The sequence below is a fragment of the Dermacentor andersoni genome, chromosome 5 (assembly GCF_023375885.2).
Source record: "Dermacentor andersoni chromosome 5, qqDerAnde1_hic_scaffold, whole genome shotgun sequence".
NCBI classification, from domain to species: Eukaryota; Metazoa; Arthropoda; class Arachnida; order Ixodida; family Ixodidae; genus Dermacentor; species Dermacentor andersoni.
This window is the reverse complement of record NC_092818.1, coordinates 158,719,650-158,863,828: the sequence shown is the minus strand read 5'-3', so window position 1 is coordinate 158,863,828 and position 144,179 is coordinate 158,719,650. Positions and strand designations below refer to the sequence as shown.

The 144,179-nt window shown below is 46.4% G+C and overlaps 2 protein-coding genes and 1 long non-coding RNA gene across 4 annotated transcripts; 1 reads left to right on the top strand and 2 right to left on the bottom strand.

The window, feature by feature from the left end:
* Positions 1–39,034: 39,034 nt before the first annotated feature.
* LOC140218403 (uncharacterized) lies at positions 39,035–57,808 on the bottom strand. The gene is made up of 2 exons (XR_011894664.1): positions 54,641–57,808; positions 39,035–39,199 (listed from the first exon to the last, which is right to left on the bottom strand). It is a non-coding gene; the product is annotated as an uncharacterized lncRNA (long non-coding RNA).
* Positions 57,809–63,375: 5,567 nt separating this feature from the next.
* On the bottom strand, positions 63,376–97,563 carry Alg7 (Alg7 dolichyl-phosphate N-acetylglucosaminephosphotransferase). The gene is made up of 8 exons (XM_050179016.3): positions 97,207–97,563; positions 96,514–96,628; positions 89,302–89,515; positions 86,299–86,445; positions 81,945–82,029; positions 68,488–68,676; positions 67,674–67,917; positions 63,376–63,506 (listed from the first exon to the last, which is right to left on the bottom strand). The coding sequence occupies exons 1-8, from the start codon at positions 97,353–97,355 to the stop codon at positions 63,441–63,443; spliced, it is 1,209 nt and encodes a 402-aa protein (XP_050034973.1). The 5' UTR covers positions 97,356–97,563; the 3' UTR covers positions 63,376–63,440.
* Positions 97,564–97,809: 246 nt separating this feature from the next.
* Positions 97,810–129,249, top strand: LOC126531474 (uncharacterized). 2 transcript variants are annotated; one of them, XM_050179005.3, is made up of 4 exons: positions 97,810–98,112; positions 101,579–101,604; positions 107,091–107,253; positions 126,884–129,249. In XM_050179005.3, the coding sequence occupies exon 4, from the start codon at positions 126,912–126,914 to the stop codon at positions 129,117–129,119; it is 2,208 nt and encodes a 735-aa protein (XP_050034962.1). In that variant the 5' UTR covers positions 97,810–98,112; positions 101,579–101,604; positions 107,091–107,253; positions 126,884–126,911; the 3' UTR covers positions 129,120–129,249. The 2 variants fall into 2 exon arrangements, with proteins under 2 accessions (XP_050034962.1, XP_050034963.1); XM_050179006.2 differs by lacking the exon at positions 107,091–107,253.
* The last annotated feature ends 14,930 nt before the right edge of the window (positions 129,250–144,179 follow it).

Sequence of the window (144,179 nt, the reverse complement as noted above, 5' to 3'; positions counted from 1 at the left end):
CGCAATTGTCAAGAGCGCCCGGCGAAAATTGCGTGCACTAAAGCACCTTGAAAGCCACACGGCGATTCGGGCAAGCGCTTCACGATTCCCGAGAACCTGAACTGCAACCGGACTTCAGGATGGACGAGCCAGTAATGCTTCTATAACCACGTTAACATGAATGCGACAGTTAGGGCGCCGCATTTCTTAGCGCGTGACGCTTGTACTTCTGCGACAACGTTTACATGCGGTGCATCCCACGTTGTTCGAAACAAGGCGGAACCTGTTTCTGGCTATTTGCGTTCCGCTTGTGAGTGGAGGAAAGTCAGCGCAACCTACAGACTATAGGCGGCGTCGGGAGAGCACACAGGCGGCTGCCGTCTCACTTTCTTCTGTCCCTCAATGCGATACGCCAGCGCTTACATGTATACCGCGTAAAACGACTTACTCCGTCTCGAACTACCCTCTCCTGTCGCATTTATTCAATTCACTCTTTCTGGCACATTACCGCCTTTTACGTGGATGCGATGCGCTAGAAACGCGACGCGATGCTCCATTTGTCGCACTCATGTAAACGTCGCTTATGATACTGGAAGAGATAGGACCTACAGAGGATATCGCCCACACGCATGCCGAGCCAGTTTGTTTCGCCCTCCATGCGCACCGTCCGCGCGCTGTATACACCTCAGCTCGACAAATCGGCGACGGGAGTCGATCTGCGGATAAAATTCAGTATGTACACCAGCTTAACGGTACGCTCTCGCGTTCGGCTTCGGGCGGCGTCAAAACACGGAGGGGCGAAAACCGATTACGAAGCGCGAGCTCATTCGTTCGCGGACGCGCGCGTCGATCGCCGAGTCGAAGCACGCGTCGCGCGGCGCCTTCTGCAGGCGCCGCCTGAAATGAGACACACACGGGCGCGACATCGGCGACACTCGCGCGCCGCTTCGACGCGACCCTTGCGCGCGACACCCAACGGCCACGAAAATGCCCGTATACGCGCGGGTGTGCCGTGTCTCGTGTACAGCTGACGAAAAAAAAAAAAAGGGGGTGGAGGGATACGCTCGATGGCGAAATGGAAAAAGAAAATGTATAGTTTGGGCAGCGAGATCGCATCATATTTCGCGGACGTATACACAGGCGTCACAGGAGGAATTCCAGGCGCGTTTGCGGCGACGCTGCAGCTGTGCCGCTGGCGAATAAACACACGAGAGAAATACGAAGAGCGATAAAAGAAAGAAAGAAAGAAAGAAAGAAAGAAAGGAAAGAGGCCCGCGCAGACTTGCCTCCTTCAACAAGGAAGGAAGAAAAAGAGAAAAAAAGAGAACATCTGAAGGGGAGGCCTGCCGTCTTATTACGGGTCCGCCATCCAATCACATTCATGTTAAATGAAAGGCTAAAAACCTTCGCGCCGGCATACTAGTCACATTCGACGCAGCCGCAACGCGCGCGAAGTCGTCCAAACAGCAATTAGGCGCCCACCGTGCCTACACGTATATACACGCGAGGGAGGACGCTGATTGCGCGGGACAAGCTGGCAAGAGGAGGAGGAGGAGGAGGAAGGCGAAGGGCAGCGAGCAGAGATGTAGCAGGTAACGCAGCTCTCTCTCTCTCTCTCTCGTGCGGGAAGCAGCAGCACGTAATGCCAGTTGGGCACGCGAGAAAACATGAATTTTAACCGAAAGCGTTATTACGCGCCTTCTCCTCCCTCTTCCTCCTCCTCCTTCTTTATTTTTTCTCGCAGATCAGGCAGGGACGCCGGTGCTGCAGCGGGTGCTCATTGTGCGAAAACCTCCAGGGGCCCATTTCCTCATTTATCAAGGGATTAAGCTCCCTCGAGGAAAACGAAATAAAAAAAAGGCGCCGCCCGCTCAAGCAGGGACGGACGTACGAAACGGTGGCGCGCGATTCGTGACCGGAAAGAGCAAGTAGCGTCATCGCCGCCGTGCACAGTCACAAACCGGCACCATAACCAGCATTACCACCACTGCCGTGCCTTGCTTCACGCTGCGCGTCACAATTAGATCATCGGACGCGTAACTAGTACGAGTGTTGCGCGCTGTTTTCTTTTCTTCATTGTAAGTTTCACATATTGCTGCCCGTGACTAAATTACCGGACGTGAAGCCAATTTTTAACCTCCATTGCGTTATCATTACTGCATTATCAACAGTCTCTCTCTCCTTGTTCACGGCGATAGAAACATCGTAATTACGACGATGACTTGTCAAAAATGTCCCAATCATGACCGTTAATGTGACGGCTGGTTTTTACAGTGTACAAGCCTCGTGGCCAGTCACCTCTGTCACCATGCATAAGTGCTAACCGGCCACTACAGTTCAGGGTACAGGTTATAGTACTAGAAATTGGCGTAAAGAGCGAAATTCTACCCCGTCCCAGTAAGACATACGCACATTCTGCTATACAATACTTTATGCGATAGTGCCAACAAGTGTAAAAGCATGTTGGGGCACGTAGTCTGCTATATACACGTACAACTTCAATATTCAGACAATCTTGCATCGGAGACTTCCTCAAACCGAAAGTGAGCGACAAGGTCTCATATACTGTATAAAGATAAGACCTCGTGCAGCAACAGTACCGGTATATTTGAGCAAATCCACGTAGAAAAGCACAAGATTTAGCCTTTGATAATTCGGGATAAAGGCCGGTCTCCAGCCGACACGTCGAACTGAAACTTGTATTTTTCGACCTAGACTTACACCATGCGTACCACCTATCCGTGCTTGACACACCGAATACTTTGGGCGTGGCAAATACCACATAAGAAATGACTCCGTCTTCTTTTTCTTTCTTTTTTTCTCCTGACGTCTGTCGCATGTTTAGCAACGCCATTCACGCTCCAGAACAAATTTGTTCATTGCTCAGGGGATAAGGTGAGGAGGCTTGTATTGGTTTAGCGGCACCAATACGAATGCCGCTATCTTCTGTGGTCGCACGGAGAAGCAATATGTGGAATTCTTCACCCCTAGTAGGGACACTTAGTGGGTGTCGCGCGCGCCATGTTGGCTTATTAGCACATCGCGAAACGCAACTGCATCACGATTTTCGCTGATTTCAGACCGCCACCAAACAGTTCTCGTCACCGGTAGACCAGTCGCACCGTATGTTTTCGTATAAACGGCATAAAATGGCGGCGTCTGCTCGTGTCTAGTAATATCGCATGCTTGCCAGCTCTGATCGCTATCATGACGGCAAGAAGTGGCCGTTCTTGAGCATGAATTCTGTTTAATACATTATGGTTGCCTCCGCCAGAGTTTCTATTTACGACGCAGAATTTTAAATATTGCGACCCCATGTGACCACAGACGCATTGAAATATAAAAAAAGAAAGATTTAAAAACACAAGAAAGACAAGAAAGGACATCATCGGCATTCACAATGGTACACTCTAAGAAAAGTTTACACCCTTTAGAGTGTATATTTGCCACACAGCGATAATCGTCGTCTGTCTTGCCCGCATTTCCTTTCTTGAAAACGATGCGCTCTTTACTTTCCTGTCGGGAATGCTATGTCATGCTGATAATGCGCATGCCGTTCGTTACTGGAAAGTACCGGGCTCGCCGTGTTAAAGAAAAGAAATGCGGACAAGACATGATTATTGTTGTGTGGCAAATATACACTCCATAGGGTGCAACTGTTTTTAGAGTTTACGTACCACCAAAACCAATACGAGCCTCGATCGCCACCTCGGCCCCATGCGCAACGAACAAATTCGTAGAGGAGCGCGAAAGGGCTTGCCAAACATGCGACAGAAGCCATTAGGAAAAGGAGAAGAAAACAGAGTCAGTCCCTGTATGTGCCACGCGACGCCAAAGTGTTCGGTTTGTCGGGCACGGTAAAAGGTACACACGCGCACGCAATATTATCAGCCATCCGAGCCCACGGATGTGGAGATAATCGGCAGGCGAGCACGGTGACGCCCGCGACGAGGCGAAAGAGCTCGGATTTAAAACAAGAAAAAAGAAAAAAAAAGAAAAAAAAAGAGGCCCGCGCGCCTGCCTGAGTCACGTGGGCAGCCTTGAGCGCGGGCGGCGACGTTCGTAGCAACACAGCGCGCGGCATTATCGATGCGAAGAAGCGAGCCAGGGACGCATAGGCAGTAACTCAGGCTTCTCAGTGTGAACGCATCCGGTGGTATGCAAGGTATCTTTCGCGCCGGCGTCGAATCGTGTCTTGCAACACGCGAACTGGACTCGTACTCCTCCTCCTCCTCCTCCTGTTGGGAGAGCTCTTACCCGCCGAGCCATCTTTGCAGCTCGCTCGACTATATGCCGCGAAACTTTCACCCGTTGCTTTTACGTCCCACCGCAGGCGTAGGCGATCACTCACCCGCAAGTGCTATTCAAGGCACGAGAAAGTTCTGAACGTCAACATGAAAGACGAGAACGACTGAGACGACGATGGTGTTACGGACGTTTCCCGTTCTCTGAACATTCAAAGTGTGTTACGGGGTTTCACGTACCGAAACCACGACCCGGTTACGACGCAAGCCATAGTGGGAGGACTCCGGATTTAATTTCTACCCCCTGGGGTTCTTTAACGTGTACCCCGTACGGTACACGATGCGTTTTTTTGCATTCCGCCCACATCGGAATGCGGCCGCCGCGGCCTGCGCCGGAACTACGACCTCTTGCTCGGTATAGTCTCCGAACGTGACAGAACTTGACTCTTCCGGTAATCCTTTCCTTAGGTGTTACACTGCTCTGGGTCCTAGCCACAGGAACGCGTGTGATCAGGACAAAGCGAGATGTTCAATAAGAAGACGAAGAATTCGATGCTGACTTTTCCCCCTTTTTGTAATTAATTTTTACGAATTCGCTTCATATCTGCATCAGTTACCTCGTAAGTTCAAAATTTCAAGCTGTTAATTTACTCCTAAATGCGTACCTATGTGGCCTTTCCGACTTCCTTTCTTTCTTTTTTTCTTCTTTCTTTTTTTCTGCTAAGTGAAGGTCCTCGTTGCGCGGCTTGATGTAAAAGCATAACAGACTATACCGAGCGAAGCGGAGAGAGAGTGCCAAAACGTACTATAGCGACGTCCTGCTTCCACTTGACCACCTTCCGGGTCATGACGTCATACACACACCCCGTCAGAAACGAAACCGAAACTGGCTCGTACAAAAGCCACTATACTATATTCAATTATTTAGGTCCCTATGATGATTTTTCGTATAACGCAAATATCGAAAAGTCGGAAATGTCATGTCAATGCTCCTCGAGCTTATTTCCCCCAAATTTTTTTTAAGTTCTTGATACCTCGTACCACTCAATTTCTGGCCGATAACCCAGAGTGGGTTGCGCCATCTCACTGAGGAACAAACAACCAACCGACCAACTGCCAATAAAGGTGGAGGGCGACGCTGTTTTGAGTTGCAAAACAATCAAGACACCGTGGAACACGGAATAGTGAATACGTATACGGGTGAGCAATCTGAGGGGAAACACGGAATAAGTTTTCTTTTTCCTGTGCTTGTTTCTTTGATTACACGTTAAGGCTACCCCTTTCCCAATTACTCGCGGTGTGTGGGCTCGAATATGACGTCCTGATATGCAACTATGTATTCCGTAAAAACTTAAGAATGAAGCGTCAAATACAGCTCTGCCTAACTCGAAGAGACTCTGTATGGATACGGTAGCCAATTACGTTCTCTCATATCCACGACATCACGGCGTAGGCAAAATTCTTTAAATATCAAAGACTCTCGGGGACCTCGTTTCGGAGCGCGGAGGCACAGCAGAACACATGGTGCGGTTTTCTGGGCGAAGCTTGAAAGGCATTTTTACGTTTTCACCGAGTCGGGAGTAACCTTCCCGTCAGAATCCTAGCCTATAGCCGAACACTTTTATGCGCTGAATTCGCGCTTAGCCACTATACGGCTTCTTAAATTCGGTTTGGGTGCTCCTTGCACGAGGGTGCACTTGATCAGCGCTTCTTCGATTTTACCATGATGCGTAGGATCGATACGAGGCCGAACAAGTGATGATCGTATCAGTCCGTGGTATGAGACCCGCACGTTGAAAGCACAGCATTGACAAGAAACGCATGTACATTGACCGAGTGAAGCACGCGGATACTGAACGGAACAGATCCTGTACGCCCTAAAGTGATTCATCGGAAATTCGGACCTATAAGTGAAGCAGACATTTACTATACCCATGTGCACTTAATATGCGCATGGTTACACGTGATCGATGAATCTGACGCTTGAGGAAGTATTGGTCGTCTGTCTTACTTTGTCGCTTGTGGCCAATATATATATATATATATATATATATATATATATATATATATATATATATATATATATATATATATATATATATATATACAAACTAGCGTTGCAAACTGAGCAGCCACCCCCTAGATTTCTTGCGAGAATATGGCATTTTAGTTTCTGAACGTCGCCCAAGCGGAGCACGTACAAAGCTTCGGCAACGCCATCCGTGGAGATTACGGCGACGAGGCGGCTGGCAAGACAATAAAGAAAGGCGGAAAGAATGTGGACCGAGAAAAAGAATAGTCGCAGAATGGCCCTGGATTCGGGTTCAGCGCAATCGTCTAACGAAGTTTTCTTTTATCCAACTTTACGGAGATCACGTGCGTTGTCGAGAATTCGAAACGGATTCCCTCTAGCCTCTACAGGATGGCACAACTACGACATGCGGCTTGATACTGGCGTACATTTACATTCCCAGTTTATCGAAGCGGCTATAATAGGCTCTTACATTTCCAGAGGGCGGGGGGAATTCTGAGCATACACGCGGTGTGCGACGCGCACGGCTTGGTGACTGTACAAAAACAATAGCAAAAACATATTTTCTCTCAAGCACGCGCCCACTGCCGATTTGGAGCCGCCGTTATCAAATCACGTGTTTAAAAATATACAAAAAAAAAAAACTCGCGTTCCATTGCGAGACGACGCGCCAGTTGAGCCGGTCTAGGTGAGGAAAAAGAACAGGGTTCATATTTGAAACAAAAATTTATGTTACGACATAACTGCTGGCTTTTGTTCTGATGTCATCCGATCGTTATTTTTGGTCGTTTATTAGCGAAACAACGCTTATGAAGTTATGAACAAACAGCTTAGTGAACGAGCACAGCCTCAGCCAGAATGTTATAAACACATTCACGAAGATTAAAGTAGGACACAGTGAACGAGTACAGTCTCAGCCAGAATGTTCTAAACACCTTCACGAAGATTAAAGTAGGACACCTACGTATCGTGGTTTCCCACCGCGCCAAAGCACTATCGGTACGACGAGGTGCGTGGAAAGCCAACATAATTAGTTGGCAAAAAAAAAAGGGGGGGGGGGGATAGGAAACTTAGGCATTGATCGCAAGAACTGCAAGACAAGCCCGTCTCACGAATACGAGGGAATGAACCGACAGAGTGGTAGAGTGCGGCGTTGGAGACTCGAATTTCGCTATTCGAAAATGCTGCGAGCGAACCCAACGTCATGCTCCCATGCTGGAAGTATGAGACTGCAATAGTTAGTGCAGCTGTTGCCAGGCTGCCGCTATTCAATAGACTACGTTCGCCTCACAGCCGGATCCATGGTTCTTCATTTAGTGGGTACTCTATACACCGTATCAGTTTTGCCGTACTACAAGGTTCCCACAAACTTGCGCATCTGCTACCTTCGCTATGATGTCGTACAATAATAATCAAATTAGTAATATCGACACCTAATGCACCCCACCCCTTCAGAAAAAGAAAGAAAGAAAAACATGCAAGGCGGTTACAGGCCTGAATACAGCATCCTGTGTCGCGAATCGAAAGCCGTCCATTTGTGCATACGGGCGTGTACACATATTCCTCCTTCGCTAAAGGTGGCTTTTCCACAATAAGAGTCTTCTTGCGCAGAAGCCCGATTATTCTATAGCTCCCTACTGAGACCCTGAGCTTGGATCACACCATTACAAAATTTTCTCGCAAACCTTTCTTTCTTTCTTTACTACAGCGAAGCTGTCTGTGGCTAGGATCCTGGTATTTCTTCGTGACGTAACGTCGACAGAAAACTATCATCATCAATGGCCCATACCTCCAAATGCAATGGCTCATACCCCCGAAAGGCAGAGGCTACAAGCAGGCAGCAAAGTCAAGCGAACAGTGATACATTCTTTGTAATCAAGCATATAACATATAGAACAACATACATTTCAATAAAGAACAAGCTCAAAACAAGCATCCCAACCACATAATCGGTGACAAGGCGCTCCTCTGCCTACATGCGATGCGAAGCGCTCCCTGCATAGGTTTCCCGGGAAAGATTACCGTTGCGCAAGCTGCCGCGGCGACGGCAGCTTGCGACGTGGGGAGTGACGTCCCTGGCCTCTTGTGTATAAAATAATCTGCCTATCAGCTGATTTCAATGTTGTAGCACCGTTATGGGCGGCGACGTGCTGTCAAAATTACCGTTACTCCCATTACTGATGTTACTCTAAGATAACATAACTATCACTGCTCTAAAGCCATAAAGCATTGCATACCTCCCTCAGCAGTTGTAGTGGTGGATTTCAGCAGCTTCGCTCGACATCCACTTTCGCAGGACCGAGATGGCGAGTCAATATTTTTTTGCATGATGTCTCGCACCAAATCGTTTGAATAATAATAATAATAATAATAATAATAATAATAATAATAATAATAGTAATAATTTATATGCATTGCCCAGGAACAACCACGAGTTCTGAGAGCTGGCGTATGTATGCACTTAAAAAAAACCGCAGGGGAATATAAAACAAAATGAACAAAGAACAACCTTGAAAAGAAGTTTGTACATACAGCTAGGCGCAAGGTGAATATAAAAGAAAAAAAGGAGAAGTGCAGTTGAACAATACGTGAAACTATGACACAACAGCGCCAATCTCGGAAAAGAATGACAGCGAGTTATGAAAATTATCAAGATCATGAAAATAAGCGTTGACATTGAGTTATGAAAAATACCAAGATCACGAAAATAAGCCTTATAAAGAGTTTATTCTGCGTGATGACAGGCAGGAACATCGAAACGTATACGTTCTCTGGTGACCTTGCGCGAAATACGTAACATGATACAACTGAGGATTCGCGGAAGGTGAGGATACTGTGAATGAGCTTGAAAAGAAACAGAAAGTCAGCGCGATTACGTAAGCAGGAAAGTAGGGGCCGTGACAATAATCCAACGGTGCTAGGAGAAGGTCCAGTATCCCTGTTAGCAAAGCGGTGATGATATATGCTTAGCAACTTTTTTCGGGGCCCGATCTATAGTTTCACTCTTGGGTCTAGAAATACCATTGAAGACGACCGACGCATATTCGAAACGAGGATCGACGACAGCTTGTTGTGTACAGCTTCCGGAATGGTGCAGGAGGTACGCTGAATGTACTGCTGTGTTTTCTGCAATAACACGGTCTATGTGAACTTTTTTTTTACCGTGCTGTGTGGTTTGCTGCGTGTGCAAACTTATACCGTGTATTCTCTCTCGCTCTCTCATGCCACTCTCACATCCTTCTCCTAATTTTGAATTGGAAGGTATCGTCGTCGGACCAAGTATATAGGCGGAACGGCCCGTACGTCCCGTCGTTGCAAACCGGAACTGTTTCGCTGAAGTTCCACGTATACTTCGGCCTTATTGCAGAGGAGGAGCGCGTACAGAACACCAAGTATCAACGAACGCTGCTGGACTCATGAATGTTATTAGTATTTCCATATTACATGAGACATAGCATACATAGTCCTATGTGGTCTGGAGCAGTGAAACTACGATAAACGCAAACTACAAATGTTTATTTCTTGTTAGTTTTGTTTTGCTTCCGAGAAAGAACGTGAACGAGCGACACGAAAGCCGCATGAGCAGGAGTAGTGTTCTTAGATTCTTGATGCGTTAGAAATAAAGCGGAAGATGAGAAATACGCTCACATAGTTTATACGGGGCCTATTCTAAAGTAGCGTGACACACAAAAAAATCACCGACTTTTACGATACTCCCTAATGCGATATGTGAGCGCAGCTCTATACGTGTTTTCATTGCGCGGTATATTGGCTGGCGAGGACAATCTGCCTCGTGCGGCACGTGTGGCGCGACTGCCGCGCTAATCTGGAGATCGCGACAGCCAGCGCCTGGGTGACGCGTGGGCGTGATTCGCAGCAGCCGCCGCCGATCAACAGGCCTCCCAGACGACGCGCGCTATGTACTCTGGCCATCGTTCCCTCATTGCGCTTTTCTTCTCACGCTATCGCCATACCCTCCTCCGCTTTCCGCCTCAAGGTTTATCTGCACCCTCTTCTCCGCTTTCCTCCTCGCGTCTTTCATCTCCCGCGGCGCTCCGCGTACGCTCTTTCATCCTTCGCTCGTTCTCTCGGTTACGCCGGGGTCCGACGCCGACGCTCGCCGCAGGAACGGGCACCTAAGAGCTGCGCTAATAAAAAAAAATAATATCTTTAATTGTTAAACAACAGTCAGCCCATGCAAGCATATGCCCACTTATATAGAAAATATTCGTTCAAGTAAGTTAGTGGCATTGCACGAGGAGTCTCAAAAGCTAACATGCGAGTCATTTTCTTTACTTTAGGTGCCGTAAACGCCGGGATCATTTGCACGCTGTTCAATCATAACCTTTTCCAAGTGTGCAACCGTGAGAATCACGACGGAGAACACCAAAATTTGCATTCAAGATCCCACGGCAGCTTAACGCCAGTGTTCCCTCTAATGGAGAAGCTACTTCCCGTAAGGTCGATATTTGACATTTTCCCACACCAGGACGGACCTGGAAAGTTCCCATGTCAGTTTAGAACCTGCACTGTACGAGTAATCACCGTATACTCGAAAGCAAACGCGACGTACCATCGTATATTGATCACCGGCGCAAGTACATGCAATCTCCTGGTCGCGGATTGATTTGTAGCGTCCCCGAGTACCGCTAGAACAGGGTCTGCATCCTTCGCACGATGACGGAGCACGGGCACCCGTCCGAATCGGGGCATGTGCGCTGACACGCCGCGCAGCGGGCGGAGGGGGGAAGAGTGGAACCAGAAGAGAGAGTATAGACGTACCCGGTCCGCGCCGGCGGCGGCGATGGTGGCCGACGTTTGGGCGGCGCGAGCACGGGCGACGACGGCACGGCGACGCGTCTGGCAAAGCCGGGCTGCCTGGCGAGTGTCTCCGCGTGTCGTCGGGCCAACAGCCGGGGGCCCTCCCCCCCGCGGAAGGGGCCGCCGTCAGGGGCCCCGGCCGGGGGCCGCCATTACGCATGCACGCACACACTGTCACCCCGCCGTTCGCGTCGCACTGCGCCAGACTCGACGTGGGCGCGCCTCGCACATTCCTTCACTCCATGGGGAACGTGGAGCCGACGGTGACGACGACATCCTCCAACAGGCGAAAGGCCGCTTCATTTCTACTGCTTCGGCATGCGCTCGACCATCGGCTTTTTAATGATGTTTAATGATGAGAGTTCCCTTAAGAAACGAAAACATTAACAGCTTGTGGTGCAAGTGTAGCTCAAATGGAGTGGCGTGTGGCTCTTGCTGTCGACGAGAAGTGCATAGTGCTGAGCCAGCAGGTTAATCTTTAGTATGCATAAATATTACTAATTATTATATTATTATATGTAGTGTTATATGAATTATCTTTAATGTTTATCTTCTCTTGCATTCTTTTACGGCACTAGAGTAATCGAAGCATTCCGCTCCTGCGTTTAATACACACAGATAGACCCGCTCCTCACTGCAGCTACACTTCGGCCTCAAGAGACCTGGGCGCAAGCTACAAAAACTGAAAACCCCACAACTTAGCCATTTCCATAGTTATCATATTTTTGTTGAGCTATATACCAGCTATTAAAATCGAGTAATGTATCCTATCAAGCGCATCATATACATTGTAATTTACACCCTTAACTGTGAATGAGGGTGTGAATCTGTTTATAACTAAACACTCGCACCAAAAAAGAAAGTGTTATGGTGTGAGTTATAGACATTTTTAGACCCTTTTTCACTTCTATAGGGGCGTAAATTATTTTACAGCGTAGGACATTGTCCTGCAGGCGTCCACTTCAATGCATTGAGCAGAAACACCTGATCTATAATAACGATGCTCGGACCGCAGCGCCGGCGGCTGTTAGTTCCCAATGAGCCCATGGCCCGCTAACTACGAGTTCTCTACGACGTATGCCGCTGTTGAGCGCGACGCGCATTACCACTATCCAGTGTGGAGCTCGTCCAACAGCCGCACAAAACACCTTCGGCAGTCCCCTCCAGGGCGTTCTACATCCGCACCACGCTAGATCGCTCGCATTCAAGATCACTTCTCGGTGACAAAAGTACTTGGACCATGACCACATTCTTCGTTGGACCAGAAAGCGATAAGTGCATTAGTGCAGTTCATAAATTCTTCAGACCTATGTGAGGGACTGTATGTATATAGTTTCGACGCTTGCTTTTAGTTTCCTAATCCCCTTTCCCCTGTGTAGGGTATGCAAACCGGACGTTAGGTTGGTTCAAATTCCTGCCTTACCTTCCCTCTCCTAGCTTCCGCAGCCGCCGCGTGCAGGTCGCCCAAAAAAATGGGAAATATTTCTTTTATTACGCTTCTTTCCTTCTTTTCTCGAGCTTCTTAAGAAACGCCACAATAGTGACCGCTCAATGTATAACATCGCATCGCCGCCCACGCGTTATATATGGTCAACGCTTTCGCTCGACAATCGCGGCACATATACGCATGCAAAATGTATAGCAAAGCCCTGTACCAAAACAGCCACAGGAATGCCACTTCTCTCCGTGGCCACAAGCGAGCTCATGCATTTGCGATGAGCGATGCGAGCGCGACCAGCAAACGCGAGAGTATAACTTCGGAGGCACGATCGGGGTTTTTCCCCTGCTCAGAGGCGCTGCGATTACGCACGGCGGCATTCGAACGCGCACGCCGCGAGGCATTGGCATGGCGGCGAGCGCCACCACACAACACCAGGGGCCAAAGACCGCACGCGGTGCGACGCAACGCGCACGTGACGCAACGGGCGCAAGAACGGAAACCCCCGCTTCGAACTTCTCTCTCGGCACTATTGTATGCAGGGTGCTTCACTTGAGACAAATTTTAAAGATATGCGGATGCCGCGTACGCCTAGACAGAACCAAGGTAATGTTGTTTGCCGTCGCTTGAAGATACTCAGATTACCTTTTGCATTCCGCCTAATTAGATAATTAGTCTTAATCAACTTCTCCAATATTATAATTATATTAAAAGTGTCAATGAGAAAACTGTGGAGCAACATGAAAAACTCCCGATACAGAGAGAGAGAGAAAGAAAAGGGGAAAGGCAGGGAGGTTAACCAGAGAAAAGGTCCGGTTGGCTACCCTACGCTGGGGAGAGAGGGGAGGGGGAGGTAAAGTGGTAGAAAAGTAGAGATAAGGAAAGGAAGGAGAATAAACACACAATCACAGTCGGTCACTGTCACTGAATACTGTCATCGCACAGCACAGTGACACTTCAAGCACTGTCAACACCTGTTCAGGCTACAGCCGCCTGTCCAATTCTGTCGCCCTCAAGAACCGCAACAGTGCACTCGTCGCCCTCTGCTGCGAAGGCTTATGATGGCGGTATTTTAAAATAAATTCCTCTGTGAGAGGTCTTTGGTCAAAGCGCGCTATCGCGGTTGCGAGTGATTGTCTCTGTAAATTATATCGAGGACAGTCACAAAGAAGGTGTTGAAAAGCCTCCTCGTCACCACAGTCCTCACACGAGGCGTCGTCGGCCCATCCAATTCGGTAAGCGAAAGACTTGGTGAAAGCCACCCCTAGCCATAGTCGACAAAGCAGGGTAGCTTCGCGACGGCAGAGTCCAGGTGGAATACAAAGGCGTAGAGAGGAGTCAAGATTGTGGAGTCGGTAGTCGTGAAAACTTCCAGCGTTCCACAAGGAGAACGTGATGTCACGGCTGATCAATCGAAGTTTTCGAGCGGCATCTGTCCTTGATAACGGTATCGGCTCCTCTTCGTCCCCTTGAAGAGCCGACCGAGCAGCGTTATCAGCGTGTTCGTTCCCTATGACTCCGCAGTGACTTGGAAGCCACTGAAATGTCACGTGGTGTCCTTTATCAGTTAAGGTATGAATGAGTTCTCTAATCTCAAATACCAGTTGTTCGTGTGGTCCGCGCCGCAGGGCCGATAGCAGAGATTGCAGTGCAGCCTTCGAGTCACTGAATATTGACCATCTTCGAGGTTGTTCTTGGCTGACGAGACGAAGTGCAGCGCGAAGGGCTGCAAGTTCCGCGGCCATCGGTGTCGTTGGGTGACATGTCTTGAAACTGATGGTGGTGGCTTTCGCTGGGAAGACCACGGCTCCAGAGGAACACTGGAGAGTTGCCGATCCATCAGTATAAATATGTACGTGTTCGGCGTACCTCTCGTGCAAAAGGAGCAGAGTTAGTTGTTTAAGAGCAGGTGATGACAGCTCAGATTTTTTCCTGATTCCTGGTACGGTGAGGTGTACTGAGGGTCGAGCCAAACACCATGGAGGAATCGATGGCTTAGTTGCGGGGGTGAAGCCTGATGGGAGGCAGGTATAATACTTCGAAATCGTAGTACAAAATGCTGCCTGCGGCCTTTCTGACGGTAGTGTTGCCAGATGGTGGGAACAGGCACGGGCAACGTGCCTAATGTGCACTCTCAACACCTCTACCGCAATGTGTGTTTGTATAGGTTGGTCCCGAGCAATCGTAATAGTCGCTGCTGTCGATGTGCATTTTGGCAAACCAAGACAAACCCTGAGAGCCCGAGCTTGAATAGCCTGTAGAGCACGAAGATTTGTCTGGCAGGTGTTGGTCAGTAAGGGCAAACTGTACCTCTGTTGCTCAATGCGTGCTACATAAATATGTTTTTCCGAGCGTGAAAGAAGCCCGCGAATACACGCAAAGTGCCTCGAGCGGCCAGTCGCGCGCCAGTTCGTCATGGTCCGAGACGTTAATTCCGGACCAGGACACATTTTTCTTCAACTGCGAAGCTTTCTTTCTGAGATACCTGTAGGGGTTTCCTTTGTAGGTTCGTGCTACATTCGGGTGGATGACAATGGTTCGCGTTCATAGTCGTGCTTATAACGTTACTGCCAGCTTCGCTATAGTCTGAGCCATTAGAATCGCTACAGTTGACAGACCCGGGCTTAAATTGCGGAGATTTCTCTTCCTCCTAGGCAGTCCAGTATATACCAAAGTTCAAAGGAACGGCTACTTTGACAAGGAGGCTCTCCTTTGTGTTCGGTAAGTTCAAGCAAAACAAGCTGTGCGAGGGGTAGCAGCACAGCTAGGTCAGCAACGAGAACGTAGGCAACAAACTGCGGAATGTGAAAGTGTCCAAGCTTCCGAAATCCCTCTTTTCGTGGCTTACAAACCGTTTTCTAAACCTAAGCTATGGAAGTGTGGGGCAGAGGTAAATTACAACGGCAGTCGTGATAGCGCCACCTGGCAGTGTCAGCAGTAGTGGTAATTTGTTGATTATTCCCAATAAAATGAAGAAATGTACAGTGAAGAAAGTAAATTGTTTGGCCTGAGCACCCAAACACTCGCTCTGAATGCTAAGTTTTCCGGGGTGGCAGCCGTCCGTCCCAGGCGCGTCTTTTTGCAGGGGCTGTCAGCACACCGGCCTGGCGTTGCAGAGTGGCCCCGATGCGGAGAGCGGGAGCGGGTGCTCTCAGGGCACACAAAACACCTGCGCTGACCTGAACCACCTATATACTCTGGATCTATACTGGCCCACAACGGGACCGACAAAAAGCCCAGAGCATGATGTCAACGACACTCGGGGCCGTGGAGCTTTGCTCGTGGCTACATCCTCGACCTGGCCCGGACATCCAAGAAACATCCTTCGAGAACGTGCTTCTGCGTGAGGGACTGTATACGATTTCCAAGTAAACCTTACACCCCCGCCCCCTTGCTCTTTAGTCCACAAGGTCATTACCACGAGCTGATCGTATCCAAATAGAGAGAGGGAAAGACATGCTAAGGAGGCGTAGTCCAACATACGCAGGCCAGTGCGCAAAGCGCGCTACCATTGGTCCATCCACTTGCTCACAGTCGCGTAAGAACGCGAGAAGACGCAACATCGGCTTTCGAAATTCTATTCTGGTGGAGGACAAATTGTCCACAGCGGTATAGTGTCCATTGAATATTATTATGATTAGTTTTGAAAACATATACACATTTAACAGGAAAGAAAAAGCGAGGAGCAAGCTGGCAACTGCCACTGAAACCGTTGTGTGAGCCATTGTGTGAGCCGTTGAATATAATAAACACGTTTTCCCACAAAACAAATTTCTTCTCTGCATTGAAGCACCGGAAGTGCCAGATGTGGTACGCCCGCGCGCTATGCCTTGCAGACTGTGCTGTGGTGGTTTGCCTGGAAAAGAAAAAAGGCTGGCGTCATCTCCTGCAGCCCTTCCAGCGCCATTGTGTACTGAGGAGAGAACTAGCGCACCCGGCCTTGAACGTAAAATTGTTCATCGATACGTTGCACGTGTTACCTTACCAACAAAGACCAATGTGATGTGTCTTTCCTATATCGTCCTCTTTCCAGAAACACCACATGTAGCCTATTAAAATACGCACGTAAACCGCTTGTATCGTTTCTCCCTTTGCACAAGGGAACGGGAGGCGAGGGGATATGTAGAGAGACAGTTGCCGCTAATTGTGCGATCCATCCATCAACCTAAAAGAAGTGTCGACAAAGCTACGACGCACAATGAGGCTGCGCCGACTGCTTTCAGCCGCACGCGAGTGTCGTAACCGCCACAAAGTACAAGTGTGCGACCGTAACTTGTACAATATCCAAAGCAGCCATGCGTAAAAGAGAGAGAGAGAGAGAGAGAGCAACCGACGCCTTCCGCGTAGCTAATGTTTTAAGCAACTTCCCCCGCTGTTAGGATTGGGGGCTGAATCCCATCGCTCGTAACCCGTTGTCAAGATTGGAGTCCGGCATGAATTAGAAGGTAGCTGGCCCATGCCGTCGTCCAACTTATCCACGCTGAGGACGTTGATGAAGGGAAGGACTGCGTCTCATCGAGAACGAGGAATATGGGTTTATTTACAGTATCTACACCAGTCTAGCATGACTGCGATAGAAAGTACCTCAGTCTAACATGACTGCTTGAGAAAGTGCCTCAGTCTAACATGACTGCTTGAGAAAGTGCATCAGTCTAACATGACTGCTTTAGAAAGTACATCTGAGCAGCCGCACAACAGCGGTTTATAAACACTCGGTCCCCCCTCAATTGCAAGGTGACGGAAACGTTCGTCCAGTCATCGTAAACAAGTCGCCTCTCTGCGGGACGGTTTACACACACACACTCACACACACACACACTTCCTTGCGCGAGGTTCACGGTCCGGAGCGGACGTCAGACCGACTTCGTAGAACTCGGAGCTTGTGTCAGGAAAGGTGCCTTTTATTCCCCAAGCTGACCCCTGCAGCGCGGCCGGGTGCCCATTGTCTTGCGTCTTGGACGGCGCGTGGGAAGGAGCCTCGAACTACGTTCCCGCGAGCACTCCCCCGCTCGCGGCAGACCAGGGCAGTGGCGGCGGCTCAGTAACAATAGCTGGTCCGCCGACCGCATTCAGTCACAACGGCGACGAGGCTAGAGCGTAACGGTGCCGTTCCAAGAAAGTTGACGCCGCTGTCGCAACTGGCTGGCAAAACTTGCACCTCAGCTGGGCCGTTCTTAACACCGCTGTTTCTATACATCATATAAGTAACGAGGTAACATATGACGAAAAAAAAATAAGTGTCGTGCACTTCACCAACATAATGAACGCAATCTTCTTGCTCACTGCATCTAGCAACGCACGGATGACACATTTCAGGCAGCCAGCAATGAGAGTACTACAGCAGTACCTCAAGTCGACAGGTCACGGCGTCGGTGTGCCCCCTCACATGTGCGCGCCATTAGCGCTCTTTTCTCCACTTATTTTGCTCCTTTCGTCCCTTTATCGCACTTCCGACAGTGCAGGGTAGTGAACCGCACATCTAGTTAACCTGCTTTGCTTCCTCCTCTCTCCTTCTTAAAGTGGATGTTTTGCGGCTGCCACGAGAGGGTGCCTATACAAGACAAACAGGACTTGCATTTGGAAATGCGGTTGTTTGCTTGAAATCAGGGGTACAATCAGGACTCGATGGCAACCAAAGGTCGGTGGGACGTTTAGCATTGGGTGCTCACGGGAAGACTACAAATGAAGCTGTGCAGGTTGATATGGGCTGGACAAGTTTTGAATTGAGGAAAGCTCACAGTAAAATTAGTTATGAAGAACGACTGAAGGATATGGAAGACTGTAAATGGGTTGGCAGAGTGTTCAGCTATCTGCACAGGAATAACATTGATTAACAGTGGGGGAAAAGAAATGGGAAGCTTACCAGCACGTATATATATATATATATATATATATATATATATATATATATATATATATATATATATATATGCTGCCTGTATGATGAGCAACAAAGAACGTCAAGCGGAAAGTCAGAGAAGCTGAGATAATGTCATGGGTGGCGGCAATGGAAAAGAAACCTGCCGTGAGTAACTATACTTAAGAGGCAAAGAAAAACGAAATCAGGAAAGAAATAATTTATGATGACTCAAACGGAAGCTCACTACTTTTCGAGGCGAGATCAGCATGCCTTAGAACACGCACTCCTAAAGCGAGACATAAGAAGGAAGAAGAAGCATGTGCTTGCTGCGGTAAAGCTATAGGGAAACGATGGAGCATGTCCTATTAGAATGTGAAGGTGTCTGCCCAGCGGTCGATTTAGGAATCACTGGCCTCCTTGAAGTCCTTGCGTTCAGCGATAGCAGGGGGAAAGTAAACATGTCCGCAATACAGATTGGTAAGAGGCGATTGGAAGATTGGTGGAAGCAAAGTAGGGAAACGACAAACAACGGAGGCGCGCAAAAACAAGTTCCCAATAGAGGTTTAGAAAGTTTGGCAAAGGGAATTCTTCGTGTTTTTCCCCCTTTTCTTCATTATTTCTTTTTTACCATAGGTGGCACATTAGGCAATATAATAACAAGAGCTTGTTGGGGCAACCCACCACCCCTTTCTGAAGGGCACGCTCATAACATCCATCCATCCATTCAGGTGACAAAACACAGATGAATACTAAAAGTTCGCGTCCCCTACTCACTGGCGTTGCCTGTAGTTCTTTCAGCGTTGAAATGCTCCGATGTGACACATGTGCAACTAAGACGCAGCGGGATTACCAGCTACATAGTTGTCTTTCTTTGTTGTTGTTGTTTTATAGTGACGATGTATGCATCCACCCCCACTGCATTCGTCACGTCCGTGGGCAAGAACTTAACCAATCACAGCGGCAGGCACGCGCCGCGTGCGCCGATGGGTTCCTTGCAGTACCACTAGATGGCACTCGCCTCCGCGCATCCGCGGCCGGGCGGTGGTAAGAAAAAAAAGAACCAGAAAGCTCGCCTTCGCAAAGCGTTAGCCGCAAGCATCTCCCGGTAAAGATTACGGTTGCATAAGCTGCAGTTGTCGGGGGGCGGCCGCTGTACATAGCATACGAAGCAGGGAGTGACGTAACTACACTTTCATATGTAAAAAAGAAACCACCTAGCAACTGATTTCATATGCGTTCTGATAGCGCTATGGGAAGGTCACGCATAGTTAGGACTCCCGAAGAGGAGCGCGAATGTGATGAGCGACCGAAGGAATAGCAGCGTCAATGTGCCCAACGGCGGTACTGCCAAACTTTGCAGGACCCACTTCAAAGCTACGTCACACTGGTCTATCGGATAAGGTGATACCAAAGCTTCGCTGGCCAACCACCTTCACAGCGTGGATCGGAGCCCATTCTTTTTCTTCTGCGCTGAGTACAGGCAGGACAGTCCTATGTACACCTTCAGCTATAGAGCGAGCGCTAACTGGTCTTCGCACGCGCCAAAGGCTTCCGCAGTACCGGCTAGGCTGGCAGGCCAGCGAGGCGCCCTTGACGCCTCGTCCGGGCGCGACCTTGGTTCGCGCGCTCAATTAGGCGCGCATTTAAATCCCCTCACGCCCCGCCGCACCCCTCACTCAGCCGTGCACCACTTTTTTTTTTTTTCCTTACGCTGGCGGGCGCACGTCAGGGGATTTGCCAATCGCAACGGCAGGCACGTATGCGCCGCAACCTCGGAGCTGACAGCGATGGCGAGAAAGATGGAGAAGGAGATTAAAATTATAATTAAAAAGAAAGTCCAGGGCGGCGTATATTTCGACATAATCTAGGCGTTGCATCCGCAATGAGGCGCAATAGCGGATGCCTTGCGCTCCCACTTGCTTGCCTTGCCCTGCGTCGGTCGAATGCAACATCGGCAGCGATAATTAAGTGTTTTCGGCTACATTAAGTTTTCCGTACGCGCGCCTGTACGGATATCTACGAGACCTCAGTCCCATACACCTAATTCGCATTCCCTCCCTCTCCAATCCTCGTCTCACCATTCCACGAAGGTTCTGTCGCATTAATGCATTCCATTATCGTCTGTCGAAACGCAGTAATTTTCTACCGGTTACACTGTAATCGGAAAACACTGCAAGCAAGACAACAAGAACTACGAGAACGTTCTGCAGTCGAAAGTCGCAGGACCGTATTTACAGCATGCTGGTGATGACGACACACTGCACCTGTCGTCAACAGCACTGTCAGTTGCGGCGACTTCGCCAAACTGTCAAGACGAAGTTCGAATATAGCGCACTTGTGAACGTACCACGCTCCTTACCTGTAAGAAAGATTAAGCATAACTAAAGCATGTCATCAGCGTACTATAACAGGATTGTCCAGCACTCCTTCGAGTCCGCACACTGCAGTGCACGCGAGGGAAGCGCCAGCTGCGGTTATTTATACATGACTCCACAATCGGCCGATCAAGTCGCGCATATCCTTCCCTCATATTCTAAAGACGTATACGCTGAACCGTGGTCTCGCCAGGTTGAACGCGGTTTATGCAGATCTGTAGAGTAACCACACAAGTGAGAAGGTTCAAACACGTAGCGACACGGGCCGTGCGCGCACCGAAACCCCTCGGACGACAAGCCAGTCACGTGCTCCGTTATCCTCCAGCCGAAACAGTCGACGAAACTTGAGCAGGCCGCAAGGGACTTTCTCCACCAGGCGCCGCACACATGCACGCACATGCTAAGGTGCACGCAGCTGCTCGGCATGGTGAAAGCGCTTGCGAAACCTGGGAAACGTTCGCAATTTTCCCACGCGGCCGCCGGGCATTTGCTGCGTGCTTACTCGAGCAGATGAGTTTTATTGGCTTCCAGCCACTGCGCCGTTGTCAGACTCGTTTAGAGTTACGCCGTGCCTGGGTTCAAAACAAACGTCGGGGCCAATAAAGCAAGCTTCGTTTATATGCTTGGAGCAACTGCAACGCGACGGGTGAACACCGTCTTCAAGTGAAACTCCTGCGTTGTTGGCCTCAAGATCCGAACTCCGGACCGACTTAGCAAGCCATAGAGTTACCTATAAAAATTACTACAGGGAACTATGCCGCTATACATATATCGTAAACAGAAGCTGCAAGTATGACGGTCCAGCCAGCGTGGGAATGGTGGGTAGTACACGGATTTGCCTGAACTGTGCCCTTCCGTCTTCACACGGCTTTGTGACTTGGCGAAATGATAATCTTTATCAAAGTATGGTGTTATATGTTCAACAATCCGCAATCGGCAATGATTATACATATGCGCAATGATTATACAGGTCCGTTTATACGTATACGAGTCTTGGAAATGCAGCAAGATAACATTACAAGATCGTCCGAAGCCACAAGCACGGAGATTAGAGAAAACCGTGGTCACACAGGTCACACAGAACGATCACAACGTCAGAGAGTTCCCTCTAGACTAATTTTTTCAGGCCGCTCTATGAAGCGTGCATGACCTACAAGTTCGGCCAGCATCTCGCTCGGAGTCTGTGCAGCTGAACTAAATAGTAAAAGTTGTCACCAGAAATGAAGAAGCTCAATTCGGGGAGCATTTTCCGGAACGTTTTTCAGTGTTCGTCTGAATGCCACGCTCTCAACCGAGTACGAGATTTAAAGGTTGGCTAATAGGTGGTGTCCAAATCCATGTATGGATGGATGGATGCAAGGAGCGTCCCCTCTGAAACGCGACGGTTGGTTGCGCCACCAAGTTTTTGTTCTTATTTGGCTAATGTCCTACCTATCTTTCTTTCTTTCTTTTTATAAAATAGGTAGGCCAACCACGGCCCATAGAATGGTGCCTTCTGTATTTCGAATGCGTATCTTAAAGGCTATGCGTTTGCTGGTTGAATGCACCGGACGCTGTTGCGGGAGCCGGAAACGCGTCACAGACGCTGGGTTTTGGACACCACCTATTTAGGTGCCGCGCAAGCCAATCGACACTAACGCTGAGCTCACAGCGCACCTTAACAGACCGGGAACGGAACCCAGAGGAACAGCGTGTACGGCAGTCTCCATTCAGCCATAAGTGCATGTCCTGACCAAGTATCACAGCGGTCGCCTGGGTAACGAGGACTCGTCGGGCTGCGCACAATGCCGACGTTCTTGACCTCCCAACATTTTCTTGTCAAATGGCGGAAGACAATGTGAAGTCTGAGAGACCACGCGGGCCGCGAGGCGGCTTACACCTCGCTTTTCAATGGCGCCGCTCCGGTTGACACCGCGGAAACGAACGCGGCTCACGTAGCACCCGGCGCGCGACGTACGCACCTTCGGCTTGTTTGGCGGTAGTGCGAGCAATGGGGCTTTATTGCGCTTCCCGGCGCTATATATGAGCGACCTGACAGAGCAAACGTGTTCAGCGATGGAGATGTGCCCGTTTTCTGACGAAAATGGCGACACACCGTCTTCAGTGGCTCCTGAACAATGGCGAGGGAGAATTCAAAGAAACACACACACGAGCTCCGTTGCGCAACTAACATGTTCGTTTCAGTACTACATCGAGAACAAGACAAAGGAAAAAAAAATACAGCTGGCGGGAAACATACGTGCTGTCTCTGCTACCGAGCAACTAACGACCCTGTCCAGAAAATATATATACATAAAGAAAACGGGCCGACAACGTAACGATGAGAATTACGAAAGAGTACACGAAACGAATAAGCGCACGAAATTAAGAAAGACAAAAGGATAATGATCTGCACGCATCACGGATAATTTTTTTTTTTCCTGCTTCTAATGTATGCCACAACGCAAAAGTCCACGGAGGTGCCGTAAGGCACAAAATACACACAGCACGATTCCGCGTGACACCCGTTCGTGCACACGACGCAATAACAACCGTGTACAACAAGTTTTCACCAGGTTCCACCAGGTCCCGGCAGCCAGAGAGGCCATCACTTAGACGCGGTCGTATCGGATACACTTCGTCGTATCACGTGACCAGCTTTACGCTGACGATGATGACGGCTCGTGAAGCCCATGCAAAGGAAGCAGACCCAGTGCATGCGAATGCACGCACCTTTCCATCGTTCGCTGTCTGTATACGAGCGCCGCAGCACGCCTTGTATATAGCTTGCAACTCCGGCGCAACGTTAGGGCACAGTTAGTGCCCACCAAAACAAAATGAAAAGAAAAAAAGGCGAAGCACTGACAACGAAAGCAAGGTTTAGCGTTACGCATGAACTTCTCGGATGGTGTTCTAACTATACGCGGGTCCGAATAACGAGGACTCGATATATATGTGTGTGGGCGAACATTTCTGGCACTCAAGTATTGTGGCGCAACAAAAAAGACACGGACGTAAGAGAAGAAGACACACCAAGCACAAACTTTCAACTAAATTTATTGTACCACTGAATCGGTTTATACATGTGAAGCAGTGCATATACTGCGCATGCGCTTACATGAAAACGGACAGCGCATTCGTGTAAAATAGTTATGAGTCATGTGATGCCGCCTCCAAGAAACTTTGTTCTTTTTCTGTGAGAGCTAGTGAAGGGAAACTAACAAGCTTATCACCCAATTTTGCAATAGTCTGCGCTTAAGTTATTTCGCGGATGAGCTGCGTCCTGCCACGGATCGTGCCTCCTGCAAATAAATTTAGTTGAAAGCTTGCGCTTGGTGTGTCTTCTCTTACGTGCGTGTCTTTTTTGTTGCGCAATAATACTTGAGTAATGGATTACCAACTTGCCCGGAATGCTGCTCTCATTAATCTCTGGCACACTGAAAAGCTTTAGCACGCTGTCTGTAGGGTCTGTAATGACATCGCTCGGGGGTCACTACGCTGCCCGTAAGGAGCCGCGCCAGTAAAATTACACCACTTTCAGGATTCAGCGTTGATACTGTTTTGCACTGCTAATAATAGTCTGAGAGGACTTAAGATAAAAGGCATGAGCATTGAATGTTCTGTTTCGTGAAATTTGCTTGCGGGCTGCCATTCTAAAAATTCTGATGGGCAACCGTATGAGCAACCTTAGCGATTTAATAGTTTAGCAATGTAACCCGCAGACACGGTATGGATAAGCACATGACATACGTACACCTAAATAAATGCAGAGCGTTACGGCGATGGCGAAAGTTCGCTTGGAGTGTCCATATAATGGCTATCGTAATAAAAATTAGGCATTAATTGTACACGTCGTCGGGAACGACGCTCATTAAGATCAAAAGGAAAGAAAAAGAAAGAAAAGACGGTGTCGACGCTTGTAGCCGAGTGCCAAAAACACACACATGCACGTCGCCCGAACTATAGAGCACTTCATCACTCCAGGTAATCACGTGCGAAGCAGCGCCTTTTGCTCAATTCATAATACTTTTTTTTTTTCTCTCTCTCTCTCGTGTCGTGTGAATCTGTGCGCGAGCCAAAGCCACCCGCTTTCTGCGTGCAAGATAAGGTGCAGCGGAAGCTCCCGAAAACGTGTAAACAGCCTGGGAGGTCGTCGTGCATAACGCCCATTAGCGCGAACTAGCCACACAGCCACGTGGCTTTGCGCTGCACAGACATCTGGGCACGTGCCGGGTAAGGCGGAAGCCACGTGGCCGCGAAGCGTGGCGAACCCGCGCCGCTTCTGCGTGCCACCGTCGGTGCCGCCGCAATGCGCTCTGACGCGCATATTAAAACATGCAGAGTGCTTCTCGAGCCAGCGCGACGGCTCGTCGTGCATGCTAAGCAGGCGAATCTTCCGGGAGGCGAACGGCCTCGAGGCAGTCACGACGGTGCAGAGAGGTCGTTTCTTGCGGCACAGTCTACTACTACTACACGCCACTACTATATAGGTATACGCTCGCCGGGTGATGGGTTATCGCTCCATTCACACCTCGACGCGCGACGCCACTTTGCATGCACAAGGCGCATGCATGCGATCGCATTCGGTCGGTCGCTGCGTGCCTCACTTCTTTTGCGGTGGGATACTTGTTGCGAGACACTGCTTTGCGCAAACCGCTATGTACGTCTAGCTGAATCATTGGTAAGGAACGGTTCCTTGAGATCCTTCAATGAAAAGAAAGAAATAAAGAAAGAAGGATGGGTGGTATGTCTATCCTTCAAAGATGAATGGCGCCTTCAATGATTTTAGCAATCGATCTGATGGTTAGTGCGTAGTAGTTAATGCAACGTTGTATATAATGATTCCTATGAAAGGCGGCACATATCCGGTGTCAAGTGCCCATTGAAAGTCACCACACACCAAGTGTTACATACCCAGTGATCCAAGTTGGTTCGAAGCTTGGTTTTGAAACCGGTTCCCTGACCATAGCAGCTCGATGCTCTACTCATTTGACCATGAACTACCAATGACCAAAGTTGATGAGAAAGAGGTTAGGAGCGGGCACGGGACAGACACCGCAAACTGGGGTAAGTTTCATAAGAATGCTAGCAGCATTAAAAAAAATTCACGCAGAAACTCCTCTGGGAGTTGTCTAAGTCACTGCATGTGCCGCTTGCTCATCTCCGCGCAGCTCGAAGTCATTATCAACGTTATGGAACTTGATCCGACCAGTATAAACCCCTATCAACCCTTACCGTTCGTTATCAAGCTTATAGGCCTAGATCCTACCTTCAACCCTTATCAACCCTTATAGGTCAGTACCAACCTTATCGCAATCGACCTGATTCTTAGGAACGCTTATCTGTCTTTATGAACCTTATCAGACATGATCCGACCATCGTCAACTCTTATCGGTCTTTATCATCCTTATCGGACTTAATCAGACCGTTATCAACCCTTATCAGTGCTTGGTAACCTTATCATAATTGCTTCGAGCAATCTAAGCCCTTATCGCTCTTTAGCACCTTAACCATCTGCGTCGAACCATTATCAGTAGTGATGAGACCTATTTAACCCCTTATCATTCTTTATCAACTCATTGAACGCTTATCTGTCTCTGTTGCAAGACGTGAATCACATAAGCCCTCAGAGATCGGTAGAATTTCGGTCGGTAAAGGAACGTCCCAACGGAAGGTGCATCCCGTGACCACCGAAACGCATCGGGAATGTGGCGTGCCTGGAATTAAACTTTCGCAACATCGGAATTTTCCTGATGTCTACAATGGTCCAAGACGGCCTTACATGTGGTCCTAGAGATGGATCTTATTCCACCATCACAAAATCTTTCAATAAAGCCTTCACAGAAACTGTTCTCCTTTGAAATTTGTTTTGTACCGCAGGTACAACAGATTCATATGGATCAGATATATTCACCTTCTGCAAGCGTGGGTGTTTAGCCAATTAAAGCATGTTTTCCATGTAATAAAGAAAAAAACAGACGTGGGTGTTTAAGAAGCGGCCCAGTGGGTAAGACACTCGGCTTCAGAGAGTGGAGTCGTAGGCTCGAAATTCACCACCGCCAACGTTTTTCCTTTCGAATTGATTTTGTTTTATACATTATCTTCCTTATAGAAATTCTTGTTACGTGAAGGGGGGACAGGTTTCCTCGTTGGGTAAGCATAAAAATGCAGACGCATTTAAAATAAAGACTATAGACCTTTCTCATATTGAGATAAAGATTGTGTGCATAGAAGACAACATTGGGTTGTCGACACCATCGTGAAGGCTGGGCGTGCGTAGTAAGACGAGCTCCCGACTAGACGGCATGAATCACCACATACAATTAAGTATATAGCTTCCTATCGCGAAGTAAAATACCAGTTCAGCACACATCGCGGTAGCACATCTGACACGCAAGTGGCTTCGGCCACCGAGGCTTCACGAACCAGTGCAAAAATCAAGTACAACCTGTTTTCGGAAGTAAATCCTCTATGCTACTCTGTAGACCCATTTCCAACGCACGCATATGAACAATGAGATACTGACTGAAAACCGGTCGTTCTTGTATGATCACATGGAATTTTATATATGAGAAATTAAGCATATTTTTAAAAGTTTTTATCCCACTTGTTCCAGCGAATAAAAGCGCGGATATAGTAAAAGAGGGGTCTTCTCCATTGTTTATCTCCATTAGCGTTCAAATGCGCTGGGCCACGTGCTTTTCAACTTTACAGACTCTCATATCAGTTCTCCCTTTCTCAAGAAGGCGCACACTCCGGACGAAGATCTGGGCTCATAGTTTATGAAAACATACATTTTCGGGCACACGAAATTGAAAGGACTACAGTCACCGTCGCCATATCTGAGTGTTACATGAAAGAGATATCAGCGATACTGTTCCATACACAAACATTTCATTATTATTATTATTATTATTATTATTATTATTATTATTATTATTATTATTATTATTAATATATCGAAAGCTTAGGCAAGCACGGATTACACGAACTCTTTGACACCGACAGCACAACGGAGAAACAACAAAATGAAGAACAGAGCAGACTCCAAAGTGCACTAGCGGCGCGGTTGCGAGAATGAGTATCAGAGCAGCGGTTTTCGCGGGCATGTGACGATGAACGACAGGTCCCGGACAGCGTTGCCCGCTCCGACGACGACTCACCGGTGTCCGACGCCGAGCGACGAGTCCGAGATTACTGCGAGCGGTGCGTGGTGCGGCAACAACGGTGGCAGCGGGAGATAATCCTCGGCGGGGCGTGGTGATTAGCATTCCCTCGTCGTCGGCGAGGCGCGAGAGAGCGGCTGCGGTGCGGCTTTCGCCGAGCGGGCGTCCGAAGGAAACGGAAGGCGGCGTGTCCGCCGGAACGGGAAGCGCGCGCGCGAAGACCACGGCCCCGAGCGGTATCCGGCTGCGGCGCCCGAGAGGAGAGCACGCGTGCGGCACACACTCCACGAAGGCACAGCGCCTTGGAAGCCGGAGGGGGGCCCCCCATCTGCCTCGCAGGGAAGCCGCCCCACCGGACATACAAAGAACGTTGAGGCATTCACGCCTCAGAGGTATAGTGTGGCAACGTAGACACGAACTCGACGAAGTTGTGGCGAGTCGGTTTGTCGGGCCGAAACCTGGACGTCGAGTTCGTAGAAACGGCAACGGGTAGGGCCGAGGGAGCGTCGACGCGGTCTGAGTCATCCCAACTGCAAGCTGTTGGCTTGCAAGGGGGGTTGCCTTGCTCAATCCGCTTGGCGTAATGCACGTGTACGCGGTCGGGTCGGTTTGGATTATCTCGACTTTCAACTCGAACCGCTCGCGTCCACCTCACGGAAACGACGATACCAGAGGCTACGAAGGAAAGATAAACATTATTTTGTTGTTGTTTAACTGCGTACAAAGGGCCAATCGGCGCCAGCCGTGTTTGAGAGTACATGATGGGAGGCCAGACGACGCCAACGACAGATCGCGACAACGCGAACCTGTAGCAAGGGCTCGGCTAACGCAAGGCACTGGTATAACTGAATATAGCTGCAAAACTTACGAACATGATGACAGCGATGAAGATGGAGAGCACGAGCCTGCCCTGGTTGCTTAGCGGCTACGACATTGCGCTGCTAAGAACGAGGTCGCTTTTGTTCCCGCGACCTCGTACTTAGCAGCGCAATGTCCCTGTGCCCTGCATTGGTTGCACGTTAATAGAATCCCACGTGGTCTAATTTAATCCGGAGTCCCCCACTACGGCGTGCCTCATAATCAGATCGCTGTTTTGCCACGTAATACCCCGGAATTTAATTAAATTTGAACGGATAAACGCGGGCGGCAGTTATCGAGTGTTTCAATTTAGAACATAGAGAAAATACCACGAAACATACGCGAACGAAGCAGTTCTCGCCGGATTACGCTTTGGCAAAAACAAGCGTTGCACGACGCAGAATGCATGTAACGACAGAAGCACGAGGGTCGGAGCACTCGACTCGCGTTGTGAGCGCGCGTTGCTACGTGCCGCGGGCCCACAGCCGTGCGTCTAAACACAGCAGACGCTCGTCAATCACTGTTCGCGGCTTCTCCACGGGAGGCTCTCGCGCTGCCCACAAAGGAACGTCGTTAATTCTTAAAGAACGAGCAGGAGCAAGCAGGGTACGGCAGCGGTTGAAAGCCCTTGCCTCCATATTTTCGTTCGCACACAAATTGTCGATTTCCGTACCCAAAAGTAGCCGGCGCGTAAATATCCGCGCTGCGCGTGCGCGTAGCTTTCTTAAAGTACTGTGCAGAAGTGGGACATACGAGCACGCTTGCGTGTGCTAGCCGAAACGGCCGCATTTTCTAAAGCTACCGCAAAGTTTCCTACAAAAGTATTACGTTATAAATGTAAAAATTTGGAGTGACGTTGGATGTACGCAAGAGCTTCCTGCCTCCTCCACGTTTGGAAAACATTTCTTGGTGAAGTTTCAGTCAGTGCTCGCTTCACCCAATCGAGCCCATTTCCGCTAACTCTATCGTGAAGCGCTGTAGTGAGAGGACATGTGATACAGGAATGAAGTAAAAAATCCCCTCGTTGTGAACATCAGAGGTCGATGTTTCTTATCAAAATATTTACACTTTTGCTGTTGGTTTCTTTTTTTTTCTGTATCTTTTCGTTCGCTATATTTACAAAGGTTAACATAGTTTTCAAGCAGGCACACTTTCAGCACTGCTGATACCACTTCGGCGTGATTGGTGCCCGCTGGCCCACTCAACGTTACCGGCTCCCGCTGTGCTGCACGGATGTGCCGAGACAGGCTGCATGCGCCACAAGCTGGCCTGCGTGGTCTCTTGCTAAGCATAGGTACGACCGCTGCATAGGGTTGCAGACGTCCACGCGAAGCGTAAAATGTTCATCAGCGCGAGGCGCTGAAAGCCAGCTCGTTCCAGCTCCCTCGCAAGGCCTCGCTTTGCCAAAACAGACTGCTACATTACCAGAAACCGGTGCGAAGGAAGTGAATTTTGCCATGTGGCCAGCCATGTTTCGCAGAACAGCTTAAACAGGCGTTTTCAACAGCTACTGGTGCATTTCGAAAGTGTATAAGCTCGTCGATGCTCCTTACTTAACAGAAGACAGCAGCCCGCTTTCCACAGACTTCAGCGCTTTGCGCTTGGCCACAACTTCTGCATACGTCGACGAGTGAGTTCACAGAGGTATAGCGCTGCTGCAAAAACGATCACATATATACATTTTTTTTTTTTTAGATCAACGCCATAACAGGTGAAGTTGTGGGAAAAGAGCCAGAAATCAGAAGCGCGCAATGAACTGAGACCTTCAGTGTCCGGAGCGTGGTCCGGATATAAGTAACAGAGAATCTAAGGATTCGAGATCAAGGAAACTGCGCATCGGTCAAGGTGCTATAAGAGAAGGCTGCGAGCATACAAAAGACGCATAACGCAGGGAATGGCATCGCGTCTATCTGGTGTCTTGTTGTGTTATTCGAAGAGGAATCCACAATGAGATGACTAAGCTCAAGTATAGCCCCCCTTCAATCAATCTCATCGTCCCTCCAATGCACAGAGCGTTAGTACCTGGAAAGAAAGAGTACACACGCACACGCACACGCATGCACGCGTGCACACACGCACGCACAGACACGCCCTCATCCCCATTTAAGAACGGTTCACAAGGTGGGCCGGTATGATGTAACTATTCTATTCCAAATGATATTCCTTTTCGCGCTTAGCCGTTGGTTCCGCGTTGCGCGCGCTGCTCAGCTCGGGGTTGCGGGTTCGATCCCGGCAGCGGCAATCGCACTTCAATAGGCGCGAAATGCATAAACGCTCGCGGTGTTTCTTAGCATTTAGGTACACGTTAAAGAAACCTATAGAAGGTTAAAATTATTCTAGAGACGCACACTGCAGACGGGCATCATAATCAGATCTTGGTTTTGGCACGTAACACCCTTAGATTTAATTAACTATATTTTAAAAACCGTACATCGAACGAAATATAGCTGCGCCATCCGGCACTCCCGGACACTACCGGGGCACCCGTCGGACGGTCCCAGGCCACGACGAACGTACAGACTCAGGGACGCGATAAGCGTCCTGCTTATTACAATTTGAAATCGCCCACCTTACACACAACGGGACAAACGAAATGTGTACACAATTTCTTTGTGCGCGACGTTTCCACGACGTAGATGCTGGGAACGCGACGAGAATAATGAAGCGGTGGTCGCGACTTCGAGAGGGGACACGCAAGCGGGCGACATATTCATTTACAAGGGGCGTCGAGGGGAGGGGTGGGGGGCTGCGAAGGTGGGTGTAAATAGCTTAGGCTCACTTTTGCATTGCGTAACAAAAAAAAAAAAAAAAAACTCCGCATAGAGTGGAAAGCGTCTTGCATGACAGCGAAGGATGGCACAGGCAGATGCGGAAAAGCAAACACGTTGCACCATACATCAACACCCCCAGTACATCATATAAGACTAGAACACTACACTATAAAGCACTATACGAGTAAGAACACGTCGGTACATACGTCGGTACCACCGTAGGCGGAACGCCCTCACCGCATTACGCGGGTCTTATTCGCCACACGGAGGACGGATTTCCACCAAACATCCGTGGTTAATATTCCTACAGACCACCTGGGATATCCCTGCGTGTTCTGTTGATTGCGTGAGTCATTAAAGGTGCCACCAAAACCGTACGAAAATTATAATGCACTACATGCAAACAAGGGCGAGAACTTTGTTGCTGTCTGTGGAAGGGCGCTTTGGCAGAATGTAATATATCTTCAAAAATGAGATATCGCGCGGCATGAATTCACGATGAATTACATCTTCGGAAAAAAAATAACAATAACAACCTGACTCAGAACACATACCGACGAAGGATCTCGCTAAAAAAGCGTTGTTAGCGCTCCAGAGAACGGCGTATTGTCAGGCAATCCTGCAGAAATATCAGATTATATATATATATAAGAAAACACACCGTTTATTTTCTCCGCCGTTGTGCGTCAGCACCGTCGCAGTTATGCAACAAATCCGCACCCTGTTTGCTTTTCGGTCCCGCTTGTGAACTTTCGCTTTTTTCCCTCTATGCAGGGTGCATCGTCGCATTCATACTGCACGTATAGCCTGACGGCGGTTACAGACCTTGGTTTGCGTTCTCACAATTGCACGCAACAGGTACACTACCAGGTTGTTTTTGGTTTCGTTGGTAAACTTCCGGCATTTCCACTAATGCAAAACACGCAAACTTCCATAAACCATGAACTTCTTTGCCAACGGTTCCGATTTCCTTTCTCGAGTCGTAACGCCTGCGCTGTCGATGGTCTCACCGCACACAGACCACACCACAAGCGCGGGCGCAAGCCCCCTTAAGGGTCCTTGATTTGTCCCACGGACATTGCCCTTATAGGGACCTTGAAACGATTTTATACAAACGTATACTGAGTCGTTATAGGATAGGTCATTCTGATCATTTAGTGACACATACAAGCGCTCCGCGTAATGTGCGTCATTTATTACACGGTTTTAAATATGTGCATCGTTAGCGATCGCAGCGGCGCCGCTCCCCTAGTTACAACGTCGCCTTGAAATAGGCAAGTCCACTTATTGAAACTTTGGCTCCGGATTTCGTCTTGTTGGTCTTTTGCTCATAATCTACGTAGTTGGCGCACGTGACGACAGTTAGGCGAGCTTTACGATTGGCTACCCAGGTAGCGTCATCGATAATTTTTGTAACTTTATGGGGAACAAATGTCGAACAGTTGAATTGTTTGTTTGTTTCTATAAAAAATAACAGAAAAACACACAACGACAATTTATCACGACACTCAAGCACTTCCGGCACACAACCAAGCACTTCCGGCACACAACAAGAGTCGTCTGCTTGTGTACAACGCGCTCGGTGTTGATGCAAGCTGCGCGGTCAAAGTTGGTCTCGAGGTGCCTTTTCGCGAGGACCATGAACCGCCCTTGTTGCGCTGTGGGCTATAAACCTGGCAATTGGCGACATGTCAAGCTGCGACATCGTGTCCCTTTGCAAGGCAACGTGCTAGCGGAGATGGCTGCAGCGTATCGGGCTGTATAGGTATCCGATCGACGTCAGGATCTACGCGCTTGCGGTTGTCTCTTCACTTCGAAGGATTACTACCACAATATAGACATATAGCGTGTCCGGTATCACGGTAAACGCAGGTGGACTGGGCGTTTTGCCACGTGGGGGAGGCGCAAACGAGCGGCCTGCAGGGTACAGCCACCTGCAGGCGCAGAGCTCAATGAGACAAACACAGGGGTAATATGTATAACTAAACAAGTGTGTTGTATACTTTGCTGCAGATGTAAATTTTCGGCAGCAGCGTAATCGCGAGCACATTCTCTCTTTAAATGTTTAAAATGCTGTACACTTGGTTACAGCAATATTAGTTCTGTGTTTAACTGGATAAGCTCTGCGCCACCAAGTGGCTGCATCATGCAGGCCGCTCAGGCCATTCACGTTTACGCTAAAGACGCTAAAGATCATCACAGCGGTAGTAGTTCCGCCAATCCGCCGAACGCCCAACTTGCCTGCGTTTCCCGGAATATGTTTACGCTCGGCGCTGCGACAGATTGGATAGCTCTCGCTGGGGATCGACGGCCAGGCGGCTGGCGTAGAGGTTGAAGAGGCTTCGTACGCTGGCTCTAAGAGACCGGAAGTAGATGGCAAGATGTCACATTATGATGCAGAGCGAGTGAAGGCGGAGCTTAGCCGCGATCTCTCGGCGAACCAGTTAAGGAGAAAAAAAAAAAAAGAAAAATACCAGGGAGAAGGGTAACTCGTAATCGTCCGTAGCTTTCTGAATATGAGACGCTTCACTTCAATTGCGGCGCAAATATTTTACTTTAGATGAACCCTATGCGTCTACAAAATTTGTCCAAACGTCTTCAGGGACCCTTTAACGCCGTTTTTTCTATACAATACTGGAAAGCGAGCTTAAGCTACACATGCGATAAGAGAAGACGTAGTTGAAAACTGAAACCAAAATATCGAAAACCAAGATATCAGACGGGAGAGCTTGACAGTGATAGTTATAGAGGTTTATTCCATGCAGTTTTCGTGTATCGTCTGTCCCGTCTGCTATCACGTTTACTTGCCTCCAAAAAGTCGCCAAGAAATAAAACTTCATTTGTCCCGATCAAGGATTCTATCTTACCTCTTAAGGGTGAGGGTGTTAGCCATGGAGCAAACAATGCAGCGCCCTTAAGATTGCAAAATTGTTTACTTTGATATGAACGTCGATGGATGCAATTATGCGGAAACGCCAGTTAATTTCAGCAACACCCTGGTGGTTTCCTAAATATGTTGTCCAAAACATGGTGGCCATGACGTGTTTCTGGTTGCTGCAAACGCTTCCGGCGAATGAGCCACAGGAAGCACAGCTTACGAGATATGCTTGTTACTCGTACGAGTAAGAAGCCGTCGTTGGGGCGTGGATTTGGATACCGACTACATACGGACCGAGGGAATACAAGCAACTCACATTCCTAACTTCCAAGCAAATGGCATAAAACAAGGCATAATACAAGTGTGTAGTTATAGCGATAGAACACTAAAGAGAACGAGCTAGCTACTTTTCTAAGGACGTCAGTATATGGACTGCACCCTTCCGCGTTCTAAACAATACCATATTTTGATCAATGTAACGTAACCAGCTCTCGTTGGGTTATTTAAGAAGTTCAATAGCTTTTTGGGTAAGAATTAGTGCGATGAATTAAGAATGTCGGGAAAATTGGCGGAAAACACACGCACAATAAAGGCGATAATTGACCCCTTAACACATAACCATGCAGATGCACGTGTATAGGCATTTAAATGTAGCTAATTGTCGGCATACGGCATTCGCATTCACGCCCACCCTCATCTACACAATGGTACGAGGGAAGACGTCGGTGCAAAGTTTGCGTTTCACCCGCGTTTCCGACGTGTCGCTCATCAAACAAAGGAGTTATCATTACAGCAGGGGCCCCGCAGCGGCAAGGGCGAAAGTACAGTGCGCCGCAATTCCCGAGGAATATCTGCGCGCGCGCAGTGACGTTTTGTTCGCCGGGTCGCTTGCAGGCGCGGCCCACGCTGTGACGCAGCGCCAGCAAACACGCCGCCGACATGCACGCGCTGCGCGAGCGATGTACGTACGTGCTTCACCCGTGATGAGCGTCAGCAGCTTGGCGGAACAGATGACGGAGCAGAGGCTCACCGGACCAGAGACGCATGCACCGCGGAGAAAACGCGAACCTATAGTCTCGTTGTATACGCGCGTGGCCGGTGTGTTTGTACACGCAGCCTTAATTACCGGCTCGGCAGCGAGCGGCCCCCGCGTTTACACCGTCACTACCCCCCCCCCCCGCCCAACGCCACCCCCAACCGTGCGACGTTTAGATGTTTCCGGTCGCCGGCGCCGAAGTGGCTCCTTCTCCGCCAGAGCGACGATCGTCGACGGTGTACTGCGACGGCGATGCAACCGGAGTGCGATCGCAGGGATGCAGCGGAAGTGAGCCCTTGCGAACACGCCCAGACAAGCGCTCAGCGTTATGGACAACGTCAGTGGAGACGTGAGCAGTCGTGCACGATGCCGGAGAAAGCGGGGGGGGGGGGCACGATGGCTCACGACGTCACAGCGTCACGTGGAGGCATGACGACGAAAGGAGAGGCCTGCATAGTTAAAAATTAAGAGGGGGAACTCTGGCTCTGCAATCGGTCAGCTGGCATGAGAATGATGGGCAGTGCATGTATTTGTCGAAGCTTCGTGCTTATGGCTTCAATCATTCTTGTTCAGTTATCTATGGCGCTTTATCTTTCTAAAAATAAAAAAGAGAAATCAAGACATTTTTTAGTTTTTTTCTAAACGCACGAAGACAATCTCTGCGTATATGCATATCACAGTGGATTGTTGTATATATAACAAAATTATATTTTGTTGAATATTATTAATTTGCAAAGTCACAAAGCCGTTTTAAGCCAGAAGGGCCAAATTTAGGCAAATCAATGTACTATACCCATCATTCTCATGTCGGCTGAACCGTCATACTTGTAGTTCCCGAAGAAAATAGCGCCGGAGTTCCCTCTAGTAACCCTTTATAGGAAATTATGAAGCAGACGGTATACATCACTTTCTCCCGTGTCATTCATTACTATACACTCAGCAGGGCAATCAGATGCGGAATTCACAAAGCCTATATATAAGCGCTATTTTCCAATGGCCGGCCACGTTTGCTAATGATATGTTCAGCATCCTTATCGGCTGAAATGTGCTCTTACGAACAATTCTAGCGTAAGAACTTTTTTTGTGAGCACAAGTCCATAATAGTGAAGTGTGACTGAACAATGCCATATAAAATTCAATACTCCGTTGAATAAGCTGGAGCGTCTCGTTGGATCGATTGGCGTATTGTTTCTACCCACGCATGTAAGCACTTGTAACGACAATAAACCATGGTTTTTCTACCACACACGTTAACAGCGCCGAGAAGGACCTCCGCGAACGAAACGTTCTCGTATTGGGAGACGGGCGCGAAGCGGGGCACAGCTCACTCTGTACAAAGCACGTATATTGACACATGAGGTTTAGGGAATACCGGAACACCTAACACCGAAGACGACGACGACTGACGGTTATTTATTGACATGCCCTTTAAAGAGCGGTGACAAATAGTCACCAGCGTGTTTGAGTTAATCAGGTATGCTATACATGCTTTTCATTCTAGCATTTTTGTATAGGATGGATGAATGCTTTGAGCGTCGCCTTTGAAACGAGGCGGTGGGTTGCGCCACCAAGCTCTTGTTCTTATTTTGCCTAATGCCCTGTCTTTTCTTAACACACACACACACACGAAGAATTCTCAGCATCAAACTTTCTGAACCACCGCTGGGAACATTGTTTTTGTACGGCTCCTTTGTTTGTGGTCTTCCCAATTTTCCGCCACCGTACCTCCAATCGGCTATTACTAATCTCTATTGCGGACGTTTCACTTTCATTGCAGGGAAACAAAGCGAAAAAAAAAAAACGAGACAAGGGAGACGGACAGGACAGGCGCTGAACCGGGACAGGCAGACAGCGCCTGTCCTGTCCGTCTTTTTTGTCTCGTTTTCTTTTTTTCGCGCTGTGTCCCTGAAATGAAGCCATACAAACAAGCTCAAATTGAGACGCTTTTAATGTTCACTTTACCCTGCTGTTTCTGAACCCAAAGAAAGAAAGAAAGGAAAGAAAGGAAGAAAGAAGGAAGGAAGGATGCTATGAGCGTCCCCTGTGCTGTGGGTTGCGCCACCAAGCTCTTGTTATTACATTGTCGAATGTACCACCTATGTTTAAAAAAAGAAAAAGAAGACACGAAGAATTCCCATCGCCAAACTTTCTAAACCCCTATTGGGAACTTGTGTTTGCACGCCTCCGTTGTCGTTTGCCTACCTTTCTTCCACCAATCTTCCAATCGCCTCTTATCAATATCTATTGCGGACGTGTTTACTTTACCCTTGCTCTCGCTGAACCCAACGGCTTCAAGGAGACCAGGTATGCCTAAATCGACCACTGGGCAGATATCTTCACAGTCTAACAAAACATGCTCCATCGTTTCCCTATAGCTTTACCGCAGCAAGCACCTACTTCTTTTTCCTTGTTGTATCTCGCTTTAGAAGTGCGTGTTCTAAGGCTTCCTGATCTCGCTTCGAAAACTAATGAGCTTCCCTTTCAGTTATCATAAATTGTGCCTTATAATAAATTGTTGGTGGTGCCATCTTGTGGCGCAGAGTTTAACCATAGAGGGTACAGAGCTATTATTGCAGTGCCCAACCATATCCTACTAAGCTGCTGATGCAGAGAGACGGCAGCGACATCGTGGTTAACGTGCAGTCCGGTATCTATTTCTTTTTTCTTTTTTTTGCTCTATCCTGTGATGTCTGTGAGAGTTGTCGGGCATGTAAAAAGGGGTAGTTGGCCCATGCCGTCGTCCGACTCGTCCACGCTAAGGACGTTGTTGAAGGGAGGAACTTGTTCTCAACGAGAACGAGGAGTACTGGGTACAATATCTACATGAAGAGTGGAGAACGTTACATCTCATCAGTCTAGCATGACTGAAATGAAGAACACCGAGGAGCCGCAAACTTCCGCTTAAGTCCCCTCTGTCCTCCCCCAAATCCCTAGCCGAGGGAAATCTGCTCCCCCCCCCCCCCTCGTCCAATCGGAGCGTCCGAAGTCGTCGAAGGACCCGCGTTGAGGGCGAGGGTTCACACAATCACTCCCGCACCTTTTTTCCCTGAACACAAGGGAAGGAGGAGAGGTTCGTAGACGGGGATTGCCACACTTGACGCAAGCTGGCGCGTCTTGGTTCCTGGGATGACCCCGCAGTTAGCTGGAGTGTCGGTCAAACTATGGCGGTTACCAGAGTCCGTGAGGGAACAACACCCTAGAACACCGTCTCTATTAGTTTCTGTCTCCCATATGTCCGCGAAGGCGACAGTGAACAAGCAAACAATACACGGTCCGCCAAATGTGTCGCTCGGCAGGCGCCGTACGTCTTTCCGAAGGTGGTGAATTGTCGGCTTCCCGAAGCGATTCGTCGCAGCGGGGCAGGAGAGGCTAGACGGTCACCACAACCGCTGGTTACTGTTCAGAGCGGAGGACAGAGAAAGCGACCGCGGCATCTGTATACACGTCAGTGGTTTTCATCTAAACGGTGTCGTAGACTGTGCCAAAACACCGCTGCTTGTTTATTAATACAGGAGTGTCCGCGTGCGCGCACTCTACAATGCAAATGGAGGGTAATACGGAACGCTTACTTTTATTGACTTCACACCAACTCGCGTGTCGGCCAAGTGCGAAGAATCACTTTATTCCTGAGTAAAAAAAAATTCGAGATCGGGAAAGCAAAGCACGCACACAGGAGGAGGATGATTCGTGCAGTATGAACGTTTCTTTCCGCGGAAGCGATGACATGCGCCAATGCAGGGGAAGAAGCGATGAGGGCGGGCTCTGAGCAGCAGGCAGACATGCAAGGAATAAGTACACAGAGCGGACGGGGTCAAACAACATTGCATCAACCTACAATCTGCGCGTGCCTTTGTGGAGTCTGCTATAGCAGAGTCCACGCCACGCTACCACAGCTAAAGCAAAACGACAAGAAAGCGGAACGAGTCGGCAAAGGTTAAAATAATAAATAAAGCTGCAGGCGTAAGAAACACGGCCATGTTCTTGCGCATGTGAATATATAGCTCCTGCGTGCGTGCCTGCGCATGTGTAAGCGAGCGTGTTTTCTTCCGCGCCACAGTGCGACATTTCAGTTGATAGTCGACGCGTGAGCATTCACTTCTCGTTTCTTGCGTATATGCGCTTTTTACTTCAGCTTTTTAGAATCATGCCAAAATAAGATCGCGAAAGCGAGTATCTTAATTCGCGAACTTACAAGGGGCACTGTCACTGATAAATTGTATAGTCCCGCATAGCACAGGCAACATGTAACCAACTCACAGCTAGGACAACACGCTTGCAAGGACACTGCTACAGTTCTCGCACGATGCAAAGTTGGAGGCTTTGAACTCTTTTATTATTTATGCCTTGCAAAAAATACCCCCCTCCCCCCAAAAATAAGAAAAGGGAAAAGAACGCAGCGACTCGTCGGTTTTCGTTTTCACAGGCATAAGGTTCACCCATGCAACAGGACGTTGCATGATGCGTCATGCACCAACGTTGACAATAACGGCCTACGATGTAAGTGCAACGGTATTACTGGAAAACTATTATACAGCTAGTTCATATAATCTGTTCCGCGTCTGAAACGTAATGTTATCGCCGGGTTTGCCCCTATGGGATTCAGCGGAAGCAGGCGTTTTTGCGAAGACTCCGCATCGGGTCGAATTGAGGGACGCACGAGCAAAACCGTCCTAAACGGGAAAGCTCGGTAGCGGTGGCGCAACGCCACAGACGCGCCGGTCGAGAGCACGCTCAGCAGGTCATCATGCAGGGGCACGTATATTCATTCCGCTCTCACAGCACGAAACGAGACAGCAACGGAGTAACGAACGCCGCTTCGGTGTCTCATAAATTGGCAGGCTGCTCGCAAATACAGAGACCTTACGCACATACGACAGAGAGAGAGAGAGGGGGGGGGTTATTCGTCTGGATGCAACCGCTCCAGCAGGCGTCCAGCATGTACACGTACAAGAGACGAGGGATAAAGAAAAAGAAGCGAAAGAGATAAAGCAAAGAGCACGACTCGAGAAAGCCCAGGGAAGGGACAGGTATACATTCGCACGCGCGAGCATTATACACAGGCTCTCCAACAGACGTGCGTATACGCACATACACAAGCACCGCGACAAGGCCGCAGGTCGCGTACGCTACCGGAGTTTCTCGGAAAAACGAGAGCCCCAACGGCGGGTGAAGAGGCTCCCTATAGACGCACCCCCCCCCCCCCCCCTTACCCGCCATCTATCACGTGGCCCATGGGACCGCGGCCGGCGTCGTATATCCGTCGCTCGCGGCTTCGGCTTGCATGGAGCGCTCGATTCAAATGAACGGCCTAGGCCGAATTAACGACCGCAGATAACGTCGACGCTCGCTGACGCCGCCGCTGCGAGCTCGGTCAAGTGCACAAGTACACACAAACGGCACAGGACGCAAAGCACCGCCGCGCCGCTGTTGCGTAGGCAGCAGCCAGTGTGTGTGCAGGAATGCGCGATAGCAAGGAAGGTCCACTCCCCCGAAACGGTGCCTCACAAGTTCTCCAGATTGGGCGTGCATTCCCAAACATGTCCTCGCGGTACGGCGACCATCGCACGGGCAGCCAGACGGCATGGGAACAATCGAACCACTTCCACTGTGAGATATACGAAGTTCCGAGGCGAAAACGCGACCTCCGTGCGGGATGCGCGTGGCTTCTTGGGCTGCGGATCGCCGAGGCACCATTTTTCTCGACGCTCATGAATATGTTAAAGCACATACACGAAATAAAAAAGGGGGGAATAAAGATCATCCCGATGACTGCGCCATAGCGTTGCCTCCTAAAAACAGTATCCTACGCAAGGGACTATATACTGTATAAGTGATAAAAGAAGAAACTAACTCCGTGCGCATGCGTTCTATACGGGAATGGGAATATTACTACAATATTACTATATTACTATACGCAACGATTGCCAAACATTGCACTGAGCTTTCGAGAAATGAGCCGTGGAGAGGAGACGTCGATTTGTGGTATGACAAATTTTGTAGCGGGGAAATACGGGAAAAACGAAAAGAATGACTACAGCTACGGAAAGAGCAGAAAGTTAGACATGCCCTAAAATTATGTCATATAGCAAGCATCAACTCGCCCAAGAAGTAGTTATTGTGTCTAAGTATTGCTCTTAAGTTCGGTATTTTTCTATGCGCCAAAAAGCGCAGATTTAACAGCTGTGACCTGTATACCCACACATTTTGTCTGCCATATATAGCCGAGAAAACCGCGTATATGCTCGAAACATCTCACGCTGCAGCACCGCAGACTGTAGCTACACAAAGCCAAGGCTTCATCTTTTTTCTTATCTGAAGTGAACGCGCGACAACGACGGTGGACAAAGAGGGAACACACACATACACACAGGGCGCCACTTCCAACAGAAGTGGTGCCCTGTGTGTATGTGTGCGTTCCCTCTTTGTCCACCGTCGTCGCACCTTCACTTCAGATTATGCTTAACCAACACGCCCAATTATCCATCCTAACTTCATCTTTTTTCCTTTCTCTCTTTCTTTTCTGTCCTCGCTGATAGGCTGATCGTGTCACGCATCGCCTCCCTGCGCGTGCACTTTTCCAACAGTCCTCGCTATCACAGTCGCTAGCACTTATTTGTGTTACTCCTCGGACAGCTGTCGGCTTTCAGATATATGTTAAACTGATTATGAAATTGTCGTTTGGTTATTTACAAGATCACTAAGAATACACAGAATAGGGTGGAGGGAAGGCAGACCGCACGCATGGGTTGAATAATGAGACGGAAAGAAAGGAAAGGGACTCGCCAGGGATGGGAAGTGGGAAACGTGCTTGCCCGAGCGCCGTCCTAATGCCTCCACATGCGCGCCTATCGTGCGTGGCCGCTATTAGTGCACGTTCGCGGTACAGCACGACATACATACACTGCACGTGGCCGAAAGATAATGTAACGATTCCATTCCAATTCATTTTATTTTCGCGCTTCACCAGTGGGCCGCGCGAGAGGGGCTCCGCCCACGTTTTTACAGAGGCACGTGAGCCGTGGATTGAATCAACTGGAAAGGTACCTTTAGATTATGGCGGCGCCTATCTCTTTTTCAAGCTACCCGCTGTCGATCTGTATACGGCGACTTGTTGTACATTCTTTATAACTCTATTTCACCTTATCGACGCTCTCCTTGAAGCCGCACAGCAATTCAAACGTCGTTTTCTTTTCTTTTTTTTTTTTTTTCCTCGCTTCCAGTTCACCGTCAACGCGAAACCTGCACGAACCTAGACCTTCTTGCAAGCTCGATTTCAATCACTGCGCGGCCGATTTGCCTCGCGCAAGCTATCGAAATTGACAAGCGGTCGTGAGTGAAGTCGCGAGGAAACCGCGTACGACAACGAGGCTCGCTGTGCGCGGCTTTCGCACAACAGGTTGGTCGGAAGGCCGGCGGGAGGGAGGGAGGCTAGGCGGCAGCTGGCGACACGCAACCCTATCGCGGCGCGCGCGTATGCAAATCGGTAACAGTGGGCGGAGCGCGGCGCGCGCGTGCGCGAGGCGCCCGACGCAAGGGCCGCGCCACGAGCGGCACGGGTTGGCCTGGACGCCGATTGCGCCAGGCGGGGAGGCCGCGCCGGCGAATCTGCGGCGCCGACTGACGCCCCAGTCGATAGGCGCCGCAACGAGCGGTACGTCGAACGACGCCAGGGGAGGGAAGGTCGACTCAGCGCCGGGCAGCCCGCTGGCGAGAGGCGACCGGTTCGACCCAAATAAACGGGCCTTCCGAAGAAAGCGCCGCGAAAGAAGACAAGCTCCACGAGGCGACAGGCGTCGCACTCGCCACCGACGAAGGCGTGTGCACCTGTTATATACCGCAGCAACGCGCGGTACTCGATTAGCGCGGTCACGGTAAGCGAAATCGCGCGCCGATATACGAACGAACTCGACACAAACCCAAGGACGCCGGTTTGTCAAACAGGCTGTCCTGCACTCGCCCCGCATACCCTCTGCTCGACAACCCGAAAAGACGTGTCCTTCGTTGGCGACCTTGCATAAGGGGCTGGAATTCGTGCGGCGCTTTAGTTGCCAGTAGGAATGTATAGAAGATGTTCTCTCCAAAAAAGACAGTTGCGAATGCGTCTCGATCACGTTGCTCCTATACGCCGTACCGATACCGATGCACGGCACTTAATCGTGCAAAACAGATATACAGCCGCATAGTCAACAACGGTTTTATCAGCGACCTACAGCGCGGCGAATGCTTCACTGGCGGCAATTTCTTGAACCAACTTCTCGCGAAAAAAATTACCGACGCGAGGGTCGTCAAACTCGACGGCCGAATTCACAAAGTTTTTCATTGGCAAAAACTTTCTTGTAAATAGAGGTCCATGAGCTGGTATTCACAAAACATTTCCTACGCGTGCAGCTGTACGCACCATGCGCTGCCAAATCGGCTGGCCGTCGACAAACAGCGCTTGCGAAAGAAAAAGCTTCGCTAGTATACGGCCCAACGTTTGTATAATTAAAGCAATGTGAAAAAAAAAGGAAATTGGCAGCACCGACGTAAGTCTGATTTCCGCATTATATAGACATGGCGTTTACACGAATTCGGAGGCCGCGTATCACATTGAATCTTTAGCGTATCACATCCATGTAAGCGGCGGCAAAGCGCTATAGGAAGGCAAATGGCATTAATGCGCCAGAAGAGGGTATAAATTGAGACAGGTACAAGTCGACTCACGCGGTGCGTGTAAACACTGGCGTGTCGCATCGAGGGAGAGAGAAACAAGTGAAGCGGTTGTAGCGTGGCGCTCTCCTCCACTATGGCTAAACGCTCTAGCCGGAAACAGGTTTCGACTTGTTTCGGACGAAGGGCAATGCGGCACATGCAAACGCTGTCGCACAGTATTTAACATGACGCGCTATATATGAAAAGTCACACATGCGTTAGTGCCGCATTCGTGCAGGCGCGGCTAACACACTGCGCGTTAGTGCTCGCGCTCATATACGCAAGGCAAGCTGGCGGAGGATGAGCCGACAAGTTTCAGCCCTCAAAACATTCATGCTTCCAGCCTCGGGCGCACGCATGCACCATCCGGACCAACCGCGCGCGTGCATGGTAATACGAGAGGAACGCGCTCCGACGGCGCCCTCGATCCCCAAGACCCTCTCGCCGTGCAACGGAGACGAGGGAGGCGACACATGGGGGCCCCACTGCGATCGGAGCCCGATACGCCGTGCATGGGCGGGTAAGGAGCGCGTGGAAGTTTACGATGTTCGGACGTTCGACGTCATCTGAGGCTCTCCTACACACAGGCACAAAGCTCGTTGGGAGACGCCGAGACGAAAGCATCGGCATTATGGTGCGCGCCTGGGTCTACTCGAGTTGCACGGCACGCCGAAGCCACGACAAACATGGACGCGCTTTTGCATTTCGCCTCTATAGTCGCGGAAATTCGGCCGTCCGTATCAAGCCGGCGCCGTCTGTTCGGCGCGCGCGCAGTTTTCGAGACAGCCGAGGGGCGCCTGCACGGGGGCCCCCCTTCGAGCAGCCTCCTGCTGCACGCACACTCCAGTCGGCGGAGGAACAGACTGGGCTCGGGTTTCCCGCCAACTGTGATTGTCGCCCTCGGCGATGACACGCTCCGAGAGGATGCGGGATCCGGACCACAGCTTTGTCGCTGGGGGAAGCGAGAAGGTCAAGTATACACGCCCGAGGGCCACGTGCTGAGTGCAGAGAGTGCTGGCGAACAGTTCGGTTTGCGCAGCTGCTATTCTGGAGAATCGGACTGATTCAGGAGTCGTTCTGATTTTACCAAGTACGGAATGGAACGGGAATGAAATGGTGACCTAATGTGCACAGGATCAAAAATATAATGGGAATATCGAATAGCTTCATTTGCATAAATATTTCCTCACCTTCACTTAGAAGGCACCACGCACACGTCAGGCGCGGGTCCAGGATATAGCCTCAAGGTAGGGAAGGGGAGGGTTTCCCAGCCCTCCGCCTTATGCATCTGAATCCGCCAGTGATGCATACACGGACTCGCAGGTTTGTACTAAAATATATTCCTTTGGTACAGTCTAGAACAGGAAAACTGCACTTTAGCAAGGATCTTGCCCCGTAGCACCGTGCCTGAATTTAAGGAAATGAATGGTGGTGTCATTCCTGGAATGCGAGTAGGCTCGGACTTTCAACTCCGCCGCGAAATTAAAATGAACGTAACTGCGCCACAACTATGTACCGCTTCGCGCTTTTACATCTATACACTCGACAATTCTAACCCTTTGGTATATGCCTGATATATCCGAATAAATGAATTCATGCATCGGCACTGGAAGTTCTTTTGGCCACACGGGTTGTAGACGCTTTAGTCACAAATTATCCCCAAGCAACGAGTCCATGCGATGTCTGCCTGCTAGGAAACGGCGGTGTACACACGTATACGCCGGAGGGCAACCACCGCTCTCTACCGAATCGTGCACACTGCGCCGCATATACGCAAAGCGACACGCATATGTACTGATGCGTGTGCGTCGTTCTTATTTTTATTTTTTCATATAACGCGTATCTAGATAGAAAGAAAAGAAAGAAAGAGAGAATGAATGGCAAAAAAAAAAAAAGACAGTCGAACACCATCACGCGACCGAAATGCACGCATCCGTCGGTTAAAGTGCACAGCCGTGGCACGAAGACAAGGCAGAACGCCGTTTGCAAGGAAACGCGCGGAGAAAAAAAAAAAGAAAGGGAAAAAAATAAAAATAAAGGCAGGCAGGTATGGACACCGCCTCTGCCACCGCCGCACGGCGCACGCATCGCATTACGACCGCGCGTACACTGCACATATATATACGCGTCGCGCGCGCACACACACACACACACAAATCTAAAAGCACCCCGGCCGGTACAAACAGCACCGCCAGCGCACACGGGCCGGGCAGAGCAAAGCGCTCGCGGCGGCATATCACAGCTCGCGGCGAGGCCGTTTTCTCCGCGCGCTCACTTTCCCATCAGGCACACACGCCCGGCTCGCGCAGGGCCATCACCGTCATCACAACTGCACGATCGTCCGCCGCGAGAGCGGCCACGTCCGGGGGCGGGCGGATGCCGGCCGTGGCAACGCGCCGGTATGCCAATATGCATACAGCCGCCGGGTCCGCTTCCTTGCGCCGCTCATCGGGGCCCCGACTGCACGCTTTAAGGGCCAGAGAGAGAGAGAGAGAGAGAGAGAGAGAGAGAGATTACTTGCGATGCTTGGTCCGCATCAGTGAACACTGTCGAGGATCACCACACCATAATCGCCAACGAGTGAATAAGGATGCTTCTTGGTCCGTTTCTCGAAAACGCAGCGAAGTTGGCTCGCAGTTTCTCTTAGAGCACGGACGATGGACACGTTCAGCACGAACTGGACAACCACGGTATACAAATCGGAACGACCTTGTTTTGCATGTGCGCTGCCTTCATCCAGTTCGCGCAGGAAACGGGCCCTTCGCTGAAATCACGTTTCTTGTTCCTCTATACGACATCGCACGCACTAAGCGACGCCCGGGGGTACGGACGTGTATACAGCGCAGATCGTCAGAAGTGCGCCTATCGGACTACAGCCACATTGCAAACAACAGCAGGCTTATCTCTTTTCCTAGTAGCCTAGTACTACCCGCGCGCGGATATCGCATGTCCCCGAAACCTGCGTGAGAAACGAAGACGCGCAGAGAAAGGGAGAGGGAGGAGGCGAAGGGCGTTGGTTGAAAAAGTGGGACGCGGGCCGTCGACGAGCACAAGCCAGGGACCATTGCGCGCAGGACGTATACAAAAGAATCCGAAAGTGAAAGTGCCTCTCCCGCCGGCCGCCATCCATAGGAAATCCAGGCATACAGCAAGCGCAAGTCGAATGCGGCGAGCGCCCCCGACAGGCTCAGAAACGGTGTCCAATGCGTCGCAACGACACGAATGCGTCGCGTGCTCCTGCACGCGCCCCGACCCGCAAAAAAATCCTCAAGCACCGGTAGCCTGCTTAACCCTGAATTCGCGCAACGCCATTGTGCAACGACGTAAAGGATGACGTGCGTAGTCCTTCCTGTCCGTTAGAAAGGAAGACTCGGGAAGCGGGCACGGAAGGAAACAAATATATTAATAGCAGTAGTGGAAAGAGGAGGCGGGGGAAAGCGGGAGGATGGCCCCAACCTTGACCCTCGCGTCCATGCAACGGTACTGCAGAAAAGTGAACCTGGCGTCCGGCCGACGAATGGAAAATGGTAGCGCGCGCCACCCGGGGAAGCGCACCGCGGGGAAACTCACAATGGCACACGCGACGCTCCCGGCCCCTCGAGGTTCTTCAATGGGGCGCGGCGGACCAGAAGAAGGTGGTGCAACAATGCCAACGGGAGGAGGAGTGGTTCCAACCTTTGGCCCGCCACGCGCCTCACGAAACTCGGCGGGCACGCAGCCGTCGCCGGGAGTGGGACGCCTCGTCCCGATAGCGGCACAGAAATACACGCGATGGGGTGGAACCAATTGTGCGCGTTACTTTGGCACTTTTCACGGACGCCGAAACTCCTCCGTCGTGCCTTCTCAATGAGCTGGCTCAGAATGGCTGACAATACTAAAAACGAAGATGTGCGGGAGAATGTGTGTGTCCTAAGTTAGGTCCGACAGTGTGGTGTCAGAAAGCAAAAAGGAGCGATAAAGCGAGGAACACAAAACGAGGCAGACGTGGGCAATGTCTAGACATCTGCGGATCACGTTCCCTTACATTTTACTCCGTGCACTACATTCGCGTGGGCTTGACGCATCATGCGGTTCCTCAATGTAACTCGCAGAGAGCAGAAGCTTGATGAAAGATCTACCAGATGCGGTGACGCAGCTGTTCTATGCCCCCAAAAGGAGAGAAACTAAAGAAACAGGCTGGTGAATGGCATTTTAAGAGATTAATGAGTCGATCTCCAATAAGCCACGTACGGCCGTGTTGTAATTGGACTTGTGTTTCGCGCGTAAGTGGTTCAGTGCGCGACGCCCTGCGCAAGTGACAAGACTGCAGAGACTCCACATGGTGCCAGTCCTGCAACCGACAGTACAGGGAAATGCACTACTTAAAAACTTCAACAGTTATACATAGGAAGACATACATAGAAAAACATCTAGCCACTGTGTCACGTGACAATTATAGATATACACATCTCTTCTTCCTGTCCCCCTCATCATCTTTCATCACACTTTTTTTTGTCCTCTTTTCCTTTTATCCTGCGCAGAGTGGCCTGAGCATAGTAGCTCAGGCCAACCTCTCTGTCTTTCCTCTAATAAATTATATATATATATATATATATATATATATATATATATATATATATATATATATATATTGAAAGGGGGTTTATTGCAGCTCGTACGAGGGATCGCAAGTAGCTCTTGATCGCGAGTCCTAGCCGTTCGCATCAGCAGCCCGAGCTCGGGTCTCGCGCCGCAGCGGTGGCAGTCCGCACAGCGCCACATGCATGTTACCCACTACAATTGCCCCCGCCGCGAAGAGGAGCCATCCTGGCGACCTAAGGTGATGACACGATAAGGGGGTCGTGGTACGGCTTCAGACGACTGACGTGAACCGTCTCGCGGCCACGGCGGCGTTTGTCCGAAGATGGCGTCACCGGTTCCACCACATAATTCACCGGCGATGTACACGCGACGATCCGGTACGGACCCTGATATTTTGGGGCAAGCTTTGGGCTAAGGCCTGGAGATTGGAAGGGCAGCTGAAGCCAGACGTGAGAGTCCACGGCGAAGGACTGTGTGGGCTGCCCGTTGTCGCGGCGATCTTTGTGGATACCTTGGGTATCCGACGTGAACGAGCGAGCCAGTTGGCGGCACTCTTCAGCATGGCGAGCAACTTCGGAAAGAGGGGTGAATTCAGAGGCATCCGGATGATATGGTAGCATGGTGTCGAGGGTAGTGGATGGTTCACGTCCATAAAGAAGGAAAAATGGGGAGAAGCCTGTGGTAGCCTGAACGGCGGTGTTATACGCGTACGTCACAAAAGGGAGGACATTGTCCCAATTGGAATGATCAGACGCGACATACATGGTGAGCATGTCACCCAGAGTGCGGTTGAACCGTTCCGTGAGACCGTTAGTCTGTGGGTGATACGCCGTAGTGGTGCGGTGAATAGTGCGGCAAGCGGCGAGTAGCTCATTAATAACTTCGGACAAGAAGACACGGCCTCGGTCGCTGAGCAGTTCTCGCGGTGCGCCATGCCGTAAGATGAAATGCCGTAACATGAATGCGGCGACGTCGCGAGCAGCAGCCGAAGCAAGTGCAGCGGTTTCGGCATATCTTGTGAGGTGGTCTACTGCAACAATTATCCAACGATTTCCTTTAGCAGTGGATGGAAGAGGCCCATAGAGGTCAATGCCAATCCGATCAAAAGGACGTGCAGGACACGGCAAAGGTTGCAGAGGGCCAGTCGTATGAGGAGATGTCTTGCGTCGCTGACAGGCTACACATGACCGAATGTATTTGCGGACATAAGAATACATGCCGCGCCAGTAGTAGCGCTGACGGAGCCGCTCGTAGGTTTTCAGGACGCCAGCATGAGCTTGTTGGGGGTCGGCGTGGAAATACGTGCATATGTCGGAGCGCAAATGGCGAGGGATGACTAGCAGCCATTTGCGACCGTCCGGCTGATAGTTTCGGCGGTACAAGATGGCGTCCCGTAGCACGAAATGGGTGGCTTGGCGACGAAGGGCTCGAGGGCATGTAGCCTTTGAAGAACTGTGAAGAATGTCAATGAGAGACACAATCCACGGGTCTTTCCTTTGTTCAGACGGCATGTCAGTAACAGCAAGTGTAGCAACCGGGCACTCTACGGGTGAGGGTGGCGTTTCGTCGGATCTCATGGGTGATCGGGAGAGTGCATCGGCATCAGAATGTTGGCGCCCGGATCGATAGATGACGCGAATGTCAAATTCTTGGAGCCGAAGAGCCCAACGTCCAAGACGGCCTGACGGGTCTTTCAGTGACGCAAGCCAGCAGAGCGCGTGGTGGTCTGTCACAACATCGAACGGATGGCCATACAAGTAAGGGCGAAATTTGTTTAACGCCCAAACTATAGCCAAACATTCTTTTTCTGTGACAGAATAATTGGTTTCTGCCTTCGTGAGGGCACGACTCGCATATGCAACCACATATTCCGGAAAGCCAGGCTTGCGTTGCGCAAGGACGGCTCCAAGACCAACGCCACTGGCGTCTGTATGAACTTCGGTCGGTGCAGTCGGGTCATAGTGGCGTAGAACAGGTGGTGAGGTAAGCAGACGACGCAAAGTGGTGAAGGCTTGGTCACATGCCGGAGTCCAATCGCGAAGGTCACCTGGGCCAGCCAGGAGCTTCGTCAGAGGAGCGATGATGCAGGCAAAATTGCGTACAAAGCGTCGAAAATACGAGCAAAGGCCGATAAAACTTCGGAGCTCTTTCAGTGTAGTCGGCCGCGGAAATTCTGCGACAGCACGAAGTTTGTCAGGGTCGGGAAGGACCAAGTATGGCCAAGTATGGTCAGCTGTCGGGCGCCGAAGCGGCACTTTTTCAAGTTAAGTTGAAGGCCGGCGGTGGCAAGACAAGTAAGGACTTCGCGTAGACGAGAGAGGTGAGTGGTGAAATCAGGGGAGAAAACTACCACGTCGTCTAAATAACACAGGCACGTCTTCCATTTGAGGCCTCGCAGAATATTGTCCATCATTCTTTCGAATGTCGCGGGCGCATTGCAGAGGCCGAATGGCATTACTGTAAACTCATACAGGCCATCAGGCGTAATGAAAGCTGTTTTCGGGCGGTCGGATTCATCCACTGGCACTTGCCAATAGCCCGATCGCAAGTCCAAAGAAGAAAAGAATTCAGCACCATGTAGACAATCCAGGGCGTCATCTATGCGCGGTAGAGGATAGACATCTTTTCGTGTAATCTTGTTGAGGCGACGATAGTCCACACAGAAACGAATCGAGCCATTTTTTTTCTTAACGAGTACTACGGGCGATGACCAAGGGCTGCACGATGGCTTGATAACACCACGGTCAAGCATGTCTTCAACTTGCTCGGTGATGACACGACGCTCGGTGGATGACACGCGGTACGGACGCTGGCGTAATGGTGCGTGATGTCCCGTATCAATGTGGTGAGAGACGGTACTTGTGCGGCCTAACGATGCTTGGTTCCAGTCAAAAGACGCGTGAAACTCATTTAAAAGAGTAATTAGCCGCTCACGTTGTGTCGGCTCGAGGTCATCGGCAATGGAGCGACAAAAAACATCCGGTGGGACTCGGTTAGATGGCACATGGGGCGTCAGTGCTGTTACGTTGGCAGTATCGACGTCGTCGGCCATGGGGAAATGCACAATAGCGTCAGCGTCCACAGACTCGATGGTACCAATAGTCTCGCCACAGTGCAAAGCCAAAGTGTACGAATTTGGGTTAGAAATCAGTATTTCTGCAGCACCATGGTGAACCGTGAGGAGGGCGAAAGGCAACAATATAGGCTGGCGGCGAATGAAGACGGCAGCGGGTGTAAACATGACCGTCGCTTCGGCAAGCGATGCACATGAAAGAGGGACAAATACAGCACTGTGAGGAGGAAGGTCAGTATCTGAAGCTACACAGATCCTGCTCGTGAACTAGAAAGTCGCGAGATGGCAAATCGCACAGAACGGAGAACTGAACCTCAGCACGTGCACAGTCGATGACGGCATGATGGCGCGACAGAAAATCCCAACCGAGAATGACATCGTGGGAGCAACAAGTTAACACAAAGAAATCAATGGAATACAAAATGTCTCGAATCAGCACTCTGGCAGTGCACATAGCGACTGGCTGTACTTGTTGCGCACTGGCTGTTCTAAGCAATGGAATCGAAGGCTTCATGGTCACTTTCCGCAATGCACGACAAAGCTTCTCGCTAATCACGGATACAGCAGCACCTGTATCGACGAGCGCAAGGGATTTGATGCCATCAACGCACACTTCAATAACGTTAGCGGGGGAAAAACGAGGACTACAGCGGACGAAATCACTGCGCTTGTCTGCCACAAGCAGTACAGCACACATTACACATCAATAGCTGGTCTGTCGGCTCTTTGGGAAAAGGTCTTATAGTCAGCCCACTATAAGCATACTGCAAGGGCAGATTAGCGACTTCTGCTTGCTAACTTTAGCGTAATCGTAGAATTCCACTAAACAAACAGATTGTTCTTTGAAGACATAGCCCACTTTTATATTGTAACATACCTTTGATATCGCGTTTCGCAATCCACCGAAATCTCTCATACCGGTGTCACACGTACACTTCCGATCGTGATGGGGCCGATCCGTATCGTATTTCTTGATCGCGATCGACAATGGTCGCTGCTACACGGTCCAACGATCCAGATCGTGTCATTAACGTCTGCTGATCGTCAGCAACTCTCAGAACTGCATGCGTTGGCTATAAATTCAGATTTGCAAAATATGGTTAAAATTTGACAATATTTCAATTTGCAGCTTATCATTGCTGGTAAGAACCTTTTTAAACGTCTTTTATTGAGCTGCCTTCTTGTTTTTAGCGTTTTCACAATACTGCGCTAGAGGACGCAGACGTCAGCCTGCGATCGTGATCATGGGGCTTGCCTGATCGGATCGCCCGGATGCGGATCCCACAGGGTGGCGATCGCAAATGACCGTGCAGCAACACGCGATCTGGATCAAGCTCGATATCGGCCCAGATCGGGGTCAGAAGACTACGTGTGACACCGGTATCGCTCCTTATGACGTCATATTCGCGTACGTTGTCAATGGCTATATATTTCAAAGCTCCGCGCACGGCTTCGCGGTAGGTACCGACACTAAACTTACTTTTTAAGGAAGAATCAAGCTCACAAGACACACGCAATGCGCCGTGTGACAAAATAACGCGTACATGACGGACAGACAAGCGGTGCCTGAGAGAGGAAGATATCACCAGACTTAACCAAGTTGCCAAAGGCAAATTGAGCTACAACAACATAGCTCTGACGCTGATTTTTGGCTTGCACGTATGATACGCACGCAAAAGGCACACGGAGCCACAGAGCAGAAAATAGCCATTTCGCGCTCGAAAACAAGGTAGGTCGCCAGAGTAAATTTAAATTAAGTCGTTACGCAAAGCGCTTATAAGGTCCACGCACCACAACCATTGAGTTGCTTAGAAGCCAGGCGCCAGCAGTGCTTAAAATATTGTTAACTCTGCCTTCCCGCCCCTTTGAATTCGCTGGTGTGATATTCGCTATAGCGCCAATAAATCACGCGGCGCAACTCGGCACTGCGAATACTACCAGGGCAGTCTACATTGCGGCAGGCAGAGCGATCTTTAAAATGCTCAAGAATACGTACTCTCAAGCATCGCTCACGGCTCGTGTAACCACTCTGATTACAGTATTGCGTCACGTTGGAATGTTTGCGAGCGAAACTACATTCCAAGATTGTGCATCACAAGAAAATATTCCGCGCCGGCGCCAGCACTCTTCGAGAAATGTCAACGTTCTGTGCTCGGCCGGCAAATGAGCGATTGGAAACGTAGATTTATGCTGCATCGAAAACATAAAGGTCGCACTCCGCTTCTAAAAACCACGTACAAGAAATAGCACAATGCGAAAGAATATTAGCACATAAAAATGTCACGTAGCAAACGGTGCCAAGAAAACGAAACAGAGACACCTTGCCGAGCTTACGTGTTCTGTCGATTGCTTAACGGCTACTTCTTGAAGAAAAAAGAAATAGTTTATTGTTGAGAGCGGTGGGGTGCTCGCGCGCTGGAAAAGGGCCGCGAGCGCTCGCGGTCGGACTTCGCGCAAATCGATCCGTCCGCAGCGCAGCCGACGGAGCACATGTCTCGTTTACATATCGTTTACTGCTCGGCTTTTCGAACGCCCGCGATTCATGATCGGTTGACAGCTAACAATCAGGCGTCTGAGTGATGAGCGACGCATCAAAAGCGCCAGCAGTGCCCCAACAAACGTGTATTGACGCTGACAACGGCGACAATCGAAGAAGCGCTCGCACGCGCATAACGTCCCGGCGAGTGTCGCGGTTATCACGCCCGAATGGAAGCGTAGTCGAAGGCGGCTCCCCCTCGCTGTGTCAGTGTTCAATAACCACCACGCCCACTTCACGGCGGGTTGCATTGTGTGCCCCGACCTCCCGAACTACCCGACTCCGATCGGATCAGAGGGCAAGAATGAAATAAATCGCTTACTTGTCTGCTGCTCAGCCGACGACGCCGAGACCGCCATCTTGAATAATATAACGAGCTCCGGAAGTCACCTAAGGACGGATATCGCTGGTTCTTGTTTTATGTGTTTTAGCACAACAAAAATATATCGCCGTATCTAAACCTTACTACCATAAGTAACTTCATAGCCGTTCAAAAAGTGCAAGTAGCGCAAGAAATAAATTTAGAGCTCCAGCAAAACTTTACGCCAAGTTCTGCCGAACTGATGCCGTGCTTGTTTTTTCTTGGTTTTCCTCGCTGCCGCCCTCCCCGCCCTGCCTGCCGAAGTCGCGCAGCACCCCTCGCCCCACGTGCAGCCAGCAACTCACGTTGGATTTTTCTTCCTTCGTGGACGTGTTTATTTCATTCGCTCTTCCTGCCCTCTTAGCGCTTCGGCGTTATCTCAGTAGGTCACTGCGACCCTGACTGTACATAGCATTGCTATAGCCAATGCAAATGTGGGGCGTTTCTATGAATGGACGAATCAACATTCGGCAGTGCATTTGATGCATGTTCAGTGGCTTATTGCGGTCTCCTGCAATTGTCCGCCACATTAGGGTCCGTGTTATTGATGCGATCATTGATCTGTCAACTTTATATCGCGATGTCGCCAGAGCATACGTGACTGGTGTGACCAACCCTGCCGAGCCGAGGTGCGCTAGTGGCACGCGCGAACCTGTTGCGCGCGCGCAGTCGTTTTTCCACCGCGTGCATCGGGCTTTGCCCGTTGATGTGCAGCATTGTCACTGTTGTTAGTGTTGTCATTATGGTGTCATTTTCGTTATTATTGTCCGACTCTTTCGATCGTGGTGTTTCCTTGCGATCGTGGTAATTCCGGTCACAGGGGGCTCTTGAATCGCGATCGAGTCTGATCCGGACCGAATTTCTCGATCGCGATTGCTCTTTCCCGCAGCTTGCACAAAGGAGCCAATCACGATCGAGCACTTCTATCGTGATCGAGAGTGCCCCGCGTTGCCGCGGTGTAACTGTCGCCATTTACAAATGAGAAAAAAAAAATTGTTCAGCTAGAGGTAGCGTCAGTTAACAATCTTTTACGATTAGCATGTTTTGTTAAGGAATTGATGTACGCGAGCGGTAGTGTGTTTGGTGCGTATCACAGCTGACTCGGTCGGAAATATAGGCGCTGTTACGTAAATTTATTGTTTTTACAACCATGCCAGCTCCAGTTTGTTTTTGGCGGCGTCATTTAGTTTGTGTGATTGCTTCATCTGTAGCTCCCACCCAGTGTAAATCTGCAGGCACATCACAGTGTTCGGTGACAAACATCCATGAAACAGTGCATTGTTACAAATAATTAAAATACATTGCTGAGCCCAATCAATAGTGTATTGTTACACTCATGTTCATTTACAACTTGTTGACTGATGACTCGTGGTAATTTCTGCCGCAATTCTTAATATTTCTTCTTGTTTCACTGCTTAGCATTGTCAGCAGTTTATGTGGCCACTCTTGATTAGAAAAATCAAAATTGATGATGAACATGGCTTGCGTCGTGTCAATGAGAATCGGTATCGCCACCTTTTGCTGTGGTGTCCACTAAAGGCACTTACCTGAAGGCTCAGGGAGGCTCTGGGATCACTATCCTGTTTTGAGGCTCTTTGCCCATTTTCGCAAGTGAAGGAAGAGGAATACAAATAGTGATGTGCACATTTCTCTCCCACTCACAACTGATTGCATACAAGGAAACTAATTTCCCAAATATACTGTCATATACAGACATAAACATGATCACTTAAGTCACCACTCCTACTCTGGCATGAGAGTAAAGTTTGTTTCATTGGTTTCTCTTTACCCTCAGTACAAGCAGGAGAATTTAGTTGGGAGATGCATGCAGAGTGACCGAGTCTGGATTGAACTGCGAAGTGCCATGGGTGCACGGTCGGTACACAGAAATATCGAGCGAATTGTTCTAGTCCTGTAGAGGAGAACTACGGGTGAGCCTAGTACATTTCCTATATAGACGATCTGGGAACCTCTCTTGAGCGCTGCTTTGCACACCACTCGACAACAACACTATGCAGAGCTTGCAATTTGTCCTACCAAGGCATGTCGCCAAGGGTAAGCTTAAGTTTGTGCAGCTCGCCTTTGAATTTTATGTCGAAGATATGAGAACGCCACATGTCCCTATGCTAAAAGAAGCATGGGAGATTTGGGAGGCAAAATGGCAGGATATGTGAGAAGAGCTCCCACACTATGTGACGAACGCTCTAGTTGAATGTGACAGAGGCCTGCTCCTGAAAGTTCACTCAGCTCAAGCTCTTGACAATGGCCAACACTGACGAGAGTAAAGTTGTTTCTTCAGAACATGATAGCTGAACAGTGGCTTGATTAGCTGGATCTCGTGAACATTCACCAAGTGCCTGCCAGCATCAACGAAGTTATCTCTGTGTTTATGGAGAAGCCCAAGCGTATGAACGTTGCGGTATGAAGATCTTTAAAGAAAAAGGACACTATTAAATGCAGTGCTATTATTATGGTCATACGGACATCTTTAAAGAAACAAGGGTACTGCATTAATTGCAGTGCCATTATTATGATCATACTGTTAAAAGCGCATAGATGGAAGAGGGCTTGGCGTAGTAGAATCATCATGCCGGCTTCCCATTCAATAAGCTTATTACTCCTAACTCTGCAAGCGTATACATTGTCACATTGCTGAATAAAGTACTGTATTTATAATTGAGCTCAATGAACATTCATCTATGGCTGTCGTTGCATCCTGTTGCTGCATCTTTCACCAACCTGTTGGACATTTCGTGTTTGTCTGGTATGTTAAAAACAATCTTATTTACAAAATGACATAACCGCACATGCATATAATTATGTAATCCATGTGTTGTACTCCTTTCCAAATTTGCTTGCCTATATACTATAATCAGCTAGATGCCATTCAAGTCATAATGTGTAGAAGCACATGAAACACAAGAAGAGGCAAGCGTGAAGTGTCTGTTAACAACTACATTGAATTTAACATTCCACTATGAGACGTATAGAACATTATGCCACCCTCAACAAGTGGTTTGAATTACTTTGGCGTTATATGAATGCGAATGCACTTGAATTTCAATCGGATACTTCTTGTTTCATGTGTGACATGTTTTAGTACATTTTTGTAATAAACAAATAAATGCTGGGGAAGACAGTTTGTTTGGACCAGTGGAGGCTTGGACCACCTCTGAAAAAGTATTCTGGCTACATGCCTGTCCCGCTGCCACTACAGATCAGTGACAGTCTATAAAACACTCTCGAGGTGTGAATTACCAGTGCCATAGCATAATGCACATTCATTGTTTTTCTTTTTGATAGCCCTGTTTTATTTTAACCCCGCTGTGTAGCCAGCAGTACTGCCCTGAAACACTTTGTGGCCCTTAATTTTGAGATTGGTGATGTATACAATCTAGTTGCAATAGCATGCGATTCAACAGGAAATGAGCGCTGTGGTGACCAAGTGAACACTGTGCAAGTTCTACATTTGTGCATAAACATTTCACATATTTGGCAGGTAATATGTAAATGCAGGCTAACAAAGAACTTTCAAATGAAGCTCACTATTGTGCACTGAGCAAGAGTGTAATGTGATGGGTGTCATTAAAAAGCACAAGGAACAACAGTTTGGATTACGAATTGGATGCTAGTAGATAATTGCGGAATCAGTGAATATGGGCCTGCCATAATACACCGAGCAGGAAAGTAGTGGTCCATTTCATGAAGGGGTTGTGTAGCAAGAGAAGTGAAATGCAGTTGAGTGAAGCGAATAACCATGGGGCAATGAAATGAATTCGTGGGAATAGGGTGGGCTGGACTGATGCACGGCAGAGATAATTGGAAATCCCTTGTAGAATGGTTAGATTAGATGTTTCTTTTGTATGACAATATATGTATTGCATCCAACGTGGAATTGCCAGGCTGTGATTTGTACGAAGTGCCCAAGAAAGTGCAGCAAACACTTGTTCGTTGTACTCAATATGACTGTGAATGGCAGGCATTGAACTACTCATTAGTGCTAATTGATAACAGGCCACTGAGTGAAGAAATGGTACTGGGCCCTGGACCAGACATTGTATCAACAAAGCAAGCCATTGATGCTTTTCTAGAATTTTTTACCAACAAAGGCTGTGAATTGGTCGTCCAGACGTCCATATGCACCAGGGGCAGATCCAGGGTAGCCTCTAAGGATGTGGGACTCATTAAAACACACAGGAAGCTGCCTTCTGCCCCATCTGGATCTGCCAGTGGTATTCACATTCTACTGTCTATTGTCCTCATCACTCTTCGTACATCTCTTTTTCTCCTCTTCTACTTCCCTATAAACAGAGTAGCAGGCTACATAGAAGCTGTTATTTCAGGCCAACCTCTCTGGTATCCCTGAAGGAAATTTATTTTTCCTCACTCTCATAGAATCCTTTGCCCTCAAGTGGACTTAATTATGATGATGGTCATGGTGAACATTAGAATGTGGTTAGACAACAGCAACACGTGTTTCTATGCAACTTTCTTCAAGTAGCCCCGACAGCCTTGACATTGCACTTTCAGTTAATGTGGCTTTTTCAGAAACAAAACCTTGAAGTGGTAATAGTCATAAATAGTCAAATGGTCATAAAAGAGTAAAATTCTTAAATTTCAAATGATTACTTATTAAATCATAATCTATTCGTGCTGTTTTCGTGCCGTTATAGCACATAAGGGACTGTTATCTGACAAGAGCAAAATAAGTTCTGTTCCCAGCAATGTTTCTAATCGTCAAGTTCTTGTGCATTGAAAAGTGGGCCTATGCAAGAAAAGCTGAAAGTGTAGAGAGAGAAAGATAATTTACTTGAAGGAAGGCAGAGAGGTTGGCCTGAGCTAATGTGCTCTAGCTTGCTACTCTGCACAGGGGAAGGGGGAACGGGGACATAAAGGTTGGATGAGGGATGATGATGACAACATAGAGGGATGCACAACGGTGAAAGCAAGTTCAACATTCTGATGATAAACATTCAGAAATCTCGTCCATGAAGGCACTATCAGGTTCCGTATCAAGTCTGTAGTCACCAATTCAAGTGAACTTAAAGGCACTAGGACGAAGCTGGTGTGTGGGCCTCCCCTGCGTGATCAGCACAAGCGCCAAACAAAAAGCTTTATAGCATGTAAAGAGCCGAGATAAGCGGCTCCAGCACGGCGAGCACCTGTAGGGCACTTTTGGTGGCCGGATTCTCGAGACCACCGAAAATCACGCGCATTGACTCTACCAGGTGCTTCAGCATTTTCTGTACGCTTTCCTTCTCATTGTGTCTATCTCTTTGCTTACCCGTAGTGTCACCGGTTTCATTGGCCCTATAACTCTTGGCTTCATGGCGCAGAGGACCATTAGGACTCGCTGGCATGGCCATGGGCCTAGACGGCAGCAAAGGTCATTCTGTGTCTGTATAGGCGGGTGGAGGTGACTGTTTGCCACGTGCTGTCATTGACCTTGAATTAGCAGTAGGCGCCGTTACCATCCTCGATGCACGCACAGGCAGAGGTGGTCGTGGCACCTGTGCCCCGCAATGTACTTCTTCTGAAATGGCTTTGTGACACTTCTTTCGCGAGTGTTGGTCATTTTGGCGGACAGATTGAGCAGCCTCTTTACATAAAGATTGGTCTTTTGCAATTTTTCGAAGAATACAAACTTCTTGTTTCATCTTCGGGCATTCCTTCGAAGTTGCTTCGCGAGAGCCACTACAGTTGGGACATTTAAATCAAGACGCATCCCAGTCGGCGCTATTATGCTCTTTGCCGCAACGCGAGCAGGTGGCTTTACTTCTACAAACAGAGCTTACGTGTCCTATCTTGCAACATTTCTGGCACTAAACAGGCCTCGGAACGAATGGTCGTACACGGCGTATCATGTAGCCCTCTTTGACAGACGCTGGTAATGTCGAAAAAGCAAATATTAACTTGATACATCGGGAGTGCCCCAAGCGGTGAATCTCAAGAATGCGCACCGATGACCTCAAAAGACTTTCGAGGTCCGCATGATTGATTTCAAGCTCCACGTCGAAAATCACTCGTCGTTGTTTCCTTCCCATAAGTAATAAAGAAGCGGACGGGAATTGTGCTTAACTGTGGAATGGTTTTTAACTTCTCCAGTATTGTGGAATTTTTCACATCTATTGTCAGGATGTTCTTGCGAGCGTTGATCCTGATCTCACAGATTTGCCCAGGGGCCACACTTTCCAAATATTCGGTTAGAGACTGCCTGCTGAGGGAGTTCATGCTGTGTGATGGCGAGAGCGGCATGTAAGAAACCATGAAGGATTCCTGCTCACTCTGATTTGATGAAGTCGTCTCAGTTGACATACAATGTATCTTCTTCATATGGCGGCCCATGGCTATGGTGTACTCGTTGTCAGAGTCGATGGCTTCTGGCGCTGAGCTCTCCCAGGAATCGAGCTGGTCCAAGCTTCCAAAGGCACATTGTCCAAAAATGATCGATGAAGTAGATGACTGACCTTGTTCAGGTGGTCATGGGAACATCTTCTTGCTCATCCTTGATGAAGTGACTCACGCGAAAGTGGCAAAGACATAAAAAATTGCATAACAGTGAGAGGCCCAGAGCACCAGTGATGGTATGGTATGGTATTCCTTATGCGATGGCGCACACCCACTGTGGGGGATTGGCCAAGATTTGGGTGAAATTAGGCTCTGGACACTTCTTTCTCTTCCTCCTCGCTGAAAGTGTAGCTGCCAGCACACCCAATATTCCCAAAACAGTGGTTGTATGTGCAGCTTAACAGCTCAATTATTCTAAACCTGCCATTTGAATTGCATTTTATTTTTGGGTTTTACGTGCCAAAACCACGATTTGATTATAAGGCATGCCGTAGTGGGGGGCTCCCGATTAATTTTGAACAGCAGGTGATCTTTAACGTGACCCCAATGCATGGAACACAGACATTTTCGCATTTCGCCCCCACTGAAATGGGACTGCGGCAGGATTTGATCCCTCGACCTCATGCATAGCAGCGCAACACCATAGCCACTAAGTCACCACGGCGGGTAACCTGCCATTTCATGATTGTCAACTGTAAACAACTATTTTGTTTTTTGGTGCCTTTGTTTTATAGATAAAGAGACTAAGTTTATTTACAAAATGGCAGAGAGGTTGGCCTGTGGCAAAATGCATTAGTTCTGTTCAAGGAAAGAAAAAGAAAGATAGTTGGGATGGATGATGTCCTAGAGTAAGGTTCGAATGAATAAAGGTGTGTGACAGATGACTTTATCGCAGTTGCTAATCAAGACCCTGTGTGACTCAGGAATGTAAGAAATGCATATCACACTCTGCAACTTAATTCAGTTTGGCCAAACGCCTAGCAAGACATCCTCAGTGAGAGGCAAACTGTCAAGTTTGATTATTTAAGCAACTAATGCCTGCCGCTCATACACACATTTGGAACAACTACAAAAAAGCTTGTTGCATCATTTGAGGTATAATGCATATATCATGGTTTGAAGGGCCCTCAAATTAAATTAAATGCATGTCTCAAATCATGAAGGTCATGTCTAAGCAAGACATGCATTAAAGTCTGGGTGCCGTGTAGCATCCAAAAGGCTATTATGAAGTCAGGCTTATGAAAGTGCCTAGAGCTATTAGCTACGTAACCAGTTTCTTGCCATCACACCGCACGCAGTCTTGGAAATGAAAGGATTGGCATCCCACCTGGAGAAGGACAAAATTAGAGCTGTGCCGCCATTTAATGAAAATGCATGTGTGTATTTCCAAATTGAACAAAACCAAGGTATGCGGTCTCCATGCATTTGTTTATTGTCACGAGATGCAAGAAACTTGCTTCATTACATCCCATATATATCCGCAGCTGCTGGCTAAGAGGTTGCAAGTTGAATCACCAGAAATGGCAGCCACAATTTGATAGAGGTGAATTGCAAGAACAGTTGTGCTTTCGTTTAAGTCCACACTTAATGTAGTCACAGTGGATCTTGTGCCCCCTGTTAAAGCACCTCTCGTGGCCTGCATGTTGCTTTGCAACATTAATCAATCAGTCGATCACATTCCCTTAAGCCATAGTTGCAAGCATCGGCAACAGCTGCAAAATTTGAAATGTATGAAAGGGATGTACAACTTTCATTAACAAGTGTACTTAACATCAAAAAGCTATGAGTAAAGCATTTACAATATTGAAGCATGCAGAATTGAATGAAACAGGCATTCACATTACTTCGAAGCATCACATTTAAGGCATCTTTAAATTATCAGCATCTTGCTTGAAAGTGTTCTCCAAGTTGCCAAGGGCATAGCTGTCTCTGACACTCCCATATTTGTAAGCGTAAACATATGAATATCAATTAACAGAAATGTTTGCACCATACGTTTACATTGTGTCCCTGTAGTGCAATGCAAATTTCTTGTATTTATGGCAATACTCTTGGCAGCCTTGAAATTACCTGGACATAAGTTCTGACTTAGAATTTTTGCTCTTCTTGAATAGTAGCTCCTTTCTTGGGTCTACTTTTGCTGCCATTTGAAAAAATGTAATTTAGAGGCTGCAGAAATGCTGAAAGTCGGTCTCAGTTAAAACTGAAGGATTATACCTTAAAACTGTCACATTAAAATGAAGACAATGTAATCCTTTATTGGCAGCCGTCACTAATTAACAATTGCTAAAGCAAGGGTTTAAACAATGCAACATAACTCAAATGACAAAGCCACAGGTAGTACACAGTGTGTGAAAAAACAACTTTATTATTAAAAAACTGCAGAAAAAAGTTTTTGAAAGATGGAGGTGGACTAGAAGTCATAAAAAAGCCTTGCAAGGCCATATCGTATGCCAAATGCCACAACGCTGGACCAAACCTGAAAAACAGAACATAATAAAAGACATAATTAGGTGCCATGAATCGTGCAACCCACTGTTGCAGACTACATGAAGATTTCAAATACCTTACAATACAGAAATGCTGGTTAATGAGAGTTGGTCTCATAACAGAGTAAGTGACAAAATTTCTGTCTCGACAAGACAATACGCTCACAGGAAGACGGAGATTTGAAGTGATCAACAATGTTTGCACATGGGAAGCCCCAGTTGCCTTTAGCATTAGAGGTGTGTGCGGAGTCCCTTTATGGGGGCTGTTATGATCGGCCAGCGGGGGTAGTTACCTTCTAGCCTCTCCTAGCCTGCTGCGACAAATCACTTCGTGAAGCCAACACTGCGTCTCCCTCGGACAGACTACTGGCGCCGCAAGGCGAGACACATTTGGCGGACCGAGTATTGTTAGCTGGTCCGCTGTCGCCTTCATGGACCAATTTAATTCAGATTATTTGGATTCCGCATTCCCCCACGGAATCTGGTAATAATCAGTCATTTGACAGATGCGGCAGCTAACTGTGGATTCAGCTCAGGAACCAAGACGTGCCAGCTTGAGTCGAGCACGACAACCCCTGTATACGAGGCCCCACTCCTTTCAGTGTGTTCAGTGAAACAAAAGTGCAGGAGTGAGCGTGAACCCTCGCCCTCAAAGGCAGGTCCTTCGACGACTTTGGACGCTCCGACTGGACGGAGTTTGGACGGCAGTTTTACCTGGCCTAGAGATCTAGGGAGGACAGACGCTTTAGGCTTCTCAGTGCGCTTTGTTTCAGTCATGCTAGCCTGATCTCCACCCTTCATGTAGATATCGTAAATAAATCCCATACTCTTCATTCTCGATGAGAACAAAATCCTCCCTTCAACAATGTCCTTAGTGCGGATGAGTCGGACGACGGCATGCGCCAGCTACCCCCTTTTGACATGCCCGACCCAAACTCTTACAGGGCCTTGGTTTTCTGTGCTTTTGTGGGCGGATGCCATGAGAGCGACAACTTGGTGCGCCTTCATCATAGACGAATTTAGTGAGCTTCGCCCACAAAGTGCCTGATAAAGACAAGTGCCCTCTTCACAATATTAGCTCCAACTTGACATTAATTTTTTCCTTTGTAGGTAGCTAGCTGCTATACTGTGTGAAGCCCCTATTCCCCAAAAGCACAAGAAATCATTAGTTAAATCTCATCCTTGAACCCTTGCTAATCTGAATTTTTTAATGAAGTGAAAATATCATATCATAGACATCTGAATCAAAAATGTCCAAAGGCATATTTCCACTGCAGATTCTCGCAATGAATTGAATGTTTTTCTCATGAACTGACAAAAACACAATGTGTTGTAAGCAGCATGTGGTTCATCGAACTTCTTATTTCACAACCATTATGGTTTGAAATATGGCGACAGATTATCTGAAAACCATTTATGTGACACCCAAGGCAGGATATGTGCATTAGACAGCAGGCTTTGAAAATAGAGTGCTGTGGCATAAAACCTCATCGTAATGTGATGCATGGACATTTGTGAAATTTCAGGGAAAGCCACATTCACCTGCGGCACAAAGTTCACAAATTATGTAATCAGAATTGCTGACACTCACATTGCTAAAAAATAGTGTGTTTTAGTTTGGCGTCTTTATGCTCCGCTCAGCGGCTGAGTGGAGTGGAAGCGCGAATGCGCATGCACCCTCCACATAGCCACAAGCGGGCTAGCGGAGTGAGAAACACGGTCAACTAACAAGCTGCCTAAGCGGAGCATGGAGCGTCACTGTCCGTCTTTCGCTAGCGAAAGTGGTCGATGCAGGCGCCTTCTGTCACGCTTGCATCAAGGTACCGCACTTGCCTCACTCTTTCCAAGATGGCTGCCTCCAGTGGCATGTTCTCGACCATGCCGTGCACTTCAGCCGTACCTTTATGTTTGTCTGTGCAGCGCAATCCATGAAAGCAATTTCGCATAAACGAAAATTTATGTTTCGGGAAAGAAGTTGTAAGTGCTGGCCCCTTTGAAAACCCCGCAGCGTGGGAGGATTTGGTGTGCACATTGCAGCGCATTCGCGTCAGAGAAGATTGGGTCGGATGCAGAATGCAAGCTTGCTGGCTATGACATGGCATTCCCCAAGATGGCGCTTTATTTTCCACTGGATAAAATGGGATGGTAACACATTACAAGCGCACATCTAGATACTTCGTGGACAAATAAGTTACATATATTCTTTTTACTTTATAAAAGCGACCAATGGGTGTTTTTCTTTTGTTTCACTACCCTGAATTCGGCCAGAGGGCGCTGCAACTATGAAAGGTTCGCTACGCTCCACTAAACGTATAACTAAAACATGAGAATCGCCTGCCGCTCCACTGTGGCTTAGCAGGGAAACACTGAGTGTAGCGGACCGTAAAGATGCTCAACTAAAACATTCTAATAGTTTTGTTGTTTGTTTTTGTCTAGGTTGGATAATTCCTGCAAAACATTACGATTTCTACAGGAATCATGGACCAAAAAGAGTTAATGCAACCAATCCAAGCACATGCTAAGTTCAGCACTGATAGGCATGAAGCAGGACTCATTGTTAGAGCACAGAAATTTGAGTTGGTGGTCAAGTATAGCAGTATCACAAAACCCTGACGCATATGTCAGTCAGCTTGGTACACGGGTCACAAGTCGCACCATGACTGTGTGGCTGAAGGCTCGGCATGTGCCACAACGTCGGCCATTCTTCCACTCTGCGTTTCTATGCACGCAATAAAAGACAAGCCTGGTGCTCCATTGTCACTTCTCTGGGATTGCAAAAGGCCCTCCGCCCACATTCTTTCAGTTTCAGTTCATTAGTTTCAGACAGATACGGTGCAGTGTGTAGTATAAATGTCATCTACTATCCTGCTGAGTGCCTAGTATGCTCAGCTTTCAGTGAAACAGTCACAGTGTGTCATGTGAACATTTAACGATGACAACTGAACCCCCCATCAATGGTGATGTAATGACAATCCCTGCCTTAAGCCTAAAGCTGCAGTGCATCTGCTACACACTTTGAACTGATTGCAATAATTATAATAAATCACTGTTGTGTGCTTGAGGAGTTCAGGCTCAATGCTGTAATTATGGAGTCAGCAGCAAAATAAACAAGATACAAGCACTGTATAAGAATTTGGTGTCTATTCCTGTTGCCTGCAATCTCTTTCATGGTGCAGAAAATGATGAGTACTGAATTCGCTACCTCCCTTAAATTCGAGGTTTATTCAATTAATTAATTTTGCTTTAAGTTCACAGTGAAGTGTCTGTAGCCACATGCACATGCTAAGCTAAAGTTTTAACATTGTATGTTTAAAGCAATCTGCTTCAAGAATTTGAGACAAAAAAAGGTGGTAAACTGGTAAGAATGTGAGTGTGGAAAGATGAAATCATGAATATTCATCAATGGCTTTTGCTTTCACTCAGCCTATTTTAGTCACTATTTTTTGCCAACAACCATTATGAAACTGCTGGCACATAAACTCCAACCATTTTGTTAAGATTCACACCTTATAAGCCTTCCCAGGTTAGTTTCTGAAAGAATCTACTCCACATGCATAAACTAAGGCAGAAGGGAATTTGTCAAAGGCAAAACAAAACTTGTCACTTTTGGTATGTAGATGTCATTCAGCTATATTGCTGCTGACTTCCAACAAGTGTTTTTCAATAGAACACAATCTTTGGCCCAGCAGCAGAGAATTTGAGTTAAATTCACTTCAATGAATTTTTAGCCCATTTACCTTGGTTAAACCATAGTCTAACCACACTGTGACTGGGATGTCTTCACAGCTTCAATCCCGCAAGGCCCAACGTATCATTTTTGCTATAATAAGTTGGATACCTCACAATTCTGAAAAATAGTAGTGTTTTTGATATGCTAAAGATAGAAAATTACAAAAGCCCACTTTTTTGCTTCATGTGCAAGATCAGCTGCTGTTTAGGCTTTGTGGGTCATGTTAGATCATACGGGGAATGGTACACACATTTCACTATTTGCTCTGATAGTACAGTCACGATGTCCTTTGCTGAAAACACACTTGGGTGTGGTTATTATTTGCTTCCCAATAGAAGCTGCTCTCACTTGAACAGCAACAAAGGCTGTAAATAACGAAAGCATAATTTGCTGTTTCATCTTTGTGATAAGCTGCCAATTAAGATACCTGGATAGCGAGGAGCGCAGTGGTGACCGACTGCTCATGCCGCTTGCCACCCCACACGAGCACAAGATTTATGAGCGTGAAGTTGCTGCAGTCCACCTCGTCACTGTCTTTCTCGTGTACTGGTTTGCACTGCACCAGACCTAAGCTTCGATAGAAGTGGAGCACCAGTTTCCCCATAGGATGAAGCGAGGACACCCGGAACCGCACTGTGCTTGCTTCCATTTTGTCTTCCTCTGCACAGAATCTGCATGTGACAGCAATGGAAACAGTTAACAATGGCTTTTCAGCCGTATGACTTGAAGCTATAGTGGGCATTACATCTACAACCCTTCCCTTCAAACCACTGGGTACTAGAATGTGTATGCGTGTGCATTGAATGTGAACTAAAATGAATGGACACCATATGGCACACGGTCACAAATTTTTATACTACTCCAAATATCTAGGCAAGCTCAAGAAATTAAAAAAAAAAGACAAGAAGAAGAAGAGGCATAGACTTTTCAGCAACAGTGATTACTTACAGGGTTGCTGTGAGGTCCAGATTATGTATATAACTAGTAATGAAATGCCACGTGCCGAAGTTAGGCAAAATTTTCAGCTAAAAGAAGTTCAGGGGAATTAACAGCATCTCCAACAGCATCATTCACATGAAACTCATCACTGCCCTATCTTTCATGTCTTACTGTAAATGCATAAAAACTTTACTTCGCGTTTCACTATTGGCACACTATGGAAAGAACTGCTAGCATTCAATTTAATATATGTTGATGTCTCACTCTCTGTTCAAATCAAGAGGCCGAAGTGGCAGTGGTACCTCGGAAGCCTGTGTCTTGGGCATGGAACCAGGTGAAAGAGCTGCGGCACACTGTACAGGAAGTTGAACACTTGTGGAAGAAAGAACAGTAGCATGGTCTTGCTGAAGTGGCCCAGGATGCCCACCACGGCAAAGGTCATGCCGGCAAAGTAGCAGAATGTGTCACCAACAAAAACTTGAGATGGGTACCTGCAACAAAGAAAACAGCACGATAATAGCTGTTTCCTTCTACATACAAGCAAGCCATCATAACTTATGTAAGCAATACAGAGAGGTGGGACTCATGTACTTCAGTCAGACCTATGGAATAAATGCAACCCATCCTTTTCAAATCAAATAAAATCAAATAAAATTAAGTTTATTCTTCCCTAAAGAAATTGAGGGAGGCCGGAACAAAAAGTGAAAACTAGTTCTCTTGACGAAGGTTCAGGTCCCCGCTTACGTAACAGACAGCTGTGGTAACCAGGGAAAAAAAATTCACTTAGTCATACAATTCAGTCGCAATTATTATACAAATGTGATGCAAGCACAGGCATGAGTAAAATGAAGGGATGTAGAAGAGACTATAAAGCATATAACAATGTGAATGAGTGTAATGTGAGAGAATCGTACAAAATGTACACAATATAAATACAAGGTGTCCTACAGTTGTATAACAAAAAGTATGCATAAAGTTGTTTTTTTATTTGCATTTTTTATTGCAATCTAATTTTCATGCAGATAATTCAGAAGAGCAGGGAGAGTGTGTCGAAGCATCTGTGTACCATAACATGTACAGGAATATGGCTCGCTCCAAATATCTGTATGACGTGTAGGGTAAATGTGTGTCTTCAATGTTAAATGAGCAATAGAATCTAGCATCTTCTCAGGGGTGATAACATTTTGTTGGTATTTTATTGCCAGTGTATATGCGTAAGGACTGGGAATGCAGATAAGGTTAAAGCACTCGAAAAAGGGTTTAGTATGGGCATGGAAAGGCTCACCAACTTTGTGTTGAAGTGCTTTCTTTTGAAGCGTATGCAGATGGTTTATGTTTATCAAAGTTGTTTTGCCCCAAACAAGCAAGCAATGATTCAAGTGAGAGCAAACAGTGCATAGTAGATAGACAATTTAATACTAGATGATAGAAAGAAATGTAAGTTTGCCAATATGCCGACAGCTTTTGATATCCGAGTAATTATGTAATTGATGTGGCTATTCCAGGACATATATTTATGAAAGTATGCTCCAAGTGTTTTAACAGAGTCAACCACCTCCACGGCAGAATTGTTAAGAATAGGATTTCCTGTTAGTACGGCGGTCGATTGTCTTGGAATGAAAAGAATGGCTTTGGTTTTGTAAGCATTTATCTCTAATGAGTTCAATGTAGTCCATGCGCTCAAATTTTCCAGGCATTCATTTATGTCACGTTGAAGCGAACTGCAATCAGTATGACGAAATAAAAGTGTTGTGTCATATGCATATATGATGAATGTTGGTTTTTGGTTTATGCAAGTAATATCATTGACATAAAAATTGAACAATAGTGGTCCAAGAATACTATTTTCAGCGTATTCTAGAGCCAAGAGCACACTAGTGGCATGTGGCAAACAACGAGCAAACTGCACAGATGTCCTAGTCACCATTGCCCCCCAACTGGGCATGCATTCATCACCCTCCTTCCTCCTGCCTACACTTTGAGCCCACAAAGCTTAAAGACTAGCAGCCCCTCTGTGACATGAGTCAATGAGAAAGAAGTAGTCAATAAAGCCATAGAAAGTATAGGGGCAATTAATTGTTATGTTCAATGGAAATGTCGCAAAAAGGTAAAGGGGAAATTAAAGTAGACAAAAAGATAGATGCTGCATGTGCACTTTATCTTCCACTTGAGCAGCAATTTGCTTATCAAAAGAAAGAGTGCCAGTTCCCCGCATCCTTCCATTGTAGCTGCTAGCTCTCTGGGATGCTATGTAACATTTGCACAGCCTTAACGATTAGCCCAGTTCACCCAGTGCACTACCTGATCTCGAGATCAAGCCAGGACCAGTATAATGTAACAATTCCTTCTGCGTGATTCTATGCCACTCTTATCATCCACTGCTCATGGCCAGTTGAGCCCACTGATAGCTGAAACGGAGTGCTGCTCTGACCACTGATGAAGCATGAAGAGGAATGGCATTGGCACAAAATTGTTACATTACCTCGGCCGAGGTTTTAACGTTTCTTTTCCAGAGTGCAATAAATCAGTTGCCATGCCATAGTCATCACCATCATTGTCACTGTCGTGTTGTCACTTTCGCATTGTTGTCACACACACACACAATTGCTTGCCTTACACAGACATGTTGCGCAATATGGCAACACTTTGTGGAAGTCCACCCAAGGACATCTATCACAAACAATAACAGGGATGGAAGCGGCCAAGGAAGTTTTGGGGCAGCTCTGACAGCAGCAAGTTTTGCGCTTTGGAGCAGGTTTGGAGCATGAATTATCCATTTTGGAGCAGCTTCGTCAAGGTCAACATAAGTGAAATACAGACATAAAAGAAAAGGTGTTTCTAATTTGACTTTGCAGAAGACTATTCGGCCACGGCAGATCAGTTCTGCGGAAGCCCGCAAGGTCAACAAGATTTATGACAGGGAAATATTGTCATCCACCGTAGCATGAAGTAATAAAGGAAACCCACACAGATTTCTCAGAAACCACCATTAAATTACGTACTGGATGTGCCAACTAAATGTGGCCAAGAAAAAAAATAACTGAAGGCTTTCTGTGGACAGCACCTACTTTATATTGATAGGCTTGTGTTAATGCTAGTCGAGTTTTTTTTTTTCATTGTGAACAAGAAACTAACATTTAATTTTAATGAACTAACATTTATTACCTTACTTATTCAATAACGAGTCAATGCAAAGGTTGTGGAATATGTCGTGAAATTACCGATAACAACATATATAGCGACTTAGGTCTTGTGTGGGCCGGTTTTCCAGGGGGAAAAAAAGTGAAATTAAAAAAAAAAAAGAATCCATGTGACAACACGTCCCCTCATCAGCAATATAAGTGGTCTCAGATCTAAACGTTGTCATCAGTGCATTGTGTATATTACGAACGTGCAAATTTGGTTCACGGTCTTGTAACAGTACGGAAAGTGAACTGTTCATGCCACTTGGCGTTTGATAGGGATTGAAGACGCGCCCCAAGAAATGCTGATGCGGCGAGCAGCTTGTTCCCAGTGCCCCTATTTAGTGAGCTTTGCATAAACATTTATGCAATCTTTAGTGCATAGAAGCGTTGTCATGGTCAAAGCAGGTTCTTTCTTTCTTTCTCTCCATTTGCTTTTTTTCTTGTTAAAAAAGTCTTCATGAAGTGTAGGTTGTTTTAAATGCTCTTATCGGTCATTTCTCAAAGTAATCCACAACCTTTTCATTTACATCTCATCGATTAGGTAAATTATAAATTTAGCTAATTAAACGTATCTGCACACGATGAACAAGAAATATTTACAATGGCTACCATAAACCACACCCATCAAGGTACGATGAACGCCGTTCGCGTGGCACCCTCAGGTAATTTTTAATCCTTGGCAACCTTCAGTTAAGATAGCACAATATTCCAGAATAAATGTAAAATGAGGTGCCAGTCATTGTACATTTGCCAATATTTCACATCGCTTGCCAAGAAAAAGCTCTAAGATGTATTTTAAAACACCAAAGGCATAAAAATGTTCACTAGCTTTCTGATCTGTGTCGTTAACCAATATTTTGAATAAGCTTGATATTTGGGCTTACTCGCGGTTCTGCCACAGGTGCCATAAAGCCAGTGTAAACAGCAACCGATGCTTCGTGCACTGAACGATAGTTCGTTTAAATTTTTGGACTCTATCTGCACAAGTCAAGTTGTGAACATCGTTGTCGCAAACACAATTTCAGAGGTTTGTGCTTTCGCCAAACTTTTAATTATGACCACAATTTGGCCGATAAGGTTGACTAAATATGAAACTTTACATCCTTGGCTTGCGTTCTGCGGTGGCAAGAACCCGATCTTGTGTGGTGTGGCCGGGCAGAATTTATTGTAGCCCAAGTGTAAATTTGATTGACAATTGCAGTTGCCATTAAATATTTGTGACCAAGAAGTTTCATGAAAGTAAGCAGGTTGTTTGTCAGTGTACCACACTATCATCACAGTAACCGGACATGGTTCACATGCAAAATAGATTCAGAATGTCACACGCACAGTGTTCGCCCATTAATCGATGCAAATGTACGAATAAGGCGAAAAATTGAGTGTGAAAATGTATAACAATACTGATAAGCTACACGCTGAGCAGACTGTATGACCTCATTCATTTAGCGCGTCTTTCCTTCACGACTGCCCCATAAAACGAGCGCCAATTCAAATCATCTTCAGCTGGTCCGCATATACACAAATGCGTAACACTTTTAGAAAACCTTCATAATGCATTGTATAGCACAAAACGGCTTTCATTTCTTGTGGCCTAGTTACAATTATGCCACCAACTCCAAGATGCCACCAACCACACTCCAAAGATGCCGACACTGAAACGGATTGCTTAGGCTTGGATTGCAGGGCTAAGCACTAGCCAACGCATGTGCATGGCTGTGTGGTTGCCACTGAACATGCACATCCTGCTAAATTTGGCAACTTTGTTCGAAATTAGTGTTTTGGCGCAGGTTGGTGCGCAAGATGGCACAAGTGGCGCAGCAATTCCAGTGCTGAAATAACTAGCTTCCTCAAAATGCTTCGTATAGTACTGATTCCGACATTACATGAGAACTGCATAATTTCAGTTGCCACGCCATGTCTGAACCAAAGCACGAACAAACATATAAACAAACACAATCAGTCCATTTCCCTGCCCATAACTGCTACTTTAGCAAAATACTTTGCATAAGTTATGCTACAAACCTGCAGGTAGATGTAAATTCAAGTTTTTTAGTTAGGTTACTGCAATTGATTTCACAAAAAGAACAACTGCTTCATATGTTATGCAAGCCTTCTGCAGCTGAGAGCTGCAGTGCTGGATTGAAGTATTTCTGGAAATGCTAGTTCAACAGTAGGCACATGTATATACTCAGTTTTATACATAGCAGGCAATGCTACATAAGCTAGAGAAACAATATAGGCATGCATAATTTATTCGATGTAACATAAAGTGTCGTACTTATTTGTAGCAAAACATTTGGAGGAAGCCTAAGTTCTGCCTTTAAGTGTGGAACGTGATAGCATTCAAAGATCCCTGACTGCTTTTCACGCCTCCAAACAACTGCAGTGAATGTAACCGTAATGTTTACTGGGAAACGCTATGCACGAAGGCAGGCTTTCTGGAAGAAATGCGGCCTTTTACGTGGGTCGTGATGGGCGGAGACAAGTACCATCTGGAAGTGTTTCAAGGAAATGGGTGCGCTGCTTTGTGGACTGCGAGGTATTCGTGCGCTGGCGCATGCAAATGGCGCTCGCCGTGCCCGGTCTATGCATGGTAGAAACGTGAGAAAAGGGGTTTGAGTTTTCGCGTAACAGAATTATGTTTTCTCGTATATTCAAATTACAATCTGATGCTATCATGTCTGTAGGTTGTAGGTCGTACTTAACAATTTTTCTACATATTTTAGCTTGAGAAATTCAATTAGTTCAGTAGCTTCCTTGCACCACATGGAGGTCCTGGGTATGGATGGTTCAAAAATCTTTGAGCCAAAACGTCTGATGCTGGATGCCGGACACCAACGCCGATGCCAGATTTTCTGCAACACGAGGTCCTTAACGCTCTCACATTAAGAAAACCCATTTATTACATGGAAAGCACCGCAGAACAAGACCCATTGTCACCAAAGAGCCCTGACATGTTTCGGCGACAAGTGGCCACAAGGCACCACTTGTGCTTGGAACTAGAAGCACACACTATTCACGCACTAGAAGCAGAAAGGTGCCCAAATATATTACATAATTTGAAGTAATGTATGAAGTACAGTATTTACTCAAATCTAGGCCGAACCCCGAAATTCAGATGGTCAGAAAAAAAAAAAAAAAAAAAGAAAACTTTCCTCAAATGTACGTTGAATGAAGAAAGCATTGTACTTTGAAAAGAACATGCATTTTGTATGGGTTTGCAACGCTCAGTGCAAGCATGTGAAATGTTCCCTTGTCATCGTCATCCCATTGTTTCGGCTATAAATGCAAATTCTTTTAATCAGAATGGAACATGTGCTGTACATGCTTGGAGTCTTTACATTCTTTCTTTTAGCTGAACAACGCTTTGTTTAAGAGCCATGATGTAGTGGCATTATTAACACAAGTGTTTTACAAGGGTAAACAGTACAATGCATGCAAGCATGGCCGCTTGAAAGACAAGACGCTATGTTCAAACAAAGTGGCTTACACGAATCCATCAGCCACAATCATGGCCTCCAAAATTGGGCGGCACGCCACCAGGGGCGCGATCGGAGATATTTTGTTCGATACGTGTTCTGTTCAGTTGCTGCAACGTCACAAAGTTGCAGTATGCAAAATTTGTGACAGCGGGGCGGAGAGAGCAGCCAATCAGGAAGCGGTGACCTCCCCGGAAGTTTACTTCCGTCGTTTGTCGTCTGCTTGCAAACAGTATACTACAAAACTAAATGTTTCTCGTCTTTCAAATGAATTAAATCTTTATCTAAAAAAATGTATTTTTTCTTCTCAAGCCCAAACACGTTTTCAAATAGTAGTACGTGTGACTACTGCAATTTATAACTATTAGGTTCTTTGCGTCGTCCCTAGGTGGTGTCGCGCACAGCGAGAAGAAAAAAGAAAAAGAAAACGACGGGAAGAGTGGCGCACTTTTCAAGGGGCAGCGACAACATTCCAGTGGCTCGCTGGCACCAATGATGTTGTCGATTTCTCTGTACAACCAACGAATTATTTGTTTCCAGAAACAAAAACGACGCCGGAATTCACTTTCTGCCATTTCTTCAAACGGGTTTCGCACCGCCACCCGCTCTCCTCCTTCCTCTAGAAACGCCAGCACAACAACCTAAGTTCCCAACGGAAGCGCCATTTTCTCGAATTAAACTATGGATTGGATTCAAACGTGCTATTCCGCAGCCGAAAAGGCCGCCTGTTGGATCCAATCCAATCCACCAGACGCGCCATGCGAAGCCGTATGATCGCTCCGAACTTCCCAGCTCCCGTCGGGTTCGGCGCCTAGCAGACGAAATGCTCGGTGGGAGGATGATTGACAGGAGCATGTCGTCATTTTGACGTCACCAAAAACGTGGCCGCGCCCCGCGGCTGGCGACGTCGGCGCGGAGTAGACCAATCACGCGCGCCGGTAACCGAACGAACGCGCCGAACAACCATCTCCGATCGCACCCCAGATTTCAGAGGCTTTTCTGTAATATAGTGCTTGGAATATCGTGGCCATGCCATGTTGTTAAAGGGACACTAAAGGCAAATACTAAGTCAATATGGACTGTTTAAATACCATTCCTGAAACATTGCAATGCTTGTTTCGTGCCAAGAAAAGACTTAGTTTACGAGAAAATTGCACCTGAAGGGTCCGAATACCTTTTTCGAAATTCAAATCTCCCGCCACTGAACTGGGGGAGTGGTGACATTGCATACACAATCATCACCCTTTGCTGCTGTCAGTGAGTAAAACGGCAGCCGGCAGACCGCAGTATTGCGCCAAGACAGAGCGGCGGGTTCGCCACTGCAGCTGCTTTTTGGTCAAGTGGCATAGACCACTCAGGCATCCCGCGACATCACATGGAAGTTGAATTCTCTGCTAATTGCAGTTTGTGCGAGGTTCGCGAGTCAGCAAAACCAGCGCAGCACTACATGATAACTAGTGAAATGTGAAAGTGTGGGCAGCGCAGAGCCGAGCGAAAACGAAACCTTTCGACCGCCGGCGTCGTTGTCAAGGTTCATTTCAATGAGTTCTTCTTTCTAAAAATGAAATAGAATTGGACAAGCAGTGTTTTATTTCATCTTATATAACAATACAAGGATGTTTTGTGCAACACGTGGTTGAGTACTAATGACAGAATTTAACTAAGGAGTGCTTTCATCATCGGGCAAGTACTTGAATGTCCTGGGGGATTCTCTAATCATGTCCTGCATTTACCTCAGTTTCTCTGTTATCAAGGCTCTGCCCGTGATAATACTGACACCTTAGAGATTCTCAAGCATTACTCTATCTTTTCAATTTGACTTAATATTTGCCTTTAGTGTCCCTTTAAGTGCTTGGTGGTGGTGCTCAAATCACATCTTTAACATCTGAATCGACCCTTTATAATTATGTTAAAAAAAGTATTGGCCTACATTTGAGTACATATTGTAATTATTCCATAGAAAGCATTGCAAAGCACAAACAACTGCACTATGAAGTGCACGGAGCAAGACTTGTGTGACCAAGCTAAAAAATTAAATTATGGGGTTTTACATGCCAAAACCACTTTCTGATTATGATGCACGCTGTAGTGGAGGACTCCGGAAATTTCGACCACCTGGGGTTCTTTAGCGTGCACCCAAATCTAAGTACACGGGCGTTTTCGCATTTCACCCCCATCGAAATGCGGCTGCCGTGGCCGGAATTCGATCCCGCGACCTCGTGCTCAGCAGCCCAACACCATAGCCACTGAGCAACCACGGCGGGTTGTGACCAAGCTACTTGCGTAGCTTCCACAGCTTTGCCTGCCAAATATGAAATGGAGTATAGGTGCCTACCACATGGATGGTGTAGGATGTGTAGGTAATCCAGTTGGCAAGGTGTTGTCACACCATTTGTTTGAGACAGCAGGAAGACTAGTGGTAAGGCCCTATGCCAATGTGCATGCGGTACTATGCGCTTTCTTGTTCTAACTTTTCCTGCAACTTGTGCTGCACGGGCATTCCGAAGTCTTCAAAATGATAGTCTGTCGACTGAACAGCGAGGTAGGCACTGCCAAACTGGTACAATGGCCATTGAGTCAAAAGTCTATTGAGTCAATGGAGTTGCATGGAGTTGCAAATCTCAAAGGCCTTTGAGCAGCGGATGCAGGCACCCTCCTCAATGGCGTATTGACTGTGGCAAACGGTAAGCAATGCATTCAACAAAGGACAGAAGGAACTGTTTACTCTGTAAAGATAATTCTTTTTTCTTGGAGCAACAAGAAGCGCCAGTCCCATGCCATGACAGCACTGCTGCTGCTGATGATGCTGGCAGCTGTGCCCTTCATAACGGGGCGCCAAAGAATCTAGACCATGGTACAGCCATCACTCAAAAAAAAATTATAGAATTGCTATTCTTCCTAACGTGTTAGAAAACAAGGAGATAGAGAAACATTTCTGCTCTTTTAGATCAACATTTCTGCTCTTCCCTTTTGCTTCCAGTCCCAGATGCATCATAGTGCTCCATGTTTCCACCAGTCATCAAGGCGGTGCATTGTAGTGTTGACTATGCCGCCGACTTAGTGCCAATCATAGTGCCATTGGCAAGGTCATGGTCTTGGTGAGCAGGTGGATACCCAGACATACCGTGATGATGTGCACTATGGACTCTTCTTCTGCTGTGCTGCAGAGTGGGCACTGCATCAAGACACCTGCCATATAATGGGCTGCCCAAAGTTGAGTATGCAGGGCTCCCCAGTGTGTCTCGGCTATTAGGTGGCTACCTGTTGAATTATCATAGAATTCTTCTTTGTGGATTTCCTTCTTTTGTTCTATGTACACCGCAGCGAACACATTCTTTTACCGCCTCTAATTATTCTGCCGCCTCCGCTCATTGCACTTCTTTGTGCACCTCTGTTGCTGCCATTGTGTTTGGAATGGCAGGCTGTCGAGTTTGCTGTATAGCAGAAATACAACTCCTTCGAGTCGATAAAGTGTGACAATTTCAAAAGCCATCAACACGATAGCTGTTCAAAGCTGCCCATGAGACCAGGCTAATAAGGCATAATTGTCTCACTGCAGGCACCGTGGTAGACTGGCCAGATGTGAAACATCATATCTCTTTTTCATGTTCCTTGAATATGTCGGACCTATCAGCCTGTGTATAACTTCCTTCATTTTATTTCCATCAGGACGGTGTGTGCACACTATTTTTCATCGCTTATTTCAGTCAAACACATTCAAAACTATGTTTAACAGCAAACATGCTTATGTATTGTAAAATCTACAAAGTTTAATAAGTTTCCAATTCATAGGAGTATTTATGGAATGCAGCCTGGCATTCCAGCCTGTGAATAACCACTGTGAAAGGTAAATTACAGAATAATATTACGTACTGTATTTACCCTATTTTATTGCATGCTCCATTTAAAAAGGCACCTCAATTTCATGGCCAGAAATGATAAACACAATGGTTTTCATTGCCCACCCACCAGTTTTTCATGGAATGAAAAACAGTAATGTTCAACTGTTCAGAGGGCTACAGTGGAGCGCGCATCCCTCATTGTGGCTTTCAGAGGCCTTATCAATATCAACGGCTCACAGTATCCCATATTCAGTGCCATCTATGGCATCTGAAACACCGCATTTCTTGCACTGCAGACCATACCAGCCTGACGAACTTATGGAATAGGCACAAAGCACAATTTCTACAGCTTCCGTGTCATGTGGATTTGATTGGATAACAAACATTTTTAGTAAATATGTAGCTTTAATTTGTACTCAAATCCAACACGCATATTATTTTTTAGTACACTGCTCTGGAAAAAGAAAGAAGTGCACATTAGAATTTATTAAGTACGGAAATTAATAAAATTTCACAAATAAGCTTGTTATTAATCATGCTGTAGCGCATGTCCCAACTACAGAACTGAAGTGGAGCAGTAATTAGGTGATATTAAATAGTATAAATAGTGTGCTTGGCAACAATTTCAAGAAACAACTCAAAATCTATGACAAAATGCATTTATGTTTCAGTTAGCACTTATCGGCACGAGGGAGTGCCAATAAGTAATCAAGCTGATTGGACAGAACAAGTCAGTTTTAAATAAAATAGACAATCTGATATAACAATTTGTTATGAAAACTCAAGGGCTTGCACTACGATGTAGGGCTGTGTCAAATGTGAAAAGCATCACTTTTGAGTCATTAAATTTTGAGCAAGGATGACAAGGCCTGTGCTCATTAGGTTCCAATTTCAATAGTTCAATAGTATGCTTCCGTTTTCCTCATGTACTTGTTGTACTATGTCATGTGAGTAAACATTGATATTGCATATGAACCAAGAAATTTTATAACAACTTTAGTTATAGTTATAGTTTAGTCAAGTGCCCACAGTAAGAGTCGACGACAAGGAGCGAGTTCTTTGTCAAAAGGGCTCCTGGACGCCGTCGCCACACAATCTTAACCCACTCTTCCACCATGGCACCCGTCATCCACCCGTTATCATTTGCATGCACAATGACATTTCTTGGGAAAGTTACTCGAGCAGGCAGTGTCTTCCCTTTAAATATCATATAAGGAGGGAGTTTATGTCCATCAGCTGTGCAGCACACCATCGCAGTTGCGCACTGCTTCTCGTAGCCCGCAGAGCACACCTTCACCACCTTGGCACCCTTTTCATTCACGGTGTACGCCACCGGCATATCAAAATACACAGCCGTCTGGTCGGCGTTGCCGATTTGCCCAAGGTTGTAGCCTGCCACTTCTCTCTTTCGCAGCATGTAGCACTGAAAAGCTATCAGCCTTTCTTTGAAATCGCTTGGCAGCTTCTGGGTGACTGAAGTGCGACGTCGGAGGCTGAAGCCAAAGCGCTTCATGAAATTATGAAGCCAGCCCCGGCTGGATTTGAAATCCTTTGGCGTTAGGCCTCGCTCCCTCGAAAGTTCCCTGGCTTTTGCTTGGAGCACTTCTGTTGTTACTGGAAGAGCAGCCGCTCTCTGCGTCTGAACAAAGTTGGCCAAAACTGTCTCCACTTCGTGGAGACAGTTCTTTGGTCCGCTAAATGCCATCTTCATTGCAGTGCACATAAAAAGCTGCTGTCGTTGTCCCCTCCAACGACGGACGTTTTTCTCGTCGATGCTGAAGTCCCGCCCGGCTTTAAGGTTCGATGATGCCTCTGCGGCTATCACAACTTTTCGCTTGAAAGCGGCACTGTAGTGGCATCTCCTGCTTAGTGCCATTGTGATAACACCACGCCGCACACTGATACGGCCGACACGACACAGGTCAAAATGGCGACCTCACTTGTGTACGGTTGGCTACTGGCACGGCTAGTAGTGGCTGTGATACTGACTTTTCTAGATGGCACTAGCTATGCACCATATTTAGCAGTTTCAATAAAAAACTGGCGCATTTTTTAAAATCCTCGAATATAAGCCGACCCTAGAGTTTGAAATGTGATTATTTGAAAAAAACTGTCCGCCTAGATTCGAATAAATACGGTACAAGGCATGCTGGCCATTCAACCGGGCAATCTGAATGCAGCTTTGCAAGCGCACTCTCCTGCTCCTGCCAATGACAGTGATTCAATACATGCACATATGACGTCAGTTCCACCTGAATGGCTGAGAACTCCTCCTGTGATTCTCAATGAGTGCCTTTCCAAGCCCTCAGTGGACAGGACACACTGCCTGGCGAACTACCAAACCACACTGGCACAGATACCAAAACACGCTGCAACACGTCCACTGCAAGCGAGACTCTGGCGACGAGCCCACTGTACCTGCCCAGCACCATACCCCTGCACTCAACTGGCCTGGCAATGTGTCCCAAGTTGCACGCTCCCAAGCCACAACTGAAACGACACGGTGGTGTCCTCGCACCTGTCATCTGACGATACAGCCACACCTCAAGCCAGCCGACTATACCCACTACTCAACGTAGGCACCAACAGCCCCACAAATGAGCATTGCATGCCTTCCCAAGACCATATTAGTGACCTGGATGTCAAAAGCACGCATGAAGGCACCTTGGTGCACTGCATCCTTGGGCCACCACCGTTCCCAGAGTTTTGGCCAGGAAGCCAAACTATCTGGCTACTCAAGCTGAAGGCTGGATTCAACCTCCGTAGCATCACATCACAGCTAAATTGGTACAATATCATGGTAGCTATGCTTCCCTCTGCTCATGCATTTTCATTTCTCTTGCTCCCAAGTTCGTCCTGGGTGGAGGAGTTATGCGACAGTCCCACTGCCACCAACTCATGGAGCAGGTGAGGTACGCAGGAAGAAAAATGAAGCCAGCTTCGGTGAGGTGTGACTGCAACACAGGCAGCACCTTCTCCATTCCTCCTCAGATGCCATGCCCTGCCCCAGAAGCCCTCAATAAACTGGAGACTGTCTATCCAATCTCGCTGTCTCCCCACTAGTATGTTTTTTCCCCACATTCCGGTATTCATGGTGCACTAAGCTTTTGAGAAATGAATCAGAATGTGAAATAGTAGCTAGCATCCTTTGCAATACTCCTTCGGCATCATTTTACTTTGATTAGTGCGAGTTACGTTACACTGAGATCACTGCACAAATGTTCTGTCAAAAGCAACAGAGCTTAGCACTCACCAATTGTACTTCAGGAGACCCAAGGTTGTGAAGAGAAATGGAGGCATCAGGTAGAGTGAAAAAAGGTGGCTTTTCCAGCAGTCACCTGGAAACCAGAGAGATCGGAAGTAAAAATCCATGAGAGATACTGTACACAATGCATGCAAACACAATGCATGCAAAACACTGCAGAAAAACTGCCTAAATGGCAATGAATTAGGTAACTTCAGTGTAAAACCATGCAGGAAGAAAAAAGACTATGAGGGAGCATCACAAGACCATTATGAAGCTTAGTCACAAAAACTACTGCGCATACTATGCATACATTATACATATCCAATGCACATGTTAGAATCTACGTGAAGTGAAGCTTTCGTGAGGTGGTTTTCTTGTGCTCATGCGAGTGCTCTTGCGTGCACATGCTCTCACTCACATTCTGCATGACGTAATGCATGTGCCAATGTTTCGGAGAGCTATTTGCACTGACACGAAAGGAGTACACGTGCAATTAAGGCATAATGGTTTGAGCATCAGGTTGTTGTGCTGGGAGACCGAAGATCAATACCACCAATGGACAGGTAATTCTTTTACTTTCTGTTTGTGGGCTATTTGGCAAGACAGCAGCCGAAGCCAAGGTCAGCCAAGTCCGAGAGGGTTTGCTTTACAAGTCAGAGAATACCGACGTGCAAGCTGTTTACAGATTTAGGTAAGCAAGATGGCTGAAGAGAAATACACACAATGTCCTGTAGATTGTCGTTATTTTCATCCACACAAGACAAGTGGCTCATAACATATGACCTCCTCAGTGCCGACTAGTCAGACTGGGAGAGCTGCTGAACATGTATGGTTTAAGACTGCAACTAACGAGTATGCTTCCTTTGTCTTTTCAGTGCATTCCCTCCCTCTCAAGAAGCAACTCATGCAAAAATGAACATTGCATACCAGTTTTACCATCTATAGAGAGATCGTAAAAACACCTAAATGTTCTAAGTTAAATTTCTAATAGCAGGTTGAGCAAATATCTCAGTGCTCTGTCATCCTGTCTCAGCAGGACAGCCATGACAAACCAGTGTGGCAGAACTGTCTGCACTGTGACAGACAAAGGGATTTGTAAACTGCTGATTAATTCTGCGTTGGAAGAAAGTGAAGACGAAGAGACAGTTTCTGTCCACTGAACTAGCATGTGAAAAAAAAAAAAAATTCCGCAGTCAAAGGGCTAAGCTTGGCGACATGACAATGTAAGAAAGTGGCAGGGAACGGGATTACAGGTCACATGAGGGCAGCAAATGGGCCTGGTATGACCTCATGGTGACAGTGAGTGGCTCGACCACGTAATGGTAACGTGGGGATTGAAATGATGGAACACAGATAAAGGCTGAAAACTGCTATTGTCAGGGCTACAAGGACTAGTAAGTGATGTACGCAGTGGGCCTACTTTCATAGAGTCAATGCATTAATGGGCACAAAAGGGAGAGAAAAAGAAGGAAAGGTGGTGTCAGAGGAGGTTGTCTCGTTAAGGCTCACAGCCTGGTGCAATGCTCTCTTCTAAGGTTTTTCCTTCCTCCATGTGCAAAACTCTGTGTGTGGTCACAACTCAGGAGTATTATAGTAATGGTTGCAACCTCTGGTCTGACAAAAAAACTGGCCATGTGATGAAAGGGACGTGTAGACAAATGTTCGTGCCAGACTAAAAGTAAACAAACAAAATTGCAATGAATTGCATGAACAATAAACAAGCAGCACTTATCCTATGATCGCCTATATACAGGTTGAGACACTCTTAATGAACAAATCTAGTGTGTAGAGCATGAGGTCACTATGACATGCATTGAACATTGTGGCATGGCAACATTGCACAGGGCAAAAAAAGAAAAAAAGAACACTGCTTTAGCTTGTTGACTGTGGCAGCATGTTCTGAAGTCCCCATTCCTGTGTGTGAAAACCCACCTGTACATCACTCGTCATATTTCTCTGGTGCTTTATAACGCACCGGTGGGTCATGCACTTCTGAAACTTCCTCAAGCACCAGAGAGATAGTAACAAGAAGCTTGAAATCATAAGCAACAACAATTTTTCCTCTTCATTAATTTCCAGCAAAAATGTTTCTAGCACACTGCAGGAAAGCCCCACACAACTGCATACGAAGAATAACCAGTGTGTCCTACCAGTGACCCATGCTACAGTGAACTTGTTAAAGAGTACATGCTTTCAAAAGGAGGCAGCATTTAATATCACCACACAAGGTTAGGTAAGCTGGCTTTGAGGGGCCACGAGATGGATTTCTAAAACAGGCCTCTATCTTATGCACTAAATTGTCCGTCATCTCAATGCAGTGGTTGAGTACATTTTGACCAAGTGTATTCTTTGTTATTTTTCTTGTTGTAGCTAACAATAGCCACATAAATAGAAATTAACAGAAAGAGTGTCAAATTTTTAACAGCTAGCGGCAGTTCGTGACCGTGATTACAAATATGTTTGTGGCTTATACTTTCATTCTAGGTGAAGCAGGTGACATCTGAATGTCTTCAGAATGCTCACCAGTTACAAAGCTTCCACATCCAACTGCTACGTTTCTGAAATCACATGGTATTGCCCATCACATGGTGTCTGCCTCTACTAGACAGTAAAAAAGAAGGAATTGTGCAACAATGCTGTGTGTCTTAATGGTAGAACTCGTAACCACCCCTCAGTACATAATACCTAATTTAAACATAAATAAAATTTTAGTGTTTTAACGTTCAAAACTGCAGAGCACGTTGCAAGGGATGCTGTCACTGAGCGCTCTGGATTAACTTTGACCACCTGATATTTTCTATTCTACGTCTTAACCACGGTCACGGAGGAAGACATTTAGGAGGTGAAACTCCTGTCAGCGCGAGCGAGCGCGGGCGACCAGATAACGTCACAATTGTATGCGCCGACGGGGCCGTATGCAGTGGCGGTGCCATGCGGCACGTCGTAGAAGCCGCAGCGAAAAAAAAATGAAGCGCCCGAAAGGCGGCTCCGGTGCGCTCTCCGGCCACTACCTCCATGTCCTCAATTGAAGTCAGGCGCGCGCGGCCGAACAGGAGCAACACGCTCGACCAGTTGCCCTGGCAACCGCCACAAACGGCAGTCATTTCTTTCCAGGCCGCCAGCATGATAATGGCTCCACGGGCTTGTGACCTTTTCTGGTCGCCGCAAACAGCGGAGTTTCTACTCCTAAATGTTTCTTGCTCCATGACCACGATACAAGATCATTTTTTGCATTCTGCCCTCATCAAGATGCAGCCACCGTGGCCAAGAATAAAACCCGTGACCTTGTGCTTAGCAGCGCAAGCAGTAGGTTCAATAAAGATAGCCGACACCCATGAATGCTGCAAGACTCTGCAACACCAGCAACTCCAATGTAAGTTCTATACAGTAGAACCTCGTTAAAAAAAAACCTCAAAGGAGTGGAGAAAAATGTTCCATTTAATAGGAGTTCTATTTACTGAGAAAGATGCATAGAGGTGCAGCATGATGTCATACGCCTTTTGAACATGGTTAGATTTGCTAAGCATAAAGTAGTGAATGCAGCAGCTAGTTTGTCCCATGGTTCGAGCGTGGCCAATGGCTACTGGATCGACTAGGCTTCACTAGTTTTGGTTTCGGGGAGGTGTTGGCGATGTATCAGAACAAAAACATAGCTCTTATTGCTCCTGTCAGTGGCTGAATAACATGTAGTGAGCAGGGGGATCCCAAATTATCGAATTCATTCATTCATTTATTATACCCTCAAGACCACAAGGTATGGCGCACTATAAGGCATCAAAATTTTGGTTGCCTTTATTTTGGTCATCTATGGAGCGAGTGACGGCTACAAGTTGTCCAGGTGCGCTCTGCTATGCTATGCATTAAAAATCTATCAAATATTTGCCTGACTAAGCCTTTTCTACCCCTCTTTAAGGACAACTTCATGGAATGAAGACAGATGACACAAGAAATGTGTTTCAGGTACTGCCTCTTTCTGAAAAAGACAAAAAATCCTTTAAAGCTTGCTTTTTTGGCTCTGTTTACAGAGAGTTACAAAAATTTTGGTTCCGATTAAGAAAAATTATTTGCATTACCTAAATACAAAATCAGCCAATTAGAGGCTGCTAATCCATTCAAGTGGCAATTCCATTTAAGCGACTTCCCTTTATCGAGCTTCTACTTTATTTGTTAAAACGGACGTTTGGGCAAGTTGGCAAGCCATATTTGAAACAGATCAGCGCGGTTTTGACGGGGACCAGGGAACAGTGCGGTTTTGACGTCCGTGTCGTTTCTCCCTGCTTGTCCCCGTCAAAACCGCGCTGTTCTGTTTCAAATTCTACTTTACATCACAAATTGTCACAGGCTTATAAAGAGCACTCACCAAACAATTCTATCAGATTAAATATTATGATGGAGGTAGCAATGACAGCAGACTGGCCAGCTTCAAGACCATTGATGCCGGCAAGAATGTTGATGGCATTTGTGCAGAACACAGCAAGCATGCCCATGTATATGTAGTATAATGGACCTGCAAAATAATTCACATTTAGTATGAAGGGTACTTCTGTGTGATGCAGACAAATTTATGCCATTCGTGCTATGCTCAGATATCTACATAGGTGGCAAATTCACTTTGCATCATGGAATACAATATTTGAAAGAAAGCAGGAAAACAAACCAAGGTGTATCGAACCAATACCGGGGTTCTGGCTTGCTACAAGGATGCCTGAAAAAGCATCTAAAAAAGTGGCAAAACCTTGTGTCATAGTACGTTACAAATCTTTGAGATCCCATGAATATGAATCCTGCTGATCAACTGCTGTTTTACATTCAACATCAATGACCACATCTAAGTTTAAACAGAATATTTGGCTGAAAAATAAAGAACAAGCCTAGTGTTTCAAGTATGCTGAATACAAATTTATGATGCTGAAGCAAGCCACATTTCAACACTTACTAACATTCCAACACAATTCTTTTTTTTTTTTTTTCAGGTGCAATTCCCTCTCTGCAATATTTCATTTTTCTTGGCTTTTTGGTGGGAGCAGCTTCTACCGGCTAAGACAGCAATGCCATCATGACCTTCAGTCTCTATATGAAAGCTATTCACATGCACTCATGCCTCATATTAACGAAACATGACGTCATAAACTAATGAATATAAGAATAATCATAATTCACTTTGATATTCCCATAGAAACACATGCATTCAAAATCTCATTTTAACAAATGAAGTATTTCCTATATTCCATTTCGTACATAGCAGGCAATGCTGTGGAAGTTACACAAATAGTGTGGTCACTCCGTGCATTTTGCAGTGGAGTTATTTTTTATGTGCAACGCTTTCAAAGGTATAACTACTTCGTATATTAAAAACACTACTTGCAAAGGCAAGTTTACATCAAATGGTGTATTATTTGTAGTGGTGTGTGAATATTAGAAAAGTTCGAATATTATCAAATATTATCTTTTTAATATTCGTATTCGATTTGAAAAATATATATTCGAAGATGTTTGATTATTCGGTTGGATACGGATATTCGAATCAAATCGAATAAATTGCTGGCTGTGCAAGAGCAAACGCGCTTCTCATAATTTTTTCTTCTATTCAATCTAAGAATACTGGGGCGATTTCGTGCTGAATTTTGTGACGATTTTGCGCTGCTAGCGAAATTTTGCCTGTAAAGAACAATTAGCCACTTAACTTCTAAACTTTATGGTAAAACCAGCCTTTCAGTAGCAAGGGGCACCGGTTTGTGGGCAACGAAGGTGCCCTTTTCTTCTTTTTTGCAGTGTCACCCCCAATTCTTGAGCATATAGCTTGACAGCAAGTGCAATGACTGTCAGCTGGCACAGGCTGAAGTTCTTTCGAGTTTACGAGCATTTGATGCGGTATAACAAGGCAAAGGCTGGCGAGGACAGCTGGTGGCTATTACCAAATTTTCTAAGTTAACCCGAGCCAAATACACAATGTTTTAGTATAACGGCTCACTAGTCTAGCTTACGAACATAGACAATGCAATTGCAATGTTCCACCATAACAAATAAACCCAACTTGCTAATAAATGCATGTGCATACCATTATTCGATATTCGAAGCTAAGTATTCATACGTGCTTCGTAATTGAAAATTTTGATATTAACACACCCCTAATTATTCGTGCAGCTTTGTGCTCCCAGTAAGTGGTGTACTATGTTTTGCTCACAAGCACAAGTGATGCACTGTGAACCACCGCAGAAACGTCTCACTCCGCTCGTTAGGTGGAAGATAGGTTCAGATCTCCGACATTTTTCAGGTAATAAATACATTGTATTTTGCAACGTTAATGCACAAGACTTAATTCTTCATCGAACTACCGACGCACACCTGTATCTTTCTTTGAGATGTGACATTATCTTTTAGGTCAGGGATAAGAGCAGTGAGAGAAGTCGCTCTGGCCTTCGTAGCATTGCCTGCTATGTGTGAAATGGAGTATAGAAATGGACATAACAAACCACCTCTAGATAAGAATTAAAATTTACTGAGAATTCCAGACTGATTAGCCAGAAATCTGTGATTGCACAATGCTGCTAGTAACTCATCTGATGAGGTAGATTCAAAGTATCAAAAGCTGTCAAGAGACCTGCAAGGCCCTAAAGTACCATTGCTGCCAAGTCCGTGGCTGCTCTACTTCTGCACTTTACAGCCGCTGATTTCCACATTCTCCATGAACCACACACTGCGCCTGGCTGGGTTCAATGAGAGTCGTGTACCATCACACAAGAATAAAACAAGAACAGCAGCATATGTGGCTTGCAGTACACGCTGCATAGTGCAACTGCAGGATCAATAGGCTGCTTCACATCCTACTCTAGCATTTTTGGCAATCGCTCAGCACATGGCCTCTGAAGTCGGACGGCATGCTAAAGTCTACGCTCAGCTTACTGGCAGTTCTTGATCCTGCCAGAGAACAGCTGCAAGCTTCTGATCTTATATGCTTGTAACTGAATGCCAGCATGGTAGTTTAGAAAAGCCTAGCAGTGCACCTAGTAGCACGCAGCAACAAGCATTGTATGAACCTGGAAAATTGCAGTGCTGTGGGGACACACTCATGAAACACTGATGAGCCAAGGGATCAGTACATTGATTTATGCAGGGAGGATAAGTTGATATCATGTGCACTGTTATTTCTTTCTCCAAAAAGGCAGAGCAGTACCATAGCACACAAAAGAGAACAGAGAGAGAGAACATGGCTGCTTCTGTGTTGTCCTTCTGTTTTTAGTAAAGATAGATTCCCCTGACTTTTGCCCTTTTGCACGTCAAGTTACTATGCTGCCTGTTTCAAGGTGACCACTGAAACCTAGCCAAATAGATAATACGGGCTAAAGACAGTGTCAAAACTGACCAAGCCACAGGTCATTGCCAAGCACAAAGCGGAAGGGCTTGGGCACAATGATGGTCGTGTTGTTGAAGGTGACGTAATAGACGACGAGTAATGGCAGAGATGCCAATGTTGGCAACAGCAGCTTGTCCCGCCACTTGAGGTCCAGCACATCGTCCGCAAAGCCCAGCAGCAGCATGCAGCAGATGGACAGTAGCGCCGCCAGAAGCTCGACAAACTGCACAAGGAAGACAGGCAGCACCAGTAAAGGGACACTGAGGAGGAATATTAAGTGAAGCTTCGCACAGCCAAACTCAATATAACGAGGGTGGCACCCCCACTTTTCCCACTCAATGTAATGAGTGGCAATTTTTGTCACCACCACCACCGCACCACCACTTTGTCCCGGTAAAATGCTGCTTCCATAACTGTACACAGCGCCTTTTTGACCTTTGCATGAGCAGTCAATAAGAGCACTCTCAGATTGCCTTGGCAATGAGGGATTGAGAGTGTCCCAGTGAGAGACTAAGCAGACATGCTGTGCACTTCATGAATCGCTGAGTCATACCTGTGGTTGCTGCTTTTCTTCAGCACTGTTCTACTGCATTTTACCCGTGCTAATTATTAATTCAGTGAAGGAATAAACCAGCCTATTGTGCTCTATGTTGGGATTCGTCATTTCATATTCCCACAATGAGCATGGATATAAAAAATTATTGGATATAACAAAGTAAATTTCAAGTGTTTCTCCAACATCATTGCTTAACGAATAGCTGTTTATAAGAAATATTGGATATGATAAAGGCGTTTTTCTGTCAGATGCGGCTTTGTTTTGACGACAGTCAATTGTAGTAATTTACATTTCTGCAATAGCAAGCGGTTGATTTTACCACGACAGGAATCTTGATAGGCCAAGAAAGATGCTAGGACAAAAAGATGGGCAACATTGGCACTCGAAGGCACTCCTGGCTGCAATATCATGGAATTTAACGGCATTACCCATGCCTACTTAACAATTTATCTGCAAAGCAAATCTACATTGGACTCTGAGAGCCGACCAGGCAAGCCTCAAGAACCTTTTCTGTGCGAAAATGGCACAATACAAGACGCACTGAAATCCATGATGTTACAGTGCCACACCGGCGCTGTAATTCCAGTGCAAAATTTAAGGAAAGTTCGGTCTTCATTTTATTTAGTATTGATCAAATGTTTCTGCCAGATCAATTAAATACAAGTTATGAAAGAACACATTATCAATCAAAATTTATTTAGTGTTCCTCTTTACTGTCCCTTTGAGCTTGGTACAGATTTCACAGCTACCGGTGAAGAAGGCTGTACTGGAACCAGTATGAAACATTTTGTGTTTTCTTCTTTGGAACATTTCCTATGCAACCACCACTTACTAAGTGCAATCCGGAATTAACCCAGAGAAGATAACTTATAGCAGAAGGGCAGCGGATTGGGCGAGTGGGTGTTGCATGGTAACTATAAAATTCAAACAGCGCTAAACGACAGGACCAGAATAAGAAGGAGACAAACACGGCGCTGACAAACAAGCGCCGTGTTTGTCTCCTCCTTATTCTGGTCCTGTCGTTTAGCGCTGTTTGAATTTTATAGTTACCATAACTTATAGCCAATGTTCCCTTGCAGTGTACTTCAGCGTTTTGTAAAGGAGAGAAGCAGACAAGAGGCCGTCCCTGCAATCACTTGCTTTACTCTGCTTCTTTGTCTTTCCTGGCAACCTTTGTCCTCGGTTATCTCCAATCTCCAGTTCTTGCGCTGCCTTGTGATCGCCTAACGATGCCAGTTCTTACACTCTGCCATGCTGCAAGTTTAGTTTCCACTGTGACTTCATAGCCACTCTGGTCGCTGAACATGGCTCTAGCTGTTTTAGGAGGGTCGCAAGTCTCGCAGACAACTATCTCGCCACACTTGGCAAAGCATGGCAGCAGATCTTGTACACTGAACAGCAGCTGGCCGCACTGACCCTTCGTGCAAGCAACGAAATCTTCTGGTCAACTATCACGTGCCTCTTCACAACATTGCCGGTGATGGATCAAGGCTCGCTGATAGGTTTCAAACTGCCGAGCATGACAAAATGCCAACTGCTGTCGAGTTATCTATGTTCGCAGGCGAGGTCAAAAGCGATGCCTTCTCAGAAGCTGCAATATTTTCCGTGCTTTAACCAGGGAACAGCTGTATTTGTGCCCGAGTCTGTGGTCTCTTGTTGGTCTGATAGGGAGCTTTGGGCAGTAGGATAAGGTCTTCGATAATGACAGCCTCAGCGATGCTAGCCGTCTTGGCTTTCTTTATTTAGCGAGACCTCACTCAGTGAAGGACAAATGGCTGCATGTTAAGCCAACGAATGCTGCGAAATCCTGAGCTATGGCTCCGACGGGTCCAGAAGTGTATCGTTTGCGGATTCCGTGGACAGATAACGGTCATGGAGTGGTAGCTGCCTATCATCGCAGCTCGATGGGCCCACAACGTTTAGAGGCATAGACGGCCGTTGCCTGTGAATTTGAACTTTGCTTCCCCCAGTAGTTACGTGTTGAACAGAGCTTCCGGAAAGCGGGAGCTCAGAGGCCACCTGGCAGTGTGTTACAGCAGGAGCAGCAGCTTGCTAGGAAATACCCACCAGATGGAATGAAGCTGATGGTGTCACCTGATGAGCCGGCGCTTCCATGCGCCCAAGTGATGGAGAGCTTGTATACCGTGTTGATGACTGCTGTGGATGTAAAGTGGGCACGTCCAGGTGGTGCATCTCACGAGCTGCAACTACAAAACACTGCTGGTCGGAGTCGTTGCATGCATAGGCGAGCGGGCCGAAGACAGCTACTAAAGCTTCACTCCATTCAGGCCAGGGCCAGTACCTGATGACTGCTGTGGATGGAAAGTGGGCACAACCAGGTGGTGCATCTCACGAGCTGCGACCACAAAACACTGCTGGTCGGAGTCGTTGCACGTATAGGCGAGCGGGCCGAAGACAGCTACTAAAGCTTCACTCCATTCAGGCCAGGGCCAGTACCTGATGTCTGCGTGCTCATGCAATCCCTTGGCGCCACCACGAAGGCAGTATACTGCAACCGCCCATTTCTCACAGTCTGACCAAGCATGGCAAGCACAGAGTGCAATGGCTGTTCCCACCAAAACGATGGTGTTACCCTGGAAGCCACGGAACTCCGGCAATTCCCAAATGGCTGGCAATAGTAAAGCTGCGGGCAAGAACCTGGAGGTTACCAAGGCAACTTAGTCTAGTTGCTGTGAGAGCAGCGAGATGGCTCGTGTGACGTCCCTGAGGATGTCTGGTAAGCCTCTCGAGGAGCCCCGGGTGGCATCCGCGGAGAATACAGCAGCCTTGGTACTTTCACTGCCGAGATTTACGGCAAGGGAAGCATGTACGGCATTCTTTGGCAGCCCAGTGGTGGATGGTGTCCTGGGGCAGTGATGCATGGCAAGGGAAATGTGACTAGCGTTCTCTGGCAGCAGGAGGCACCCCGCACAGCGCAGTCCCATGAGGACTATCCTTAAGGTTGGGCCGCCTTCAACTGCATTTGCGGCCGAAGTCGCGGACAGTGAAGTGGTCGTGGCGTTCACAGCAGCGAGATCCATCTCCAAGGCAGCGTGGATGGCATGCCTTGGTGGCTCAGAGGTCGAGGTAGTCCCAGGTACGGCATCCATGACAAGGGAAGTGTTGACAGCATTCCCTCACCAGAAGGACCCAGGACAGTGAGAACCACGAGGACGCAAGGTCTTCACAGTATGGTGCTTAAGTCAGGAGTGCCTTAAGACTGGCCTTTCGTCGACTGCACCATTGCAAAGGAGAGAAGCAGACAAGAAGCCACGCCTGTGATCACCTGCTTTACTCTGCTTCTTCGTCTTTCATGGTGCCCGCCGTGCGAGTGTCTACGCCCAAGTGCGTCTCTTTGTCCTCAGTGCACTCCCATCCCCAGTCCTTGTGCTGCCTTGTGAGTGGCTAATGATGCCAATCCCTACAATTTAAGCATTTAGACAAAGTAAAAGTAAACAGCAGTGCAACATTTCAAAGTTGGAAATAAGTGCCGCATGCCTCTGACTTCATCATCATCAGCCTACCTTTTTTTGTACACTGCAGGACAAAGGCCTCTCCCTGCAATCTCCAATTACTCCTGTCTTGCGCTAGCCGATTCACACTTGCGCATGAAAATTTCATAGTTTCATCACCCCACCAAGTATTATGTCGTCCTCGATAGTGCTTCCCTTCCCTTGGCACCCAATCTGTAACTCTTATGGTTCACTGGTTATTTACCCTACACAATACATGACCTGCCCAGCTCCCTTTTCTCTCTTAATGCCAACCAGAATATCTGCTATCCCAATTTGCACTCCGATCCACACCGCTATCTTCCAGTCTTTTAACATTATGCCTAATGTTTTTCCTTCCATCGCTCTTTGCACAGTCCTTAACTTGGTCTCGAGCTTCTTTGTTAACAACCAAGTTTGTGCCCCATATGTTAGCACTGGTAGAATGCACAGATTGTACACTTTTCTTTTCAATGCCAGTGGTAAGCTTTCAGTTAGGATTTCGTAATGCCTGCCGTATCCACTCCTACCCATCATTCTTCTGCAAGTTTCCTTCTCATGATCAGGGTCCCCTGTCAGTAACTGAGCTAGGAAAACATACTCCTGTATAGACTCTACAGGCTAACTGGCGATCCTGAATTCTTGTTTAATTACCAGGCTATTGAACGTTACCTTTGTCTTCTGCATATTTATCTTCCACACTCTTACAGTTTTTCAGTTAAGGTCCTGAATCATTTGTTGTAGTTCGTCCCCACTGTTGCTGAACAGGACAATGTCATCTGCAAATTAAGGGCTGCTGAGATATTTGCCATTGATCCTCACTCCTAAGCCTTCCCAGTCTAATAGCTTGAATACTTTTTCTAAACATGCAGTGAATAGCTTTGGAGAGATTGCATCTCCATGCCTGAGCCCTAAAAAAAAATTATGGGGTTTTACGTGCCAAAACCACTTCCTGATTATGAGGCACGCGGTAGTGGGGGACTCCAGAAATTTGGGCCACCTGAGGTTCTTTAACGTGCGCCTAAATCTAAGCACCATGGGTGTTTTCGTATTTCGCCCCTATTGACATGCGGCCGCTGTGGCCGGGATTCGATCCCGCGACCTCGTGCGTAGCAGCCCAACACCATAGCCATTAAACAACCACGGCGGGTATGCCTGACCCCTTTCTTGATAGGTAACTTTCTACTTGTCTTGTGGAGAACTAAGGTAGCTGTGTAATCTTTGTAGATATTTCCCCAGATATTAACGTATGGCTCCTGTACTACTTGATTACGCAATGTCTCAATGTCTGCTGGTATCTAAACTGAGTCAAACACCTTTTCATAACCTATCAAAGCTATATTGAGAGGTTAATTGTTCTCTGCCAATCTCTTGATTATTTGATTGATGACAAGGATGTGATCCATTGTAGAATATCCCTTCCTAAAGCCAGCCTGTTCTCTTGGTTGATTGGAGTAAAGTGTTGCCCTGATTCTATTGGAAATTATCTTGGTGAATATTTTGTACAATACTGAAAGCATGCTAATGGGTCTATAATTCTTCAGTCCTTTAATGTCTCCCTTGTTATGGATTAGTATAATGCTGGAATTCTTCCAGCTCTCTGGTATACTTGAAATCACGGGGCATTGTGTATAAAGGGCCCCATGCTCTTCACGCATGTTATTTCCTCAATTTTGATTAAATTGACTGTTATTCCATCTTCTCCTGCAGCTTATTCCTGTGTCATGCCTTGCAAGGCCCATTATAACTTCATTGCTAGTTATAGAAGCAGCCATCTGTATCTTGTTCATCACTACTTCGAATGAAAATAGCGTGGCTGCTCTGGCTACTGTAAAGGTCGGTATAGAAGTCTTCTGCTGCTTTTACTATATCATCAAAACTTAAGAAAGCCCAGTTCAGAGTTTTGTTTTCTCTGCTGACCAACCTCTCAAGGACAAAGTATTTTATTCAAATGGTGTCCGTTAGACACCCTGTACTCGACAAAGCGGTTCACGGTTGCCTAGTGCAAGCACTACGCTTGTGCAGATCATTCACAATACCTGTGCACAAAGCTTGTGCTAGCTCTTCAGCATGTGTAGGCAGTGCTGTGAACGTGTCCTGTGCAGAGTCAGTACTATGTTAAATGAATGCCAACATATGAACACCACTATGCAACGCCGTTTAAATGAATATTAGAGTTGTCTGAATAGTGAAATATTAAAATATGGGCTTCACATATAGAAGAGAATACCACTTTTATTCTACTTCTGAGAGAAAACAGAAATGACAAAGAAAACAGCAAGGGCAGTAAACAAAAATCCAGTCTATTTACTTTAGTACGTGCAATGCTATTTGGAAGCCTGCTCAGCTATGCCACTCGTAAATTTGTAAAATGCGACCGGTTGCCTTCACCCAGAAAGATCCCTTTCTCGCGACACCTGCGGCAAAAAGGACGTTCCACATCCGCCGCCAAGGTCTGTGAGTGGTGGCGCCGGCTGACACTCCTAGGTTTCTACTAGGAAAAATTAATAGCCAAGAAAGTGGATGGGGAAACGGCGCTGTGGAAGCTCAACTGGTAGAGCATCGCATGCAAAATGCGAAGGTTGTGGGATTGTTCCCTACCTGCGGCAAGTTGTTTTTTCATCCACTTTCATTTCCATTACTTTATCGTTTCTTTATTTCATTCATTAAGCACATGTACTTTCCCCTATGTTGTCCTTGGTGTCAGTGTTTGTTGGCTTCTTATTATATGACTAATAAAAACGGGCCCCTCGTTTAAAATGTGAAGTAATCACTCAGTTCCCTTTTGGTTTACAATAGTCCCCTTTTATGGCCAGTAGGTGTCCAATAATTAAAGTATTACTCAGCCGTACTCAAATAGTTAAAGAAATTGAACATAAAACTCGCACTACAGAAGTGTTCCAAGTCATATTCAAACAATTGCACAGTATGATGAAAAGCTAAGCACTGTTCAGAGAGTGCAGGCAAAATGAATTGATCTGATGCGCAATACTTGAAAGAGGCATACCACAGCGGACTGCTGTTGCAGCACGAGCAGTTAGAGTCATTAACCTGAAGAAGGAAAACGAGTCAGGCATGTTGATTTTGTAAGTGCATGATGTCATCCCTCGAGCAGAAACTTAGTGATAAAGCGACTGTGCGTACGAAGTAATGACAACAGGGCAAGAAACTTACATCACTGTGTGGGAAGCTTGAGGATTCAGTCAGATAGTTGAAGAAGGGAACAGGGATAAAGAGGAACATAGTAATTAAGAAGACCGTCGCTGATATCACTCCAACAGATTCTGGCCTGAAATAAAAACGAGACGAAAATACGGTGGCACACGTAAATGACGGCCCTTGTTCACACAACTCGCATAAAGAACAGACAGCATGAGGTAAGTGACAGTAAGTGCATGACTGAAACCGCAAAGCTGCAGTTCGGCGCCAAAGAGTTGTTCCGTGCTGTGCAGTTAGGTTTTAAAACGCGGCTACTGCTGGTAGGTGGTGCACAAGTGGCGTTTTATTATTTTTTTTTCTGTGTAGTGGACCCTTGTTTGCATAGCACAACGCACGGCAGATTATTGATGCTAAAACTGCGTCCAAAATTATTGGTGTCTAACGATGGCTCTCGGGCCTGAAATAAAACTTTGGCGAATCCGTGCTCTCAAGCTAAGGTGAAGTATTCGGGCTACGGACGAATATATCTACAAGCATTACTAAAAGTAGCTCTGTTTTTCGTTTTCCTGTGGAAACAGTATTGCCACGTTGCTCCTTTCTGGAGATACTGCTTCACTAGCACACAGATCACTCGATCAGCTGACGTAATGTTTTTTTTTCCTTTTTTTTTTAACCTTTCAACCGTGGCAGCAAAAAGGAATAACTTACACCTTGGCTTTGGTTGTTTTGCTCATGTCCACACCTGATAGTCCGGCTTTAATAAACATTGCTCTGAAACGAGGTATTAAGTTGAGCGTGACTAGATGAGCGAAAGTTGACATCGTCACATTGATGCCGAGAACGATTAAAGTGTGCATTTCGAATGCCTGTGTCACAGATGTTCACAGTTCGAAGCCAGCAAGCTAAAGTACGCTGTACACATCACAGGCCACGAAAGCCACACGCCGCCCGGCACGTCAGTAACGAAACAATCTTCATCGCACTGAAGCGATCGTGGACCGCAAGACGACGGAAGTACCGGAAGAACGCAAATACGCGTACGCGTACGCTGTTTAGCGAAAGCGTCCAAGCAAGGAGGTGTGATAAACACACTATTTACTACCGTCATTTTTCTTGTGGTAGGTTTTAAAAAAAAGCAATTTCATCAACTTTAGACTAAAAGAAGTTCATTTAGCAAGAAAATCTTTTTTTTTTCCATCTCGCTGTTGCACTGGTCACATTGTGTTTTGAGTAACTAGTTTTTACGCAAGTAAACATAAAGAAAAAAAGAGTTGCCGTATGGAGCGGTAACGGCGGTAACATTTAACGACGTTGTTGCATTGTCTGCGGACCGCAATTTATCCCGTACGTCCGCAAGCATTCAAATTAGGTTTTATATGTTTGTTTCTGTTTAAGAGTCATTAATCGCTATAATTAAGGCATTTTTTTGATAAAGACAAAGAACTTCTTTTTCTTGTGCGTAACATTAGGCTACGTTTCTCGCGCCTGCGCACTGCGCGTCTTCTCGTCAAAGATCCTCCGCCATACTGTGCTAACGTGTGGTATTCGTCTTCTGAATCAGCAAATTGGTTTTGGACAAGACTGGAGATAAGGTCGTGAAACAGAACCGGGAAGGTAAGTTTTACACATGTTACGAATACGAGTCGCCGTTCGTTCTGCTGCGCTTCCCTAATTTGCGACCGGCATTCTTGCCCGGTCGTTATTGTTCATCCGGCCGCCATTGCTACGCAGTGGAAGCGACGAGATAGAAGGCTCTCGTTCTGGTGCTTAATCAATCTTACATTCTTACACCAAGTTTAACTTGATATATATTGGTAGTTCCCTTTCCGCATTTTGCAGATTCTTCTTTCAGAATAGCTGCCGGAGCGTCCAATTTAGATGCAATGATATTCAGTTCGGCTCGGTTTTGTATAGCGTTACTTTTCGTGCAGATTAGTGCTAGGGCTAAACTTCCGCTGATAGTACAGACGTTTCGGTCAGGCCGCTCATACGCCCAACACACTAACGTCGTGAATATCCTGAGTTCATTTTTTAAACTTTTTATCTGCTGCTTGTAAATTGAGCGTGATGGGACGATGTTGTTTCGTTAAGCCTAACTACTACGGCCGAACGCCGGTTCGCGTACAGACGCCCCCCGCGCATCGGTCGAAAGGCGCAATTGCGATTCAGTGGTAGTTTTAATCCCTACGCGTTAATTGTCAAGTTTATATAAAAAAAAACGTTTTGCCGCTTCCAGTTACTCTGCTTGAGCAGGTGAATCATGCCACTGCAGCTAGAAGACCGCAAGAATATGGCGCAGGTACCGGCGTCTCCGCGTCCCTGGAAGTTCAGGCCGCGCCTTGGGCAAGGTTCTGACTAGTGTATAAGTTGCGGGGCGCAGTTTTCGTTGTTCGGTTTCGTCGGGCAGACTTTCTCGCTCTTCACGGCGCTCTGCGCCTTGGATCTGCTCTGGAAGCCGCCTATGTGGCGTGAGAAGCGATAAGCGTAGCGTCTGTGTTCAAACATTTTTATCATTACGCAGCTTTCATGCTTAAAATTCGTGCCTAGGCGACCAAATTGCAGTGTTGTGGGTCATTAAACGTGAATAAGTTGAAGTTGGTGTCCTTGGCGTACGCTCTGGAACAAAAACCTCCCATGCGCAACGGCCGAACTGCGCCGCTCATGGGCAAGATGCTTGCGGACAGTTTACGGCTCTGCCTATTCGCTTTGAGCGTCACCACAAGTGAATTACGTTGACAACGTGCCATTTTAGTTCGGTACCTGCTTGCTTGGTGTCACGATTGCTACCATTTATGTTCATGGCAGTTCATGGTTCATTTATGTTTATTATGCACATGGGAGCTTTTTGTTCCAGAGCGTACGCCAAGGACACAAACTCCAAATGGGGGAAATGCGGTGGGCTAGGAAGGTTTTCAGTTACTTATACACGAGGAATGACAAGGTGGAGGAAGTGAACTAGCAAATTGTAAAGCAAATACTTGGGCAACAGTGGGGGGGGACAGGTAAGGACTCCTCCGTCAAGAAAAGGGTTAAGGAGACAGAGGGGTATGTGGAAAACAGGTGCAAACCAAATCAGCATTAGAGACATACAGGACGTTTAAGCAAGAAATAGCCAAAGAAAATATGATAAATCTAAAGGAAGTTCATTGTTGTTTGAGGCCAGGACAGGTGTACTGCGGACTAAAACGTACCGAGCCAGATATCGGGAGATAACTTGTGCGGGGCATGTGGAGAGGGGGAACCAGCTGAACACCTGATACTTGCTTGTAAACAATTTCACCCTGCAGTTGAATGTAACGGGGAACTATCAAAGCTTTGGGTTTTAAAGATGGTGAAACTGAAATAACTTATAACAGGTAGAAATAACTAAACAGAGGCTATCTGATTGGTGGATAATATCAACGCCAAAGTAAACAAGTAAATACATAGGTATGCATGCATGTAGTACCATTCAAGGCTAGGTGGCGCGCGCCGCCTCCGCCCGATTCAAAGGGTTGAGCCTCATTCATCCATCATCCATCCATACATGTTCAGAAAAGTATGACGCCTGATAACGTTGAGAATGCTATTTTGCTGCATCATGTTTATTGACGGTTACTATTCGTCCATGGCGTGTGGAAATGACAAAAAAAAAAATTTAACTTGGTTTTGTGGAATGCCGCAGCAGTTGCAGAAGCAGATCTGTTATACCTGTGCCACATGGGCGACGTTAATGGCATTAAAAGTTTAAGACCTTAAGTTTCTTAATGCCATTATATTTTGATCGCTGCTACATGCGCATACTTAATGACATTAAGCATTGCGATGGCGATAGCTGCAGTGAAATGATTAAGTTTGTTTGCCAATCGTAATACAATAAAAAACAGTTATCTAGGGAGCATGAGAAACATTAATCGGCATATTGTATGTAGTTTACTTCAGGAATGTCATTGTTGCACCCAGCCGTAAACTGTTTGAAGCCAAAGCTAGCTCTACGGTCAATGTATAGCGTAGCCAAAGCATTGAAGTCGGAAAAATAGCGCTCAAAGCTTCAAAGTTCTCAAGCAGCAATGCTGAAGAATTTGACCATGTGCTCCAGTTTGTTCCTGGCGTATGTGCTTCTTCGAGTCAAACATTGTCGAGAAATTCAAAGGCTTCAGTATGAGGCCAACAAGGCAAGGAGCCACCGCCGTGCAATCGAACAGCTTCTCCTGGCTAACGCGCTCACGATTAGTGCTCTAGCCTTGTGTAGCGGCAAGATTGCCTGCTGATCTCTACGAAAATGAAGAGCTCCTTTTAAAAAAGTGAAGAATATATTAGTTGTCTTTATCTACAAGTTTGCTTAATACCGTGAGAATATGGTCACTACGGCCACGGTGGGTACATTGTGAACGAGAGTACGCATTCGACAGCTAAGTGAGTTGTAATAATTGTAAGAACATGCTACGCTGCAAGAAAGAGAGATTTTTTAAAGAATGTGAAGAATATATTGTTATTCACTAAGGATCCGTTTAGTCTCGTCAGAATGTGGACACTGGGATTGACAGTACGCATTTTGTGGCCAAGTGAGTTACGAGAACGCACTACGCCATGAATGGCATTAAGCTTTAATGCCATTAAGCATGTTTGTGTGGCACCCCGCGAATGACATTAAAGTTTAAGGCATTAGCCAGTTAATGTCATTTTCTGTGCCCGTGTGGCAGGGGTATTATTTTACCCAAAAGCTTTTGGTTTCGTGTACAGTAGTCACAGTATGAATAGGTTGACGTGGTGGTGACTGGTAAGAAATTGTTTCATGCATAATAGTCAAAGTATGAATGGGTTGACTGACTGGTATGAAATGGGTGGAAGATTGTTGGCCTAAAATCTATGAGTGTAACAGTACATGTGGTGCTTACTTTATCAAATAATGTCCGAATACAATATAGCCTCTGACTTGTTTAAAAATATCTGGTAACGCCTGCAGTTACTCATCAAAAGGAGTGCTCATAATACTGTTCCAGCCACCCAATCATGTAGATGCTTCATTACCTGTTGCCCGTGTGTAGCTTCACAGTAAACGGCGGTGCCATGTTTGAAGTAGAAACTTGCTTTCTTCTAGGGTGGCCACCCCAGGGAGGACGTAAGGTAAATATATTCAGTGTTCTTACAGCTGCAGCATCTGCAGGAGTTTTCGCTTTCTTTTTCATGCGGAGTTCACAGTTCACATCCTTTGTCATGGAGCACAAGCTGTAAAAATTTGGATAATTTACTCTTAAAGTCTGTGCATCTCAATGCCAAAATCCTTGATATTTATAACCGACTGTGGCAGCAATAGGCTGGTACTCTGACAGGCTGGCTTTGCAAATTGTATGATTGTGCATTGATGCCAGGCTTAAACGTTATCGAGAATTGGGCTTGCCTAGGGGTTTGCTTATGCTAAGTAATCACCATTTAGAGCAAGCGGATGCTGTAACCAAGGCAAGCACAAAGGGGAATGAGCTTTTGTTTTTGATCTCTTGCATAGCACGAAGCCTTGGAATTGGGATTTAAAGGAGCACTGACGTATTCTTGAACTTACCATGCACTTCTTGCATGTAAAGGGATCAAATTTGGAATGTATAAAAGTTGGGAAAACCATCTTGTTATTCAAGTGGTCTAAAAAGGCTCTATCTTTTATCACGGACATAGTTGTGATGTCAAGGCAGAAGGCAACATTTCTTGGCATGGAAGCGATAAGGCTAAGTGTAATGCTGTTGCTCATTAAAAAAGGGCTAACAAAAGTGCTGCATACATTTCTGGCTGGGCTCTTGTGTGGCATTTGCAGCTATCAGAGGAATGGAGTCATCCACATTGTGACATGATTTATTAATCTCTTGGCTATTCAAACCAAAACTGGTTCACAGAAAAGAGTATTTAGTTACCTACATAGGGTGCTCTGGGGCTTGGCAGTATTTCTCTAAGGTTTGGAGCATTAGAACATCCATTTAATGCAAGAAAGTTGACCAGCTGGAGATATGTCTGTACTCCTTTGGCTGCTTTACAGTTATTCCACTGCTTGTGTATTGTCCATAACGTATCTGAAGCAGTGAGAGTACACCTTTAAGTGCATATTAAGTTATATTGCTCATGCCTATATCTTTTAATTCATGCTGTATATTTCTTTTCATACTAATACTTGACCTAAATCAATTACTTATTGCATACTTGCTGATCAAATGGGTTTGTTGGTTTTGACCATAAGAGACTTGATTACTCAGGCGGGGCATATCTGGCATAGTCATCCAGCCTCTTGTAGACTAGTTCTCATGACTACCTTTAAGGCAGGCTATTCCTCTGTTGGTTTAGGCTATTCTTCTGTTGGTTTTGGTAACAGAATGCACATTCATTTTTCGACCAGATGATGCAAGTTTCCTAGCACTAAGGGAAGCACTGGAAAAGTCAAGTTGAGCTCTTTTGCTGCAATCTCATTTGGAAGGCGGGGGGGTTTGGTGTATTCGTGTGTTTAAGCATTAAATTTTTAGCCCTGGGCTCTGGGCTAAGTTGATGCAGGATTTGTTGTGCCTACAGCAGCGGTAGATACAAAGCTCCAAGTATTAATGTATTAGGTGTCATTTAATAATTTCTGTACTGATGCAAAAAAACTGTACTAATCTTCTTGCACCCTCGGTGTACTGTCAAATACAGCAGTGTGCTCAAGTGTGTAAGCAATTCCACTCCTGATGGTACATGCCTTGTGCTCGTTTATCAACTGAAAAGCAGACAAGGGTTGACATTTTTTGTCTGTTCACTGCTGAGCCAGTTAATAAATTTGCAGTTCAATTGAAATGTTCAGTAGCAGTCTACATAAAAACACTGCATTTGTTTGAAAGCAGGCCTGTTGGGAGCAGGGTGTTAGTGCATAGTCAGTCCAGGTGGTCCTTCATACAATGTACTGTTGTATTAGTCTTGTTAAAAAGTTGCACAAACACTCCTGCGATAGGTAAACCTTACGCCTTTTGTGAGGGAATGAATCGGTGCTGCTAGTATCTGTGCAAAAATTGACTGACAAGGGTTTACTTTAGACACACCTCAAGCAAGATAAGTAATTACAGAATGGGCATTATATCTTGGACTTCGTAGGCCAGGAAGGGCCAAAGCAATTACTTGTAATGCTACATTGAAATTACTGCACCAGCTTATTGTGATATCATACATTTTGACATGTTCAGGGTTGGTTGTTTTATCAGCAAACGGTAATGTATTTAACAATAAGTGAAGCACCTAAAGTGCGAAGTGGGTTCTAGAAAAATTTTTTCCAGATATGGTACTGAAGTCGTTTACGTATGTTATGTGCCTATTGTGAGTATGCAGACCATTTTTGTTTATCTCCCCTTAGTCAAATTTTATGTGAGCTTTCTTTAAATCATTTTATGCAACGATTTGCAAGGTATCTATTCCTTAGATTTTGCTAAACAAGGTATTAATGGCTTCTGTATGATTCAAGGAATGCTGCGAGACCAACCTTATTGCTCTGCCCGACCTAGAACAGGAGTTGTGAGCACCACAGTTAAGCACCAGAAAAACCCTTTAGAGTTTCAACTACGAAACCCCGCAGCTCATGTTCTAGTTAAAACCAAGCAATAAGGTTGGTTTTACGGCATTCCTTAAATGGTACAGAAACCATTGATACCCTATTTGGCAAAATCTAAGTACCAGATACTCTGCAAACGTTGCAGAAAAATACAATTGCATAAAATTAGAACCAAGAGAAACAAAAATGGACCTGATATTTGAAATGAGCACATAACATTATATACATGTACAAGTTTGCAGCACCATGCCTCGAAGAACAAAAATTAATTTTTGGTCAGACCCATATCTCCTCTTAAAAGCTAGCAAATTTTCCGAACTTCCTCTTGGACCACAGAAATAGGATTAGTATACAGGGAAATTCACGGTATCACACTGGCACTATTGGCATTGCAGTTCTAGCTTTAGCTGCTAATAATCTGCCTTGTTTATTCCAGAGAAATGCAGTTTCGAAAGATTAAGTCTCAACTGACTTAATTTGCTTCTTTAATGCAACAAAGACAAAAAGAGATAGGCTGCAACCGAATTTCTGTGCATTTCATGTTTATTGACGCAGCAGTAGATCCATTGACAACCAGCATCTCGAGTGCTTGCATTAATGCGTACAACTTCATTTTCATGTGCTGTAACCATTCGCAATCCAGGTATATGGGGAGTGCTAGAAAATGTAAGACTGGTGGGTATATTGAAAGAACAGGAGTCTTTCTGGTGGAGGCTGCAATCACCGTTCAAACTTCGACATTTCACATTGGAGCACATTCCCTGCACCTATGGGACAAGACTTCTCCATCTAATAAGCATGACTCCTTTATTATTGGTTATTTTTGTTGAAAGTTTACACCAATAAAATATAAAGAACCCCTTTAAAGCAAGAATTGTGATACATTTGAAAACAGCTAAACAACGTATACTGACTTGTGATCATGCAAGAGGGGGCTTTTACAGTTGTACAGAAGCTTCGCAATAGTGTTGCTTCTAGTTTGATGCAAGTTTGTGTACCGATACAAAATTTATTCCCTCCTTGAATCACTGATAGTGTGCAGTTCCGTGAATGTAAAGCACTCATTACTACCCAAGCTCGCAAGTTGTCGGTCTCCTCAATGACCGAGAGATTTTCGGATTGTATCAAGCTAACTTCAAGTTTAGTTGCCTCTGAACTAATTTGAAAGCTAATGAAATTAGATCTGCATGATTTAATGCAAGTTGTCATAAAAACTTGGTTATATGCTTAGATATACCAGCTAAATCTATTGCTGGAAGCTGTTAAGCATTTCTGTGATACTTGAGTAATGCTGCAGCACTTAACAGATGAATATTGGTTCATTTTCACAGCAGCTGTAGTTGTGATGCAAAGATCAAGTGCATGGGGCTCAGCATTCGCTTTTGCAAATTTGATTGAATTAAGAGGAAATCTGTAGTACTCATGCTTATTTTGCTCCTGGTGAGCATCTGTGAACTTCATCTTGTTGAAATTAAATCGACATGGTCATTTTAATGGGTTTCAAAGCATTCATCTCACTGTGCAGTGTTTTGAGTTATACAAGTGAAGTGAATGTATGTGTGCGTGCTAGTGGCTTGGAGCGGCCAGGAGGAGGAGGAGGAGGAGGTGCAGCATGAGCTTCCACGACAATGCAGAGCCACGCCAGCAGCGGCCACCCATCTACCGACCCAAGGACCCCCCACCTGATGTAGCCCTTGATAGGAGCCGCATCTATATTGGCAACCTACCTCACACCGTGACCGAGGATGATGTGCGAGAACTGGTTGAGCCTTATGGGGCTGTACGGGATGTCTTTGTGAACAGCCAAAAGGGCTTTGCTTTTGTGAAGATGGATAGCCCCCAGAGTGCCGAGGCCGTGGTGACCAACCTGGACATGAACTTAAGGCGTGGCCGACGACTGCGCGTGACACCAGCGTCTAATGCCAAGGGCAAGCTGGCTAAAGCGTTGGGTCATGGGGGTGGTGCTGTGCGACCACGTGACGAGAAGCCAGGTGGCCGCTGCCGCTTGTTTGTGGGCAACTTGCCTGCAAGCACGGGAGAAGAGGAGCTGCGTCGCCTTTTCTCAGAACATGGTGAAGTACAAGAGACATTCCTCAACTCGGAGAAGGGCTTTGGTTTTGTCAAAATGGCGTCCTACGAAGCGGCTGAGGCTGCTAAAGCAGCACTTGATGATGCTCTTGTTGATGGACGGCGCATTCAGGTGCGATTTGCCACCCAAGGTACATGCCTTAGTGTGCGTAATCTTGGACCATGGGTCTCAAATGAACTACTGGAAAGTGCTTTTTCTCTTTTTGGTGAAGTGGAAAGGGCTGTGGTTATTGTGGATGACAGGGGTCGCTCGGTAGGCGAGGGCATTGTGGAGTTTGCACGCAAGCCGGCCGCCCAAGCTGCTTTGAAGCGATGTCTCGAGGGCTGCTTCCTGCTGACTAGTGAGCCAAGACCTGTTTGGGCAGAGCCACTGGAGTACAGAGACTGGGTTTTGGGCCTCCCTGAACGGACAGTGTCACGACGAGGGCGGGGGTATGCGCGGGAACGAGAACTGGGACCACGTTTTGCACGACCAGGCACACAAGAGCATAGGGTGGCAGAGCGCTGGAAACGCTTCCTGGACTTCGAGAAGGACAAGCGGGAAGAATTGGACAAGGTTTTGAACGAAGAACGTCGAAAATTGGAGGAAGAGGTGGAACGTTTTCGTAGAGAGCAAGTGCTGGAACGGCCCTTTCCACCCTGGCAAGATGGACCTCATGATCAGTATGCCAGCTATTTAGGCTATGACACAGGCTACCTTGGCTACCCACCCCAGTACGGTGCAGGCTGGAACCATCGCAGTCCTTACTGAGTAACCTTCCTGAGCAGGACAGTGGCAGAAAGACCCAGTGCATCAAATCAATGTTGCTGCTTCCACTCCTCTTCTTTTTTTTCTTTTTTTGTAAATGAAGTGGAAGTCATTACATGCAGTTCAACATGTGGCGGTGTTGCTGTGTTCTTTTCTGGTGCTCTTCATTGGGAAGTGGCTAAGCATTGCTGCAGCAGCGCATTAACAATCGGTTCTTTTTCTCAGGCAGGAGCTAAGTGTCTGCAGTGCCCAACCAGCCGCTGCTCTGCGTCACAATTTTGAATCGTCTTGGCGCCGCACACAAGCTGCACTTAGCCTCGAGCATTGCATTAGGAATCTGTGCAAGTGTACACCATCCTTGGCGCGTGTGAAGAAATAGATTTTTTCGGTAAGATATGCTACCTTGTTTGCTGCCACTCAGTGCACCTAGGTTGTTTACTGAACTCGGCGTCTTTGTGAATTCAAGCTTCATCTCATTGTCGAGAATGTTTTCAAAACTTCGGTCTGTTCGTTGTACATATCCAAATGTCATCACACGAAAAATGCTTGCATTCTCAAGAATTCTTCCTTTAACCAGCATTGTTCACCTTTCCCTTGTACTACGGCCTTTTGGTAATTGTTTCAATTGTAATTGGGGTTTCAAATTTAAGATATTGCTTCACACTGATTATGCAGACGGTATTTACACGCCTTATACTGAAGCTCTCCTCAGCTTTGCTTTCTTGCATAAATGGAGCTATCTCGGCCCATAGTGCATGGATCCGCACAAAAGATATTACTTGGGAATGTGCACCTTGCTAACAGTCTAAAAAGCTACCTTGTCTGACATTAACTTAAATTTAATTGGCTTTAATTGATGCTCTACATCATGTTATGTTTTCTTACCTTTCAAGAGGACGCAAATTAGGGTTTCCGCTTTCACTCACATGCAGTAAGTCGCAACAGATAACTTGTCTAGAAGGAGTAAAGAACGTTGCCAGCAGTAAGTGCTCATTACAGCTATCACATCCAAAACATTTGCAATAGATGGTAAATGGTTTGCGCTGTTACTCGTTAAGGTTCACACACAACTCCTGCAAAACCCCAACAGTTTTCAACTGAGTTTGTGTGCCAAAACAAGGCATTTCATAATCATCTGACATCGTTACTAGGCTGTTCTTATTTTAAAATTGGAACTGCTTGCCTGAGCAGGAGATTGAGATTGAATGGTATTTCGGCATTGTCACATTGTATTGGGCACAAGAAAGCCGCGAATGTGCAGTTTGAGGGCAATCTGACAAATTGGCTTAGTTGTGTGTAGTTGCATGAGCTTTATTAATAAGGCAGCAAGGCGCCTTCTGGCTATTAGCACCAGTTACATTGGGAAGGAAAAAGTGTGTAGGTTGTATGCATGAATGAAGGGGTGTAGCTGAGGCAGAAAAGGCTTTTGTAAAAAAAATATATATAATACAAAGGCATCCTGTTGAAACCAAAGAAATGAAAACGGGCCAAAGAATGATAGCTGGCTCTGTCTTGGTCTTCGGATATATGCTTGACCTTTACCATCATTGCTCTTCTGCTTTTCCTGCTCTTTAATCAGCACCTCTCACACGTAACATGTTTTAACTAGATTTTAAAGGTCTATCAAGCAATGCCTCCGAACTTATCTTTTCGTAAAGTTTTTGAATTTGTGGTTCTATTATGATTTTATAAATGAATCTGTTTAGGAAAATTAATTTCTTCATGGAAACATCGGTCTTCAAGCTTTCTCTTGGAAGTGTCCTTCCTCATGGTGAAAGAACACAAAAGGAGTATTTGCTCCCAACATAATTGTAGAGACGGCCTTCAAACTGGAGAAGTCTACAAAAGCGGTAGCCAAAATTGTCACTCATCAAAATGATGTTTTGCTTGTCAGTCCTTCCTGTTCTAAGTTTGCTGCTGCTTATGTGCTGCATCTAAGAGTAAATAGTTAATAAAATGCATGTGTCCCTCCAAAGGAGTGCAGGGTAAGCTTTAAAAGAATGCATACTATCCTGCCGCTCCCTCGGTGTTGTGTTCGTGGGATGTTATATGTAAAAGTTCTGATGGGCAGGTGTGTAATGTTCACTAATAGCACAATTTTTTGTATTAACAGTGTGCCACCGGGAAAAGATGTCTTAAGTTACACCAGCAATTTGGCACTTTTTACACAGACGACGTAAATGCTCCATTTAACACCCAGAACATTCAGCTACCAACTTTAGATGACAAATTGTGAACGCTATTCGGCAATGATTGGTGTGTGGCAATGGTGTGTAGAGCTGTGATTCAGTTTGATATATGCGCAATTCTAAAAGTTTGTTAGATGCATTGCTTTCCAATAATTGAAACAGGTTGCAGCTTATTTGCAGCCAGGAACTCATAAACTGAGTTTGCCAGTGACAGAGCACTGCTTAAATCAGTTGCATTGTTTAATACAAAAATGTGGTACTGTCATCCAAGGCTCTCTGGTGGCAGTGGCATGAATTGACTTCTGGGGTATTACGTGCCAAAACCACAATTTCATAATTAGGCACGCCGTAGTGGGTGTCACCGGATTAATTTTGACTACCAGGGGACCTTTAATGTGCCCCCAATACATGGGACATAAGCATTTTTGCATTTCGCCCCCATGGAAATATGGCTGCAGCGGCCGGGATTTCATCCTGTGACCTCCTGCTTAGCAGCGCAACACCATATTCATTAAGCTGCCGCTGCGGGTAGGTATGGACGTGCTATGCAAAAATAGCTATGTGTAAACGTTTAAACACATTAACTCTACTGTGCACAACCAATAGCACTATATCTGTATTTAAAGAACGAAGATTCTGCTACGGCTAGCCACCTCCCAACTTATAGATGCAAGCAAATTGACATGGGCAACTATTCATGGCCAAATATGTTGAAGCAAATAATTGCACATGTGCAGTTCAAAGCGGTCTTCAATACCTAGGTAAAAGATAAAAAAGCATTGTTCAATGCATCCTTTGCTGCTTTCTCTGCATGTTCAAGCTTCTTGGCAGCTGTTGACTGTGTTTGACTCTGCCAGCATCCTTACTTCTGCATTAGGGTTTGCACTTTCTGGAAGTTGTAAAGGAGGAATTGTGCAGTCTAGTGCCATTAGTGGCATCCTGCAGTCGATGTTTTCTTGCTTTGGTCCCAGCAAATAAAGAAAATATGTAGCTGTGAGGAGGTGCATAATTGGGGGCCATTAAGTTGTGGATCGGGTACCATTTTTCAAAGTACTTGTGAGTATAGTTATAGTCCGTCTGATATTCACTTCTTTCATATACGTTTGTCTGCTGTTTTCATAAACCTTAAGTGCTGCTTGCAATGTAGGATGGCTAAATATACAACTTGAGATCTTATTGTTTCCTTCGATGATAGAATCTGCAGTTACACAGTGTGCTAGACTACCAAAGAGGATGTGTATAGTGTGCGTAAACAAGCCTGTTGAAGTGTCCATCGCCAAGTTTTGGTCATTGCAAACTGACAAGTGCGGCATGTAGATCGCACAGTGGCAATTGCGTCTGCAAAGTAGCACAGTTTCATGATGCGAAAACAGTTGAAATTTTAAACAAAAGCCCGCACACCTTTCCAATTGAGGGAGCCCTGCTTCCAGCCAGAAAGTCACAGCACACAAATGTCTCTACGCAACAGACGCTGCTTGCAGCATCACCAATTATGGCATGCCACTTCGGTAAATGCAGCGCACGTAGTGCCGTCATTGGACGTGCAGTGAAAAAGAGGCAGGGCTTTTGGCATAATTGTGACGCGGTCCGTTGGCTCCAGCATGGGAGAAAGGCAGGGAAGGAAATTCGCAGACGCTGTTCGAAGCAGGAGAGCTGCATCTATGTGGGCAGTGAAGATGCTGCCTCCTGGCAGCATGGCAATGCAGCATTTCAATTCCTCCCATCTCTAGTAATGAACCAATTCGGAAGAAAGGAAATGTTGTGAAATTATCCCCAGACACGACTCCTTGCAACTTCCAGTGTATAACTGAAATTTTCCGGGGGGCTTGGTGAAAGGGTCACTCCAAGAGAGCAGTCCGTATGTTATGCAGCTCTGCCCTTGAGTTGCCTGATAGGCTACAATGCTACCGTTTGGATTTGGTGGATTTGGCACATACTCCACTGCTTTCTTGAAGCAAGCATATGAGCTACACATTACATAAGTCCAGATTATCAAGGTGTGTTGTACCTTTGCGCAGGCTATGCTACATTTACCTTCAGTCCGTTCATTGCAGAAGAATGCTTTATTGCTTCCTCTATAATGGAGGATATGATAAGTATACCTGTACTGCATTCACATGGCAGCACGAAGAGGCATCTTCATGTTAGCCTGGCTTCCTTACTGCATGGGTAGCTTGACTGGGCCATGCTCATCGTTTCATTGCTGCAAGTTTGGAGTAGTGTTTGTCAGTGTTTGTTTCAGTGGTTCAGTGTTTGAGGCTGACCTTTTAGGGTGCATGCATAATTGTGTGATCTACATTATTGGAATGTAGGAAAGTTTTTGGGTGCTATTTTGGCTTAATTTTCGCACAAATAGAACATTTGTCTGCAACAGATCTATCTGTGGTGATGTCTGTTGTGCTAAGAACCGGACCTGCAGTGTTTGGCAAATTACGAGAAACATGCATCCAGTCTGCTTTCTAAAATTTAAGGAAATGGGTAGCTTTGTGATACCTTGCACAAGAATTGCAGTGTCCATTTTGGCCCCTTTTGTTCCTTTTATCAGTTAAGATTGTGCTCTACCATGCTTTGGTTGCCTTTATTTTCCCTACACAAGTTAGTCGTACAGATAGGTTGTGCATATCCAAAGCTATTCTCCTCGGAATATTTTTCTGGCACACCTCTACTCTGGGTGTAGACAAATGATCCTGTGAGTGCTGGCAAATTTAGCACATTCAGCATTGCTGTTTGAATTCGCTCTCATCCCTTGACAGTTTTGACACTTGCTTACACAACCCACATATTAAAATGGGCTGTGCGTAGAGTGCCGTCTTTGCTTCGGAGCCACTTCACTGTCAGTCTAATGTCCTTATCTCGAATTCCAAGCATTCTTTGTTTGTAGGTGCCCATGGTGCAGCAGTAAGCACGTGTGTGAAGTTTCATAGAGTGCACTCCTAGACAAAAAACTCAGATTTAGTTGTTCACCTTCTGGAAGTTGGAGTAATGTTGCAAAGGCACGAGTCTTTTTGAGACAAGGGATGGTATGTTCAATTGGGATGGCCATTCAAGTATGTCATATTGTAAGTTTTCAATACCTTGGCTGAGGTGAAGGCTTTACGGGCCTCAGGCTCATGGTGGCGAGAAGTGTGTGCTCCGAGAACAAACCTGGCCAGAGACTAGTGGATGCACATCACTTCCCAGTGATTCATGTTGGAGACTTTTGTTGAGCTCTCTACTGAGCTCAAGGTTATGTTGAAAGTTCACAGTGCTAAGAAAATACAGTGAAGCTTCATTAAACCATAGTTGGCCGGAGCTTGAAAAAAGTACGTACTAAACGGTAGTACTGCTTGACCGAAATAGCATGGGATCGCCCACTTACCTGTCAAAAACAAAACTCGGAGAGAGTGCGATGAAAGGGGGAAAAGACATGCAGTATTTATTCACTTGACGTGACAAAAGTGTTATTTTCGTCTGATGCCGCTGCAGTCTAGCAGCGACGACAGTGGCGTCAAACTTACTAAAGCTGCGAGCCAGCTTTTCAGCCAGCCCCCTCTTCTCTGCAAACACTCGCATGGCAGGTTCCTCGTTGGCGTTACGTATTCTCTGTGCACGCACGTGGTAGCGCTGTAGAAATCGCAGGGCGCCTTTTTCATTGCGGGCTGCTGTTCTCATCGCGACGATTGCATTCATGAGGCTTACGTATCGCGCAGCTTCTGCCACTGTCGGGCCTGAATTGCCTATGCTGTCGCTTCTCGTGTCGTGCTCATCACTGTCGCTAGTTGACACTTCGGCAACAACAGAGGCAACTATGGTAAAAAGTCGAGCCTCGTAGCCGACATCTCTTCGCGGTCGCAGCAGCGCTGCCGAGCAACTTCTTCACATTCCAAATGCCACACACCGTAGTCAACAGTAGATCCCTGTCGCATGCCAGCGCCGACTTCTTTGTGTCGCGTTCGATAGCACAACGTCTAATTTTTTTTCTATGCTGAGCACCCGGCGTCTTTTTTATCCGAGCTTTGGCATGATGCGAGTCCTCGTTTGCACGACACCGCAATGCTCTCTGGCACCGGGCCGAAATGATGTTGATGTTAATGTGGCTTTATGCGCAAGCGCACAGGGCACTTCGAGGCCGTTGATCCGATCTCTGAGGCATGTTGTTCTGCCACGCCACCCGGTGGAGACAACGCACCGCCGTGTTTGCGCGACAAAAAGTAGAAACACTACGTGTTAACAGATGTGCACGCAATAAGCTGGTACGGTTTCTGCGGATACAAAACACATTATGTTCAGTGGCCGCTGAATCGGGAATTTGATTTTACTACTGTTTAAGCAGGTACATTTTAACGAGGTTTTGCTGTAGCTGTCAGGTGATTGGCAACTATGATCATGTGGCAATGTTTACATTCTGTGCAAGTAATTGCACCATAGATGTCTGGCTTGAATAACTCCTACTGTAGTGCGCTTAAGATTGCTAAATATGTAATGCTATTTCATATGCGACATATTAAAATAGTGTTATAGCATATGTCTGGGCAACGCTTGCAGTGAATACTAGAAAGCTAATTTTGAACATGACCAAGTGTTGTTGGCCAAATATTGGTGCTTTAACTTCAAGTCGCATGACACAAATAGAGCATGAGACATGCCACAAAATGGGAGATGAGGTGCTATGACACAGACCCCATTCAGTCCGCAGGGTTGTGGGCTCATTTCCTCTTTTGTCCCTTCCCTTTGCACATCTGCACCTGCTACCAAGTGACACTCCATTCCTTCAAAGAAAAAGAGAAAATGAAGGATATGAGAAGTGGTTGCGTAGACTTGCAGATGCATTTTGTGTGGTTACTTTAAGAATGCCAGATGAAAAATATCTTTGTCGGAGTGAGTACAGGAACACCATTAAATGGAACGTACATTCCATTGCACTAGGCAAAGTTGAAACAAGTTAGGAAAAAATGCACTAACGTAGAGTAACAAATACATGTTAGATTGCATGTTTTCAAAAGAGATCCATCATATTTAGGTTAATTCATGTCAGCATCTAGCAGTGTATCCTGAACAAATTTTGTGCCCGTATTTAGCCACGCCTCAAAATACACCATGCATTTGTCAGATTTCTGCGCATAGATGCTCTCACTTCTCAGTTTTTACACAAAGCGGGTGTTGTAGCCGAATGAAAACTGGACGTACTATACGTGAGGATGTTGGGCTATACACCCACTATGCGCTCCACGTGCAGACAGTCTCGCATGTGTGACTGCATTGCCTGCTCCTACAGTACTTCAGCTCTAGCGTCTCTAATTTCATGTGCTGCTTTGGCAAGTGTTTTGGGTGTTGCGGAAAGTCGACTACTGAAGTTTACTTCTTGAAATGTGTGCTGCAGACTCATTTTTCCCTAGGCAAGTAAACTTAGAACAGTTGCAGCACCTGCAAATATTGTTTTTGTGGGTACAAATGTCATTTGCTTTGATGTTCCTGCTCTAAAATTTGGTCAAAAGTGACTTTGTCTCCGAAATTACATCCCTTGGGAGGTGGCTGGAAATTAACCCGAGTGCGCCTGTAGATATTAAACTTACTGTTGTCCCCTGATTACTTGGAAGATTTCATTTGGCTTCAAGGCGGGGCAGAGTTCTTTACTATTTTTACGTTTTTAGACTTTGAACTTGCCAAAGTATCAATTTCTTTCACCGATGTTGAAGTTATATGTTTGGAAATTGAACTGCAGCACTCTCTCCCTCTCTCTCACGTGAAAAGTTATTAGCGCTTTAACTCCTGTTCCCAGGTATAAACATCTAGGTGCCAATGGAGACCCCTGGCCATACTTTCACATTTCCTGCGCTCTTTCTTTCTCTTGATAATCTGAACATGAAACTTCTATAGATTGGTTGCATCATCTATCAGGCAAGCAAAGACATTTTTTTCATGCCAAGAAGAGGAGGCAGGACTGGGAACTGACACCTAGACAAGGGTTCTGCTCCACTTTTGCAATTGACAGCAGAGCATCTCGCAAACAAAGCAGTACTCCAAAAATGCTTTAAAAGAAAATGCGTGCATACCCACACACACACACACACACACTATAAAAAAATTTGCCAGGCTATGATTGTATGGCAGAGTTTGTTTTTTTTATGACAGAGGGTATGACAAAGCTTGCCTCTCGGTGTTACTTTTGTTCTGACATAGCACCCAGTGCAAAAGGGGCATGCACTACACTATCTTAAATATTCACTAAATAATTTCTAGATTTTTGTTTGAATTTATAAAATATTTCTGAAAATCTTCTATGACAATTGCCAATAAATAGCATTCGAACTAAATACCTGGAAATGTTATCTAAATTGAATTTGTCACGCTTTTGAAAGACTTCTGGCACGCAGTGGGGGAAAACACTTAAAAAATCCTTAAAATCCCGGACATCCAGAGGGTTTGCTTCTTAGTCTTAATATTGACTGTATTATTCGTATTGCTGCATACCAGTTCAAAGCTTCTAAATCAAAGCAGGATGCTTAAGGGGGCATGACACAATTTTAGGTCATAGTCTGTATTGTGTGAGACAATCTTTGTGCATTCAAGAACATGTTGGCACAATCTTGGCACATTCGAACGGCATAACAGGGGAGCAGCACTGGCCCGTTCGCAAGCTGTGATTTCACGGGCTGCATATTCGCTGGGCTAGCATGTATATTTCGGCGAAGAATCAATGTGTCAGCTGTGCACACATGCGGGAAGCTTCTGCTTTGTTCAGCTTGCCATTGGAATTGTTAAACCTGCGCCGACTGAAGCAATGCCAACATGGCACCTATGTAGCGCTGTTGGGTGCCAGAGCGAGTGGAGCAAGGAGTGCTCCATATCGTACTTCAGGTTCCTAAAAAAGCTTGTCAAGCGTAAGGCTTGGGAGATGAATGTGGGCAGGAAGGACTGGCATTTATCTGATGCTTTTGTTTTGTTTCGAAACACTTCACGCCACACAGCTATGACAATTTGCACTTGCTCACCAAGTTTGGGATACCCGTAAAAAAGCTGAGGCGACAGCCAGACGCGATGCCGACCGTGTTCGCGTGCCAGCCCATTCGGCAAGCAGCGCCCCGGCCAAGTGGTAGTTTTTTTTTTTTTTTTTTTTTTTCCCCCCTCGATACTAGGTGCATTAAAGGAAGTTAAAGTGAAGGTTCAGCAAAAGCTTACGTCGCACAATATCTCTGCGCCGCAGACACATGTGTGCAGGCATTTGTTTACATATTCTGCAGCAACTACAGAGGGGGAAAAAAAAAACTGGTGGGAACGCACAGCAGCTTAACATCATACTTTTGTTGAGTACCGATCCGAGGGAAATGCATGCCAGCAAACAATCTACATGCATAACAATTTGCATTGTACAAAGTAGCACCAGACTTCTGTGAACGGCTGGCTGAGCAGCATTCCACGCAGCACCAATGTCAGCATCTATGTTGACCGCGTTTACTATGCAGTCTTCGTCCATGGTCTCCGAGATGAAGTCGTGTTTCTTCACTTGAGATGGTGGCAATGAGGTCGAAGTCAAAACGCGTAGCATCGCTGCATCTGCTGTTCAAATATTTGTCACTTGCTTCATCACGCGAAGTTGGTGGTGTCAAAGACTGGGCATGTGGTATCTGGAGCAAATACGGCAACCTACGGCAGCTGTGCCCCGACCTCACATGGTGCGGTAGCTGATCTTGTAGCAGATGATGGCTCGATTCCATGCAGTGCATGACGTCACACATGGCTTGGCAATATGGAGGTGGGTGCAGGAAGGCGAGGCTTAGAGCGAGTGAGTTATAGCTCATATTTTGAACAGAAATGTGTTTTTACTGCCCAGATTTCATATGTGTACAGCCATAATAGACCCTGCACTACAATTTCTAACAGAAAACTGCAAATTGTTGGGTGACCGTGTCATGTCCCTTTAAGTGATGAGTGGATTCTGACATGTATAATTACGAACTACAAATCATGTATCTTTACAAACAAAACACATCACCATCTCTAAAACATCGAAGTTTACAATAAACCTCGCATTCTAGTAGACCCCTCGTGATCGCATCAATTCAAGTTCCCAACATGCAGTCATCATCATTTTAGAGGCTGCCATTAAATTAACATTTTATGTGTTTAATGTCAAATGACTTGCAGTGAGAACATTCAGCTATGGATAGTTTTGCCTCAGGCACCTGTTTCACTCTTCTATAGCAAGCCTGCAAATGTGACTGTAGCGACTGGTGTGAAATTAATTTTCACTGTTCACACAGGTAACAAGTGGTTCGCACAGTAGGAGACTGCCTTTCTGCAGATAGCAAATTACGATTTTGTGCCATGAACATGGTTAATGAGGCATTGTAAATGTAATGGTGCATGACCTTGAATGGGCACGGCTTGATGAGTAATAAGGCTATCAGCCTTCATATATTCAAGCTTGAAAAGCACTTCTTTCAGTACGAGATGTATACACATCTTACTCGGTACCTTTATTAAATATTTTGATCCTTCTGGCTGATTTTAAGAAGTTGGTACCAGCATACATAAAATTTTACAGGCACCGTTTAAAGTTAATTTAAACTAGTATGACTGCCATTATTAGATACCTTATTTGCCTTGTTGGTAGTCACGCTTAACTTGCAAGCAATGTTACTGTACTCTTTGCAGCTAATAACTGTAGCTAGGTGTGTATGTTCAGTTTTCAAAGCAGTAGCACGAGTAAAGAAGCCATAGAAGCATTTCATGTCTGCCTTCATCACATAATTGAATGGAAGATGCTGTTGCTGCAACATTAGGGCTCTCAACACAATTTGTTCATACCTGGGTCCAGTGGTGGAATTGTTTGGCATGCATTTAGAAGCTGGCAGGGCTGGAATGTTTGATAGTTTAAGGCCGAAAGCTTTCGTATTGCAGCAGTAGCTCCAATCCAGTTTCCAGTTTTTTGTATCCGTATTTACTCACCAAATATTTGGGTTAAATGAAATACGCAGTGAAATCTGACTCCGAAATTCAACTTATTAAAATGTAGCATGTGCCATGCCACACAGCTTCTAGATGTCTGCGAAACCAGCCTTAATTTTTAATACACTTGTGAAATAAGCGCTGTGCACTTCAACATAGCATAAATACCTATTGGGTAATACTGCGGAAGCTATGACGATAGTGTAAAATATTTCTGTGTACACTTTGGGATGAACCGATTTGGATCTGTGATTAAGGCATGACTTCTCCGTTCATGTTTCAAGACGCCTATTGTTTACACGTGTTCTTTACATATCTGATACCATTCTTTGGTTGTGAAGGCAGGCATTGTGAAAAGTTGCTCATGGTTTCACAGCTTTGTGTATTGTGTGCGTTCATGAGGTTCATGAGGTAGTCTGTCCCAAAGCGACAGACTATGAGAAGCACTGTAGGGGAGCATTATACTCGATTACCTGAGGTTCCTTGGATGTGTTCCAAAAGCACATAACATGTGCTCTTCCATTGTGCTCTCTTGAGAATGCAACACAAGGGAGATCACTGTGCTTCGTTTCTGACTAACTCGGCATCTGCAATTGCATTTCTCTTGCTTAGGTGCTCCTTGCAGTACAAGGCAGAGATAGTGTGACCACCATGGTCGTCATGCCATGTGGACAACTGTGTGCATGTGCAAACATGGTAGCTTTGTCACACAGCAATGTCTTTGGCTCATGGGGGTCCAATAACTGAAGCTGACAAAGTGCTGTGCGTCGTATCACACAAAAAATGTGTGTGCTAAGCCTTTTCTGCAAAACCTTGCCTCTCCTTAACTGCTGACCTTGCCAGGCATTTATATTTGCAAGGCATGTTTGCGTTTTTAAAGTTACAAGCATGAATTTGAAGAACGGGACCTCCTCCTCATTTGTGGGGCCTCCCCACATTTTTCTTGTGCACTTTTTTTTTTTCCTTATCTGTAAGTGTGTTTCATGTTGCTGTTTATATGCAGTGCATTAGGGCCTATTTATAATGCTCTGTGGAATTTCTCACATCTCTGCATTTTAAGTGGACTTAAGTAAAATGTTGCAAGAACTTGCTTCATAGCTGCAATACTTATTTTTTTAATGTACCCATAAATTTGAAATTTTGTAAGACTAGGCTCTGATGCTTTGAACGACTTTGGTGAAACGTTACGAGTAGGGTTCGACATTTTCCGTGTTCATTTGGTGATTATTTTTTGTTTGAAAGTGGAGTTTATTAAGGCTTTGTTACAGTCCAATGAAATGTGGAAGCTTTTCAGCATTCTTGGTATTCACCTTTCTCCACCATACATAAAAAAAAACATTGGTTGCTAAAAACAGAAGGCAGTATAATAGCTGCAGGAATATCCTAAATACAGCAGCTGAGGGTTTGTCAGCAATGCAAGTTGTTAGATTATCACAACTGAGGGCTTCATTATTCAGTTTTGGGGACTTCAGTGGATTAATTCAAAAACTCGGAATAAGCTAGTTCTGGCTGACCCTCTCATTCAGTGGCAGCTGCTGACGGGCCTTTTGCAGTTCATATTTTGGGCCTAGCTTGCATTTCGTGTGTGTAGTTAGTGGAGCGGCTAACAGTAAATTTTTAATAGCTTTCCTTTGTTGATTTGGCCTAAAGAAAATCTGATGCAGAGTTTAAAGAGTTACGAAAAATCGAAACATTTTTTTCAAATTCGAGGTAGAAAGATGTAGCTGCTAGCAAAGCACGACTGTGCATTTCAACTTATTACAGTTTACATGGGTAGGCTTACAAAGTATGTGCTGCTATGGGGCAGGTGCAACAAAAAAATGATTCGACTGGTGCACAAGAATGTGAATGTTTTTCTCAGTACTGTGAGTACATCACTGAAAAAGTAGGTAGGGCTTTCCTGAGCGCACCTCATAAATTTGTTCTGAGACCTATTGTTCACTATGAGTAACTTGTATCTGGGCTTGACTGCATGTTTGCCATCGGGATAACTTGAAAATGTAAGCGAAGTAATTAATTGACAACTTATTCCATCAAGTTTGACAGTTTACTTATCACTCCTGTGTGGTTGCACAGCTAAAATTGAAGTAATCGTGATTTTAATGTATTCTGATGGGGCTTAAGGGTATCATTGTGGGTAATCGTAAGGACAAAGTAGTGTACTTATGATTGTGGATTTAAAGCAGTCATGTAAAAAAAGAATACAGGAATGATATATTCAGTTGTGTATGCACTCGCATGGGATAAGTCGGGGCAAATCAAAGCATATGTCTTATTAAATTGTGCCGACGGTCTCAAAGATCTCTAGAATGCAGGAGCTGTAGAAAAGCTTACTGCTCATGTGTATTTTGTAGTAAAAGAGTAAAGGCCAACCAGCTGTTATCAGCAACAGCTGGCTGGCCTTTTTATTTTATTTTAAATTTTTTTATTTTATTCTTTTCAAGAGGTGTCAGTGTACTGCCACTGAAATGGGCAGTTCACGTTGTGTGCAGTACAATTGCTGGGCACCTCTAAATTATTGTGCCCAGGCATCAACACTTGTTCACACTTGGAAGAATCTTGCAGCAAGTTGTGATCTTAACAGTACACCTAGTAAACATTAATGGCTCATTGTATCCAAGCAGTCTGCTCAGCTGAGGCATTTATGTGCTTGTGATGCATGGATTCTGATGGAGGCTAAGCAAACAATACAGTTAATGACCTTGCAGTAATTGGAAGGACTTCAAGGAAACAGCAGCAGCGTTATGCCTTTAACCGCCAGAACGTTGCCTACCTTGTCAAGGTTTCGTGTGTCGTTTTTTGTAAAGTGGGCAGATCCCAGAGGCAGTGTAGTAGTAAACTGGGGCGCTCCCAGTGACTGCAATCAAAGGTTGAGACTTCGTGAGCTGATTCCAGCACCAGTGCATGATAAGGGTTCTCGCAAGGGTATTAATGTGGTCTTGATGATGGAGACAGTGCAAAAATGAAGATGGACCAGTCCCAAGTCTCACATTAGTTGTTTGGGTGTATAATGCGGGTCGAGCTTCCTTGCCTCTACAGCTTTAGCATTGGTATCATCAGTGTTTTTCACACAGCTAAAAAGCATGGTGAGGGAAAGCACAACAGCTGTGATGTGGAGGAGTTCAGGAAGCGCTTGCAGTAGGACTTCTTTTATAAATTAGTGCAACCATAAATAACACTTACTTATTGGGATATACAATTAATCCTTTGCAAGAGAAATAGAGAATGTACATAAAGTTTCATAGTCCTTATTACATAACACTAGTACTTGCAACTATACCTGCGCTGCAAGACCAGCAATGTCTCGGTTATTGAGTCTGTGGTGCAAGCTGTTAAGAAGCATTGCGTCCACTAATTTCCACAATGTGGGAAGCCTGCATTATTTTTTTCAACTCAAGTTTGTTAAAACGTAAATGCACCTCTCGCCTATTCATATGTAGCATGTGTTTCTTATGGCCGTATTGATCTATGGATCAGCTGTGCAGAAAAAAATGTTAGCAGGCGAGATGTCAACTTTTGGCAGATAATTGGCGATCATCCTTTCTGGCTTGCTAAATTAAGTAGGCTATTTTTGTTCATAAACACTGAAAATGTCTGTAAAGTGAACTTGCGTGGAGCTGTTAAGGCACTACTGGATTGTTGCAGATAGCTTAGATGTTACTAATCTGCCAGCCTATCCATAAAATTTAGTGTTACTACTTATCCCTTTAAAGCTGCTAAGTGGTCCCTGGGGAAAATAAATCTGAGCATTTCTGCATTCTCAGAAATGATTCTTTAGCATTTTATATTTATACTGATCGGAGGTCATTTATAAATTTCTGAAGAAATTTAATGCTTATGGGCATCATAAAGCTTAGCTTTTCCACAAACACTTGCTCCTAGCAAATGCATTTATGCAAAGTATAGAGGAGCACTGTGTATTATAAGCTTGATTTCTTAATTTATGTGCAAAAGGTATGGCCTGGGTTTTCTGTGTCCTCCGTCTGTAAAGACGTTTAAACTTCTTATCTTTCAACATTTTTTTCAGTGGGAATCAAGCTTTGAAGTGCATTCTCTGATCGTGCATTAAGTCTGTTAAACTTGATATGAAGTCTGTGGCCACGTGAAAGATTTTCTCATATTGAACATTCATTGTGGCCAACTCCTTTTATCATGCAGTGTGTTATGTGCTCTGTCCCTTCCCCCTCTTTAATGTAATATCAGATCTGCTACAAGCTTCGTAGGCTAAAATGTAACAAAAACTCTTGGCAAGATTTACTACGCGATTCAGTGTGCATATGTGTGCCTATGTGGAAAATTACGAGTAATCTCATTTTTACCACACATCTGATGTGTACAGAAAGCATCTCGGCAACGTCTCTTGTTTACACCAAGGAATATTGTGAACAAATCACGTCCTGAAGCTCGGGTATTAAGTTTTAATGCCGTTTAACCCTTTGAGGGTCGAATTATTTTGAAAAAGAACTTTGCCAGGTGGTCAAATTACTTTATTGCGGATCTTGAATGTACAAAATGTATAAAGTCAGGAATAAATAGTAAAAAAAAATTAGGAACAGTATTTTGGTGTCGGCATCACTCGGAACTGCAAAATGTTCAATAGTATTTCAGAGTGTAGTACTCCTTGAAACACGGGTCTACACACAGCACCTTATCGCAGTCTGCACACCTAAAATGCGTGTCTTCTCCTCTTGGAGCGACGAGTTGTGTTGGCGCACACGATATCTTCCCTGCGTGCGGCTGCCTTGGGTAGAGGTCCGAGGCACTCTCTCGCGTAAGCGCGTTGCCGCAGAGAGCGAGAATACCTCGTGAGTGGTGGTGATAAACAAGCTAAGAGCAGTGCCAATCAAGATAGAAATCAACTTCCGCCTCCCCTGCGAGAGCGTGCCGACAAAGAGAAATTATGTTTCGCGCGCCTCCGTTGCGATCACGCAGCGAAACCGAAACTGCAAAAGGGGTGTTTCCGCAGTCTGCGCGACACGCTGAAGCTAGAAATCAGTTCCGTTTATCTCCCCAAGAACGTAGCACAAATTTCAAACGCTTCTTGTAAGTCCTAAGAGATGGCAGCACCTCCCAGTGAGCACGCATCATCATTATGGCTCGAAATTTCAAACAGAGGGTCGAAACCGTACCTGTACGGCAAAGACCTTGCGGGACAGAAAACCGCCACCGTACAAGTACGGCAAAAACCTTCAAAGGGTTAAAAAAGGGAGTGACGTGGAAAAGATTTTACCAGCTAAAGCTGTTGTGCAGTTATCACCAACCCGTCTTTTTAAGTGGATGCTTTCTTGAATGTCGCATAATTTACAGGAATAATGTCACGCCTGCAGGATGAGACATCGCAGTAAGAAAGAGCGCTACTGACGCTCCCAGGTGCAAATCAATAGAAAACAAAGGGTACTGCACTTGAGCACATAAAATATTGTCCAGAGAAATAAGCAACCTGTTCAAAATGTCTAGTTGCATAAAGCAGCTCTGTAAACTGAACATTTGATTTGCAGTTGCTTACAATGCAGATGTTCGAAAGCAAGTGTTTTCAGAGGGCTCCGTCTGCCTCCTTCCTTTTTCTTCCCTTTTTTTTATGATTTTAGAAGTATACAGAACCTGGCATTAATTAGCATTACTAGCACGACGGTAAAGCCCAGCCGACTGCTAAATTCTACATTTGTGACAGCGTACATAAGCATTCATAAAATGAAAAAGAAAACAAACGAAATTTATCTTTATGGTTTAAATTTATTGCAGCAGTGAGTTGCTAAAAATTAAGGATAAATGAAAGTATGGGTTCTAGTGTTGCTAAGCAACACACAAGATATGAGGTGTTTGCTGCCCCTTAGTGCTCCCATCAATTTGCATAGGTCAACCTGGATGTCCAAGCCAAAGGAACATTCAGATGGGAAATAGGTCAATAGGGTTGCAAGTTGTAGTGCTGAGGCATTTGCTTTGCAATGTTCTTGCGAAGAGCACTGTACGCATTGAGGATTGTCCACAAAGAAGTGCTATATCGCTGACATCCTTACAACTCTCGTCTTATCATTCTCTGCTGGGAGCATTGCGTAAGCCAAAATTGTAGATAATGGTCACGAGATAACCACTCCTTAATTTGTCCTACAGAAGCCAGTAAATTCTCAGTCGGATGGAGCCCGTCGAAATGCACGAAGAAATAGAACATGCGGGAGAGAGACTTCCTGTGCAGTCTCTTGAGACAGTTTGCAGATTTGAAATAACCAAGTTGTTCTGGTGTAGTTCACCTCATTTTATAATCGTTCGGCGCCGCTGCTCCATCTTGTCTTCCTTTGTCTTGTTGCATGATTTGTTGAACGCTGTTGTTCCCTCATTCCCCACGAGATCACCAGCAACTTTTGTCGTAGATTGGTGATCTGTTCATTCGTTTGGTTACTCATGATGGATCAATGGAAAACTTGAAGTTGAGTACTGACATGAAACTAGTGTTGTGTACTGCAGAGAGAACTCATGTTTTATCCAAAGAACATTGTGGCATGCCACTGGACTGCAGATAAAAAATTGTTACTGTGCACGGGACCTGCCAATCAAATCAGAATAGCAGCATTAGGCCACATAACACTTCCATAAGCGGAGTTCATCTAGGCATCCCCTACGCCTGCAAGCCAGCTTGATAAGTCTTGATGAGGAATTGAGGAGCGATGGAGATAATACAAAAGTTTGCCTCTTTTCCCTAAAAGGGACAGTGAGGGATGAACAAAGGTAATACGCTGTCATCTATTTACGCATGTACCTGTGTCTCAACACTTCGTGATTTAGCGGCACTGGATTACGATTGCAAGGCTCGCCTACGTCGGTGGTTTCCCATCGCACCATGTTGAATTGTATTGCAAGGCAGCTGCATTGTCAATACGTATGTTGCAGTATGCCAACATTTTTGTAATTATTCAGTCAAGTTGGTCAGACAACAGTGCATGAAAGATATATTTGCCAGGAGCACAGACAAAAAGCGCAAGAACCAGGCTGTGGAGGGTATCTGTATCCCCGTAATACTCAAAATATGAGGCCAAAAGATTGAACGATATGGATCTGAAATTTTGTGTTAGTACTCGACTTTAAGGTTTTTCTGGCCGTGAGTAATGTGACGAGGTCTTCTGAAAACTGCTTCAATTTCTATGGCAGCATCCCACAAAGAAAGCAAGTTGCATATTGGTGACGACGTGCCGGATTTTTTCTGTGGGTTGCACGCCCATGTCAATGCATGCAGGGCCTTACCATTTGCACTTTGGTTGCTTATAATTGGAACATGTTGGCGGGCTTTTATAGTCTGCAGCCAAAATTCGTGCAAACCATTTGTGCAAATCTTGTGTCTAATGCCTTCTTTTGCAGAGGTTTAGTATTCGTCCCTTGCCAGCATTGTGTACAATTTGCAAGCAAGGGTTGCGCAGTGGTCGCAACTTCGCGTTATAAGCCGTTTCTTCGTACTGCCTACAATGTGGAAATAATGGTGAACAAAGAAGCGAAGTTTGAAAACGCGAATTGCGTCAAAGTTGTGTTGCGCCTTGCCTATGGTTTGAACTTTGGAAAGGCCGTGACATGTACTTCCGAGTGAATTTGCCGAACTTTAGGGATTGTATGCTAGCAATGCATTTACAGTTAAACCTTTTCGAAGTGACCGTGTATCATCTCCTTACGGCAACATTCCACGAGTAATCGCATGCATAGGCATATCATTTTGTGCATTGCTAGCACACGACACTGGATCCGTCTTTATTAATGTGCTACATTAGGCACAAAAATGACATCCAATTAATTGTTAATGCCTTGAGTTCCCCAATGACTTATTTTTCTTTTTCTTTTTGGAGGAGCGGTCACACGTAATGAATAATTTCATGACATTTGTCAAGATGTCGATGACAGCATCCTTGTAATAAGTGAGCAGTTTTATTGCGCTAATTTAAAAAATAAACATGAACTACAAGCTTAGCCTTCAAGAACAGCTAAACGAAAAAATGAGCATACTATAATGCTGCTAGCATGTTTGTTGCTGTCTTTACAACATTACAGCTGACCATAGCAATTTCCGCCATTGCACACCTAGTCAAAAGCCCTGAAGCAAAATGGTGCCTTACCGCATTGAAGCCGCTGCAATGCCGATCTGAGGAAGTTCAGAGTACAATTTTTGACACGAAATTTGTAGTAATTGTATAAATTATCTTCTACATCATAAGTGCCATTTCCAATAATTCAAGTTACTGCACTGTTCATGGCATTCCGAAATAGTGAATGACATCAGGTCTGTCTGTGTGGCATCACGCAAATGGTATTAAAATGCAAGGCATTAGCAAGTTAGTCTTCTGCGTTTATGTGGCATGCATATTAACCGGGCTTAGAATGACATACGACTGCAACACTGCGGTTATGTTGCACTTGTCGCCCTTCATGCTATGTCTACCTTTAGGTTTACATCAGTTGTAACCGTTCGCGTTGAAACATACCGTGTAACATCCTACGCGCATCTTCTTAAAATATGCGTGTTGTGACAACAGCCCGTTCAACGCTGCCTTGAGAAACTCGTGCAGTGTACCGGGAGTATACGATGGCATCCGTAATATCTTTTTTTTTAAGTAGTACTTGTCAAATGCGCTTGACTTGTGGCAGGAGCCTCTACGCGCGTTTTACAAGTGGAAATGGCCGCACGGCGAAAAGTCTTTTTGTCTCATATTTGCGCTTGCATGCCTATTCGTTTGTCAAAAAGTTCACCGAAGAGTACGCATTCACAATTGGTTCGTCCTTTTCCGGTTGTGCTGTAGGTGCATTGGCGAAGGCAGTGAAGGCCATCCAAAGTTGGGCGCATGCGGAAGCAGCTAAGCGCGCGTAGTTTGAATTTTGCTGTATGCCGCAATGTGTCTTTTTTTTTTTTTACCACCGTGTCTGCAGAGGTTTCGTGTGCCGATAGCAAAGGTAGATGTCTGGAAGACGTGGCTCGTCATCTAATTACCCGCCGCGGCACTCGCCATACGGTGGTGGAGCGAACCGTGGCTACGGTGGTGGCGGCGGTGGCCGGCAGTACGATGAACGCAACAGCCACTACGGCCAACACGATGGTGCGCGCAGCCCACATCAACAGAGTCCACATAACCAGAACCAGCAGGACAACAGATACCCGTCAAAGTCGATGCCACCGCCTCAGCAGCAGCCGCCGAGATCATCCCAGCCCCCCAAGCCTTCGCCGCCACCTCAACAACAGCAACAGTCCCAGCGTCAAACGCAGCAGCAGCAGCAGCAGCAATCTCCACGTCAACCACAACAGCAGTCTCCACAGCAGTCTCCGCAGCAAACCCCGCGCCCCCAGCAGGCGCCGGCGCAGGTTAACAATCAGCAGCAGAAAACCCCGGTGCAGCAGCAGAAGCCCTCACCCACTCAGCCGCCGAAGAAAGAGCAGACACCAAACCAGCAAACGGTGACTCCCACGAAGCCGGGCCAAAAGGTGGAGCCTCAGTCTCCTGTGGCCAACCAGAACTCGCAGCCGGTCGCGAACGCTTCGGGTGGCCAGGGCGCGGCCAATGCCGCGGCCAATTCCACAAATGCGACAAACGCCGCGAACAAGCCGGCCGGCGAGCATGCAGAAAATTGCAAACTGTTTGTGTCGAACGTGTCGAACATGATGAACGACGAGTTGTTCCGCAAGATGTTTGAAGAGCACGGCGAGGTGCGTGACATCTTTCTCAACAAGACTAAGTGGTTCGGCTTTGTGCTGTTCAAGACGCACGAGCAAGCGGAGAAGGCTATGCGCGCCCTTAACGGCACCGAGAAGAATGGCCGGCGGCTGAACGTTCGGTATGCAACGCAGCAGAAACCGGACCAGGGCGGCCCCCAAGGTGGTCCCCCTGGCCCTCAGCAGCAGCAAATGCAACAGCAACAAATGCAGCAGCAGCAGGGACCGTTTGGCGGTGTCCCAGGCCAGGGCCCGCCGCCTCCTCACCCTCAGCCTGTGAAACGTAGCGGGGCACGTTGCCGTCTCTTTGTGGGCAACCTCGGCAACAGCATGACAGACGAAGAGTTTCGGCGCATGTTCGGCGAGTTCGGAGAGCTGCTTGAGGTGTTCTTGCACGCCCAGAAAGGCTTCGGCTTTGTCAAGTACGAGCAGCGCCAGCAAGCTGAGGCAGCTAAAGCTGCCCTCGACAACACGCCTCATGAAGGTCGCTACCTGCAGGTGCGCTTTGCCACTCAGGGTTCGTCGCTCAAGGTGAAGAACCTCAGCCCGTTCGTGTCCAACGAACTGCTGGAAGACGCATTCTCCATCTTTGGTGAGATCGACCGTGCTGTGGTCATTGTGGACGACAGAGGCCGGTCTGTAGGTGAGGGCATTGTGGAGTTTGCGCGCAAAACGAGTGCCTTGGCTGCTCTAAAGAAGGCCTCGCAAGGCTGCCTGCTGCTCACTGCGTCGCCACGGCCCGTGCTTGTAGAGCCGTTAGACCTGCGCGACGAAGAGGACGGCTTTCCTGAAAAGAACATCAACAAGAACAACCCGCAGTACCTCAAGGAGCGTGAGCTGGGCCCGCGCTTTGCTGAGCCGGGTACCTTCGAGTACGAGTTCTCAAGCCGCTGGAAGAAGCTGCTGGAGCTGGAGAAGCAGAAGCGAGAGTTTCTGGAGCGCGAGATGGAGGACGAGAGACGCAAACTTGAGGAGGAGATGGAGTACTACCGTTACGAACACGAGACGCGGCTGTTGCGGGAGCAGCTGCGCATCATGGAAGAGCAGAGCAAAATGTTTCTGCACGAGCGCGAGATGCGCCATGCTGAACAAAAGCGGCGTGAAGAGATTCGCCGCCAGGAAGAGATGCTGCTGCGCCAGCGAGAAGAAGACATCCTTGGCTTCACACGCCGCGAGCAGGCTGCCCAGCAAGCGGCCCAACATGCGGCCAGCATGCAGCAGATGGCGGCGCCACAGCAGCAGCAGCAGCACGACCCAATGGCAGCCGCAGCTGCTCAGACCAAGGCACCTACCTCGGCCATTGAGGGAGCCACATTTGTCAGCTCGTATGACAGCGGCACCCGCGTGTCGCGCTTCGACCAGCAGCAGCCACCGCAGGCACACTACGGCATGCCGCCCGATGATGGCAGGCGCCCCGAGGACTACGCTGACCGGGACCCAAAGAGGCGCCGCTACTGATAACTCAAGTGCGCTCCATCTAATCAGGCCGGGTCGTGTCACACACTCACTCTTTTTTCGTCGCCCTGTAAACATTGCTTTGCATTGCACTGTCTCTCTGTCTCCCATTAAACATAGTTCAAAACACCAAGCAAGCGTCTATGCGCACATCTGCCTTTGCGCTATGGGTGCGTGGCGGTGCCCACTGGCTCCCACTGAGCGAGGGCTCACGTGCGTTCAAGCTACTTGCTCCTGTTGTAATCCCTGGAACAGCACTAGCTGCTTTCAGGCGTGCACGCATACAACTTGTATTCTTTTTATTAGTGTACTTGACACTATGGCAGCTCTGTATTCCTAGTGTGGCCCCAACCAGCTGAACGAGGATCATCTTGTTACTGCCTCTTATCATTCTGTTGACAAAGCAAAAGAATGTTAACTTTGCCATTGTTACATTAGCAAATATATTAGGTGCTTGCGTGGCTGGTTCTCTCTCCCCCCCCCCCCACCCCCACTGGGCCATTGTGAAACACTGGAATTCATTCTGGTCACCATTGCGACGACTCCATTTATCTCACTCTATTCCTGTATGAAGTTCATTTGTCCTTTTAGTGACATGATCTCCAGTAACATTTGTTTCCACTGAATCACCTGTGAGCACTGGAAGGCCTCCCTTACCTAGAAAGCTTCTACCGGGTTTTAATCCCTGCATTTATTTTGGTCAAGAATATGCCCTGCACATTGTGAACATTTGTTCTCTTTGGATTGGATCCTTTATGGTAATAGGTGCAGAGTATGACTCGTGCTTCGTTTTAATGGCCTTACTTTACACGAAGCCGCTTTGAGGAAGCAGTCGGTTTTTCTGGCCACATGATAGTGATTTAGCTTATACATTAGTTAAGCAAACGATTGCATATTTAGAGCTTTGAAGCATGCAAATTACCTGCACCCAGGAAGCCGGGACCATCGTTGCGAGAGATATGTGTAGATTTTCTTTGGCAGTTGATCACTGCATTATGCCGTCCTGCAGGTGTCTTTTTTCAAAAAACAGTAAGCTTTCTACCTTCAAGTGTTGAGAACAAGTGTTGCAGAAATCACCTATTCTCAAAATAATGCTTTATTTGTGCTTCATCATTCTATTCCTTGGAGGTTGTTTCGTAACTGGTTCTACTTAAGATAAATAAGCACTTGTTTCATCTTGAAATACGACTTGGAAACTTTGCTTCCGAAAAGAATGTCTGTCCTGTAACATTATATGCAGGTGGTTTTGCATGCTCAGAGATCTGGATTGGCAGCATTCATACAACCCTAAATTCTGTTCGGGTTCTGTACAGAGGCAACATCCCCCATTTGTTACTCCTTAGTATGTTTGCCAGCATGAAAACAGGTAGGCTTGGCTTAGAAATTGGAAAATTTAATTGTGGCCAGTCTTGCAGTGCCTAAAGTGGCAAGCACACCAGTAATGTTCAATTGACAGCGACAGGTGACCCTGTCACAGCATGGAGCAACCACATGGACGCGACATCGTGAAAAAGTAGCACCAAATATACAGTTGTCTGAATAAATTTGTGTGCACGTGATAAAAATCTCAAATGTGTACCATGAGGCCAATGTTGTTAACGAAGCTGTATTAAAGCTACCTTTAATGTGCTGCCAGTGCCAGTGGAAATCTATTCCAAGCCGCCAGTGAAATGCTGCGGCACCAATCTGGTGAGCCAAACTTGAAATACTTTCGCGGCTCTCGGTAGCTTCTGAGGCCTAACAGCATCAAAACAATTTCTTAGTATTAACAAGACGACACTGATACTTTGACCTCAGCTTAAGATGAAGCTATTGCTGTATTGGCTAATTAGTCTTTTGCTGTCGCAGGACAGAGAAAGTTTCAAGAACAAATTCAGATTGAAGTGGGTAGACAGGTCGCTGCCATGTTTCTCAATCCTGCTGTCGCTAGCGGAAGTTGCCACGCGTACCCCTGGGCAACAAGCAAAATTGCTGGCTGGCCAAAAACCAGCGACGAATCGTGCGCATGTGGTTGCAGCTTTACAGCTGGCTTCAAAGCAGGCTCATATCTAGCAGTAAAAGTACTTACAGGTAGTGCATGTAGCCCCTCCTTTCGTCCACGGAATACAGATGATCCTGTTTTTGGCAATGGCTTAGTATGACATGAATAATGCAGGAGGGGAAGCGGAAGTGTGCTTTTGGCAACACTGTGTTAAGTAGAGAGGCAGGATGAAGAGGTAGTTTTTTGGGGTCACTCAGTATTAACTATAATATTGCGCTTGCATCCTCTTGCGCATGTAAAGTAAAGCATAACTTCGACTGTTCCCTACCTTCTTAATTCAATTTCCGCTCTGTGTGTACTGGACTTGTTTACCGATGTCCAGAATACATGGAATTGTCGTACTGCAAACGAATTGCTTTATCGGAGATGTATTTGTCAGCGGCTCGAACCACTGCAAATATTTGGTCGCGCTTTGAACTGCGTGCCTTAATCATGCTTTAACACTGGTCAGTTACAACCGTTTGAATGCACATTGAAACTTCCTTTAGTCAGCCTACGTGCAGCCAGTATTTGTGTGTAATAGAGCCCTGCACATTAAAAGAAGTTTCTAGTTATCCAGTTTAGGTTGCCACTTGCTAACGCAGTCTTTTGCGTAGTTGAGATTCGCATCATTATGTGCACACCCTTCAATATGTGGCTACAGATTCTATACTGCATCTCGAGTAACAAACAACTCGTACGAGCTGTGAGTATTTTCTATATTATTAATGATTGCATTACAAGATAAAGCTGCTTTACTGCACCTTACAGTACACGTGGAGACGACTAAGAATTTCTCATGCCTTTAGCATATACGTCAAGGCTGTGTGCACAAAGAAATGTTTGCTGGCATTGTACGCCTATTAAAGTAATCTTTTTGGAAAGCAATCGTGGCAGCATCGTAATCCTTTAAACTACTTGGAAATTCATTGGGGAGAATCGTCTTCCCTTCAACAGCCACTGCACTAGCCACTGTTGTTGCTAATTCCTTCGTGACATTGGCTGTCCTTGTGGTCGTTGGTTGTCGCATGTGAAATCTTGAGATCGTTTTTATTGCGGTTTCTCAAGCGCACTTCTGCGTATTTCTACTCTATGCCACTCAACGGCCACTTAGCAGCTTGCTTGTTCGATACCAGTTAGCGTGGCCTGCGTGTCCTTAGTTTCTCGCTAACACTCGCAATGTCACACGCTGACGGCTGACCCCTGTACTCTTAAACGTTCTTCGAATTGCACTTCCTCCCCTCCACAGAGTTGAGCACCATGCCAACCCTCGGTGGAAGACTGCGCTTTTAAAAAAAATTGCCATGGAGTGTCATTGAAGCACAGTGACTGCTTCTGTCAAGCGCTGGCACTGCTGTCAACATTTTGGAGTTGGGTAACATTCTAGGATACAGATGCGAGATATGGCGCCCTGGAGGCGTGTTTCTATTTGCTCCCAAGCCAGCGCTTGATCGTTGCGCCACCTGCACGTACCACATTTCTAGGTACTTTTTCGCCGAAACGCCATGGCATGCGCCCTAGATCCTATATATTTGGTTTGGCGTCCCTGGATGTGCCAGGGCACGCGGTGTGTTCGGGCCAGCCCGCATTCGCAGAGTTTTGGCGGTGTAGGCAAATTTTAATTCTGAATGCTTAAGCAATTGTATGCTTACCCAAAGAGAAAACAGTCCCTTCGTCCGTCCCGTAGTAAGACAACTGCTTTCGAGATAGCGCCCGCAGTAGCGAACGAATTTGCCTTTACATGCGCTGCCTTCTGCCTCAACGGCAATGAAGTGGCAGAAACGCAGGGCTGGCATTGCTCTGAGTTAACGCCTCATTCTGCAACTTTCGCAGATAGCTTTGAAGTTAAGCGGGCCCGCGTCTCTTCAAGACTATGTAAGCGGCAAGAACACAGCGCTCGAAGCTATGAGCAGTTGGCACTGTTTTGTGGGCATCGCAGATCGCTTTCAAGCTGCGATCCACGCGGCATTGCCACAAGAAGCCGCCGCCTGAGTACGTTCATGGCTCAATAATAGAGAATTTTAGTGCGTCCAATATTCTGGCAAGCGTGGGCGGTTTGCTGGGTGAATGGGGGCTTAAATGTGAGCGGCCAGATTGGTGGCACAAAGCTCAACCACATAAACATGGAGCCAATTGCTATATTCTGCTTAGCTGCTGGTATAAATTTTGGACAGCGGCGTAATCACGTGGACAGTTATGCCACTGCCGAGAATTTGCACCAGCAGCGAAGCAGAATATAGTAGCTTACTGCAATTTTAGCTCTGCGTTTGTCTGGTTGAGCTCTACGCCACCAAGGCGGCTGCACCGCTCCGGCTGCTCACGTTGCCCCCGCTCATCCCGCAATCCACCCAAACCAGGCCCGTTTGCCGGAATAGCGGACACGCTAAAAGTCTCCAATGGTTTCACGCGGATGAATAAGGCGCTGGAGAGCGATAACTGCTTATAAAATGATCGGAATGGTCATCAGCGCATCTTGAGTCTCCACCTGCAGTACTTTGCTTGCGTCATCAGTGCTCCTTGCCGCCGTTGGCGCCAGTTCGTGTCGCCACTGAGCTGTCGTTAGTAATGGCCTAATCAAGTTACGTAACATTGGTAATGACACCGGGCGGCTGCGCGGAGATGAGCTAGTGGCACAGTGCTTACGCATAGTCCAACTCCCAGGGGAGTTTCTGCGGGATCTTTTTTTGTACCTGGATGTTTAATATGCATTGTGTATGGCGCCAACGTGTTGCTATTGTTTCTGCTGGAAGAGAGATAGTGATGTCAATAAGGAAAGGAAGCTTGAGCGCAGCGATGATGTGGCTCGTGGTGCGAGAAACCCTCTATGCCCCACGATTATCCCATCTTTTGTAGATCGAAGCACCTCGCACACCACGACCAGCTTCTTATTGCATCCCTTTAACCCCTTATCCAAACTGAAAAATTTCGTCCAGTGTTGCGTCAGCTTCCGCACGCAACCCTTATTCAGAAACAGCCTAGGCGGCTTGTTTTGAAAAGCCGATTTTTTCTTAGCGACAGCTGGGTGAGCAAATAGTGCACCCAGGCATATCTCCCTAGTTCCGCCAAGTACCTACGAGGATCTAGGGCGCTCGCCGTGGCACTTTGGGGAAAAAGTACCTAGAAACATGGTACATGCGAGTGGCTCATGGGGGCGCAGCGGTCGAGCACTGGGCTTGGGCGTAAATAGAAATGCACCCCGTAGCAGGAATACATTGACCCTGTCACGTGGCTGCACCCACTCTAGGGCCACATTGTGTGTAGCGGTGGCAGCGTACCCCACAAAGCCCAAGCACCATTCCACATCCGGGAAAATGACAATTCGTTAACTTTTATTTCTGGCCGTGGAATGTACGTTCGAACTAAAATGAAATGATACGAGAGTTGATATAGTTTCATTCATTATTGGTTTGTTTGCTGAACTACCCACAACTGAACACTCGCTGCTGTTTATCATAAAACCGTAATGGTCGTATGGTTGTTTTCCTTCTATAGGTCAGAATTTCTCATTATAGAAGTTCGTAAAGCAGGAATGATACGTTGGTCCTTGTGGGGTTAACCAGCTGTGGTAGTGGACAGTTTCTCGCAGAATTAAGGTGCCTCTAACTTTTGCCTTTGTAATTCTAGTAGAGTGCCATATTACAGGCTTGTGGACCTGCAGTGCGCATAGGGAACATTCAGCGCTATCATGCCATAGGCTCGTAATTTCGTCCGAAAGCCTTTATTTTGTGCGTACAATCTAAATAAGGTGTCTGTCTCGAATCGCACCCTTGTACACAGGTTGTGCTAAATCGCTATTGGCACAAAGCTCCACTTCCACTGCGTTGAAGCCCTTGCTTTCTGTGTGCTGTTTGCAGACGCATACACATAGGCAACTATGTATCCCCAATTCTAAGCTTATGTGCATATTTTAGTTACTATCCACCTGTTCATTCATTATATATCGTGGGTTTATTGGCCTTATCCACTATGGCATACGAATCAAAAGAACAGCAGACTCCGCAAGTTCTGTGGACAGAACAGTATACTAGAATCTGCTGAGTGGCTCAAGTTTCCTAAATTGCATCAAACTCACACCGAGGTACTGGTTTGTGAAAATGGGCATCCCATTGACTGCCCCCCACATGGAAGCGAGCAAAACAAGAGTGAGGTACTCGTACTTTTGGCTTGCCTGGTCTTGTGCTCTCGTGAACCAATGTGTATGCTGCTGTGTACACACCGGAACTGCCCGATAACTTGCGAAAGTTTTTCTGCCATTGCAAGCAAGTGTGGATGTTTCTCTGTGAAGCTATACATAAGATGCCTTTGACCTAGGCCGGGATAATGCAAGACTATTGCACCCTGTTTTTATTTCAAATACGCCATTAGCCCCCTGTGATCGGTCAAAATGGTTCGGGCCCTGCCTATAGTTTTACGTTATCCCAGTCCTAGTGTGTAGCCATACTGCTGGTATATCTGAGTAGGAAAGCATGCGTTCTTGTATCACGATCAGAAACAGCTTCATAGATTCCGAGATGCACATAAGCAAAAGAGGCACCTTCATTTCACGTAGTAGTGAGCAAAACGAAATGTGATAAGTGTCTCCAGACATTTTTCTGCACATTTGGGTTTTTCAATGTACGGGGGATCACATTTACGAAATCTTTAAATATTGCCTGCGGCAGATAGCACAATTCTTGTCGTTGAGCTGGATTATTCGAAGAGGCGGACATTACAAGCACAAAGTCGAAACACGTTTGACTAGTTGACAAAAATTCAGTAATTAAGTTCCCGATTTCTTGATGGCACATATTGCAATTTAAGGATTGCAGCCGGTGAGTGCAAGATGTATTGACGTGAAATGAATTTCTAGGACGACACCAGTTTCAATATATTTTCTTAAAGTGTGGGACAAAATACATGGGTGTTCCAGGTACTTTTGTGCTTTAATGCATAAAAGAGAATTTTGGTTAAAAATTGGAACAGTCCGTTCTTACGGCAAATTTGATGTTGCATATCTCCAAACTGGTCATTCCATAAATTCATTCTGAATGGATATGCCTTGCAAACTCACTGACTACAATTTCTAAATTACAATAATGGACATAAAGTAATTATTTAAGTCAGTGTTTTTTTTTTTAATTTATGTCCGCCTTATAGATAAAATGCTCAAGGAGTAGAATTATCTGCAACAATTTTTAATTCCCTGTAACCTAACTATGATCACCCCGTAGATAGTCATGCAGATAAGCATATTCCGCAGCATTGCGTTCTTATACACGTGATACTTAGTCATGATCACGCGAATGGCTAATTAGTCGCACTTTGAAGCTTGAAATATTCCAGACAGTGCTAGGGTGCCGATGAAGATGTGTTGCCGCTAGATGGAGGCGAGAATTGCAGAAAAGAACTCTTAAATAGGCGGTTTCTCGCGGGTAGATTCCCTGAACGTATGGGAAGGAGTTGCCTGGTACATACCCGGTCACTGCGAGCGGGAGCATGGGAGCCCGTGGGAAACTTAACGAGGCGGCGGTGGTCCATAAGCGAGTCCATGAGCTCCCGTGGTCCCACTAGCAGTGGTCGCGCCTGTACTTCAGATTTCCAAACCGTCGAAACGGTCAATGAGCGTGATCTGATCGGATTCAACAGCGGAAGCTACTGAGCCGGCTTATTTGCGAGAACAGTTGGCACTTCGACAAGGGTGGCGTTTATCGTGCCCCCAGATATAAATTCGCCGTCGTCTGGGGTGGTACACTTTTGCACACGTAATTCGTGGAAACACGTCTTCAGAAGTTTGCCCCACCGCAGGTGCATAGAAGCCATGACGATAAAATTGTTAATGTAAGACAGCGCGAGAGACGGGGACAAACGAAGACAGAGCTGAATTCCGACAACAGACAGTTGTTCGAAGTCAGCGCTGTGTGGGTCTCTTCGTTTGTCCCGGTCTCTCGCTCTGTTCTGTGAAAGTTCTGTTCAAATGTTTTCTTAGACTACGGGGTAGCGTAGACTAAAGGTAGCGACTTAAAATATTTAAACACTGCGATGGTCGGCTCATTAAGAGAGCCTCTGTCGAGGCGCTTGCATACTATGGCAATCGCTTCCGTTGCATAGGCTGATCAGACTACGCTCTAGGGGACATATTGCGCGCTAATAGATGTGAAGTATGGCCACTTGTTGGAGGTCCCCACTGCCAGTGTATTCTGCATACTGCACGGCAGAGGACTTGGCACACCGGGTCTTGCGTACGTTGCCGACGTGGTGTTCAACGTATTGACATATCGCACGCACGCGGCCATGTCGTTGAGAGCCTTGTCTGCCATGCCGCACGAGGTGCAGTTGCTCTGCGTGCTGCAGAAGTCGCCGACATCCCGGAAGACTGCCAAGTGGCACTTACGGTACCTCTTCTATGAAAGAGGAGTCGCTTTAGATGGCTACAGCGCCGATAGCGATGCACAAGCGTGCAGGAAACGGCCACCGAAAGAAGCGGACAAGAATGATGGGGCGTAACAAAGTAGCAAACGCACTGTGCCGATTTCGGAACGCACGACAAGGGGCTAAATGAATGCCACAGATCCTGTATTACTGTCGATGTTCGTGTCCTCTGCTTATGTCGGCATGTACGTGTTTGATCCACTTAGTTCAAATGTGAACTGGGCAATTTTGTTATACCCGCAACTTGGCATACTTCATTCTTCCCGCCCATAACGTGGTGCCGATTAGGAATTTCGCGGCATTTGGATGCTCATCTTCAAAGTTGCCAACCTGCTTCTGTTGACTTAACGGAATGTCATCCTTCCTATTAAACAAATAACGCCTCGGTCAGGCGTTGGCGCAACCCCCGACGCGCAGCACGTTTGCGGAAATACAACGGTGTCGCCAGCCGTTTCCGCTCTTATTGTTTTTTGAAGCGTCAAGCCTCAGCCCGTTGGCTTAGCTGACCTAGTTGGTATTCGAAAAGAGGTGTGTTCCAACCTAAGTCATTCTCACTACAGCTCGCTATCGGCCTAGTTGCCTGACGGCCCTAATTTCGACTTCGCTACTCAGAATGCTTCGTTATTAACTTGGGCCCCGCAGCCCACTTTAGACTGGACACGTCTGAAGACTTCCGTCAAGGCTTGGTACTCCTATAAAAAGTGCCAAAGCTAACGCTAACTTGTCAGTAAGGCCTCTTCAGTTGCTTGACCATTTTATGTTCTGTGGTCGCTACTAACACCACTACAAGTGCTCCTTGTGCGTTTAGGGAGTGCCCCCCCCCCCCTACACACACACACAGCTGTCCACACCCTCTTTGCTGCTGCATTTTATTTGCTGCTTTCCAAGCGAATGACTAAAGGATTAAACAATGTTCTTTCATTAGAGGTATGCGCAACACGTTATGCGTCATAGCGGGCCGGCGATTTCCGCACTGTGCATTCATTTAGCCCCAAATGTCCATTAGTTCAAGATGCGCTTACCTTTTAAGCAGAGGCTGCTGCAATACAAGCACGAAATTGTTTTTATACATGCAGATGACGTTGCATTAGCGTAGAACAATTTTCCATGGCACACAGCCTTGAAAAATAACTGCTCAGTTCTTTCAAGGTGGCGGCGAAAAAAAATTAATAAAATGCGTCTACAGTAGGCGCCCCGGACGCCAAGTTTTCGATGCCGCTGTAACAGAGCTTTCGTGGACTGGGTTGTTCCGGGTACCTCGGACGTAGCCTCGAAGAAGCGTCTTCAAGCACTTGTGGTACGGTGCCTCGTGGACGAGGCCGAAGACGCCTGCTGCAAGACGATCTGCCATAGCCACGGGAAAGAAGAAAAACGACAACAGTGAATTGAGACGAGTTTGGTTTTATATAAAGACGAGTCTCCCATTTTTTTGGCTGTTGTTGTTTTGCATGGAATTCTGAAATATGACGCTGTCCAAGGCCCTGGACTACTCGTCCAGCCAGCCGTGGACATGCGAAAATTCTTGGATGTGTCATTTCGCTGCGACCACGCAGCAGCAAGCATCGCCATCAGTAGAGCTCTTTGCTCACAGCGTCAGCGTAGATTTTTACTTTTACGCCGAACGGCGGTAAGGCGGTTGGTGGTTTGGTGCACTTGTGTTCCCCGAGACATTGCTTGCGTCTGGAAAGGATTGTACGATTCCTCGCCTCTAACTTGTGAAGCTACACTCGAACAAGGGGCTCTCGAGCAGTTCGCGAGCAGCGTAGTCAGCGTCTGTTTACCGCAGAGTTCCAAGAACCAGGCAATTAATGGCCCAGCGGTGCATACGATTTACTTCGTCTTCTTTATGCCATGGTCTCTCAAGAGTAGTCGGCATGACTTTTCACCCACGAGCCGTATAAGAGGGAACACCGAACTTCTTGTTGAGCAAGAATAACTTATGCGCATTTGAAACTGAATTCTGCACATGTGTGAAGTAGTTTCTCGCTTCGAATTGCCATTTAAAACGCTTGCGTTTGGCATGCGCGTTGCGCCGCTACACCTTTCGAATGTAGATAATGTGTTCATTTCGTGATCTATACTGCCATGTGTGGCACTTTCACCGCTTCAGGTGTTTTTATTGTAACTGAGTGGCGATGGACGAGCGACGGAGGGAGGAGCCTAGACATGCATGGTTTCTTGTTATCAAAGCTTGTGAACGCCCTCGTATGTAATGCATCCAACAATAACTTTACGCATACCTTTGCACCGTGCACACATATTTAGTTGGCGAACTTGGCCTAATCCGGATAAAGAAAGGGTAAGAAAGGAATCGTAATATCTCGGGGACGAGTCTCTTTTTGCAGCTTATCATGATGGTAACATCTGCAAGCGAGCCGGCTCTGTCAAAAAATCATTGTCATATTTCAACCATTCATGGTTTCTCTCGAGTGTGCAATCGGAAGGGCAAATCGTTCGGTCCTTTGCTGGAGACGAAACCGACTGCACGAAGTTCCGGCGAGAAAACGAGAGCCGCGAGAGAATACGCTGTTAGCGAATTGCAGCTGTCGTTTGAAATCTGCGCTTCGGCTGTGTTAGGCTTGAAATCGCAGGATGCTCGGCTTGAACAATGTCAGTGTGTCGTTGATGTAATGGCAGCGCAGAATAATTGGAGAACTCGTGCATTTATTTGCCGGGTGCCATTCTGTCTTCGATTGCGTAGAGCCTGTTTCACGTGGCGTGATTTGGCACGTCGCAGGTGCGGCAAATGTGCCGTCGGTCCCCTTCCGAGTGCCATTATTCAATCTGCGCATGTGGTCAACTTGCCTGCGGAATTCCACATACTAAAGCCGAGATTTTACGCAGTGCAAAATCGCTCCATGTGAAACAGTCGTAGCAGTAGAATGTGCTTGCGCCACTGAGATGCATCTTAAACGTTGGCAGCCCCGAAAATTCTGCAGGAAATTGTACAGGATCATAAAATGGCCAATGTTGAACACCACTGAGCTGCAATAACAACGCTTGTCAATCTGCTAGGAAGCATGTACGAATGTAACATTGAAAATCGTTGCTAGCGTTCATGGGTCTTAGCATTTCCGCTTATTTGTTGCCGACACATTTCTGTAGTTGTAATACACTGATGTATAATCAAATCGCTTACAAGGTAGCGTCGGTATGCCGAATAATGTTCGTCTCCAGAAAGTGAGTCTTCGTTTGTGTGGGACGCAGTGCTGCGTACTCTTGTTGACTACGTAAGAAACGCCATCTGCCAGAAATGGCGTGAAGCATCGCCAACATTCTTTACCCTACCTCACAAGGTCCACTCGGCAAAATACACCGAATAGTTCTGCATCACCTGCTTATGGCCTCGATTTGATTTACAGTGACTATCACATGTGTAAGAAAGCCCGGTATTAAAGCATCTATTTCCTGCATTGGAAGTGCTTTCAACAAAAGCAAAGTGCTGGCTGCGTGAGCAACACGTTCCAAAGCACTGGAAGCGACGTTTGCTCACTCATTTCTGTGATAGTGGCAAAAATTAAATGGACACGAAAGAAAAAATGAAGTCTGGCTAGATTGAAAATTTCGGCTTTACAGTACCGAATTTGCAATTTTGTTGCCAGAAAATGACGAAAGTGGAAAATCGGAGTCGCGCCACCTTTTCTCCGCCGCCAACTATCGTATCTGAAGTGTGACGTCAGCACTGATTTATGCACGGAGATTGCCCAAGGAAGTCGCCTGGAGATAACGTCAACTCTCCTGTTGTGGCGCGGGTGGTTCAAGTTCTGGACCAGCGGCAATTCGCTATGTAACAACGTGAAGTTGGCACAGAAAACCATGATCGACTTCTAGAATAATCGATGTAGCTCGACATTGTAAGTATTGCCTTATGAGCCATCATGTGTGAAAATACCAAGTACACGAAAGGTGATTGGTATGTATTTTAAATTCGAATTTCAAGCTATCCTAGTCACATACCCAGCAGCGTTATCATGCATCGCAGAATGTTTGGGCGCATCTTGGGCGTCCGTTATCAGGGACGTGCGCCCCTTTCATACTTGAGACTCTGCTATGCAGCGTAATGCTGCTAGCGCATTAGTGCTGCGTCATGTCATATGGCCTTCGACTGACCAGTGTCGCTAAAGTTGGAGATTTTCTTCAAGAATGTCCTGGCCTTGCACCGTGGCTTGTACCGCGAGTTTTTTTTTTTTTTTTTTTTAACAGGAATATCTTCCACATTTGACACTTGTATTCATGGAAGTCGATGACTTGCTGTACTGTGCGTTACATGCGGAAGTGTCGCAGGGTGACGCGGATGCTTTGAAATTTTACGTACTCGGCGTCGCTGAAAGGGCTATGAGCACGGCGGGACTCGAGGTCTGGGTGGATCGGAGCAATAATCGAAAAGTACAAACTCCGTACGTTTTCCTTCTCGGTGTTTGCAAGAAACTATTCTGTATTAACGCCAGAGCGTTAAGGGCTCCGTGTCGCAGGAGATCCGGCGTCGGCCTGGTTGTCACTGAGCGAAAAGTTACATAATTCTGCATATGCCACGCCTTGCTATATGACACGCGGTATATGCGGGTTTCAGGCCACACCATTCTACCGCTGAAGTTTCTCGTACGTTGTCTTGCGTTCTTGAGAAAGTTTTTTCTCGAATGACGGCCCACAAAAAATATCTTGAAATAGAACACCGACAGCGCACGCCTTTTACGTTAAATCTTTTCGGACTTTTTTTTTTTTTGTTACGTGGCTGTGCACCACCTCCGGGATCGGCCCACGCAAGAGCCCGCGTTTCTACCAGAAAGCGCGCCTGCGGGCATACAGCGTTCACCGCCATCGTTTCCCAGTAAACATTACGGTTGCATAAGCTGCACTTGCCGGGTAGCTTGAGAAGCATTCGGTGAACTTAGCTATCGCGTTCCACTTCTAAAGGCGAAGCTTAAGCGCCGTCTAAGCTATTGAAATTTCAACTTTGGCAGACTTCGAGCTACTGGGCGGTAGTTTTCTTACGTTCTATTCCTTATTTTTGTTTTGTTGTTTTCCTAATGTAGGGTGCTTCACCTTTGAGGCATTGCAGACTGTAAAAAAAAAATAATCTACTGCTGTGACTCGCACTTTATTCGCTGAGTGCATGCGGCTATCCACCCTGTACCTCCGATTCACTTGCCCGATAGTAGAAGCGTGGATTGCCATTGTTTTACAAGATCCTGGATGCTTGACAATTTCGGCCGTTGCGCGCTCGACTTATTTGGTTCACCGCGAAGACGTTACGTCTCTGCGTATTGTTTGTCCTTCCTGTACAGTTGCGATTCTCGAAAATGCTCAAAACTTCGATCGTTCGTTTCAGATTCACGTGAGCCGCCATTGTTCACTGTTCTTTTTTTTTTTTTTTTTTTAATTTCCCGATCTTGACAATTTGACACACTTGTGTTCTGAACTGCGCAGTACTTGCGTAGATTACTTGTTTAATCGCCAGAGCAAACTTAATGCGCAGTGAATTAGTGCAGTGACTTTTTCCGTGTCGTGGCATGACGGCAGAGATAAAACGCTGTTTTTCGGTGCTGGGCCGTGAGTAACTGATTGGCACGTGGTTGTTTGACCTATCCTCTGGCCTTGATTTTAATTTTCCTATAGGAGGATCTAACCTTATAGAAACTCTGAACTCGAGGAATTTTTTTTTCCCGTCGGTTGGCGGCGCAGTGAGGTTTCAACTATGTCCCCCGCCGTTCTGCACTGTCGTGTGGTGCTCCGGCCATGCGTCGCGACGAGCAAGTCTGCTTTGCATACCAGTCTCCGAATTGGCGCGCCCGTCTGCTTTTTCCTGAACGCCTGCCCTGTCGGTGTAACGCCCAGTTCATATTCCGGAATATGGAATGTCTGCTTTCTAGCAACCGCCAAGTAACTTGTTGCCACCGCTGTGTTCAATTAAGTGGTACGCGTGAAGTGTTTGAGTAAAGCGTTTGGCCAAGTTTTCGTGTATGTATATGCGCGTTACTATCGAGTTACAGAATGGGTGCCAAGAGAAAAGCGCAGTCGACGATGGCAGAAAACTAGGTGGGGTGATGAAACGAAATTTGCAAGCGCAAATTGGAATCGGCTAGCGCGAGACGGGGATACTGCAGATGGCAGGGAGACGCCTTCGTCGTACAGTGGACATAAAAATAGGCTGCTGCTGATAATACGCATTACCTATATAAATTACCAGACACGCAAAACATTAACGTCGATTGCTACACCATCTGTGACTTCTGTTAGCCTGATCGGATGGCGCTGTTTTTGGAGCGATGGCCTATGATGCTATTTGGCAAAGTCGAGAACAACGTTTTCGTTTATTAGTAGTTTCTTGTCCATCAGAAAGAGAACGTGTCCAAACGCGAGTGTTTCTTGCGCTGTGCGGTTAAAAAATACCGGTCACAAGGTGTCGCTTCCACCAAAGTTACTGCTGCCGCCATTCAAGTCTGGTGATCCCTAACCTCCACCAAAGCGGTCTCGTTTGTCATGTCTGCTTGTTCAGTTGCGACCGACGGTGGTGTGCCGCCCAGCGATCGTGACCGGAAGTACCGAGAAACTTCGCTATAAAAAACTTCAGTCTACTGTCAATTCTCGCCCCGGTCGGCTTCCGCGTGCCTCGTCCTGGCGAAGTGGATGAACTG

Bases quoted from the DNA above. Each gene is read 5' to 3' on its own strand.
- Alg7 (XM_050179016.3), bottom strand. From the start codon at position 97,355: ATGCACACTTTAATCGTTCTCGGCATCAATGTGACGATGTCAACTTTC. The intron at 96,629-97,206 runs GTAAGTTATTCC...TTTTTATTTCAG, and splicing joins AAAACAACCAAAGCCAAGGT to GCCAGAATCTGTTGGAGTGA. The intron at 63,507-67,673 runs GTATCTTAATTG...TCTGTTTTTCAG, and splicing joins CTGCGCTCCTCGCTATCCAG to GTTTGGTCCAGCGTTGTGGC.
- LOC126531474 (XM_050179006.2), top strand. From the start codon at position 126,912: ATGTCTGGAAGACGTGGCTCGTCATCTAATTACCCGCCGCGGCACTCG.